The sequence below is a fragment of the Prionailurus bengalensis genome, chromosome F2, assembly GCF_016509475.1.
Source record: "Prionailurus bengalensis isolate Pbe53 chromosome F2, Fcat_Pben_1.1_paternal_pri, whole genome shotgun sequence".
NCBI lineage: Eukaryota > Metazoa > Chordata > Mammalia > Carnivora > Felidae > Prionailurus > Prionailurus bengalensis.
Window position 1 is genome coordinate 74506388 of NC_057353.1, and position 123250 is coordinate 74629637.

Here is a 123250-nt window from a genome sequence, read left to right on the forward strand (position 1 = left end):
TTCTCAATTTGAAGCCTTTGTCCCATAACATTTTCTCAAATCTTTCACTTGGCTTTGAATCTTACCTGTTTGGATTACAAGCCATGTAACCAGGGGCATATCATCTGATTTCTCTGGTCCTCTCTGGGTAGAGTGGGGACATCAGGGTCCCTGCCTCCTAGGGACGCAGTGACACCCTGGGAGTGGGGGTGATTCGCACAGAGTGGCCCTTGGGGTCATGTTCCCTGTGAATGTCGAGTGTTATTACTGTCATTTCTTACCTGTAAGCAAGGCACAGCAGAGTATGACGTGAAAAGCAGCCAACAGAAGCTCAGGGAAACAGTGACAGGTAGCTTGGGGCCGCTGGTTTTCTCCAGCACCCCTGCTTCCTCTTAGGGTTTTCCGTTACAGATGCAGGAGAGGTAACACTTTCTACCACCAAGAGTTCCTAGAAGGAGTGTGTGCAAACATCAATCTAGTCCTGCCTCTTTTTTTGTAGCGGGGAAACTGAGGCCCCACTGGCCTTGCTCTGTGTTCCCCAGGTGGTCCCAGGACAGTCTGGGAGAGACGGGCCTGGCCAGATAAGGTCCGGGTAGCTGTCTTCTACTGACCCCCTCATTGTCTGTTACAGGTGCCAAAGGTCCCCTTCCTTCTAGGGACGCGTGCTGAAAATCATTTCTGGAACTGGGGGGAGTTTGGTTCAGGACAGTGGCTGGGCTTTGGGGCCGGATGGGTTTAGACCCAGCCCAGCCCCACCATTCTCTCCCTATGGGACGTTGCTCTGTCTCCTCCCCTCTCTGAGCCTCAGTTTCCCCCACCCGAAAATGAGAACGCTGTGGGCCTGGCCTCATGGGGTTGTGGTAACTATCAATTAAGGAGCGGATGTAAAGGGTCTGGACCAGGATAGCGTCTTCTCTGCCTCGCCTCTCTCTGTTTGGCGAAACCGTCCCCGGTGGTTTCGGCAAGGGACATTCTGGACATCTGCCCACCGACCTGTGGGCTGCAAAAGCATCTTCCCTGGGGTGAAGACATGAGCTCGGCTTTGTCTCAGACAGGAGAGTTTGCGAGGCTGCAGGAGTCGGAGGCCGGCGCCTGGTGTGTGGACCCAGCCTCAGGAGCGGGCCTGCCTCTGGCCACCAACAGCAGCGCCCCGTGTGAGTAGCTGCCCCTCCCCCTGCCCCAACCCCTCCATGAGCGCTGGCTCCAGCTCCCTGCTCTGCTGCTTCCAGAGCCGTGGGAGCCTCTGGCCTCCCTGGGCCTCAGTTTTCTCATCTGCAAAATAGGGGCAGTCGGCCCTCACCTCCGTGGGTTCTGGAGAAAGACACGTGTGGCAGGGAATGGGCTGTGCTTTGCAACCAAGACATGCAAACCGGCTCTGGTCCCCATTAAAGTGGTGCTGAGGCCACAACCAGCCCCTGCCTCGCCCCTCGCCACCCCCCACCCCGCCTCAGCCCCGCAGCCTGGGTTCCGCACCCAAGTCACCAGGGTGTCCCCCAAGTGCCAATGTGCTCTGCCTCCTCCAGGGTCCTCGGGGCCCAGGCTCCTCCCTGTGGCCCATCGGCCCCTGCGTGTCGGGCTCCTGCTCCTCTCTTTGGTTTTCTTTTCTCGTCATCTCTCGCGCTCAGGACCCAGGTGTTGTAAACTACAGCCAGACTTTTCAAGAAGGGGGACGCTGGCTTCCCTCTGGGCCTTCGCGTGCGTTCTGCTTCAGTCTCCTCCCCACCCCGCTTCCTACACGGATCACGTGTCAGTCCCTCCAGACGCCTTCGCGGCCTCCCTTCCAGAGCTGAGCGCCGTGCCTTTCTGCGGGTTCCCAAACTGCCCTGCGCATGGCCTGTGGTCCCCCCATCACTCTCAGCCACAATCCCTTCCTCCCTCCCTAAATCTCCTTAAAGACATGAAGTTCCTGGAGGGCAGAGAGAGAGAGTGTGTGTGTGTGTGTGTGTGTGTGTGTGTGCGCTTGTAGGGGAGTCTGGATTTGGGCGGGGTGCCGTCTTTGGCCTGTCCTAGTCCAGCACCCCAGACCTTGGAGGGCCCTGCAGGTGGGTGTGACAGGTGGCGGTGGGTGGAGGCACCTCTGTGGGCCACGGGCCCATTTGGCTTGTCTTTGTATCCAGGCCCGAGCCTCTGTGATGTGCTCCCGAGTGGAGTCCTCCCCAGGAGAGCCAGCTCGGGCTCTACCCCAGCCTGCGGGGCAGAGGATGGACGATCTTCCCCCGTGCGCTGTGACCCGGCCCAAGGCAGCTGCTGGTGTGTCCTCGCCACTGGAGAGGAGGTGCCTGGGACCCGCGAGGCCGGGCGCCAGCCAGCCTGCGAAAGTAAGCTGTGACCCCGAGGGGCTCCCCTGGGCTGCTGGGTGGGTGTGCCACTCATCTCTTCCCTTACGCAGGCTGGGGAGGACTCTTGAGGCACCAGGACAGGGCAGGTGAGGGGGGAGACGGGGAAGGGCTGGAGGGATGTGGTTTCAGCTGATTCCCATGACGCCAACACTCGTGTCTACAAGTGGACGGGTGTATCCCCCTCTCTAAACAGCACCAGGCTGGGGCGCCGGGGTGGCTCCGTCGGTCAAGCGTCCGTCTTGGGCTCAGGTCGTGATCTCACGGTCCGTGGGTTCGAGCCCCACGTCAGGCTCTGTGCTGGCAGCTCGGAGCCTGGAGCCTGCTTCAGATTCTGTGTCTCCCTCTCTCTCTGCCCCTCCCCTGCTCACGCTCTGTCTCTCTCTCTCAAAAATAAGTAAACATTACAAAAAAACCCGGGGTGCCTGGGTGGCTCAGTCGGTTAAGCGTCCTCCTTCGACTCAGGTCATGATCTCACAGTCCGTGAGTTCGAGCCCCACTTCAGGCTCTGTGCTGGCAGCTCAGAGCCTGGAGCCTGCTTCAGCTTCTGCGTCTCCCTCTCTCTCTGCCCCTCCCCTGGTCTCATGCTCTGTCTGTCTCTCTCTCTCAAAATAAATAAACATTAAAAAAATATTTGAAAAAATAAACAGCACCAGGCTAAGGGGAAGTGTGGCCCTTGCCTGCTAGGGTAGCGGTTAGTTTCAAAGGACCTGTGCCCAAGTCCTGGCCCTGTGTCTCTAGACTTCCATTTCTTCATCTATAAAAGGAGGATGAAAATGCCACGGCTGCCAACTTCATAGGCTTGTTTTGAGGAAGGTAAATTAAGTGTCAATCATGACAGAGTTTCACAAGCTCTACAAGTCATGGTAGACATCAGACATCACGGGTGTAGGAAGCTTACCCTTGTAATACACCGAGAGCTGTTTCCTTGCTCTGAAAGGGTTAATTCACATCCTGAAGTTCCCAGTGCAGGCGATGATGTGCTCTTGTGGTTAACAATCATCGTCATCATCATCATCAGGACTCACATTAATGACTATTTGTCTGTCATGTGCCAGTAACTCCTCTGAGCTCTTTTTGTCCCTTAACGCATCTTGATTCACGCCATCCTTAGGAGGTAGGCAATATCCTCACCGTTTTATGGGTGCGAAAACGGAGTCACAGAGAAGTTAATTAACTCGCTATAGGGCGCTCAATGATCCCACCGAGTGTGTCTGTTCTTTCGTTTACTCGTTCAGCCACTTATTTAACGTACGTTCCTGGAGCTTCTGTTCTGGGTGAACAAGGAGGGGCGCCCTCTTCCCTCCCTGGCTCTGTGCAGCGGGGAGACCAGCGTGCACATGATTAGTCTTGAGTGACTGACAGCATGGAGGTCCACAGCAGGAGGCCTGAGAGCTCGCTAAGTTCGCCCTGGGGAACCGCAGAAGGTGTAGAAGGCAGGAGATGTTGAGTTGATGATGGAGGCTTGAAAAAAAGGAATATTCTAGGCAGCTGGGCAGGCAGAGGGAAGGGCATGGGACGTTCAGGGAAGGGGAGACCCGCGAAGGTAGAGGGGCAGGAGGAGAAGAGATGAGAGGAGGGGGGGAGGGGAGGAGAGGAGAGGAGAGGGAATGGTGGGTCAGTGGCCCTCAGGGCAGTTGAGAGCCCTGTCCAGCTTCGCTGCAGCTTCTATGCTGACAGTGGGGACTGAATGGGTTGTCTGATCCCAGAGGCGGGGAGCCTGGTGCAGAAGCTTCCATAGGTAGCAGTTTGGGAACCGGTGGCTGACCCTAAAGGAAGGAAGTGCATGGAGACGAAAAGTCGGGACAGGAGATCTGTAGCCCTCGCTGGTCTGTGGCAGAGGGGACAGGACCATCTGAGGTGCTGCCACATGCGTGGCTTGGGACAACTGGGGTTCGTCATGGGTGGAGCTCGGGACACCGAAGCTGGGGGAGACGCGGCCGCAGGCGAGGAGGTCGGGTGTGCTGGCTCTGGGGTGGAGAGGCCCCCTGGCAACTGGATGTCCAGATGGGAAGGACCCAAGCTGGACATAAAGATGTGGGAGAGGAGGGCGGGGAGGGAGGGGGCCCCGGGAGGTCAAGGCTGGGAAAGGGCGAAAGGGGAGACGTCAGGCCCCCCTTGTGCGAGTGGCACCCACAGCGGCCCTCTTTCCTTCTAGGCCCCCAGTGCCCGCTACCGTTCAACCTGTCGGATGTGGCTGGTGGAGCGATCCTGTGCGAGCGAGCCGCGGGCCCCGGGGGATCCGCCATCCAGCGGTGCCAGCTGCGATGCCTCCGGGGCTACTGGAGTGCGTTCCCGCCAGGGCCCCTGCTATGTGGCCTCGAGGAGGGACACTGGGTGTCACAGCCGCCCCAGCCCCACGCCTGCCAGCGTGAGTGTCTGCCCCGCACCCTGCTTTCTCCCTTGGGGCTCAGGGCTGAGCACCTGCATTCTCCCCGCCCGAGGGTAGCATTTCCACGGTGAGCCGGGCGGCATCAGGAACAGGAGAGGGGGGCCCAATAAAGTGTTTTCTTTCTTTCTTCTTTTTTAATTAAAAACCACTCATTTATTTTTGGGAGGACACAAGTGGGAGAGGGGCCGAAACGGGGACAGAGGATCTGCGCTGACAGGCTGACAGCGGAGAGACCGATGCGGGGCTCAAACTCAGAAACTGCGAGATCACGGAAGTCGGACGTTCAACCGACTGAGCCAGTCAGGTGCCCCAGCATTTTGTCTTAGAAGGAGCAGATGTGTTTCACAGACTCCTAGGGTTACGCTTTCTTTTGGGACAATCTGCTCCTTGGGAGAACTGCCATCATTCCAGGCTTTCCTGGGATGCCTTGGATACAGAAGTGTATTTAGGAGGTAGGTGTTCCAATGGCCTTACTGGCTACTATGGTGTTGACAAGCTCAGAGCTGTTTGTCTAGACTCTGACTCACTGGCCTCACTCCCGGGTCCATCTGGGGCTCCACATCTAATGCCTGGCAGATCTGGGGCTGGACCCTCCTCCGGGGGGGCACCAGTTCTGGTCAGTGTGTGCCTGGGCCCTGTTTGAAGATGGGCAGAGCCCCTTTTCCCTGCTCTCCCACGGAACCTGTTCTTACACCCCCACAGCTGTGAGGCAGCATTGAGCTCTGACTGCCTCTGCCTTGGCTAAGGCTGGCCACAGTTACTCACAGCCCGGCAGAGCAGGGGTGGATACCAGGACCGGGCACTGGGTCCGCCCAGGGCAATGGGGTGGTGTCTGAGAGAGAGGGAGACCCAGACCCTGGGACGGTCACAAGGTTCCGGGGGGTTCGCAGAGTGTCAAAAGGCAGTATTTCCGGCAAATTTCTGGGATAGAAAATGGTATCCATAAAAAGGCCAGTATGATTTGGACAAATAAGTGGTCTGTCCCCCTGGCTGTGACAAAGTGGCCTAAGCCGAAATTAAGACCAGGCTTGTCAAGACTGGCTCTAGAGCCAGGCACTTGGGAGAAGAGGGGCACGAGCCTCGAGCTCTTACAGTTAAGTGCAGGGCCACCGTGTACGACTGTGCAGGTTGTGCACTGAGCAACCTTAGAGTGCGTCTCTCATATAGTCTGTGGGGTCTCCTCTTAATTGGCAACATCGTATGCGGTGGCCCTGTTGGAATGCAAGGTAATGTGGCAGACTTCCCAAGAAGAATGTCCAGGTCCCTCCTGCCCCGCCCCAGAATGTCAAGCAGCCTGGTTTAGAGGCCGAGGCCGGACTGAGCTCGCTGGGAGGGTGCGTGCTCAGTAATTTCACAGAGAAACCACCGTGCCGGGAAGGGGGCCGTGTAAGCTGGGAGTGCTTGTGCGTTTCGAGCTAAACGAAGAAGGGCTCCTTTTGCAGAGGCAAAACCAAAGAGGAGAGTCTCACGGGTCTGCTGTCCGCGTCTGCTGACCTCTGGCGCTTGCCTGCAGGGCCCCAGCTGTGGCAGACCGTCCAGACCCGAGCGCGGGTCCTGCTCCAGCTCCCGCCAGGCAAGATGTGCAGCGCCGACTACGCGGGCTTGCTGCCGGCTTTCCGGGTCTTCATATCAGACGAGCTCGTGGCCCGGGGCTTCTGCCAGATCCAGGTGTGCGCCTGGCCTCCCGCGCGGGCGGGGGCTCGGACTGGGCTCGGGGTCACCGTGTCCGGGGGGCCTCGGGGCTCAAGGGAACCTAGGGTCCTGCTCCCACTCATTCTACCGATAGGCAAACCGAGGTTCACCCTGAGAGAGACCTTCGGCCAAGGCTAATTACGTAGCGGCAGGGGTGGAATCCGCACTCCTTACCGGCCCCCCTTTCTGCATAAAGGTGACAAACCAAACGTGTGCCGAGCACTTATCGTGTGGCGAGCCCCGTGCGCTGTTGGCCCGGACTAGCAATGCTCGCGGGGATCCTATTACTGTTCCCGTTTTGTGGATGAGGGGGCTGAAGCCTGGAGGGTTAACGTAATTGTCCAGAGTGACACAGCTGGGGATGGTGGAGCCAGGCAGATGACCTGGGGACAGAGCTGTGAACGCCCGTGCCGTCCTACCAGCACCTGCGGAGGAAGGGTCCGGGTACGGGGTGCAGGAAGACTGAAACGCCAGGATGCGCTCCCTGAACCACTGTGCCGGACGTGTCTTGACCAGACCTGCCGGAAGGCATTATGGATTCCCCCTGGAAGGAAGGTGCTGCCTTCCAGAGTCTTTAAAAGTCACTCAATTAGGGGCGCCTGGGTGGCTGAGTCGGTTGAGCGACCAACTTCGGCTCAGGTCACGATCTCGCGGTCCGGGAGTTCGAGCCCCGCGTCGGGCTCTGTGCTGACCGCTCGGAGCCTGGAGCCTGCTTCCGATTCTGTGTCTCCCTCTCTCTCTGCTCCTCCCCCGTTCATGCTCTGTCTCTCTCTGCCTCAGAAGTAAATAAACGTTAAAAAAATAAATAAAAGTCACTCAATTAAATAAGTGACTCGTTCTGCCCCAAGCTTGTTAACTCAGAGAGCAACGCAGTTTTAACACCGCATGCTAAGAATTTTGGAGAACGTACATTTTCACGAAAACAGATACAGACAGTTGTGATTCTAAAACAAAGAGAAACATACTTTGCCCCCTTTTATTCAAAGAAATGTACTTGGCGACAATGGCAGTGATAGCTATTCATTGTTGAGCCCTGACTGTGTCCCTGGAACCATTCTAGAAATTCTGCATTTCTTGTCTCTAATTATGTCAGCACCCTGCTCAGTGGGCCTTAGTGGCCCTTGATTTCTAAGTGTATTAACTAAAGCCCACTGAGGGTACGTGAGTTGCCCAAGTTGGATAGCTAATCCAGGTGTGTTTAGACTCTTTTGTTGCACCAAGTTCTTTCTTTCCTTCTTTCCTCCTTCTATGTAACAAATGTTTGAGTGCCTATTACAGGCTGGGCATGATTGTAGGCCCTGAGGATTGTCAAAGACGAACAAAGCCAAATGCTAGTTAAAGTGGTCAGGACGGATTTTCATCAGTAATATACTAATGCAACAGGGAAAAAAGAATCCGGCGTGAACCGGGATGAACTTTGACTTGTGCGGAGGTGACTGGACCCTCATGGTTCTCAGAGGGAAAGGGGGTTGATGGTGCCTTTTGCCCCCTCGGGTGGGTTGAAGGGAGGTTGGAAGGAAGTAGCATCCGCCACGTTCTGGCGCCTGGTGTGGGCTCAGCGAAGCTGCCTCCCGACTCCGTGTTCTAGAACTAAAGGTATCTGTCTCCATGCAGGCAAAGACTTTTGGGAGCCCCGTTTCCATTCCCGTCTGCGATGGTTCCACGGTGCAGGTGGAATGTGTCAGTGGCGAGCGTTTAGGAGTGAATGTCACGTGGAAATTACGGCTCCAGGACGTTCCCCCAGCCTCTCTTCCTGATGTGCGTGACATCGGTATGTTTTCCTGTGCTTCTGCCTTGATGGCATGGAGACTCAGTTTCTCCATCTGTCACGTGCCAGTGGAGCCTGTAATGCCTTCTTACTAGGATCTAGTGAGAGAATGATGTACTTGGCCCTTGGAGGCGCCAGTGATTAAAAAGTACATAAGGGCGCCTGGGTGGCTCAGTCGGTGAAGCGTCCGACTTCGGCTCAGGTCATGATCTCACGGCCCGTGACTTCGAGCCCCGCGTCGGGCTCTGTGCTGACGGCTCAGAGCCTGGAGCCTGTTTCAGATTCTGTGTCTCCCTCTTTCTCTGACCCTCCCCTGTTCATGCTCTCTCTCTCTGTCTCAAAAATAAATAAACGTTAAACAAAATTTTTTAAAAAAGTACATAAAAATGAACAATGTTCTGTTAGTGGCTTACTACAGTTAAATAATATCACCTGAGTATACTTATGTGGACACTTTTAAATTCTTCTCTTGATTTTCTGGGCACCGACGGGGAGACAGGGGTGAAGCAGGGAAGAGGAGGAGGGTGACAGTCTGTGTTGGTTTATAATCTACGTTCTGCGCACTTGTAATTCTGAAACATCTCAGACCAGTGACACTATTTAAACCCATTATTATACTGTGTAAAGTGGGGCAGGTGTGTGGATGGATTGAGAGAGCAAGAGGATCCAAGGAATGGACTTTGTGACGGTGCCGGGAGCCAGTGTAGACAGAATCCATATCGCCGACCGGAGAGTGGGGAGCCCCCACCCCTGCTCTCCTACCATCCGGTCCAGTGGCCAAACGCCCAAGGTCAGGACTGGCTGCAGCCTGACCTCTGTGCTACCGGGGGGGGGGGGGGCGGGGGTCCCTTTTCATCTTCTTCTGGAAAGACCCAGGGCGATTCAGGTACGTCTGAAGCTGCCAAGAGAGGAGATGCTTATTCCTGGTGTCCATGCTGATGCCTGTGGTTTCGGGCCCTGGGTGGGCTTGACAGGAGCCTGCCGGAGCATGGATGTTCATGGCACGCAGGGATCCATCCGGCCCAGCTCCGGATGTCGTGCTCATCTGGTTTCTTCCTAGGAAATACTTAGGGGTCAACAGCGGGAGGCCGCTTGGGCGTTTAACTAACCACGGCCTCCTGGAGGCTCCGGCTTCTCTTTGAGTGGCCCCATCATACACATCCTCCCTCGTCATCGCCACCAACTGCAAGAGAAGCATTGCCAGCCCCACTTTGCAGATGGGGAGACCGAGGCTCAGAGATGGTGGCTTGCCACAGGTTAAGACAGCCGTGTATCTACGTGGTGCGTCTGAAATTCGTGACTGAAGACACGATAGCTCGTACCAGTGGGGATCATACTGATGACACAGAAATGGCAGGATCCAGAGACCCGGGTTAAAGTCTCAGTAACGCTTCTGACTGAATTTGGGCCCGGCCGTCCCCTCCTGTGGGCCTCGGTGTCTCCCCCTGTAAAATGAGAAACCCGGCAATGCTTACATCCCCTTTCCCTGTGGACATTCTGGGTGGCTCTGCCCCTTGACCCCCCCCCCCCCCCCCGGGCCTTGCAGAGAACAATGTGACATTCCTGCCTCATCGTGTGTCTTACAGAGGAGGCCTTAGTCGGCAAGGATCTCATCGGACGCTTCGCGGATCTGATCCAAAGTGGAGAGTTCCAGCTTTATCTGGATTCCAAGACGTTCCCAGCAGACCCCTCCATCTACTTCCTCCAGGGAGACAGCTTCGGCACCTCTCCCAGGACATGGTTTGGGTGCCTGGAAGGATTCCACCAAGTCTTGGCCACCGGCAGTGCCCCTCGGGACCCACCGGGGTGTGGTAGGTCCTTGCCCAGCCCTGGGACTGCTGTTTTCGGACACGCGAGGCTATGAAAAGGGCCACCAGGGCACTGGAGGCGGTCCCTCCGCACCTAGAGAGTGGAGAGTCATCCGTTTAGCTGCTCGGCAGGTCTCCCGGTAACCCAGTGTGCGTGGGCGCGGAGTCATTACCGTTAGGTGGTAGCTGAAACCAGAGGCGTGGGTGGCATGGCAGAAGGCACCCCTGATGTTGAGGTGACCCTTCTTCTTCATTCTTGACCCACTTGGACTTTGGGGTGCGGGCCCCACTGTCTTTGTGGAGAAGGTTGATGTCCACCCCGTGCACTCCCCAACATCTCTTAGTCTGGTTATGGCACCGCATCACTCACCACTGGGTCCAAGTGGCCACTGATCAGCCCAGGGCTTTACCACCCAGGGGCGGTGGTTTCTGACAGAGGTTTACTGGGGTTGCCGTCCTGGCCTTTACCCCAAGTAGCTTTGGAAGTGGTTTTTTTCTTGAGAACACGGTTGCACATTCCTTGAACGGGAGCTGCACGGGTTTCCTGTCGCTACCGCGACAAATCGTCGCAAACTCCGTGCCTTGAAACGGCGCACATTTATTACCATACGGTTCCGCAGGTTTGAATTCCTCTTCGGGTGTCCCTGGGCTAAAACCACGAAGTCAGCAAGGCCTGCCTTCCTACCGGAGGGAAGCTGTTACCTTGACTTTTCCAGCTTCTAGACGTGACGTTGCCCACATTTCTTCCTTCATCCCCAAAGCGACAGTACCATAGTAGCTCTCTGGACGCGCTTCAAATCACACCTCCGTGGACTCCCATCTGTCCCTTCTGGGGACCCAGTGGTCACACACAACTGGGCAATCCAGGGCACCCTCCCTATATTAGGGTCAGCCAGTTAGCAACCTTGATTCCATCTGTGGCCTCAGTTTCCCTCTGCCGTGTAGCCTAACGTGTTTGCGGCGCCCACGGATCAGGATGTGGCTGTCTTTTCGGCCTCCTCCTTCCAAGGGCTCGCAACGAGAAGTCTTCCTCCCACGTGGCACGAGACAGAGAGGCATTGTTGCGGAGCTGAAGCAAGGGGAGATGTTTCTCGGTTATTTATTTTTCCGTTATTTATATTGGTTCCAACACAAGAACTACATGACTTTTCCTTTTGTGAAGCCCATGCCAAGCTCTAAAGTCCACGTTGGATTTAGGTTGCAGCTAATTCTTTTTTTTTTTTTTTTAATTTACTTATTTATTTTGAGAGGGGGGCGGGGAAGGAGAGAATGAGTAGGGAAGGGGCAGAGAGAGAGTGTGAGAGAGAGAATCCCAAGCAGTGACAGTGCAGGCTTGATCTCACAAACCGTGAGATCATGATCTGAGCCGAAATCAAGGGTCAGACGCTCAACCGACTGAGCCGCCCAGATGCCCCGAGATGCAGCTAAATCTTAACACAGAAGCCAGAAACGCACCCGGTTCACTCACTGCTGATATTTACAGAGGGTTTTGTAGTTTACAAGGCACTTTCACAGCTATTTACTGCTCACAGTGGCCCCCAGTGACCGGCCATTCTGCCATTTGACAGATGAAGGGGTTGAGGCTCAGATGAAAGGAGATACAGCATCTCTAGGGTCCAGGGCAGGGCCGACTCAAAGGAGGGACTCGGGTTCGTGGAACCAGTTGGCTGTGCCTGAGTAACCCAAGGTCCTCTGGGGCCAGAACCCCCGCTCTTCCTACCTCACAGAGCTGCCCAAACAGAAAGGATGAGAAGTAGGAGCAGGGGTGGAAGGTGCCCCCTGCCAGGGTGGGTGAAGCAGGGTCATAGTGACTGAGGCATTCAGAACACCCACCACTGTGTTCTTGGACTGACCGTGAAGAACCCGGCATCTACTGCCAAGGGCGTGCGTGGGGGGGGGGGGCTGTGTATGGAAGAGCAGGGGCAGGAGTCTGATTTTATGGTCACCCAGGTAGTGCTGGGAAGGGGGTCTGGGAACCCCATCTGGGTGCACATCCTGGAGCGTGGAGCCCAGGGGTGGAGGGACAGGACGTGGGACAGGTGCTGGTCAGGGGCTAGGTCACAGGGCTGTACTGAGTGGCTCTGCCTTTACATTCCCTCCCAGGGCCCATTCCCTGCATGTAATAGAAAGTGCTGGTCCGGAAATAGGATCCTAAGTTTCCTTCTAGGGAACTCTATTGATTATTAGATTATTACTTCCTGCCTGACAGGATGGGTAGCCCAGCTCCACTGGGAGGAAGGAGGGGAAGCTGAGTTCGGAGCTCAACAGTCTTGTCTGAAGGATGTCAACCAGTGGGGGCCACAACTCAGGGTGGCTTCAGAGAGACTGGGAACCACAGGGTGGCCTGGAAATTCGACTGAATGACAGGTTCTTCTGGGCTACATTTGCTGCAAGACAGGAGTTGGCCAGTTTCTTCCATAAAGGGCCGGAATGCAAGTATTTTAGGCTTCGCAGACCCTATGGCTTTTGTCTCGATGACTTAACTCATCCATTGTAGGGAGAAAAGCATGGCTGTATTCCTTTTTTAATTATTTTTTATTAAAATTTTTTTAATGTTTTTATTTATTTTTGAGAGAGAGCAAGACAGAGGGCAAGCAGGGGAGGGACAGAGAGAGGGGGAGACCCAGAATCCAAAGCAGGCTCCAGGCTCTGAGCTGTCAGCACAGAGGCTGATAATGGGGCTAGAACTCACGAGCCACGAGATCATGACCTGAGCCGAAGTTGGACGCTCATCCGACTGAGTCACCCAGGCACCCCGCGTGGCTGTATTCTAATAAAACTTTATTTGCTATGCAGAAAGGTGAGCTGAATTTGGCCCACGGGCTACAGGTTGCCAATCCTAACTTTAGATAAACCTACATTCTGTTTCTCAGCCGCTGTAGCTTTTCGTGACTCAGAAGAATTGTCGATCATGCCATGCAGCCCTACCTCCTTACTCCAAATAGTTAGAAAGGTCTGGAATGGAATTCACGAAAATCCAGCCCTGGGAGCCCTGGATTTTCTCCCGTACTGATGACAATATCTATTTGTTATTGAACTTCTAATACGTGCTGGGGCCTCATTGGGTTTCTCCGGTCTAGAGGGCCAGGTATTATCAATCCCATTGTCTGGATGAGGCAGCCAGCCGCATAGAGTTAGGAGTATTGGGAGACTGCTCTTTGACGTCAGGTGGAGCTGGGTTCGAGTCCTTGCTCCGACACTTTCTCCGCGTAGGTTCTTGAGACATCACTTACCCTCACGAGGCATCCTCTGAAGAAGAGGGATGATAACACCTGTTTCCTGGGGGTTGTGGTTTGCCTGGCATGATGCAGTCAGTGCGCCTCTTCCTACCTGGTGGCCTCTCAACAAATGGCCTTTCTCGTTGACCACACTGGGATCCGAACCCAGCTCTCCTGATTCCCGATTCTTCGTCCCCTGCCTCACACTGCTGTCTTCTCAACAAGGGGGTTCTTTGTGAAATCATGCCCTTGGGTCCTTGCAGCTCCTCTAACTGGCCCTTTCTCCTTCTGAAGCACATCTGGGACACAGCTGTGGGGCTACAAGCAGAGCATTGTCCTGGGGAGACGAAGCAGGGTTTCTGTGTATCGTTTCCGGGGGCGGCTAATCTGCATGATCCCCTCGGAGGGCAGTGACTGGGGGCCGGTGGGGGCTGGGGGTGGGGAGCATCCACCCCCTGTGACTCACGCAGGCCTGGCGGCTCTTACCCCGGGAACAAATCCTGCAGAGGAGGCCCGGGCTCTGTTCGCAGCTTCGACGGGGTCAGTTATGTCCCCCCTCTTGCCTCAAGGCCAACCACGTGGCTTCCCTTCGGAATTACCTGCTGGCAACTTCCATACCCGTTTGGTCCAGTAAGGAGAATGTCAGAGAAATTGTCCGGGTTTTCCGTTCTCCATTCTGGACCACATTAACTTTCGTTCACTACAAGTCCTTCGAACAGAGCTCCTTCTCTGTGGGTGTTTTTTCCCCCCGAAGTAACATGTTACGTCTTGTTTCCTTCCTCTTCCCTTCTTCCCTCTTCCCGCCTTCTTCCCATCTATGGTATCCATCCATCGAAGCTTTCAAAGCATACCTAGGTGTTAAGCCCCAGGTTTCGTAGTCATGGAAGCAAAGGCCAGAACTCCACTCTCAAAGAACTGACAGTCTAGGTGGGGAGAGAGAAATGAAAAGCCAGCTAGGCGTCAGTGAGAAAGGCTTCTCCATCCCTGTCCGGGCGGGTCAGGGAAGGCTCGCTGGGATGCCAGGTGCGTCGGAATCGCTGCTCAGGGAAGAGCAGGCAAGGAGTGGGGTGTGCACGCGTCCGTGTGTGCGTGCGTGTGCGCGTGTGCGTGTGCGTGCCTGTGTGCTGAGGGTGCTACCGTGCGGAAGGGCATTCCGGAAGTGGAGATTAGCGCAAGGAGTCACGAAGCTGTGGCCGAATGATGACAGAGCCGGTGGTCTGTATGGCTGGAGAGTGGGGTGTGTGGGGATATGGCGGCTCTCAGAGAGGTAGGCAGGAGCCAGGGAGGGAGAGGCCTGGGGCTGGCCAGGGGTGGCCTGCTGGGGGTGCCGGGGGAGAATTCCAGGCCGGAGAGTGACAGGGCCATGCGCGGGGTGGAGCGGAGCGGGCTGAGGGCGTGAAGGGCTGTTACACTTCCTCGCTGATACTTTTCGTCAGCAGAGGCATGGCTGTCATGGTTGGGGGCCCATGGGGACAGGGTGATTGGAGGGATGGCCTGACCCGGAAGCTTGGTGAAGCCCTCGAATTCCAATAGGCCAGACTGTCTCCTCTTATGAAGGAGGGCACCGAGACCAAAGGAGTTTCTGACGATTTCGTGGAGGGAGTTAATTGAAAGATGGGTGCCAACTTGTTGCTGTGGGCAGAGGGGTCTCAGAGAGCCCACGCCTGCCGGGGGAGGGGGGAGGCTATCGAGCCTCACTCTGACCTGAGCACGGCGTTCCCGTGGGTGGAAAAGCTTTGACGGCACAGGCAGAGAGAAGCAGGACGCGGGTTCCTCGAGCATCGCCGTGAGGCCTGCAAGTGGCTGAGCTTACAATGAAAGTGAGTCCCCGCTCTCTCCTTCTGCCCCCCACCCACCCCTTGGGTTGGGAGGCCCGGCAGCTGGAACCGGTGGAAGAGGCTTTGTTTTCCCTTAGCGATGAATTCGGAGACCACTTGAAAAAATAGTCCGCGTCCTCGGCTTAAAATACTCGAGATGATCAGGGACCTGACTCATAGGAGTAATGAAACCCCACTGTCTGGGGGAGGGGGTTAATTGCTCAGGGGCAGACCGGAAAACACATCGTTCGGTTTCCAAGATGTGCCCCGAGTTTCTGATTTAGTCAGACGTGCCGGGCGTGTGTGCGTGAGAGAGAGAGAGATGGCGGTTGAGTCAACATTGGCTCCACGTCCCACACGTTCGCGCTCACTTTTTTTGTCGAGGGAAGGTGCTCGAACTGGAGGATGGAGAGAAGGCTTTGGTTTTTAGGGAAGGGGGCTCAAATGCACCTCTTTCACCTTATCGCCCGGCCCACCTTGACCTTGAGCTTCAGTTTTTTCCAGTCTAGAAAGAGGATGGTACCTTTCTTAGAGGATCGTGGCACCATGCTTGGTGTGACCTGTGATTTTACTTCCCCACAGCCCTTTGCATGAAGCATGCCAGGGAGTCATGCATGAATGTCCCAAGGCTTAGCTTCCTCATCTGCGACATGAGGGTAAAACACCGACTCACGGGTGTGCTGTGGTTATGGCCATGAAGCCCACAGCAGAGTGCCGGGCCCAGAGAAGGGGTCCCAAGAGCAGACAGGCTTCCGGCTCTCGCCTTCACTGGGTAACAGCTCGCTTCTTCTGGAAGTCATTTGGCAAACTCCTGGGAACACAGCCCAGAACCAAGAAAGAAAGCAAAAAGAACCTCTTTTCTCCCCACCCCTTCTCTGAGCCATCAGTATCAGTGGGGCCAAACTTATGCATTTTCCTAAGCTAGAGCTCCCGGACCCTAACAACTCTTGGGAAATATGCGTCTCTCTAGTTGGGGTTTCTGGTTCCTCAGCCCGGATCGTAGTAGAGGAACAGATGAGAAAGGACTAGAAATGTGAGAATCAGAGGGGGCAGAAAGCACTGAGAGTCTGCAGATTAACAGGGTAGCACAGGGAGGCGAGGAACGAGGCCAGTGAGGCCTCCAGGGGGCGTGATGTACGGAGGCCTCCCTCTCAGGGTCATACTTGGTATTCCTGAGTAAATCGGAAACCCCACAACCCGACAGCGAGGGCCTCCGTGAATCCTGTGCCCTGGGTGTCTCACCTCACCGTGGTCCCAGATCTGAGCAACGCCATCGATGACCAACCGGCAGGGAGAGGCCGCATGAGTCTAATGAGAGGGTGCTGAATTGTTGAAGTTGCCCTGTTTGGACAGCATGGATATTGAGGCTGGCCGATGTCAAGGAAGGACTCCCTCAAGTATAAAAATAATGATGGGTGGGAGAGTGGGGGAGATTGTTGATGGGGATCAAGGAGTGCACATGCCATGATGAGCCCCAGGTGATGCAGGGATGTGCTGAATCACCAGATCGTACATCTGCAACTAATATAACACTGTAGGTGAACTCACTGGAATTAAAAATGAAAAACAAAATAGCGACCATTTGTTGAGTGTATATGAGTCTGGCATTATGATCATCATTACATTCCAACGGGATCGTATTATTAATACCTTTCACAGAGGAGAAAATGGAGCCTCCGGGAAGTCCATGGTCATTTAGGTGTCGCGGGGAGAGGGACCTGAGCCAATCCTTCTAACCCCCAAGCTTGCACCCCAGGCTGCGCCCCACCATGCCCTCCAGTTAGGGCAGCGTTCCCCTGGCAACTGAGCGATGGACCCTCATCTTTCAAGTTGTTCCCAAACCTCGTCTCGTGCCAGTCTTCCCTTTGTCTGCTAAGCCCTAGCTTAGTAGCTGGCTTTGTCTGGCTGTTTTCGTTCTGTTCCTTGACTAATCCGAACTCACTCCTGCCTCAGGACTTTTGCACTTGCTGTCATCTCTGCTTTGAATACTCTTTGGCTCTTTGCCCAGGGTGCTCCCCATCATTTGGTGTCAAGCATCACCTCTCAGAGGGCCTTCCTCACTGACGTACACTCCTCTTCTGCCTCGCTTTACCCACATTTGAAGTTCTTGTCGGACAGCCTCTTATCCTACTAGCCCGTCAGCTCCTGAAGGGCCGGAGCCTCGTCTACCCTTCCCACAGCTTACCTTCGACTCTGAGAGTCTGACACATTGCAGATTCTCACTGGGCACTTGTTCAGTGAGTGAGCTTTTGTCCTGCTGCTGGGATTTCACATGGCCTGTGTGTTTCGAGGTGACACCTGTAAAGCCAGAATCTCTTCTTTGTTTCTTAAAAAGTTTTTTAACATTTTAATTTTATTTTTGAGAGACAGAGTGTGAGTGGGGGAGGGGCAGAGAGAGAGGGAGACAGAATCTGAAGCAGGATCCAAGCTCTGAGCTGTCGGCACAGAGCCCGACGCGGGGCTGGGACCCACAAACCGTGAGATCATGACCTAAGCTGAGGTCGGACGCTCAACCGACTGAGCCCCCCAGGCTCCCCGCCCCCAGGCGCCCCCAGAATCTTTTCTTTAACATCATTTCTCTGTTTCTCTTTTCCAGTCAAGTGTCCTGAGGGAAGTTATTTTCAGGAGGAGATCTGCATTCCCTGTCCCATCGGATTCTACCAAGAACAGGCAGGGAGCGTGGCCTGTGTCCCATGTCCCAGGGGCAGGACGACCGTTTCTGCTGGAGCTTTCAGCCACACTCACTGTAAGTGTCGCCAGGTCCCCGCTTGAAAGAGAGTCCCTACCATGCAATGGGGACACAGCAGGGTGGTTCAACCTTGGCCCTGTTGAAATCTGGGGACAGAAAATTCATTCTGGGGACCGTGTTCTGTGTGGCAGGATGTTTATTTAGCAGCATCACCGACCCTTACTTGCTAGATGCCAATAACATATCCCCTCCCAGTTACGACAACCAAACATGTCTCCAGATGTTGCCAAGTGTCTCTTGGAGGGGGACACAATTGCTGGCCATGGAGACCCAGTGGGTGCAGAGCATAATGATCAAAGGGGCACCACCTCCGTATGCCTGTACCCTGCCAGGATCTAGGTCAGATGGCTTAAATCCTATCAAATCCCTTCTGTGTAAATATTATTGGCCCAACTTTTACGTATAAGAACGCTAAGGCTCAGAGAAGTAATTTAGCCAGAGTCCCTCCCCTAGTAAGTGGCATAACCGGCCTTTGATGTTGGCATTGTCTGCTTCTGAAACTTCTGATTTTTGTAAGCCAAGCTTATCAGATTGAGAAATGGAAGAAATTTTCCACCCACAGTCATTACCAGTCATTACAACTGTGTGGCTCACATTCCCTTTCTGGCCCTATAAGTTTGTCAGGACCGTCGGTACGTGTGGCCTTCCCATATGTCATGTGATTTCACTCGGCCTACGTGATAGTCACCTAGGTGTTGTTGGGTTTTTCCTGGCAAAAGGGCGCATAGCTCGCCTCGTTGTGCATCTGAAACTGTGTCAACGCAGAGCAAACCATTAATGTTTTAGATCTGAATAGATTTTAGAATTCTAAAGTGATTAATTGAAAGAGACCAAGTCAACTTCCCTGGTAAGGGCAGTTTCTTTTCTTCTTTTTTTAAATTAAAAAAAAAAAAAGTTTATTTTTGAGAGAGGGAGAGGCAGACTGCAAGCAGAGGGAGGGGCAGAGAGAAAGAGACACAGAATCCGAAGCGGGCTCCAGGCTCCGAGCTGTCAGCACAGAGCCCGACGCGGGGCTCGAACCCACGAACCGTGAGATCATGACCTGAGCCGAGGTCGGCCGCTCAACCGACTGAGCCCCCCAGGCGCCCCCAGGGCAGTTTCTTTAGGAGAGAAGTGGTAATAGTGTCATAATTCTAAGACAACCAGAGGGATTTTGTAGACTAGGAGTCTGACATTGCTCCTAGACATTAAACTCTTCACCAGGAAGGCAGAGTGTCCCTGGCGTCTGGGCATCACCCTCAGCTTGGACGCATTGATTCAGCCATGGATTTGAGATGAATTGAAGTGTTATCACAGCGCTGGAGGAAGGCTTTCTTACAAAGGGATCGATGCGATGTGTTGATCCTTGTTTATGGGAGCGGGGGGCACTACAGAAATGACAGGGAGCAGAGGAGAAGCCTGAAGTTTGACACCAGCCAGACCCAGGTTGGTTCCCGCCCCCGCCCCCGCCCCCGCCCTGGATGACCAAGGCCACGCCTCCTTCTTGCTCTGAATGTCAACTTCCTTATTAATTGGATGGGGCCGATGATACCCCACTCATAAGGTGCTTATAAACCATGTCTTCGTTCCAGTTGCTACATACAAATTACCATAGACGGGGTGGTGTCAGCAGCTAACGTTTATTTCTTATGGTTCTGGAGGCAGGAAGTCCAAGATCGAGGTACCAATCAATATGGTCAGGTTCTTGGCGAGGGCCCTCTTCCTGGCTATGTCCTCACGTGGCCTTTCCTTGGTGCATACATACAGAGTGAGGGATCTCCTGTGTCTTCCTCTTTTTATTTATTTATTTTTTTTATTGTTTTTTTTTTTTCAACGTTTATTTATTTTTTTTTTGGGGACAGAGAGAGACAGAGCATGAACGGGGGAGGGGCAGAGAGAGAGGGAGACACAGAGTCGGAAACAGGCTCCAGGCTCTGAGCCATCGGCCCAGAGCCTGACGCGGGGCTCGAACTCACGGACCGCGAGATCGTGACCTGGCTGAAGTCGGACGCTTAGCCGACTGCACCACCCAGGCGCCCCTGTCTTCCTCTTTTTATAAGGACCCTGATCCCATCGCGGGGACCCCACCCTATGACCTCATCTAAACCTAATCACCCAAGGTCCCACCTCCAAATACCACCGCGTTGACAGTTAACGCTTCCACACATGAATCTGGAGGGATACAAACCTTCAGTCCCCAACAAAGTGTAATCCATTAACTTGTTTAAGGTGAACCATAAGCATCACCCTCATCCTGCTTTGGGGATGAGCTTTCACTGCATCTCCATGCAGAAGTGGGGGGCTGTTGCATCATTCCCGCTCTCCCAGAGATCTTCCTTGAGGAACAGAACAGATTTCCGTGGCTGAGGCTCCAGAGTCAGGGGTGGAGTCTATGCCGTTGTGTATGTTTGTATCTAAGAATGCCTCCAGGACTGTCAGCGTCATCGTTCTGCTCGTTGTGTTACCTGGTCTGTGTTCTCAGATGGAATCATGGGAAAGAAGCACGAGGCAGGAGAGTCTGCCAAGCTTTAAGTGATGCCAAGTGATTACAGTATTTCCTCGGTTTCCTTTTGGTGTTAGGATAGCTGTTAGAATCTCAATTCCTCCGGGTGCCTGGGTGGCTCAGTCAGCTAAGCGTCCGACTTCGGCTCAGGTCATGATCTCGTAGTTCACGAGTTCGAGCCCCGCCTCAGGCTCTCTGCTGACAGCTCAGAGCCTGGAGCCTGCTTCAGATTCCGTGTCTCCCTCCCTCTCCGCCCCTCCCCCACTCACGCTCTGTGTCCCTCTGTCTCAAAATAAATAAACATAAAAAAAAGATTTTTAAAGTAGCCTTTGTAATCTCTCTACTAAATGTTGTAATTAATCAATGGTTAGTCCTATAACTAATAGTCTTACTATATAGAAAATTAGATGTTCTCAAGTCTCTGGGCTGCCATGAAAGAACATTTTTGAACCTACTTCCCAGCCCTGGAGAACCATGTCAAGACATTCTCTTTTGGTATCATTCATCAAAAATGTATTAGGCACTCTTTTTTTGTGCCAAGTTTTTCCTGGGCATATAGGAGACAAGTGTTGGTAATTTCCTTGTCCTCAGGGAGTTTAGAGTCTGATAGGAAAAGAACATAACGTTTGATTAATAATATGATGTGTGTAATTAATAATATAATGGACATGTATGTTATATGATCTTGTCGTAGCTAGCACTGCGTCTTGAAGGACAAGTGGGGATTAGCCATGGGGCAGGTGGAGAAGGGGCTTCTGGGCAGAAGAAATAGCTGAAGGTTAGGAATAGAGGTATTCATCCATGGATTCAGCTAGTATTTATTGATCGGGTTGTTTGGGGGAGGTTCTGGTACCCGATTCCAGTGTGTGTGTGTGTGTGTGTTTGTGTGTGTGTGTGTGTGTGTGTGTGTGTGTGTGTGTGTGTAGGGGGTAGTTTCCCCAGACCAGCAACAAGCAATCTGGACATGATCCTCTCAGAGATAGTACCAGATCCCACGGGTTGAGACCCCACTGCCCCCATCCCCAGTCGAAAGCCCAGGTTACTACCTGTGCTTCTGAGGAACAAGTTACACACTGGACGTTCATACAACCCCCTCGGGCACCGGTCCTATGTCTAGATTGTTACCTGTACTTCCGACCAGCTGACTCTAAGTCAGAGGTTCCCATGGCCTCCTCCTTGGGTGTGACTAATTTGCTAGAGCGCCTCCCAGAACTCACCGAAATGACCAGTTTGTTATAACAGGATATAACCGAGGAACAGACAGGTAAGAGATGCACAGGACATGGTCGGGGGTTGGGGGGCGGGGGGGGGGGGAAGGGGCGGAGCTCCCATGCCTCTCCAGGTGCACCGCTCTCCCCCACCTCTCACGTGTTCACCAACCCAGAAGCTCTCAGAGCCCCATCCTTTTGGGCTTTTATGGACGTTCCATTACATAGGCGAGCTTGATTAAATCATTGGCCGTTGGTGATTGGAGGTCAGGGAGAGGGACCGAAAGCTTCAGTGCCGTAATCACATAGTTGCTTCTCCTGGCAATCAGCCTCCATCCTTAAGAGCCATCCCAAAGTGACCTCTATACCGTAACAAAAGACACCTTTATCGCTTTCACCACTTAGGAAATGCCAGGAGATTTAAGGGGCTTTGTGCCGGAAACGAGAGGAAGGCCAAATATATATTTCTTACTACAAATCCCGGTATTACAGTGCGGGAGCTCGTGTCCTGTGTCAGACCCTGAGCAAGGCACTGGGATCCAATAAGGAACAAAACCAGATCAGGTCCCTGCCGGCCTGGAGCTTCTACTGAGGGGGAGGCGGATAGTTCATTCACACAGACAGATGGAAATAATAACCACGGTCCAGCAGCGAGGAGAGGTGTGGGTGGATGGGAGTGTGTAACGGTCGGATGTCGGAAGCCTGGGGCTTCCCTGAGGAAGTGAGGATTGAGGGGAGGGCTGATAGGCAGTGAAGGGGTGTCCCACTGAAGCTGGAGGAGAATGAGCACCAGGAGGTGGAGCCCCGGGAGCAGAGCCTGTGTTTGGGATATGGTGTTCGGTATCCGCAAGAGGGAGTGCCCCGGGCACTGAATGCCGTGTGCCCTGTGGAGACACAGAGCTCGTGGAGTGAGACAGGTGGAGCCAGATCGCAGGGTCTTAGTGGCCCAACAGGGGGCCTGGACAAGATCCTTTGACCAAAGCGTGGGAATCCTGAAGAGTTTGACGCTGGAGGGTGTCTGCATCAGACCCATCACTTGGACATGCGATGTCAACTACAGGCAGTCTGGGGGCCCCGAGGGGAGGGGTCCCAGAAGCACGTCGGTGATGGTACATCTGTCTCTCCGTTCCAGGTGTCACTGACTGTCAGAAGAGTGAGGCGGGCTTGCAGTGCGACCAGGACGGCCAGTACCGAGCCAGCCAGAGGGACAGGGGCAGCGGGAAGGCCTTCTGCGTGGACAGCGAGGGACGGAGGCTGCTGTGGTCGGAAACGGAGGCCCCGCTCTCGGAATCCCAGTGTCTGAGTATGTGCTGGGAGTTATATCAGCCACGTACCTGGGGAGAGGGCATGTGCTCTCAAGGGCTTTCTAGAAAGGGAGAGAAGGAGGAGATGCATTTGTCTCCAACATTTTATTTTGCAAATTTTTAATCTACGTGGGAGTTGAAAGAATAGTAAGATGAATAAATAAATACCTGTCACCTAGATCCAAAAAAAGTTAGCATTTTCCACTTCCTTTTTCTTTCTTTCTCTCCCTCTCTATTTTTGATCCTTGGAAAGCAAATTTCAGACATCATGCAACCTCACCCTTAAATACTTCAGTGTGTGTGAGCCATGAATTTTAAAATAATTCACGAGCTGAGTTTCCTTTTCCTGTGGGTGCTGTGCCTCTGCAAAGCTGGTCAGCTTTTCTCTCTCAGCTGGATGTTGTAGGAAGACCCGAGTGCCGGTCCCGATTCTGTAACTTACCTGCTGGGTGACCCAGAGCAAGTTGCTCAACCTCTCTCTGATCCTCAGTCACCCCAGCAGCCTCCTGCCTGCCTCCTGGGACACTGTCAGGGTCCACAAAACCATCCTAGGAGGACAACCAGCCTCCACTGAGCCCCACCCTGTGCCGGGCACAGCTCTTCAACGAGGTGATGGGTGGGAAAGTCCTGGGTGAACCGATCGATACCTGTCGTAGAGCGCTCGGTGGGATGGGAGTGGGGTCAGGACTAGTTTAATCTCAATGGTGCCCTCCATTAGCTATGTCGTCTGAGCAAGCCACTCACCTTCAAGAGTTTCCTCATCTGCTGAATGGGGCTGTTAATGCCTGCCTTGCAGGGGGGTCGGTGTGTTAGGGGTGACATGACAGGAAGAGGTAATAAATGTTTCAGGACAAGGAGGAGACTCAGGTTAATCAAGGAGCAGGCGGAGACAGCCTGTAAGTGCCTTTAATTCTGACCTAAGTTTTCAGGACCCTGCCCTACCTTTCCGTAGAGTCGCCTTCCTGCCTGGGGTCTGGCTTACCTTTGTAACCTTGACCAGGCGGAGCCGGTGCCGGTGGCCGGGGTCTCTCAGGTTTCCGTGTGAGGAGAGGGCCTGATGTGCACGGACTTACTACGTGCCAGGCCCCCGTGCGGAAATTTTAGACAGGCAGTCATGGGTGAACTTCACAGTGGGTCTAAGGGGTAGATATTATTATCCCCAATTATTTAGCTGAGGAAACAGAGGCGTGAATGTCTAAGCGACTTATTAGTCAGGATATAACATCCCTAGGACGTGAGCCAGCGTGTACCTGACCCCCAAACCCGTTCTTTCCACGACACTGATCTGCTTCTACCTGGATTTAGCTGCTTCCTCATTAAGCACACACCTGCATACATGCACACGCACACTTGTACACGCGCCTCACAGGCGCACACTTGCACACGTAGCCTATCTGCTCTCTAGGGAAGTGGGTGCAGCGAATCACGTACAACACTCGAGAAAATCCAAGAGGGACATTTTCATTTTCTTTTTTAATGTTTATTTTTTGGGAGAGTGAGTGAGAGAGAAAGAGAGGGATGGAGAGAGAATCTCAAGCAGGGTCCGCACTGTCAGTGCAGAGCCGGACGTGGGGCTCGAACTCACGAGCTGTGAGATCAGGACCTGAGCCGCAACCAGGAGTCGGACGCTTAACCGACTGCGCCACCCAGGCGTCCTGAGACATTTTCACTTTCTAACGCTCAGAACAATCTTTTCCTTCTCTGGCAAAGCGCTAAAGATTCTCAAGGACTTGTGTGTGTGTGTGTGTGTGTGTGTGTGTGTGTGTGTGTGTGTCCCTGTGGATAAACTGCAAATCCAAGGAGAGTCTAATTATTTTTTCCAACATTCCTTTTCTTGGGCAAAAACTGCAGTCAGGGGAGTTAAAGCTGGAAGGTGCCTTAGGCCACAAGGCAGGCCGATCTTACCTGCCCATCACAAATGAGGGAGAGGCGGGGGAGAGCCGTTTGCTAGGCCCAGGCGACTCTGGGCCATCTGGGATTAGCACAGGAGTGCTTGCATTTTCACTCCCCTCCTCTTTGCTTCCCTGTCACCGCCTCAGCTGCCAGGATTGTAATCTGCATTTTGCAAAGCCTTAGATGCTTTGTTCAGCCCGGAGTCCCCCCCCCCCCCCCCGCCCCCAGAGCAGAAAGGACAGTGTCATCAGTAGCACCAGAAGCGTTAATGAGTAAGAGCTTAGCCTTGCCAGCTTCCATGATATCTCCCCGAGGCTCTGGCTAAAGAATAGCCTCCAGATTGGACCTTGGAGTCTCGGAGGCTCGGGCTTCTTATGCAAAGCTCGGAGGGAGTTTACTGCTCCCTCTCTGGATTTTCAGAAGGATTTCCATGTTAAGCTGGGTCCCCACTGACATGTCAAAAGCCTCTTCTAGGAATCCAATCGGCTTGCTTTTGAGGGGAGCTTCCTCTTTGAGAGTGGAATTGCAGTCCTAATTTTGAGGCATTTATCTTCCAGAAAAAAAGCAAAGGGTGTAGAGGTCAGCTGTATCCCTGGGGGAGGAGACTGGTGCCCTTTCCACCCGCTTTGTCGGGGCCTGGGTTTCCCCCTACAGGGATTATGCTGTCACCTCCCCTACCTTGTCCTCTTGCCCCAGGGTGCCCTCCCCCCCCCCCCCCCGCAGCCCTTTTTCTGCAATGCTTTGCAATAATTATTCTAAAAGGCAATTCTGTGGGGCACCTGAGTGGCTCAGTCAGCTAAGTGTCCGACTTCGGCTCAGGTCATGATCTCGTGGTTCGTGGGTTTGAGCCCCACCCACATTGGGCTGTCTCCTGTCAACACAGCCCACTTTGGATCTTCTCTCTCCCTCCCTCTCTGCGGCGCTCTGTCTCTCTCTCTCAAGATTAAATAAACATTAAGAAGAATAAAAATAAAAGGCAATTCCGTTTATGCAATGCCCTTCACCACCTTTCAGTGGTTCTGCATTGCTCTCGGAGTAAAATAAAATTGCATTCCTCACTCTCCTCTCCGGATTCTAGCCTCCTTTGGATAGTATAATATCATCGGATATTCAGATAATATCATCCTTTGGGGCCAGAGTGGTACCTTTCTGTTCTATTCCAGAGTGGCTGGTGCTTGTTGACAGAATGAATGAATTGCTGTTATTATCTGGGCCTGTTGGAAATCCCTTCCTAAATGTGATCAGGGAAGGGGACTCTCCTGCCACCGGAAGTCCTGTAGCCAGTTTCACAAGCCCTGGCACTTAGGCAGGTGTCCTTGTCGGGGGGGGGGGGGGGGCGGGCAGGCAAAGGGGCTTGTCACTTACTGAATTGTTATATACCAGGTTTTCCACATTCTTCTATTTAATCCCTACAACCACACAACCGGGCTCTCAGAGATTGAAATGTGCCCCAGGACACAGGGCCGATGAGGGGTGGTGGCGAAAGGACTTGGACGGGGGCTGACTCCAGAGCCAGCACTGCCTGCCTGGTCTCTTCCTGGCAGTCCCCTCCATCTTCTCTATACTGCCTGCGGCAAACCCTTAGTTTACCTACAGAGTTAGTGGTTTACTCGCTGACCTTGGCCCCTGGAAATACTGTAAGCTCCCCTTCCTTTAATTCTAGACCCAGTTTTCTAATACTGCTTTTTGTTGACCCGCACCAAAAATTCCATATCGCACATCAGGTGCCCAGAGGTATCAGCTGCTGTTGGGGTGGTGTCATCTCCATAGGGTTCTCTCCAGGTTTTCAGGAGTTGAGGTGGTCTTGGCAGTCATCTGTTCATCAACGCATCCACCCAATAAACAAGAAACTCATGTTTCTGTCACAGGTTCAGCTAGTAGGTGTTCACGTACTCCCAGAACATTGTCCTTGTCTTGGAAAGAGACAGACGCGTAGCCATGATCACATATAATGGCTCTCGTGTTGACCCTCTATGCTTTCCAAGACATTTGTAAATATCTGCTAAGTCAAAACTTGGCAGGTGGGAAATTGTACCAATAGAATGCCTAAAAATTTGCCAGCTAACTCCGTATTCTATGGAATTATTGGCAACTTCGTGCATGGATTGTTTCTGTTCTGTTTGGCAATGAGCTTCCTCACCGAATGCTCTAGCGTGAAGAGACCTTCATGCCTGAAGGGTCCCTTTTGCGGAAGCCAGCAGATTGTCTAACTGGAGTGCTAAAGTGACTGCGTTTTCAGCCTCTGGGAAGACTTCAGCTGGAAATTGAGAGACCCGCCAAATTTTGTTTAGTCTCCTGCAATGTCGGGAGTATCTGTTCGTGCCAGTTACACCTGAGGGACAAAGGGCTGAATATTGTGTGGTGTTTGCTGGACCGGAGCCTGCAGTCTCTACAAACAAGGTAACCGAGGGGTGTAAACACAGACAAAAGAGAGAAAGAGAAGGGAGCAGAAGAGTTGACTATGGGCCAAGCACATGAACTTGGCAACTTGAGTGATCAACACGGAAGGACTACCTTGTAAAATCAGAATTATTTTCTGCATCAGGATTTGTGAAGGTTTAAAGCATGCTGTGTCTCTTGTATTAGCATCCCCTTCTCCCGACTTTATCCCAAAAGCAATAAACTTTTTTTTTCCTGCATTGATTACGAAAACGGAAAAAAGGTTGCTGGGTGGTCTTGAATTTATTGACGTGATAAAAACCCATGTAGACACAGGTCTGTTTTATAAAGCAACAGATAAGTAGGAGAATGGGTGCTTTTGTACGTTTAGAATTATGTCTGCAAAAAATTAATACTGGTCTACTTTGAGGCTTGGTTTCTGAGAGTTATTTGCAAAACGCTGACACCTCTGGGCATTTTTGGCTTTGGAAATGAGTCTCATTCCCGGAGAGTTATCTGCAGTGCTTTTTTGCTGGGTCAAGAATGAGTTCCGCATCTCATCGCCTTGAGATCTTATATTTATTTCTTCTCCCCTGTTTAGCTCCAGGAGCGTGTGACTGTGTCATTCCTAGTGGAGAATTCAGGGATGTTGATGGTAGCTAGAAAAACAGATGCTAGTATGTTACTTAAACACCTACTATCATGAAAACGCCTGAGCCACGTGTCATGTCTTCAGATTTACATGAACCCACATGTGCCTGTTTTATTTGTCTTTTAAAAGATAACTTACCTCTGGGGCGCCTGGGTGGTTCAGTCGGTTGAGCGTCCGACTTCGGCTCAGGTCATGATCTCACACTTCGTGGGTTCGAGCCCCGTGTCGGGCTCTGTGCTGAAAGCTCGGAGCCTGGAGCCTGCTTTGGATTCTGTGTCTCCCTCTCTTTCTGCCCCTAACCCACTCGCATTCTGTCTCTGTCTCTCTCAAAAATAAACAAACATTAAAAAAAAAAAAAGATAACTTACCTCTTTCCAGAAAGAAGTAAAAATTGTTTTCTGGAAGGAAAACTTTCAACAGCATAATTATAAGAAAATTTGCACTCAAAGATCAAGACAGGAAAATATAAATTTAGGTAGAAAAATCACCATCAGTGAGGAAAAAAAATGAGTTATAAGGACTAGCATAATATTAAAATTTCTCCTTACCTCCTGACAATGAGGTTGCAAAAGGAGACATGAAAATACATAGCTTTCTGCATCAGATATGAGGCAGCATGCTGGAACCATTTTAAAAGGGAATTCCTCTCCTAGGGACATTGGTGTGACCAAGCACTGTGAATGAGACAGACACACGGACGTGATTTCTTGGCCTGGCACTCTTCCTGGCTTCGCTGTAGAGAAGCCTTCTGCCTTTCAGAGTCCAATGTCATCATTCTGCTTTTCTTTCAGTGATGCAGAAATTTGAGAAGGCTCCAGACTCTAAGGTGACCTTCCGTGCGGATGTCACTGTGGCGGGCAGGTCCAGGGTCCCTGGTTCTGGGTCTCCGCTGACACAATGCTTGACAGGTAAGGGGTGCTGGGGAGCCGGGCGTGTGGAAAAATACTCTGTGCTGGCCTGGGAAAGACAAATCAAATAAAACCACTGAAACTGTAATGAGAAAATACACTTTCTCAAAACATTTGGTAAATGGGTCGATTCCCCAAGTGTATATTCAATTCATAGTTTCACGTCAGAGTTTATAATGCATATACTACGTACTGAGAACATTGCTGTGCTAACTGTAAGGGAACAGAAATGACGGACATCGGTTCCTTGTAGAGTTATTTGTCCGGGTCAGGAGAGCTGTCTGTCTGTACCAATGTCATGGCCAGAAAGGGGTGATAACAGCAATGATATTTATCGAGCATGTATGTTTACAAGGATTATCTCATAACCCTACAGTCTCTGAAGGTCATTGAAATCCATGTTACGGATGAGTGTGTGTGTGTGTGTGTGTGTGTGTGTTTGGGTGTGTTGGGGGCCGTGGGGGGGGGGTATGTGTCCACCTGCCCTCAGCATCACCTGAGAGAGACAGGCACACTGACTGTCCCATGGTGCTTGCAGACTGTGCTCTGGATGAAGCCTGCAGCTTCCTTGCACTGTCCACAGCGGGATCAGAAGTCTTGTGTGATTTCTATGCTTGGACAAATAACCACATGGCCTGCACAGCGTCTGCTCAGGTGAGGCATGGCAGCTGTGTGGGGGTTCTGCGTCTCGCCCTTTCTGTGCCAGACATGCTCTGATTGAGTGGACACCAGGCTGGTCAGGTGGTGGAATGAGACTGTCAGCAGCTGACCCCGTGTTGCGTCCATTTCTTCAAAGTGATGAGACTTGGGAAAAATACCCCAGTGGACCAGTGATGGCTCAGGATGAAGCTGTCCCGAGGAGTGTCCGTCTGAGCAGAATCGTTTCCTAACAAATGGGTCAGAGGGATTGTCAATGAGCACTCCCTTCTGTTACCCACTGGCAGCTTGGGCACTGGGTGTGAAGGGACGTTGTCCAGAGCCCTAAGTCCCATCTGTCTCTCTGAGTCCTGGACCCCAGCATTCCTTTCCATTGTAGAAGTAAAATATGATTATAGCTCAAGAAAGAAAAATGTTAAATATTAGTTAGAACCACATGAAATTGCTGTGTCTGTAGGTCAAAGCTGGCAATTTCACCATCACTGTGAATTAGGACCGAAGGGTACGTTAGCTCCTAACCACATGCGAATCTCCATTTTTACTGTCCAGTTTTTCATGGAAACTTCCAGAAAATTTCTATATGTTTATGAGCATCTTGTTGTGTTTGCTTACGTGTTAATATCTTACACTACGTCTTCTTTTCTACCTTGGTTTTCTCACATAATGTTTAACTTTCTCCTTCTTTAAAATGAACCTTGTTCTTTTTAATGGCAGCCTACCAGTCCATTCTGTGGATGCACGTAATTCATTTCACATTTTTAAAGGGCATGTCGATTTGTTAGCAGTTTTGCGACATCACTGACACGGGTGGATTGCCTGCCCTTAGCACATGCACCTGTGCAGGTGTGTGAGTGTGTGTTCATAAGCAACATTGCAGGAAGGGGCTTGGAAGGTGGGCCCCTGAATTTTAGGACTCCAGCCAGGTCTGTATCTGCAGGATCTAGAGAGGAGGCAGGGAGGGGTCTTAGACTGAATCCCAAACCTTGTCCGTTTGGGGCTGTCAGACCACGTGCACGTTCCTCACCTCAGACTCTTCATCTATAACATGGAGGCTTGACCTCGCAGGCTTCTGGTGAGGATTCGAGAAGCTAACACAAAACACACAGCAATGGAGGCAACGTTAAGTCCCTTGAGTTTAAAGGTCAAAGCATGTTGGGGAGGATGGCCGTGCCTTTATTAGTTTTTTCACTACCATGGCCCAGACCTGCCTTCAGATGTATCAGGGGGACATGGGGGCCGGTGGGCGGGGAGGGAGGATAGTCCGGGACACTGGTGATAGTTGGCCAGGACCCGCCGGCATTAACGCTGTGGGACAGTACAGACTGGCTGCATTTAATTGCTGTCTGGGGCTTCCAAGTGCTGTCCCCTCACCTTGGCTGGTCCGAGTCAAAGTGACCCTACTAATGGGACACCTCTGTCCACACCTCCCAGAGACGCTTGGTGGTCGAGGGGCCTGAGGTCACAGTCAGTGACGGTGCTCCCTGGGCTGCTAGCTGCCAGGTCCCTGGGCATCTCTGATCTAAGGAAACTCTACTCCTCTCTCCCTCAGGCATCAGACCCGGCTTGCAGAATTATTAGTGATAGCAGAAGATAGCTGATAGCATCTATTGAGTGCTTACTAAGCACCTCGCATTCCTCTGAGCCAGAGTAGGAGATTATCCGTCGTTGGATCCTCCGATGCCCTGACAAGTATGGATTTTAGTCAATAAGAAATAAAACACTTCCTCATTAAAAAATAAAACTAACAAAGCCAAAAAGGAATGAACTCTCCCCCCAACTCCTTAGCCCACGAGAGACAGCCTCTCGCAGGAAGTGTTATTAGGAGGTGGCCCTGGAGCTTGGCTGCCCGGGTTTGGGTCCCAGCCCCACTGCTGACTTCCTGCCCTTCACCCCTTGGTTCCTCGGAGCCCTCACCTATGATGCAGGGTGGTAATGGCACCCGAGTTATCGCGAGGATTGAGTAAAGTCCTACGTGGAGAAGCTCACACGACAGTTTCTACCGCAGAGTAAGAGCTCAGTGACTGTAATAGCTGTCACCACCGCTGTTAGTATTGTTAACAGGCAGGCAAGAAATGCCATCTCAGCCATTCCAGACTCCCCTGCAGGGCCCCGGGGTTTTCAGTGCTGTCCCGAGACACGGGGTCAGGTGTCGTCATTGATGGGGAGTGACCTGGCCGGTCTACGCTGCCCAGTGTTGCAAACACAGGGCCAGGCTCCTCGGAGCTTTGTGTCTGGGTTAGGTGTGGGGTGTGCAAGGGACCCTTTATCAAGGCAGGAGCCTCTTGTTTGGGTCTAGGCTGCAGGTGGATCATCCAGCTCACACTCGCCCCACCGCCTCCAGGGGCGGGGGGCCCTGCAGTCTGGGACCTGCCACCCACACCCTTCTCAGGAGTGCAGGGCCCTTTCCCTCTCGGGGACCCTTCTCCCCTCCCCAGGCCATCATCCCTCCACCGCACAGCCAGGAAACTCAGGCAACTCTGAGAGGGGGGCAGAACCCTGGGGAAAAAAACCACAAATTGATGAAAACAGATTTATCCTGCCCCCCCCCCCCGATCCTCCCCCCCCAGCCCCAGCAGAAGTTCTGGAAACAGGCAGAAAGAGGGATCCGAGATTAGCAAGAATGGCAAGGTGTTTGGACGTCTGACCTCATTTCCAAGCTTACAAACCTTCCCTTGATCCTCACTGGACATGAGCTGTGCCCATAAGGATGCTTCTGCGTCCGTCCTCTCCTGCCACTCCGCCTCTCGAGACTGACAGTCTCCAAGAACCACAGGCTCTAGTCCTCAAAACACCACAGAATTCGATTCATTTATTTATTTATTTGCTTATTTATTTATTTACTTATTTATTTACTTATTTATAACGTTTATTTATTTTTGAGTAGAGAGGGACAGAGCACAAGTGGGGGAGGGGCAGAGAGAGAAGGAGACACAGAATCGGAAGCAGGCTCCAGGTTCCGAGCTGTGTGCACAGAGCCCCACGCGGGGCTCGAACTCCCAGACCGTGAGATCATGACCTGAGGGGAAGTCGGAGGCTGAACCGACAGAGCCACCAGGAGCCGCAAAACACCACCGAATCCTTTGTCGTCATTTCTGCCTCTTACTTTGCTTGAAACCCCCTTCTTTTATTTCCAACTGATAAACTCTTACTCATACGTCAGTACCCCACCCAGATTCACTTTTGTTCTGGGAAAGTTTTCAAGCTCTCCTTTCTCAGGAGAATCACTCGTTCCCGCTTCTGTAATGACCTCCTCTTGACTTAACATGTGTCTTTGCAGCTAACACTCTGGGCCAGAATTTTCTGCTTCCGCATCGGTGTGCTCCAATAGACGGGGAGAGACTAACGGGCAGGAATCTTCTATTTTTACCTTTGCAGCCCCAGCGCCTAGCCACGGTCAGAGTTTGGTGAATGTTTGTGGAACTGCAGTGACCACCTCTGGATAATAATGCATCCTCTTTCCATCTCCAGCATCAAGACACCCTGGGGAACTCAGAGGCCACCGGCTTCGGGAGTCTTAGGTGCCAGGTGACAGTGAGGAACGGGACTCCGGACTCTCCGGCTGTGTATTTGAAAAAGGGTAGGTTGGCTGAGCTAGATGGTTTGGGGCCTGGGTGGTTTAACTTGACACTCGTGTTTAGAGCTGCTTCCTGGCAGGGCGAGTTCAGGGAGGGGACCGCACTGTCAGGACGGGGAGGCTTCCTCCCTCCGTAGGTGAGGAACTAAGTGACAGAGCAGACACAAGCGGTGTCGATGAGCGATGAGCGGGGAGCATCCCCAGCAGGGGTGTGGACTCCGAGCTCCCTGCAGCTGCCCCTCTCACGTCTTCCCTTCCCGTTGGTCTCCACCCTCCCCAGAAGTTACCAGACCTTCTCACAAGGGTCCAAAACCTCCAAGGACTGTCTCCCTCGCCAACCGGGGCCTCCTACAGCTGCAGCGCGCATGCATATTACCTGGGGGGCTCGTAAAACTGCAGATGCTGAGTCAGTAATTCTGCCTTTCAAATAAGCTCTCGGGGAGGCCTGGTCCCCCGGCCTCAGGTCCAGTAGCAAGGGCATATCCTCTCAGTTTACAGCTCACTTCCCAAGACTTGTTACCTCCACCTTCATAGAAATTCTTCCAATAAAGCGAAACAGGGATCATAGCCCCTGTTTTACAGATGAGGAGACTGAAGCTCAGACAGATTAAAAGAGTTTCACAAGGTCTTACTGTTAATCAGTTGGGGAAGTGGGTGAGAACCCAAGTGTGTCTGAATTCCCCTACGTGGCTTCACAGAGTGGATACAGGGATGCCCGCCCTCTTCTGCCCTGTCCTGCTCGCCTCCGTCAGGGCCAAGAGAGATTGGGAGCCCTGGGCCACAGCTAGGCTCCCCATGAGCTGTGGCACATGGCTGGTCCCTGCTGCCCGGGCCCTCCCTCACTCGGTTAAGGGTGAGGGTGCTGGAGCCCGCCTGCCTGGGCTGACCCCACTCTGCGACCTACTAGCTGTGGCCAAGGTCCTTGACGTTCTGGGCCTCCAGTTCTCCACTGGTAGAGTAGGAGTCACAAGTGAAGCGAGGAGATTGGAAGGTTGGGGTGAGGTGACCTGTGCCGTTAGAGCATGGTCCATAGCAGGTGCAGATTTCTAAGACCGACTTTGTTCTTGCTGACACGTTTCCTGATGACCCGAGGTAAGGACACAAACCAGAAGGCGGCCCAGGGGGCTTGACTGAGGATCTGGGGGGTGGACTGGGGAGTGGCAGGCATGCCATTCTTGCAGATCCGTAGCTCAGGTGGCCTGGCTCCCAGCAGCTTCAGACTTGTGCCACGTGGAGACGATGCCACAGTCCAGACCCAAGGCCTCGGCTGGCCTCGCACGGTCTGCAGCCCATGGCAGAGACAAGTGCGTGTGGCTTTTTGCCTCTGGCCCTTCCTTCGCCTGATGCCTCCATCCTGTCTTAGGGGAGGGCTCCCTGGGAGAGTGGAGTTCAGCAGAGCTGAGATTTCTCTCATCTGTGGCCAGGGGGGACTAGAATTCCTGCCCCAGGGTTTATTCCAGTTATTTTTTTATCCATTACAAAACATAACAGCACATAGAGACTTTATTTTTGTCTAAGAAGGACAACCAAAATAAAACAAGTAACCCCTCCCCAAAATGTTCTTTAAAACCAACCCTTGGAGTTTCATCGCATTTTTTTTTTAATGTGATTGTATTTCTTGCTAAGTGTTTGTTCTTATTTTTTTTCTCCTCATCTCTGATTGCAAGGGAAACGGAGACTCTTTCTTGTTGCCAAACTAAATCAGTGTGTTTCTTGCTTTTTTTTCTTTTGTTTTGTTTTACTTTTTTTATGTTTATTTTTTTTTTTTTTTGAGAAAGAGAGACAGAGCATGAGTGGGGGAGGGGCAGAGAGAGAGGGAGACACAGAATCGGAAACAGGCTCCAGGCCCTGAGCCGTCAGCACAGAGCCCAACGTGGGGCTCGAACTCACAAACCGCGAGATCATGACCTGAGCCGAAGTCGGACATTTAACCGACTGAGCCACCCAGGAGCCCCCTACTTTTTTTTTTTTTTTTGAAGCAGGAAATGCACAGACACAGACGTTCTGCTTCCTAGGAGAGCCAACACAGAAGGGATGTTCAGCAACTTCTTTAGTTTGCGTGCCGTAAAGGGCGTAAGATGTCACAGCTGAGGAGGCATATACGTGGCTTTTGAAAGCCTCCCGTGTCAGTGGTGCCTAGTAGGTAGGCAAGCACATCCATTCACACACCTGACCCTAAGCGACCTGGAAGACGGGACACCTTGGTCCATCTCCCAGTACCATTCTGTCTCTGTGCACCTAAAAGCTGTGGCTGGGAACGTGGAGGAGAAGCCATGTGATCTTTCAGAATCAAAGGAAGACAGTGCTCAGAGGTTCCTTCTAGACGGCCTAGCCCAACCCCCTAGTTTCACAGAAGAGGTCTAGAAAGAGGAAGCACCTTGCCCCTGCATCAGGGTGGAACCTGGGACTTCAGGGCATAACCTCTTCCAGCTCTGAGATTTCCCCCAGACCTGCTCTGTTGTCTAGGACTTGACCTCGTGTGGACCAGCTCAGCACTGGCACTTTTCGTAAATATTTACTGAGGCGGGACATGCACTTTGGCAAGCACTGTGGATGCAGCTGTAAACAAAACAGAATGACTGGTGAAGGAATCGATCCAGCAATAAGATCATTTCCGAGGGTTCTAAGCGCTTTCATGAAAATAAAACAGGGCATTGGGTCAAGACAGACACGGACATGGGCTACTAAGGCGGTCAGGTTCACGGAGACAGGAAGTAGAACAGTGGTTACGAGGGACGGGGGAGGGGATGGACGGACGGTTAGTGTTGGATGGGTGCAGAGTTTCATTTTGGGCTGAGGCAAAATAATAGAGACGGATGGGCGTGATGATCGCACAACAGTGTGAAGGTACTAATGCCATCGAAGTATCCGCTTAAGATGGTTACAATGGTCAATCTTATGTGACATATATTTTATGACAACTTAAAAAGGAAATGAAAGAAAAACGTTAATTGCTAGAGGTTGGCCAGGGAAGGAGCCTCGGAGGAGAGGACGTTGGAACTGAGACCTGAGGCGGAAGAAAGAAGAGGCACTTACACGAAGACCTCAGGGCAGGAGGTCCCTGGTTCCGGGCAATATGGCGGATACCAGGGGGTGGGGCTGAGAGATAGCCCTACAGTCCAGGGCTACGGTCCCATGGAGCTTTCTTCAGTGATGAGCATGTTCTATAAACCCTTGCTGTCCAAAATGGCCACACGTGGCCACCAGCACTTGGAATGTGGCTACTGCAACATGAATTTTGGAGAACTGAAATAGACATTTAAATAGTCACGTATGGCCAGCGACTATAGGGTTGGCCAGCAGGGAATGGCTCTGGGGAGTCTCAAGCTGGTTATGGAAGCAGACACTGTCTCGAGTAGCTTAAATACGGGGTGAAGGATGACGGAGCCTTGAGATCTAGGGAGGGAGAAATGAATTCTAACTGTAAAAACCAGGGAGATGGGGCCTTGAAATGAAGCTGGGTTTTGGTGACAAGGATGGGCTGGGGCTTTTTAGGCTCAGCCAGTGAGAGGGCGGTCAGGCAGAAGAGGCGGAGTGAAGCAATGTGAGGGGGCAGAAGATGTGGCCTTCTGGAGACCTGGAAAATGCTGAGCATCAGCCAAGTGGCAGACCCATTGCTCAACCCGTTTATGTATGGTCTATCTTTTTATCCCCTCAACATCCAGGAGGATGACACGCTGTCATCTCCATTGTACAGAAGGGGAAGCTGAGGCTCTGAGGTGCCACAAGGATTTGCACCCAAATCTGTCTCATTCCAAGGCTTGTGCTCCTGGGTTCCTCACTCTAAGCCTCTCCACTACTTCCGGGGGCCTGAGTCGGTTAGGTCCTGGTGAACGGCAGGGTGGAGGGGAGGTCAGGATGGGGAAGGCCTTCCGTCTGCCACCCACCAGCTGTGTAAACCCAGGCAGGACCGTTCACCCGTTCAGGCTCTCTTGCCTCACATGTGAAAGGGACATAATAACAGGATAGACATTTTGGCCACAGATCTATATATATCCCTCCCTGAAAAATCTCGTCTTTGCACAATGATGCTCTCAAAATAACAGGGCTTATGGGCAAACTAGAGTGAGGGACAGGCAAAACCCAAACCTTGCCATTTTTAACTGAGGACTGACAGAAGCTATCACAATCCTATTTAAAATGCTAGCACAATTTTTAAAAAGACATCGAATCCATCGCAGAGCGACGCCTCAGTAAATGCTAAAAGAGCCACGTAGCTTGATGTGGGAGGGAGGAGGGGAGGGGGGAGTCTGCCGAGTTAGGGAGGGGAAAATTGGAATTGTCGCTTTGGAGGCAGAGACGGTGGCCAGAGGAAGAACGTTGGCCAGTAGGCGCTGTGTACCCTACCGTGTTTCTTGCAGCCGCGCTCCGCTGTGTTTGCGTGTGCTGTGTGCACCTGCCGTTTGACGTGCCGGGAAAACCGTAGATCGACCGATGTGACTCCAGCGTCACAGCTTCTCGCCCGGCCCGAGTTGGAAGCACAGAAGCGCGTGTGGTAGCGGGCAGGGCACGCTGAACCTCACCCGTAGGGCAGTGAAGACGAAGTGAGGTCGCGTAGGCAAATCACGTGTCACGGTGTCTGTGTGCGCAGTTGGAGCTCAATAAATGTTTGCTGGTAATGGTAGAAACAATAATAGGTGTCACTTCTCCACGCATCCCCTCTAGCGCTTCAAAGATGTGAGGGGCGTCTGTCCAGGTCTGCTGGGCGCCCCCTCCTTCACGCATGGGAAATCCAGAAGTTTCGCGGCGCAGAGAGCGTCGCATCTTGGACTCGATGCTGCCCCTGGCCCAACCGGAGGGTCCGTTGTCACGTGACCCGTAAACTGTGGCGGACTCTGAATTGTTTTCAGATCTTTAAAAAAAACTTTTCTCTGCCTTTTCCCCAGGCCAAGAATTCACCACAACGAGCCGGAAGAGCTTCAAGCCAACGGGCTTCCAAAACGCGCTCTCTGGAACGTACGGGGCCGTCGTGTTCTCAGCCTCGGGAGCCGATCTGACCGGGGCTCATCTCTTCTGTCTTCTGGCGTGCGACCGTGATTCGTGCTGTGATGGCTTCATCCTTGCGCAGGTCCAAGGAGGTAACTAATGTGGCAGTGAGGACGGGGGCCCTCCGGTGCCAGGACCCGTGGTCTGACAGGAATAAGCAGGGTCGCGGAAGCCAGGATATACAACGTGGAGACGGCGTGGGGAGTCACAGCACGAGGTGACCGCTTAGCTTAGGCAGACCCGCGGGCTTCAGTAGAGGTGGTTTTGATTCTAAGAAGAATTGTAAGCCTTTGAAAGTATTTTTTTTTAATTAAAAACAATGTTTTTTTGAGAGAGAGTGTGAGTGGGGGAGGGACAGAGAGAGAGAGAGGGAGACACTGAATCCGAAGCAGGCTCCAGGCTCTGAACTGTCAGCACAGAGCCCGACGCGGGGCTCGAACCCATGAGCTGTGAGATCATGACCTGAGTTGAAGTCGGACGCTTCACAAACTGAGCCACCCAGGTGCCCCACTAATGACAGTGTGAAGGAAAGGAATGCCATGATCAGATACGAATTTTGACACTTTGTCTTGAGAAGGTGATAGATGGGGAGTTGGAGTAGATGTGGAGTTCAGTGAGGAGTTACACCCTGCCGTCCAGGTGAGAGGGGGTAGCTTGGGCTGAGGGGACAGCAGTGGAGATGAAGAAAAGGGGACAGATTCAAGGTATCAATAGCAGACAAACCGACAGGACTTTGGACATGAGTATTGAGGACCATTCTTGGCTCTCCAACTTGTTCACCTAGATAGCTTGCTTGTGTAGTGAATGATGGGAGGTGTTGGGTTTGGTAACGGGAGACAGAGATTTGGGAAGGTCATGAACCCATTTACACTGTGCTAAGTTTGAAACGCCTTTAAGACAGTCACAAGGTGGGCCTGAGCTTTTGGGGACGAAGATCCAAAGCTCAGAGGGGAAGTCAGGGCAGGCGATGGAAAGGTGTGCGTTCCCGGTTTCGAGGAGGTATCAGAACCGTGGGTATGGGTGGGATTTCCTTGGAGGTGGGCCCAGGGTGAGAAGATCAAGGGTGATGAGGGCCGACCCCTGGTGAACACCTACATGATGGGGAGAACCTTCGAAGAAGACGGAGAACTAGCGGCCAGGCAGCAGGGAAGAGACCCGGGAGGGTGGTGCCTCACGGAAGCCGTGGTGCAGAGGGGTGACACGTGGAGGAATTTTGTCAACAGACTTGAATGCTGCCCGGGGTTCAAACAGGGTGTTTGCTGAAAACGCTGAGGTTAGCTCCCTGCGGTCTGCGGGGGCCGAATGAGAAAGTGTTGCAGTGGTAGGGCAGGAGCCTGGACTGGACCAAGTTAGATTCTAAAATTCCTTTTAGGCCTGATGCTCTGTGATTATATGACGTGCATTCGTGTTAGTGTTTAGGTAAGCAAAAGTATATGCAGAGAGAGAGAGATTAAACCCACACAGACACGTGTAAGCATGGACATGCGTGTCAGCGTGTGTGTGTGGGAAACACTGCGGTTCAAATCAAGGATGCCTTCTGCCTTCTTTTCCGAGGATACCCACAATTTCCCCAGATGCTCCATTACTCACCAAACCATATGGTTTTGCGAGTTGGAAGGTTCGTTTCGCTTTCCTTAGAATCCTATATGGAAGAATTATTGTGTTCCATGGAACAGTGAGCCCACAAAATCCTTTTTTCCATGACATTTCTGGCTAGCAGCTCGCTTGCTTTTTCCTCCAAGCGTAACCTGTGATCCGTGATTTATGCCCAGCTGACCGACCACCTCACAGCGCCGCGAGTTAAGCTCTCCTCGAGACACACATAAAACATCAAGGCAGATGTTTTCCCCAGTCTTGCCCGACGGGCAGATTTGGAGCTTTAAATTATGAAAGCGCTGGCTGGGTCTGCCGATGGCCGGGAACAGAATCCTGCTACCGCGGTCTGGAAAGTCATTTAACTTTCTGGTGGATTCCCCCCTTCCCCCTGCCTCAGTGGCTTTGTTTCCACCGACTAGTAAGGACAATTCGTGAGGCTTCTGTACCTACGTGTCAGTGGGGGCTTCTTGGAAGCGGGGCTCAGAGGGCCTCGCGCGGCTCATGGTACACGGGCGTGTACCCGAAGCGGGCAGTGTGTGACCAGCAAAAGGGACTTCCAATCTCTAGCTGGCACCCATGTCTCAGACACACGGAGATCTCGTTGACACTTTAGCACTAAAGGACAAAGCTGCGTGGGTTTCGCTTTCCAAGGTCTGGAGCAGAAGGAAAAAATCTCCCCGCCTCTTGTTTAATCCCATGAGTCTGCGTCTTGGCTTGTGAGAGGACGGCCCTAGTGCTCAGACTTCCTCTGGGCCCTCAGCGGGCTCCTCCCGGCCCCCACTGAGGTCCCAGGCCCTCGCTGGCTGCCGGCTGGCTATTCCTCAGTAGCTAGCAAAACCAGTCCCCTTTCCCATGTCTCTGCTTCCTCATCCGTGGAATGAACTGGGCTAACGAGGCGAGGGATTCTAGAATCCATCCGTGCACCAGAATCACCTGCGGTGTTGTTTACAGATGCTAATTCCCAAATGTCACCACCTCCCACCCCTCCAAGACCTACACCCTACCTACCCACCTACAGAGTCAGAAACCCTGTGGTTGGTGCTGAAGAACGAGCATTTTCAGAACTCTCCCTGTGCTGTCGATCGGATCGGTCGAAGCCCCCTGGTTTGAGAGCCACCAGTCAGAGGGCCTCGAAGGTGGTGTTTTACACAGAGGCGCCCTGCTGTTCTTGCCGCTGCTGATTTTTTGGCAACTGCAGGTTAAAAGTGGCCAGTGGGGGTGGGGGGGAGGACAGGACATCAGATTCATAAGGCAGGCGTCTGCGGCATCTACTTTGGGGAAATTTGGTGACAGATGAGTTAGAAACGCTATCTGGCTTTGGGTAGAAATGAGGATAAGGAGGATGGAATGAGTATTTCCTTTTTTTGTTTGTTTCAGGAGAATCTTAACAACTATACTACCTAATGGGATTACTGATCAAAATGATATATAGGGGCACCTGGGTGGCTCCGTTAAGTGTCTCTTGAATTCGGCTCTGGTCATGATCTCCCGGTTCGTGGGACTGAGCCCCACGTCCGGCTCTGCACTGACAGCACAGAGCCTGCTTGGGATTCTCTCTCTGTCTCTCTCTCTCTTTCTCTTTCTCTTTCTCTTTCTCTTTCTCTGCTCCTCCCCTGCTCATGTGCTCACTCTCTCCCTCAAAATAAATAAATAGACATTAAAAAAAATAAAACTTCGGGTATTTATATATTCAAGACAAAATGGTCTGGTGCCTCCCCTAGTTAGAGATATCTCCCTGCACGTCCCGGACACGCGGGCACACAGCCTGTGCTTGAATGCCTCCGCAGACGAGGAGCTCGCTTCCCGATAGGGAAGTTTGTGCTGTTGGTGCAGGGCTCTTGGTTTTTCATAGTTCCTTGGTTTGAATCTGAGTCCCTTCAAGGTTGATGCGTGTGTGTGCGTGTGTGTATGTGAGGGGCTGCTGTTTATTTGCTCCAGGCCTCAAAAAAGCTCTGCGTGCGGTGGGGGTAGAGGAGGAGGACAGAGGATTCTGGCACCGAGACCCCCAGTGGTGTTGAGGTGTCGTCACTGCTGCTGACCCACAAAGAAGGCCTCTGACGCACAAGGAAAGTTCGGCAGTGGCACTGGTGGCTCTTCCTTGGGGAATTTGCCCCAGTGGCAACTGCAGGCCTATCAGGGAAAAGTAACCCAGTTGAAGACCAGGCTCCTGAGTTCCAGGGTCCCTCTGTGCTCCCGAGGAATTGTTACTTGTCCCCATCCTCCAAGCCTCTCGGGGCACAGGCGTGAGTCCCTGGTGGGCGGGGGCCCTTCCTGTCTCTATCACGTCAGCCTCTCTTCCCTCTCGTGACTCTGCAGGCCCCCTCATCTGCGGGTTGCTGAGCTCCCCCGACGTCCTGCTTTGCAACGTCAAAGACTGGAGGGACCCCACGGAAGCCCGGGCTAATGCCACGTGTCCTGGTGTGACATACGACCAGGGGAGCCGCCCGGCGACACTGCGGCTGGGAGGCCAGGAGTTCGAGAGTAAGTCTCCGCCTTCGGCTTATGTTCCTTCAGAAGGAATTTTCCTCAGCAGCAAGGTCCGCCGCTCCTCCCCTGAGAGCTCTCCTTGTACCCTGAGAAATTTCTCCTTCGGAAAAGAAACTGGACCAAAGATGCTGCATAAAACTCGCAGACCCCAGGGTGGCTGGAGGGGGGGGCTGGCTCCGCCGGGAGGCTACTCTGTTGCAGGTGGTCCCGGTACCAGCCACACTGCCCATTCTAATTCCAGGGGTGCAAGAGACTGTGCCCCTCCCCCCCCACACATGGACTCCATTGACAGAAATCACCATCCGGCCCGTGCCTTCCTCTTCTTTCTTTCAGAAGCTCTTCCAACCTTTCCCACAAGCCTAGAAGCCTTAGATCTAGAAGTCGCTCTGAGATCATTTGCCCGCCCCCTCATCTCACAGGGATAGGCATTAGCGAGGCGGCCAGTCACATCTCCTCTCTGCCCGCCCCAGCCCTGCCCTCTCGGCAGGTGTCCCTCAGGGAAGAGTCCTGAGCTGGAGACTGATCACAGCAGCAAGACTCAGTGGGGTCAGGACCGGCGGGCTCAGCATCACCAGAAGCTCCTTAGAAGCACAAGTTCTCAGGTCCCGCCCCGGACCCCCAGGGTGGCCCCAGGAGTCCGTTCTAACCGGCTGTCTAGGATCATGCTATGCCTGCTGAGTTTGAGAAGCGTGAGAAGCACTGACGAGGTGACCTGGGAGCTTCCTTCCGACCCGAACAGTCGGAGTTTATAGTGAGAACAGGGCCCGGGGATCCCTCGCTCCCGGTTCCTCTGTGAGGTTGGTGGCAGCCTGGCTCCCTCTCTGTTTTCCTGCCAGCACGTGGTCCCAGCCCACCCTCTGCGACGGGAGGGGTGAAAGCCACGTGGGTGTCAGCTGGACAGGGTGGGGAAGGGGCTGCGGGGAGGTCAGAGAGCCCTTGGAGATTCCTGTCTCTACAGGACATGGCGGCCACCGTCTCCTGCCTCCAGGGGAGGCCTGCAGGACCTGCTGCTCAGTGGACGGCAGCTCTTGGGGTTCTAATGGCAGATAGCTTGCCAACTCCTCCAGCAGCCCTCCCTGACTACCCTGTAGAGTTTGTTGCTTCCTCTGCCGCAGAGCATGACACACAGTTTACGAATCCCTCTGTCGGGCAGTGCGGGGGGGCCATGCCCTGCAGGTGTGCCTCTGCCTGTCCATGGGTCTCACTTGCCAGCCAGGAGTGTGCCTGTGGTGGTGAATCCCAGCTTGAGACCCCGCGTGTGTGACCTGGGGCCGGTCAGTAAAGGTCTTCAGGCCTGATGGCTTGTCTACAAAATGGGGTGAGGACAGGACCCGTCTCCCCGGGCTGTGGTGATGGCGGAAAGGAAGATATTGGCGGTAATCACAGACGTGTCTCCCATCGTGCGTGCGATGAGCCAGCCCCTGCTCTAAGGCCCCGGCCACTGCTAAGGCACGTACCCCCCACACGGTGCTTGTGGGGAGGCACTGTTACCAAGGCTCCCCGTTTCACAGCTGAAGAAACTGAGGCACACAGAAAGCGAAGTCTTCTTAAGGGCTTCCAAGTAGAAGGGCGGGGACCCGACACAGGGTGATGTGGTTCTAAAGCTGATGGGCTTGCCGACTTCTCTGTAGTGGACGCTGCGGATAATACAGCTATTTGGGAACTTTGTAGGGTGTCTGACACTTAGTATTGATATTAGATACTATTATTATCATTCTTAAATTTTTTTTTTCTCAACGTTTTTATTTATTTTTGGGACAGAGAGAGACAGAGCATGAACGGGGGAGGGGCAGAGAGAGAGGGAGACACAGAATCAGAAACAGGCTCCAGGCTCCGAGCCATCTGCCCAGAGCCCGACGCGGGGCTCGAACTCACGGACTGCGAGATCGTGACCTGGCTGAAGTCGGACGCTTAACCGACTGCGCCACCCAGGCGCCCCAATCATTCTTAAAGTTGTCACTGCGTTTTGCTATTTTAAAGACCTGGACCGTGTCTTACTAATTTCTGGATCCACAGCGTCAAGCATGAAACCTGGCATAGAGAACACACATAATACCTGTGGAGTGACTATTTACCAAAGCCTGAACAAAAAATATTGCCTAATTAGGTGGGATTCCATGAGGCTTAGTTTTTTGGGGGGTAAATAAAATCAAACAACTTATTTATAGGATAGACAGTGAACATATGGTATCCATTATTCTGAGAGGTAGCCCAGGGTGAAAACAAGCATTTGAAGAGAGACGTATGATATGTTTATGGGCAGTAAATCCAGAGTGAATTGCTTACCATGGAGCATGTGCTTGGTGTGTGCCCAAGAAATAAAGAATGTGTCCTTGTCTGGCCTCCCTGAGAAGGAGTGATTACCAAATGACTTTTGAAGTTTCGGGTTCTTTCAGTGCTCTGTGTGTCTGTGTGTATTTTGAGGTGTGGGCAAAGGTTTCTTTTTTGTTTAATATTTTTCATGTTTTTTTTTTTTGAAAGAGAGAGCGCTTGAGTGGGGGCGGGGCAGACAGAGGGAAAGAGAGGATGTGACGTGGGCTCTGAACTAACAGTAATGAGGGGCTCGAACTCACGAGCTGTGAGATCACGACCTGAGCCGAAGTCAGATGCTCAACCGACTGAGCCACCCAGGCGCCCCTGTGATGTAGGCAAAGTTTTTCTTTTTTTGTAAGTTTATTTATTTATTTTGAGAGAGAGAGACAGAGAGAAAGAGAGAACACCAGCAAGGGATGGACAGAGAGAGGGAGAGGAAGAAGGAGAGAGAGAATCCTAACCAGGCTCTGCACAGTCAGTGCGGAGCCGGATGCGGGGCTTGAACCCAGGAACCACAAGATCATGACCTGAGCCAAAGTCGGACGCTTAACCGACTGAGCCACCCAGGCACCCGTGGTGTGGGCTAAGTTTTACGAAGGGTGCACTCGGATGGGGATTTCAGGCACCCTGAGGTATATTCATGATGTTCCAAATTAAGAGTTGCCTTATTACACAGACTGATCAGGAGGCCCTCTCCAACTGGGAACAGCCGGGCACAAATCTTCCTGTCGTGGTAATTGGTCACTCTAAGTACAGTTAATCCCTGGGAAAAGAAATGAGATTTAAGTTCTTACTAAGATGTGAATAGCTGATAGATTCCCTTTTCTAAGAACAGATATTGATAGAGGGAAAAAGGAGTGAGGATTCCATGGATCCAGACGGCAGCAGGGGAGGCCACAGCAAGGATCGAAAGCACATGGGAAGGAGCTGGGGACAATCAAGACGAGCTCTGCCCCTCTCAGCCCCTGCCTTCCCATTTAGCCATTGGTTAGATGGTCTCGGCAATACACACTCTGGAATTAGACCCCGGATTCAAATCCCAGTGTGGCTGCCTGTACTCCTTGTATGGCCTTTCTGGGCCTTGGCTTTCCCAGTTATAAAGTCCAGATAATGATGACTTTGGGAAGGGTTGGAAGGATTAAGGGAGGAGTGTGCGATGAGGCACTGGAGTGATGCTCGCAGCGAGGTGGGCACTCAGCAGATACTAGAGATTATGGAGCAGTGGCCTGCCCTGAAAATACCGGACACGAATTCTGCTTTTCTCCTCCAGCTCCGCGGCCTCGCTCGAATACACATTAACCTCTCCTAGCCTCAGTGTCTCCATCTGTAAAATGGGGGTATGCTTTTTTGTATGTTACGGAGTGAAGTGCTCGTATTCCCTCTAGGCCATAGTTGAAGGCATTGCTTTCTGAACCTCAAGTCCCGGGCCCCCTGACGGCACATCCCGCAGAGGCACCCTGTAGGACTTCTGGTCTGGACGTCCGCTTTCATCCGTCAGCTCGCGGGTCCTTCGAGGGGGCTGGTTCAACAGCTGGCCTGGTTAATGGAGAATCAGCCTTTACGTGTATAAGCGAGTTGATTGCCATTTGTGGGAAATTGTAACCCAGTGGAATACACTGAATCAGACGGGAAGCACATCAGAATCCGTGTTGCGTTTTGCAAAACGCTTTCACACCGAGCTGCTCACTGATGCTTTTGACACTTGGGGGAGGCAGCTGGTCGCATCACAGTTGTACCCACGAGAGTGCAGTCACAGCTGTGATGTGGCGTGCTTAAGGAAACTGTCATTGCTGGCACCTGCACCTTAAACTTGGGAGACCAGAGCTATCAGCGAAAGCTCTCCCCACCGCCCCCTTGGTGCCACTTGCTTGGGTTACTTGAGAGATTCCAGCAAATTAAGGAGTCCAGTGATGAAGAATGTTGGTCCTCGGCCATCTCTCTGGGCTTGTCTCCTCCAGAGATTGGGTCATTAATGTCAGCTCCCTGCATGTTCCACTTTGAGGATTATTTAAAAAAATTAAAAAAAAAATTTTTTTTCCAACGTTTTATCTATTTTTGGGACAGAGAGAGACAGAGCATGAACGGGGGAGGGGCAGAGAGAGAGGGAGACACAGAATCGGAAACAGGCTCCAGGCTCTGAGCCATCAGCCCAGAGCCTCACGCGGGGCTCGAACTCCCGGACCGCGAGATCGTGACCTGGCTGAAGTCGGACGCTTAGCCGACTGCGCCACCCAGGCGCCCCTAAAAAAATTTTTTTAACATTTCTTTATTTTTGAGAGAGAGATAGAGAGAGAGAGAGAGAAGCGAGCATGAGCGGGGGAGGGACAGAGAGAGGGAGACAGACAGACAGAATCTGAAGCAGGCTCCAGGATCTGAGCCTGACACGGGGTTCCAACCCAGGAACCATGAGATCATGACCTGAGCTGGAGTTGGACGGCCAGCCGACTGAGTCCCCTAGGTGCCCCCAGAATGCCTCTTTAGCACGTTTCTCTTCATTTGTTAAGCCAAACAAATATCAGGTTCACATCAAACAAATAACACCACAAAAAAACCCCACGAATTACGGAGAGGCCGTTTTATCCGATATGAAGGCCCAGTACTTTTCCTGGTTGTGAAGTTTCTCTTTCCCATCATCAGATTTCTGTTTAAACATCTCCCTCAAGATCAGAACCCACCCACGGTCGGCATCTCCCGCGTTGCTAGTGGGCATCTCTGGATGTTTCAAGTCCTTGGTGCTGGCTGGGTCCATCTTCCCTTTTCTAAGAGGAAAGTCTTGGAAAGCTCCGGAATGGCTTATGGTTCCTTTCTCACAATGTCTTGAAATGCAAATGAATGAAAACAGGCAGATTTAATGTCCCCTAATGTCCACAGAGACTTGAAATTTGACAGGAAAACACAGGCCTTGGCAGAACACCCCTGGGTTTATCCTGAATCCCAAAGGCTTCATGCTTTGGGCAATGGTGAGGCTCAGGCCGATGGCTGGCGTCCCCTTCGCAGGAGTCTGTTTTGTATCAGCGATTGCTATTGTCTCGGGGTGCCGGGAGCTTGGTGGAAAAACTTAACAGTGCATCTGTGATGCTCTTTGTCACCAAATGCATTTGGAGTTGATGTCTGATGAGCATCTATAAATAGGCTGACCCTCCTAGTTATTTACAGGAGCTGTCCATGTGCTTAGCACTAAGCAGAGCCTGAGACAAGGATTCGAGAGTACAGTTTGTTTAGGAGGCGCAAAGAATATACGGTGGGCTCTGAAACCTGGGCTTTCTGGCTTAGGACGCTGCCCACTCCCAGGCTGTAGATTCAAACTGAGCCCCCACTCCCACCCCAGACACAGCACATGACCTCTGCAGAAGTGTTTTGAAGTATATTAAGACCACACAGCACCCGTCAACCCCCAAGAATCAGGCTCCGTGCCAAACCCCAAAACTTCTAAATGTGTATGCGTTCTTGCTGCCTTGATTACCGAGAGAGAGGCGATGAGTCAGTGTGGAGCCCTGTTTGTGTAACAGGGATGTTCTAACTCAACTATCACGGAAGGAATGGGACAAATGTCTGGACAGTTAAAACTGTTTTTGCTTTAGGGGCGCCTGGTGGCTCCGTCAGTTAAACGTCCGACTCTTGATTTCCACCCTGGTCGTGATCTCACGGTTTGTGGGTTCAGACCCTGCATCGGGCTCCGCACTGACAGTGCAGAGCCTGCTTGTATTCTCTCTCTCTCCCTCTCTCTCTGCCACCCCCCTCCACTCTCTCTCTCTCTTACAATACATAAGTAAACTTAAAGAAACCTGTTTTATGTTAGAATATTGCTTAGCAGAGAAGGGGAGGCATAACGTTTGCTTCCGTTCTGTGTTCCTCCTTGCAATCAACGACAGCTCTGCAGCAGGGATTATGCTCGGTGTGGGTGATACAAAGACGAAGAAGGCCCAGTTCCCAACCTCGGAAAGCTCTAGTACATTCAAGGACAATTACAGTCAAGTGTGAGCTTAAAGACAGAGGTGTTTGTTGAGTGCTGCGGAAATCCAGAGGAGGGGTACATAACCCAGCCAGGGGGGTTGTGGGGGCCTTCTAGAAGGAGGTGATGCAGATCCTGATTCTTAAAGGGTGAATGGAGGTTAACCAGGTGGCAGGGGACAGGAGTTGTAAGCAGAGAGGAGAAGCACACGCAGTGACGCAGGAGCCTGAAAGCACGTGTTAGGCGTAACTGGGAAGACGGGCACCTTGCAGACGCCGGGCGGCTGCTCACACTGTCAAGAACCTGATCGCAGGGAAGGGAATTCTGAAATGTGTAGCAGCTCTTGCAAGACGGGAGGTAGGATTGCCTTTCGGGAAGGATACCCGGGTGCTGTGTGGCTCGGTCGGGGGTGGGGGTGGGAAGGAGTCAAGGGAACCGGTGAAAATCTAATCGTGTCAAAAGATGTGTTAAAACTGTGTGAAAGGGTGGTGGGTCCCTTGGCAGGGGCGGATCTGAGACTAGTTTAGGCAACAGGCTGGTTGGATGTGGAGACTGATGCAGGGGAGGAGGGTGGCTCCTAGAAGGTGAGCAGGAAGGAGGGGGCGCCATCGACCGATCTGGAAAGAGGGAGGAGGTAAGTGTGGATATGGACATGGGGTGGGAGATGGGGCAGACAAGAGAGAGCGCAGAGCCATTCTTTTCGTCCCCGTGTTTCCTGCGCACCCCTGTGGAGACTGGGCAATCGTATCCGTAGTTAAAATGACCAAGGCATCATCACTTTCTCTGTGTGACTTACAGACACCTACGTGCCAATCTTAGATGTTGGTCGGGTGGTTTTCTGGATCGACCAAGGTGCTCAGTGTTCGTGTGCTGAATTTACCTGAATTCCACTGGATTGAGCTGTGTTGAATCCAATAACATATTGAATCCAATAACATAAATGTTATTGACATTTATGTTACCAAAAGCATGTATTTGTATATCTATATTTACATCTTCCTTCCCTCCTTCTTTCTTCTCTCTCCTTCTTTCTTTCTTTCTTTCTTTCTTTCTTTCTTTCTTTCTTTCTTTCTTTCTTTCTTTCTTTCTCTTTCTTTCTCTTTCTTTCTTTCTTTCTTTCTTTCTTTCTTTCTTTCTTTCTTTCTTCTCTCCATCCTTTTGAAGAGTCGGTATGCCAAATATATTTAGTGTAAAAAGACTTAAGACACAAATTCCCTAATTTCTCTTGGGACAAAGTCCCCTCGTCTGACCTTCATCATAAGCAAATGTGATCAGGAAAGATGGCGGAAGCAGAACAGATTGAGCCCCTGCTCGGTGTTGGTGTTGGAGGAGTATACAGTGGCTCCTCTGTACTGTGTAGAGTGAATTTCACATTTTCAGAGATCCAAGTCTCTATCTTCCAGATATCATAGGTTTTAACTTGTCCAAAGTTTTATAAGTGACATCCACCCTCTGAAGAGGGCTTTGAGAGAATCATGAGTAGGTCTTCTAAGGAAACATGAAATCCCAATATTGGGTAGCGTGAGATGTTCTAGAATCATTATTTATTCCCAGTTTAGCAGGAAAACCAAGTGGAAGGGCAGCTCAATATTTTTGATTCACCCCCGTGGCCCAGCATGGGGTGGCCACGCCCCATGGGGGGGGCAAGCATGGTAATTCTTGGTGGGGAAGGGCTCATGACTTTAATAGCTGAATTTCCCAAATAGTTCACTGTTTAATTGAACTTCTTTTTTTTTTAATTTTTTTTTATTTTTAAAAAAAAAATTTTTTTTTTCAACATTTATTTATTTTTGGGACAGAGAGAGACCGAGCATGAACGGGGGAGGGGCAGAGAGAGAGGGAGACACAGAATCGGAAACAGGCTCCAGGCTCTGAGCCATCAGCCCAGAGCCCGACGCGGGGCTCGAACTCACGGGCCGCGAGATCGTGACCTGGCTGAAGTCGGACGCTTAACCGACTGCGCCACCCAGGCGCCCCAAATTGAACTTCTTTAAACCTCCTTAAACACCTCTGTAAACACAAGAACCTTTACAGATGTTTGCCATTTTGGAGGGGCAGAATTCTTAAATATGTTATCCTCTCTTTGGTGAGGTGATTGAAAGCATGGGGTTTGGAGCCTAGAAAGTGGTGTTTGAATTCTGGCATTGACCTCTCTGGATTTTGACCTTCACCCGGAAATTAGGGGCAAAAAATGCCAACCTATGAGGTTTAAATGAAGCAATATCTGGAAAGTGCTCCTCATAGTGTTGGGCAAATGGCAATGATGCTTAATAATTGGCTATAATAATGTGTCGTTCTTAATAATAGTGAACAAGACGTGATCACTTCTTCATGTCTCAGACTGTGAGCCAGGTGTTTCCTGCCATGTGTGGGGTTGTCTGCCTCAGAATCTGTACTTTCTGAGCTCTTTTCTTAGCCTCTCATAACACAGGGGGATTGGCAGGGTCTTAGGGCTGAGCGGAGGCAAGAGAGGCTGCCCTGACCATCAAGGAATGGTGTGGCAAAGCTGGTCTCATCCAGGGGTGATGCCGGAGGAGTGTCGTTTGGCAGAAAAGGACACTGAATAATATTAGTAACGAATTAAATAATGGCAGCTACCAACCATAGGGTGCACATCAAATGTTGAGGATACAGAAGAGACTTCACAGTATTCCCAGCCTCCCGTCATCATCCCCACTTTCTCCCAAGGCCAGAGCCTCAGAGGACTGAAGTGACAGGGACGATGGACGCAGCCCCAGGGTCTCCGCGGGCTTGGTTCTCTTTTGGCTAATCCCCGGTTCCTTCGGTAACATTCTGTCTCATGGTTTCCTGGCCTCTCCCCACGACCGTCTCTTTGATGCCCTGAGCCAGACACCTGGGGTCCGACCAGCTCTGGCTTTGTACCAGAGATCTGGAAGACCGCTCCACGAGGCTCTCTCTTTGAGTGCGCCTCGATGGGAAATAAGAGTTCTCAGGCAAGAGGGGCCCGTGTGGGAGCCGTGGGTCAGCGTGGCCATGGCGGGTCCCCCGTGAGAACAAGCACATCGAAGCTCATGGAAATAAATATCTCCCTTTGCAGTTTCGGCAGCCCTGGAAGGAACTCAGGATGCCGTTACCAGCTTCCAGCAGGTTTATCTCTGGAAAGGTGAGCTGTGGATATGTGTTTGGGGGAGAGGGAGGGGGACCCTGATTACGCGAGGCTGTCTGGCCCCACCTCTCGTTCACAGGGCACTCTGCTCCCCAGAGAGACAACTGTAGAGATTTGCTTTCCAAGCGAGGGCTCTGTGTGGCATAGAAGGGTTCGGCTCTCATCAGATAAGATACCAAACCTTAGAAAGAAAAATGGAAAGTGTGGAAACCCCAGAGGGGATGGGGGAAGCAAGCATGGCTTCCTGTGAGGTCACGTTCGCTGCCCACAAGCTGCCCTTGCTACAGGATGGGAGCTCTGAGGCCCCAGCAGAGTAGGGAGGCATTTCCCCAGGGGCCACGGCCACGCTGAGGTCAGGGTGAGGGGACAGGACACGTGGTGGTGCCTTGACCCCTGCTTACAGGGAGTGTTCTGGTAGTGCCCGTTTGGCATCTCCTGACTGCTTCGTTTGCCTCCTCTGAGTTTACCCAACGTCGACCAAGTGCCTACTCAGAGCCCGGGACATGGGATGGTTCAAGACATCATGGAGGAGAGGAGTCTGAGTGAAGTCGGATGAGAGGGAGAGCTAAGGCACAGCTTTCACTGTGGGGACTCCAGCCTCGGGCAGTGGACCCTCACAAGCCGTGGCCACGGGGCTAGCGGGAGGGTGAGGACAGATCCCGCCCCTACGTCACTTCCCTCCTCTTCCCTTGATCCCTCCTCACCCACGTCAGGTCCCCTTAGAGACAAGACTGTTTCTGTGCCCGCGAGCTGAGATCGTGGGAAAGAACACAGGGCATGGGGTAGAGTCCCCAGGTATGATTTCTGGTTCTGTTACCCACCACCTTGCGACCTGGTGCACATCAGTTGTCCCCCCTCCAAGCCCTGGCTTCTGGTGGGCAACATGGCGGTAAGAGCTCTCGCCTTCCAGGGTCGTGTGAGCACAGCCAAGGTAGTTGCAGGTGAAGTGCGGGGAGCAGTGCCCCGTGCATCCGTGCTGCTAACTCACGCCGGTGGTGGTGAGGACGGAGGTAGGGCAGAAGGAAGAATGAGGAAGAGGAAGGAAAGGAGGGTGTCCACCATAAGCTCGTTTTAAAGTGATTTAATGAGATTATACGCTTCTGTCTCGGTCGTCCCTGTAAGGTGGCTATATAAGGGGGTGACATTTTATCCATTTTGCAGACAAGAAAAACAAAGCGTGGCGAGGGTCAGTGATGTGCCCCCGGGGATTGCTGGGGGTGGGACCCAGACTCTGGCTCCGAATTCAGTGCTTCCTCGTTACCTAAATTTTCTGATAAATAAGCAGCTAGCTGGTGAAGAATGAAGGAATTTCTCCCCCCTAGGACATTTGCAGCGCCGAGCAGAAGCACCCACAGGCTTGTCTAATGCCCTGTTCTCCCCATAGGCTCACTCTGCTTTCCTGGAAGACAAGTTCCCAACTTGAGGGTTTTATTTAATTTTTTCAAATTCGAACGCACCTACTTTCCACCTGCATATTCTGGGATAAGTCCTTTCATCTCTACACAGTTCCATTTTTCGTTTCTAGAGTAAAATGGGAATCTTCCTCCTTGCCTTCATGGGGTGTGTTAAAGACCAATATTTATGAACACATTTCGTTAGCTGTGCAAGTGTTAATCATTTCAAAAGCGAGGACAGTCACGGTTTTGTTATTGAGAGGTTGGCTGTTGTTCCCTAAATGGCCAAAGGGTACAGTCCTCTGCCCCTGGATTTGTCCCAGATCCTGTCTTAGGCACCTGGCTGTGGACCGTGAGGATTTTCCACATTGCCACGTTGTCGATCCCTTTTTCCGCCCCAACATAAGGACAGCAATACTTTCTTTTTACTCCTAGATTCTGACATGGGGTCTCGGTCTGAGTCTATGGGATGCAGAAAAGACATGGAACCAGGGCCAACGTCTCCAACAGAACCAGGTACCGGCCCCGAAACCTTTTATATACTTGGTGTGTGGCTGGAGTCAAGATGGCGAGGCCAAGGGTCTCGTCAGTGGATGGACTTATTAGCGTCGCTCTGTTACGTAGCCATGGACTGCCCTCTTAGCTTTTAACCCCAGTTATTCATTCCACAAATATGGACAGCCATTCAGAGGCGCCATTGGCACAGAAAGCAAAGTGAGATCATGGCCAAGTCAACAGTGCTACTGGAAAACAAAACAACCCTCATCCCAACACCGGCAAAAATCGATTAAAGGGCAAGTTTCATCTGACTGTGGTCAGTGAGTGTGAGCAAAATGTACCTATTCTGGAATTGTGCAGTGAGTGGGATTTCTAGAGAGTCTTTTGAGAAAGGGTCATTTTGTGCAGCGGACGATAGAAATCCATACATCAATAGGGACAGAATGTATGTGCGGTCTCAGACACTATCCCTGGCTGTTGCAATTGTTGTTTCTTAGGTGGGGCTAAAACTCAGGGTGGAAGCCAGAGGAGGAAAGAGGGGAGGGGAAGGAGGAGGAGGAGGAGGAGGAGGAGGAGGAGGAGGAGGAGGAAGAGAAAGGACAGGAAGGGAAGGGAGAGGAGAGGCACGTTAGTCTATCGGCACAGGGGAGGCAGCATGGCCCAATGAAGGGAACACCGCATTGCAAAGCAGATAGATTAGGGCTTGAGCCTTTTTTTTTTTTTTTTTTTTTTTTTTTTTTGGCCACTTACCGCTAACTCCACGGCCATGGGTACTTTGCTCACCTGATAAGAGCCTTGATTCATCATGTGGAGAACGTACCTTGCTTTCCGCTAATCCCATCATAGATGACATGGCAGTTAAAGCCCCTGGCATATCGCCTGGTGCTTAACAGATGCCACCAAATTCATAGCCTCTTCCTCTCTCTACCCAGGGCTTTTGTCCAGATCCAATGAGATAATGTACAGAAACCACCAGCAATAGGGCTCATCCCATAGAAGTTGGGCAATTATGAGTTCATTCCGCATCCCTAAGAGTTGCAGGACCCAAGGGTGGAGCCCTGGTTTAAACTGCAGGTTCTCAGCCCCGGAGAGCAGGGTTTAAACCCCACCTCTGCCTCTATCTGCCTGTGCAACCCTCAGTCACCTTCCCTGAGCCTCGGTTTCCCCTTCAATAAATGAGAGAGGGAGCGGTACCCACAAGGCGGGGCAAGTGTGGGAATGGGAGCAAGTAACACTGAACTTGCAGTGGCACAGAGCAGGTGCTGAAGAATTAGTGGCTGTTGTTAGGTGGTGGCAGTGATATCGGTGATGATGATCCAGCACCAAGCCTGGCTCCTAGCCAGCCTTCCTCAAAGTTCTGTCCTCAGGCCTCTCTGTTCCTGTAACTGCACATCAGACAGCAGATCCCAGTTCAGGATGGAAACTAGGGTCAGAGGACATATTCCTGTCCGATGCTGTTAGCAGTGATGTCTTCTGAACCTTCAGAGGTTTTCCAGTGGAGGCTTTAATTTTGCCAGCAGGGTGGTGGGAGTGGGGGGCGGGGGCGGGCGCCTGTGCAGGAGGCCGTCCCTCCTTTGATCTCATCAAGCTCCCTCTCAAGCATTTGGCCGGCCTCGTGTCTTCTGCACCATGGCCTAGACCTTCACCTTTCTGATCTTTGCCCCAGCGTATTGGCAAACGCGTTCTGCCCTTCAGAGCCTCCCAAACACGAGGCTGGTGTTCAAGTTTATCTGCTGCCGGCCATTGTGTTCTGGCTGAAGCAAGGGTGAGTTCAAAACTCACGAGGGAGGGAGGCAGAAGAGAGCAAACCCCCTTCCTGAGCCTCCTGGTGGCGGGCCCTGCACTTGGTATTTTGTGTGTATCTCTTCTCGCAAAACTTAGGACAATTCTGCCGACCGGTATCCTTGTTCCCGCTTTATCAGAGCGATATGAGACTCCGATGTCTCGGTATCCCCTGTCAAAAGCCAGTCCAGCCCAAAGCAAGCAGCGGTGCCAGGTTTCAGACTGTTGCTCAGCTGCCTCCGAAGCCTGGGTTCTTCTAGATCACCGGCCACTCCTTGGCTCGGACGGTGTCGGCTCTGGGGCTGAGTCCTGGTGGCCCCCCGGCTAACTGAGCAGACAGGGTTTGGTTTGATTTGCAGAGCGAAATTTCTTATTTTCTTATTTTTTTAACTGAGCCAGTAATTTTAAATTGGGAGATTTTATATAAAAATTCAGATTTCAAGCTTCTGGGGAGAAAAACAGAGGAAAAAGCTCTGGCAATACAGGCTTCAAATTTCCGCCTGGCGACCGTCCCCCGAGCGGAGTTGAGCTGCCCCTGCCATCAGGGGCATGGCTCTCCCGTTTGCTGCAGTCCCCGCCCTGCGCTGGGTGCTCGTACTGGCCCCTTCCGGTCCTGGGCCGCTTGTGTTAGCCGATGCCCCCCCAGCCTTAGTGGTGCCGCGGGGATCCTCGGGGCAATGAACAGGTGAATGACTTTGGGGCAATTCTGGACGTTTTGTAAAATCCATCATTATATACTGTGTAAGACCACATCTCTAAAACTATCACATGGCTCCCACAGGAAGGACCCATCCCCCCCGCCATCCCCACCTCCTGCCACCAGAAAGGGAGCTGGGCCCCTGCCCAAGACCTTGGAGGGATCCAGGCTGAATAGACCCAGCTCAGCTCGGTTTTCCCTTTCTGACTGATTACATTCCTGGGCTGAGGAAGATAACACCCCTGCAGGAGGGGCCCCTTTGATCTGCTCCTCTGCAGCCCGGCCAGTGCCATTTCCGTGGCTTGTTTACCTGGCCTGTGTCCCCAAGAATGGCCTCCCCGATTCAAAGCACAGGGAGCACTTGTCCCCTTTCTGCTCCAGTGTTACTTCAGTGAGTCTGAGTGTTTGGGACACACAGGGAAACCAGCAAGAGCAACCTCCTGTCTGGCAAGGCCTGTACCGGCCTCCTTGCCTCCCGGGGGAGTGCGAACAAGAAGGCAACAAGGAATTCTTCCGAATAATGCCACGTAAACCAAGTACAAACTGAGTGGGCTACGTATTCATTCTACCTCCCACCAGACATTTTTTGAGCACAAGTGCCGTGCCCTCGGACATTCGCAGGCTAGCGAGGATTGCCCCCGTGCCAGCCATGGCATGACAGTGTGGCAAAGGCTACAATGGGGACAGGTGTCGAGTGTGGTGGGGATGCGGGGGTAGGAGGATGCTAAGCGGCCTGAAGGGGTCAGAAAGTCTTCTCAGAGGAGCCTGGGAGGATCCCCCAGGCATTTCCAGCCTCTGTGCAAAGGCTCTGAGGGCAAAGTGATTGAAGGGACTTCAACTTTGTCCTCAGACCTCGTGTGTTCTTTTTTTTCTTTCTTCCTCTGCTGTCTTAACAAGTGATATCACGGGGCAGGCATGCAAACTGCCCATTGTACAGTGAGACAGCTTTGTTTTCTAAAAAATGTTTATTCATTTTTGAGAGAGAAACAGAGAGACAGAGTGTGAGCGAGGGAGGGGCAGAGAGAGAGGGAGACACAGGATCCGAAGCAGGCTCCAGGTTCTGAGCTGTCAGCCCAGAGCGCAATGGGAGGCTCGAACCCACAAACCGTGAGATCATGACCTGAGCTGAAGTCGGACGCTTAACTGACGGAGCCACCCAGGCACCCCAATTTTTAAGAGAGCTTTTTTTTTTTTTGCCCATTGTACAATAATATTAAGTTCAAGAACCCAGAAGGCTGGGGAGGCACAGAGAAGGGCGACATTGTCTCTGGGGTCTCTGCCAGGGCTAAACTTCTGGCCTTGGCAGATGTGAGTAAAGATGTCATCTCCGTTAGTGGTTTTTGTTGGTGAGAAAGTTCAGTCTTCATGAGCCTGCTCTATGGAGCATGGAAAGTGGGCCTCTCGAAGGATGCTCAAGTCCAAGGCAAATGGGGGTCCATGTGGATGTGATGCCAGATCCCTGGGCTAAGGGACATTGTAAATGGGCCCCACCTCATCCCCATGAACTGCTTCATGCCCCCAGGTAAGCGCCTATGCAAAGTCAGACCTCTCATGAAGGGAACATCAGGCCCCTCAGCACTGGGGAGCCTCTTTAGAGCACTACAACACATCAGGGCAGGAGGGAACAGCATTGGTCCTTGAAGCACAGGAGGACTAGGTAGGTGAGGAAGAGGGGTGAGCACAGTCAACAGTCCTGGGGCAGCAAGCGATGTGACTGTGCTCCTGGAGCATGAATTGAGGCAACTGCAGATAAAGCTTAAAATGCAAGTAGAGCCTGGACCAAGAAGAAGGCTGCACTTCTGTCCCGTGGGCGGCAGGGCACCCAGAAAGATCCCGAGGCCAGCGATCATGGTGAGGATACGAGGAACGACTAAGGGATAGCAAAGCTGCAGCTTGCGGTGTGGGGCCGGGCAGAGCTGTCTTCACAAATGTAGGCTGCCATCTGGGAGAGAGACAGCACTTCTGCGTGGCTTCAAAAGACAGGAGCATCAGTGGCTCAAAGTGACCAATTGGACTCCACGAGTCCCCAGTGGTGGAGTGGCCTGCTATGGTCAGCACGGACGCGTCACACAGGGCTGCAGGGGCACCGGCCAGAAATACCATGGGGAAAAGTCCTGCCTTGGGTGCAAAGTTGAACCAGATGGCTCCCAAGGTGTCTTCCAAACTAAGATTCTAAGATTTTGCAACTCTATAATTTTAGGACTTTCTGAAAGCTTCCGACCCCTTCCTGCCTGGCTAGACTCCCAGCCCTATTGCCTCCAGACCTGTTCTGGCTTCACACAGACTGAAAAAAAATGTGTGTGTGTGTGTGTGTGTGTGTGTGTGTGAGAGAGAGAGAGAGAGAGAGAGAGAGAGAGAGACAGACAGAGACAGAGACAGAGACACAGAGGGAGAGAGGAAGGGAGAGAGAGAAAGAGAGAGAGAGAGAGACTCACTGTGGAGATAAAGCAAAGGAAGTTGACCCTCTCCTTCTTTTTCAGATTTGACAACAGAACTTTTCTTCCCCGTGGACCTTAACCAGGTGGTTGTCAATGGAAGCCTATCCCTGCCCAACCAGCAGCACTGGCTTTTCAAACACCTGTTTTCCCCTCAGCAGGCAAACCTGTGGTGCCTGTCTCGTAAGTATCCTTAGAACACATCCTTCCTCTTCTGGATCCTCTGGTCAGGCAACACAGCCCTAGTTTAACGACTCTTGAGAAATAGATAGGATGAGACTCAATGGCGTAACTCAGGAATCACTTCAGTGTTAGTACCAGGGGTGATACAAAAGAAAGACAGGACATAACCCATCGATTCAAGAAGCTTATAGTAGAGATAATCTCTACTCTACTCCCAGAACCTATCATCCATCCATCCATCCACCCACCCATCCACCCATCCTTTACCCAATAGGCATGTGCTATGTTTAGCATGTGCTATGTTCTAAGCCTTGCATTTGACCTTGGGGATGAGAAAACAAAAGAAGATGAATAAACTATAATCCATCCTTGTGAAAAAACTGTATGATCTCACATATACCAGTGGGAGAGTCTGACATGGGCGTGGAACAGGGGAGATCATTCACAGAGTTCACAAAAGTTTTATAGTCCCATGGCCTCAGGTCTGAAGATCCCAACTGCCTCTGAGATGGTCCTGGGTAAAGATCCAGTGGAATTTTGCTCTCTCTTCCCCTGTATTTCTGAGTTCACAGCTCACTCTTCACCTTCTTAGATTCTGCTTTCATTCAGAGTCACATGGACTCCCTGTTTGGTGCACAATCCTCTCCCCAGCTAGCAGAACTCTAGTATTTTCTCTTGGGCCTTTCAGAATGGATATTCTCAACGGTCCTGGGCCTCTGTCCTCCAAGGAAGAATCTCTTCCTGGCATTTCTTCCCAGTAGATCCTGTAGAGGTTACTTTCCCTCAGGCCTCCCAAGGACCGAAACCCACTGCTCTCTTGCCTGCAGGCTGTATCCAGGAGCCCTCTTTCTGTCAGCTGGCGGAGATAACAGACAGTACACCCTTGTACTTCACCTGCACCCTCTACCCAGAGGCCCAAGTGTGTGACGATGTCATGGAGCCCAATCCCAAAGGCTGCAGACTATTCCTGCCCCACCAGCCAAAGACCCTGTTCCGGAAGAAAGGTGGGTGCTTCGTGGGATTTGCACAAACGGCATTTCCAGTGGGCTACTGGCTCCTTGGTTTTAGAAATATCCACATACCTGATTCTTCTTTTTGAAATTAAGGTTACTCACGCTCCTTGTAACAATGCGACACCATTTAGAAATGCATCAAGTTGACCATAGAGAATAATCCTGTTCTGCAATCGTACTCCTTAGAGAAAGCCACCATTAATGCACCTATCAGTTCAAATTCCATTCGGCTATCTGTTACGGAAAATCCCAACAGTGGCTTTCACAAGATAGAAGTTGATTTTTCTCTCTGAGGACATTAATGCCACTTTTTTTTTTTTTTTTATGGAGTGTTTTTCCCCTGCACAGTCTCCATTTCTTCTGGGATATTATCATGCTTTGTTTACTGTTCTATCTGTGCTGGAGTTCTTTCTCAGATATCTGGTGACCCTCGGTTTTACATTCAAATGTAAGAGAGGGGCCCAGAAACTGATTGGGAAGCTCAGAGTGTGTGGTGAGAGCTCGCTGCCCATGTCTAAAAACCGTGGCTGAGTTACTGATGCTAAACACAAAATTTAGCCATGCTCGTCCAGGCATCTGACACAATCCTACAGGTTTCCCTGTAGGATAATCTAGTTGGGCCACCCTTTGGGGGGATCCCTCAGGTCTTTATTTATGGGTCCTTCCCATGAAGGGATCTTGTAACACCTGGCCTGAGGCCATGAGCCTGACTGCTGTTGGTTTGGATGCCAAATAAGGTTGGAAGATGATGAGAGTCTCAATCGTCACCATGTAGGTGGATCTGAAAGAATCCCCTAGTTTCAGTGTGGGATTCCCACCACGAACGCCACCTGGTGCATCGAAGAGATCCTCTCTTTTTTGTTCTTTTTGGAGAATAAGCCTTCTATCTTCTGCAGTGGGGAGAAGGCACTTGTCTCCTGTGCAGACGCGGGGAAGCTGTCCGGAGACCTAACTGCTTCTTCTAGAGATTTCCGGACTATCCTGGTGTAGGCCACCTTCATCCCAGTGATGTCAATATTTAAACTTTTGGGGATCCCAGAAGGTGTATAAGGTTTCTTGTTCTTCCCACAGGAATGTTGAGGATTCAGCTTTCTTAGCTCCTCTGTGTGCTCTCTAGCTTCCAGAATTGTTGCTGTATCCCTTCTCTTATTCTTTGCAAGTTTTTTTTTTAATGTTTATTTTTGAGAGAGAAAGAGAGACAGCAACAGAGCACAAGTCGGGGTGGGGGGGGGGCAGAGAGAGAGAGGGAGACACAGAATCCGAAGCAGGCTCCAGGCTCCGAGGCATCAGCACAGAGCCCGACGTGGGGCTCGAACTTACGAACCACGAGATCATGACCTGAGTGGAAGTCAGACGCTCAGCTGACTGAGCCACCCAGGCGCCCCATCCTATTCTCTTTATTCTTGTGTGTGGGAGCCTTTACAAGAGTCCCCTCACTGTCATTTTAGTGAGATTTGTGATAAGAACAGAGAGTAAGCATGTGAGTTTAATATGCCATCTTTAATTGGAAACTCTCGATCTGTTGTATCTACCCTAATCTTCATATTTCATAGATACAACAAATCTCTCTCTAAATAATATATAATTTCTTTCTTCCCCTGTGTAGTTATACTGCGAGATAAAGTGAAGAACTTTTATACTCGCCTGCCGTTCCAAAAACTGACGGGGATTTCCATTAGAAACAAAGTGCCCATGTCTGAAAAATCCATTTCCAATGGGTAAGCTACTTCTGTCCTCTCAAATCTTTATTGTTAAGACTTTTCTGCTTCCATAAGAAGGTGACTTAATATCAACTAAAGGCACATACATAAGAAACTGTAAAACCCAACACAAACAGTGGAAAGGTAATGAGGAGGTGACCATATCTAAAAACCGTGGCTAAGTTACGGATACCAAACACAAAATTTAGCCATGCTCATCCAGGCATCTGACACAAAAGGGAGACACTGACCCGTGTCTTATCAATTAACAGATATTATCAAGTGTTGTAATAAACTTGATCAGCAAAGTCTCACTATGCTGCGTGCAAAATCTGGAGGGAAGGTAGAACTTCTAACAAGCTTATCAGGAATTTTAATTTGTTCGATACATTATTTTTAAAAGTATGTTATTATATATTTAGGTAGTTAGCTGTTACTTAGTTGTTTTACTTGAAGGTGATGTTTCTCTCAGCCTAGTCTTTGATCCCACCCATCAGAATCACCAAGAGGATGTTTTGCAAACTACATTCCTGGGTCCTTTCCTGGACCTACTGAATCAGCATTTCCTGGGATGGGGCTCAAGAATCTGAATTTTAAGTGAAATTCTCCTCCTGGTGATTCTTTTCTACTTTAGAATTCGAGAGTCATTGGCCTATGAACTGTTGGTTTATGAAGTGTTGCTGATTTATGAAACTGTGTCATGTTGCTGGTGGTTGAGATCTGCTTTTGAAGGGGCGCCCGGGGGGCTCAGTCGGTGAAGCGTCCAACTTCAGCTCAGGTTGTGATCTCACGGTGTGTGAGTTCAAGCCCCTCATCGGGCTCTCTGCTATCAGCACAGAGCTCTCTGCTATCACCACAGAGCTCTCTGTCCCTCCCTCCCACACTCTCTCAAAAATAAATGAACACTTAAAAAAAATTTTTTTAATGTTCATTTATTTTTGAGAGAGAGACAGAGCATGAGAGGGGGAGGGGCAGAGAGAGGAAGACACAGAATCCGAAGCGGGCTCTAGGCTCCGAGCTGTCAACACAGAGCCCGATGCGGGGCTCAAAGCCATGAACCTCGAGATCATGACCAAAGTTGGATGCTCAACCAACTGAGCCACCCATGCGCTCCTAAATGGATATTAAAAAAAAAAAAAAAAAAAAGATCTGCTTTTGAAAATGGACTTAAAAGGTTGATATGGGGTAGGCTGTCTTGAGATCTGGCAGGGCACTGCTTGCAATGCTGGGGCAGGGTCAGAGAGAGAGGGTTGGAACCAGAGATAGACGCCATACTGGTGCTGGGGATGGTTTGATGGGACAGCACATCATCCAGGCTGGAGCTCAGCACTGGGCTTCCACGAGAGGAAAACACAGTGGTGGGTGGGCAGGTGGGCAGGACTCTGGGAGAGGGAGCCACGGGGCAGGTGGTCCACAGCCATCAGGGCAGAGTTGCCGTCAGCATTGGAAAAATCGTCCAAGACACGGAGGCTTTGTGCACCACAATGCGAGTTGAGTTCAGGGGCTCCTGAGACAAAGAAGGAAAGTGGCAAGAATGAGGCAGTTTGCCCCCACCGAAAAGGAGCTGAGGGGTTGAGCGAGCTCTCTTGAGTCAAGGATGAGCGATCAGAACTGGGACAGGCAGTCAGGGTGAGGGGAGTTAGAGCTGAGCCTGGGAGCATTGGCTTGGAGCCACTACGTTTCTCCAGGACTGGTCCTAGAAGCTGAGGGAGGGGTCTAGCAGCCACACTGGGTTATCCGGCAAAGTAGGTCCCGAGATGGGGCCTGGATACGCTGACCCAGCAAACCAGAGTGTGATTAGCCAACATTACACGGCACATATGAGGGGAAGCTGGGTCAGGGGAAATGTGCCGGTCTTTGCCGACAGACATCTGGTTGGATCACTCCGACCGCAAGCCCGTGGGGTCTCCCATTTCTGAAGATGCCTTCTCTACCCTGTCTCCCTTTCCCCAGAGCCCAAAGCCAAACTTTCTCACATTCGGGATGCTGGGTGAGCTTGGCTTAGAGACCGGCACATAACAGGCACAGAATAAATGCTTGATGAAAGAGTGAGCCAATGAATGAAAGATGCCAAGACTATGTTCCTGAGAAAAGAGTAGAATTTTGTTTTTATTTAAAAAAATTTTTTTTAATTAAAAAATTAAAATTTTTTTAATTAAAAAATTAAAATTTTTCTTAATTTATTTTTGAGACAGAGGGAGGCAGAACACGAGCAGGGGAGGGGCAGAGAGAGAGAGAGAGGGAGACGCACAATCCGAAGCAGGTTCCAGGATCTGGGCTGTCAGCCCAGAGCCCGACGCGGGGCTTGAACTCACGGACCGCGAGATCGTGACCTGAGCTGAAGTCGGACCCTCAACCGACTGAGCCACCCGGGCGCCCCTAGAATTTTGTTTTTAGAAGGACCCTCAAAGCTAGGAATCCAGTCATGCATACTGGCCACAGCACCCCACTTTACGGAGTCACGAGGAAAGGAACTCCCGGAAGTAAGAATGACTGTAATTCGGTAGGTCCTGGGCCACTCACAAAACCCCTCTTGCCCACTCTTTCTCTCCTCGTGCCAGCTTCTTCGAATGTGAACGGCTGTGCGATGCGGACCCGTGCTGTACTGGCTTTGGCTTTCTAAACGTGTCCCAGCTAAAAGGTACGAGCGAGAGCGACTCCGCCTGCCTGAGCACAGCACTTGGCAGCCTGGAAAACATGCTCCCACATCTGCTCTTTTTGGGGTGGGTGGGGAGGTGCCGTCCTTGTTCACCCATGGGAAGCGGGGGCCTGGGTGGGGGCGGTGGCTAATACATGGAACAGCTGGCCGGACGTGGCTCCTGGCCCACCGCCCGGGCACCTTGACACGGCGCTTTGCCTGGCTCACGTGGCCTCCTTCTAGGCTCCCAGCTCATCTCTCAAGATGCGGCTCAGGCAGCTTGGTGGGATGAACTCTGCATCCATCCGTATGACCTGAATTTAAAACCGGATTCAGTGCCTTGCTAGTGATGTGATCCAGGAAAACCCACTTAATCCCAGAGCGTCTCCGCATCACTCACGTGCAAATGGAAATACAAATCCCCCTCACGGGACTGTGTGAGGATCGAGTGACGGGATGCCAGCAGAGACCAGCCCTGGGCGCGTGGCGGGCGCCCCATCAGGATAAGCTCCCTCCATCCCTGCGCTCTGAGACAAGCTTGTTGCAGTGCCCGGGTTTTCACCGGTGGCTAAGATCGTGCCTGGAGTCCGGTAGAGCACCCCAGGCGCCTGCTGGAGGATGGGTTTGCAGGATTTCCCTCATCTTCCCTCATGATCGTCTTTCTGGTCTTGGTTACTCCTTTGCTCCAGGAGGAGAGGTGGTGTGCTTGACTCTGAACAGCCTGGGACTCCAGACGTGCAGTGAGGAGAATGCAGGAACCTGGCGCATTTTGGACTGTGGCTCCCCTGACACTGAGGTCCGCACCTATCCCTTTGGATGGTACCAGAAACCTGGTGAGTCACCCGCCCCTTCTGGCTGCGTGGCCGTCTTCGGTTGGCTGCCTGCCAACCATGTATTAGGATGATGTCCTTGGGCTGGGAAGTAGACCAGCCGGGATTCGTCGGGTCCAAGTGACAGAAATCGATCCTATAGAACTTCAGCAGGAAGGGAATTTATCTGTTGCTGATAGACTCAAAGCAAAGTTGCCTCACCTGGTCTCAGCAACCGGGATGTATTTAGCAGGAATGAATGGACAGTGTCTCCATCATTAGACTTTGGTTGTTGTAGTCAAGCTTTAGATTCAAGGGAGGGAGTTTGGCCCAGCTTGGGCTCTGTGCCCTCCCGCTGCCAGAGGGAGGGTGGGGCAGCCCGAGTGATGTCCTCTCAAGACGGTATGCACAGTGGGAGAGAGGAGGGTCTTCAAAGTATGGTTAAGGGGCTGTTGCTGGGCAGGGGAAACCAATAGACGTGCACTCTGCCAAGTTCCCTTGTGGTTTTTTTGGAACTTGTCAATTAGGGTAATGGAACACACGGCAGTCTTGGGGAGGGAGAGGGGGACACTGGTGTGTATTTGACGATGCACATGGAGTTAGGATTTCAGGGTCAAGGCAGCGTTGCCCCAACGTGGGCGCTTCATACATATGTGCTGATTGTATCCCAGCCCGTTTGGGGAGCTCAGTTTGAAATCGGCCAATGAACAAATGGATGGTCTGCGTGGGATGATGCCATCTACTCTATGTTTGTCTTTTGGAAAGTCTTCCCTTGCGTCTGTTTCTCTGTTGGTAGAACAGTGATTGAGACTCACTCTGGTCCTGTCAGCTCCTACCTTCCAGGTGTTTCTAGGTGCGGGTACAGTTGGGGAACAGTGGGGAGCTGCCTGGAGACTGGGCACGTTCACCCTGTGTCCCGGAAGCAAATCCAGAAGGATGTGCCGGGTACAAAAAGATTGAAAACCCCCTCTGAGTAGGTGTCCAATGGAGAGGCTGAGATGAGGTTCGTTATCTCCAATCATGGCTTCCTCCCTCGTTTCAGAGGCAATATAGGACTGATGCTGGCCCTGCCAGGGCACTTGTCCTGGAAATGGGACTCATGGAATGTGCAGTTTGGAGGAATCTTAGAGATCTATAACTTGGATCTCTACACCCTTCGCCCAACGCAACGTGTTGCCCCAAAGGAGGAAAGGAGGGGAAAACTGATATTACGTGTCTGCTGCATGCCTGCATGTGCCGGGGCTTCTACGGGGGCATGGAATTTAATACCCATGAACAGGCATTCTCTCCTCCATTTCGAGATGAGGAGAGGGTGGCATAGGAAGTTGGAGCTACTAGACCCCAAACCACACAACTAGAGTCAGGCTGCAAGGCCAGAGCTGGTGACCCTAGATGTCACTCTTCTCCGTTTCCACGTTGCTGGCAGGTCTTTCCCATCCCGTGAGTGATTGGATGTGACAATGTCCAGACCCTTTGACCGGTTTTCCCCTAACTCAATTAACTAATAAGCAATTTATTAACACATTGAAAAAACAATAATAAAACTAACTAATAAGCTAAGAGACCAAACCCGTCAGTGGTGTGGCCTCTTGCTCCAGAGCTGTATCCAACTTGAAGGGGCTGGGATGGGGCTCCGTGATAGAATCTGGCCCCGGCCCTCGTCCCTGAGCCTACTAACCCCCGAGGCATTCCTTGGCTTTAGGGCAGATTTATGTGGAGTTAATGACTAGCAGGCTGAATGGAATCTTCCCCGCTGATGTCTACCTTGAGCATCTTGTGACTGATCCTTGATCTGAATTCACTGGGGGTCAGGGTCATGCTTTTAATTTTATTTTAACATCCCGATTTATTTTAGGAAAAACATCAGGGTTGTATGATGACATAGCCTCGCTGGGTTTCTATTTAGAGAAGAATGTTCCATATAGGCTTTAACTCACAGGGACAAGGGAGAAGTGAATGCTTGCTTAGCACTACGGCCCCCCGGGAGACCCCAGGGCCAGCCCTGTGTATTTCGGGGGCTTCAAAATGGAACCCTTCGTCTTCAGAGCTTCCCCGCCCGTCTCTCCTCCCATCCCCCCTCCCATCTCCTCACCCCGCAGAAGACTGAAAAATGTCTTTCTCGAGAATCTTCATCTGGCTCAGGGAAGACTTGGGTAAAAAGAAGCTTAAGATATAAGTCATTTGTTCAGAAATATCATGGGAGTCGGACCAGGGCATTACAACATCATGGCAGGAGGTGGCAGAGAGAAGAACCCAAGGTGCTCATTGTCCCAGTTCATTCCATCTGTTCTGTTTCTTTTCATCGGATGGCACAGACCCCTAGCTTTTTCCAATATATATTTTGTGGGGTCAGGCTGGGGACTCAGAGTTCTGTCCAGAAACTGCGGGCCGGGGAATTAAAAATACACAGCGGTGCTCTCTTTCAAGGGACACTGACTGAGCATTGGCCATGCCCAGGGCCTCTGGTGTTCCTAATCAGCCCGTATTCATCGGACTCTTTCCGTGTGCCTGGCTGGATAAAGCATTTATAAGCCTTATCTCATCTAATCTTCACAAATGCTGTTAGATAAGGAAAGGGAGGTTCAGAGAGGTTAAGTCACTTGCCCAAGGCCACACAGGAATCACATCTTATTCAGACCCAACCACATAACATAATGATTCAGTCAGTCAGAAAGACCTAGGTCTGAACTCTGACTCTGTCATATGCCCACCTGAACCATGAAGGGTGGAAAGGACCCTAATCTCCTCTCCATCAGTTTTGGCACACGCAGCGTAAGTTTTTATGGAGGAATTCTTGGAAAGAATTTCCATAGTAGGCTTTGGCCCTTGCTTCAGATCCACGGCTTGGCCTTTTAGTCTGTTGACATCTATATTGAGTGTTGACCACAGGCCCCAGATTAGACTCCAGGCTGAGAGCCAGAGACGAGAGGCATAACCCAGGACCCGTTTCTGAAGAACCGCCCCTGAGGCAGGGGAGGGGAAGTGATACTCACCGAACTCCTGATACACGTTAAACACCGAGGGAACATGGGAGGTAGAAGGTCCTGCCTGCAGAGGGTTTAGCTGGGCTGAGGGGCCGGATACAAGAGAATAGGAACATTTCTTAAGTGCTTACTATATGTCAGAAACCACCTAAGAGTGCTTTTTTCCCCCTGTATTAATTTGCTAACCCCTGTGAAATGGGCTGTGTTCCTATCCTCCTGCGAGGAGATAATTATTCTCTCTGCAAGCAGAGATGTAGCTGAGGTTCCTGTGGGGGCTGCACGACGGTGGGGTCAGGGGGCTTCTGGAGCACAAAAGGGGAAGAGAATTCTGTTCTACAAGGGATTATGCAAAAGTGTCTCCAGGGGTAAAGGAGAGTGGGCTGATGGGAGCAGTGACCACTGTGTGGGGACAGGCAGCAGGCTACGGAGGTGGGGTGGGCCGGGGTCCTGCCCTCACAGCCCTCAGAGTTTCAGAGACCCACACACACAGGCAATGGGGCAGTCACAGCATAACGATGGTGCCAGGCCATTCACAGAACAAAGGCCAGGAGAGAGGCACAAACCTGTCTGGGAGCACCAACAGGGGGTCCCAGAGAGCCCACGGCAATGCACTATGGGACTCTGCAGTCCACAGTGAGCAGAAAGTTCCATGTGTCGGTGCAGAACAGAGGCTCAGGCTGAGAGAGTGTGAATGCAGAAGAGGCTGTTCACGGGCCTGCCCCAGCAGGAGGGCCCAGGGAGCACGCCCGCTTCGCATCCCGGGTGGGAGTGGCCAGTGCTGCTCTGTGGTCGAGCAGTGCCCCAGAGCCCCGGCTTTTCTGGAAAGGGCGGGCCCCCGGGGCCCTCGTACCTTCCCTTTGCTCTTTAAAGAGAACGAAGGCTGCCCGTTCTCTCCGCAGCTGTGCATGGCTGGCAAGCGGGGCAGGGTCTCTGGTTTCTTGATAAAGTCAAATGTGGCTTCTAAAAAAAACAGTCCAAGCCACACAGTTCCTGCTAAGCAAATGCACTTGGACCTTACAGCAATTCTAGATAAGGGAACATAACCTGGGTAGGAAATGAAAAGCCCATGCAATTAGGCCTGTCTGCAATCCACGTCGAAACTACCACATGGAGGTAGGGTTACTGAATGGCCCACTCTCTGTCCTCATTTGCGTCCTGCCCACAGCTCCTGCCAAGCGCTCAGAGCCAGGTTGGCTCCAGGCACCAGGCTGGCATTTCACAACAGCATCTTCTTTAGTCCCCAAGCACCCCTGACGAGATAGGGCCTATTGTGAACCCCATTCTGTGCTGTGCTGGCCAAAATTTCACAGCTGGCGAGGGTGAGTGGAAGCCCTGATTTGTGGCGATTGCCACTTGCCGTGGTGGAAATGTCCCCACCATGGCCACCAACTTGCTCTCTGTCTGTCTTACCCCAAAAGCAAAACCCTATTAAGAAATACTGCTGAGGGGGTGAGAAAGGGTAAGTAATGCAACAGCAGTAGAGCCACGTGATCTGTTGTCTGCTGAGATGAGCTGCTGGGTGATGCTCCCTGGTGGTGCTCGCTGAGATGAGCCGCTGGGTGGTGCTCCCTGGTGGTGCTCGCTGAGATGAGCCGCTGGGTGGTGCTCCCTGGTGGTGCTCACTGAGATGAGTTGCTGGGTGGTGCTCCCTGGTGGTGCTTGCTGAGATGAGCTTCATGGTGATGTTCCCTGGTGGTGCTCCCTGGTAGTGCTCGCTGAGATGAGCCGCTGGGTGATGCTCCCTGGTGGTGCTCGCTGAGATGAGCCACTGGTTGGTGCTCCCTGGTGGTGCTCACTGAAATGAGCCTCATGGTGGTGCTCCCTTGTGGTGCTCTCTGAGATGAGCTGCTGGGTGGTGCTCCCTGGTGGTGCTCTCTGAGACGAGCTACTTGGTGGTGCTCCCTGGTGGTGCTCGCTGAGATGAGCTTCATGGTGATGCTCCCTGGTGGTGCTCGCTGAGATGAGCTGCTGGGTAATGCTCCCTGGTGGTGCTTGCTGAGATGAGCCGCTGGGTGGTGCTCCCTGGGAATGTGCTGCGGCTTGCCTACTGGTTCTCATGGTGTCAGAAATTTCTATAGTTCCTGGTGATTAGTTAGTACCATGAAATAAACGTCTACTATATGTATACCATATGCATTCTTTACAACACAACATGATACAATACAGTACAATTCAATACAATGTTATAGCATAAATGTTTCCTTTGCAAACTGAGCTCACTTTGCATTTCAAGATACATTTCCGGAAGCAGAATCACTGGGTTCAAGCGTGAGAACAATTGAATGCCCTTGATATAGATGGTCTAGTTGTTCTCCAAAGTCTGCGTCAACTCTCAGGATCTTTGCTCTGAGAACCGCTCTCTTCCAGGAAAGACAGATATTTAAACAGGCCAGCCACACTGGCCCACTGGGTGCAGCAGAGCATGGCCGTGGTTAGTAATTCTGAGCATTGCTTGAGGAGCTCCCAGAATGTTAGATGACCGACAACACCGTAGCTCAGTGGTCCTTAAAGTGTGTCCTCGGACCAGCAGCTTCGGTGTCACCTGGGAATTTGTTAGAGAGGCCAGATTTCAGGGAGTCCCCCAGACCTGCCGAATCAGACACTATGGGGGTGGGGCTGGCTCGGGGTTGTTACCAAGCCTGGCAACCAGGGCCTTAGAATGACTCGGGGGGAACAGGTGTTTCCAGGCAGGTGGAACCATACCAAAACACAAAACAAAACAAAACAAAAAACAATACAACTGGAGGTTCTAGAACCAAGAGAGGCTGGGTTATGGCTCACCTGACCAAAGTGAAGAAGGCAGGGGAAGGGCAACACCTTAGGGACCAGACTAGATTGTGACTCTAATGCATGCTTTTTATGGAGGGAGAATAGGACAGCAGTGTGTCACCGTAGAAGGGCAACGTTAAGAGCGGATAATGGCCAGCATTTATTGAGTGCCTGCCTACTGTATACCCAAAGCTTTACGCGTACCAACTCATCTAAAGCTCACGAGCCCGAGAGAGGTATTGTTGTAAGCCCTTTTTACAGACAAGGACGTTGAGGACAGGGAGGCGAGATAACTTCTGGAGGGCACAGAGAGGGAAGAGGCCAAGCCAGTCTTGCCCTGGGCAGTTGACCCCTGAGCCCTGCCCTTGACTGCTGACCATGCCCCCCGCAGCTGAGCATGCATGGAGATCCTGGTTTGGGCCTCTGGGAGAGCATAATGATGAAACTTTCGATCTGTTCAGTAAGGGGAGGGGAAGAAGATAATTAGCACTTATGGACCATCTGCCGGGTGTGCGGGTTTCTCTGTAATTTTTACAACATCCTCATTTTGTCAATGCCGAAATTGGGTCTAGAAAAAGTCAGATGACTGGTCCTTCCACGCTGCTTCTAAGTGGCACATGGAGACTCGGGCCCAGGTCTGTCTGCATAAAGTCTGTGCTCTGCACACCCCCCCCCCCGCCCCCCGCCAACCTGCCTGCCAGGAGCACCTGTCATTTACTGGGCTCTTACCCTGTGCCTGGCACTACGGGATCTCCTGTCATCCTCACGCGATTCCCATGGTGGGTCGTATTGTCCCATCGCGCACGTGTGGAAACATGGGGTTAAGTGCCTCGCCCAAGTGAACGGAGTCGGAAAGTGACGGCTGTAAGCACATGTACCGTCCTCTGCCTGTCCCCAGAACATGGCCGGACTCTACCTGCTCAGCCCCCGGCCTCATTGCTGGCTTTGGTCAGCGACCCGTGTGCAGATGAGGGATGTGTCCCTTGTAGGCAGAAGCCACAGAGAAGAGCGAGGTTTTCTGCATTCGCTTTCCCTGCCTCAGTGTTGTTGAAGCGGGGGGGGGGGGGGGGGGGGGGCGTGGGGGAGCCTTCCTCCCCCCGGGCCCTGGGGGGATGACACAGAGCCAAGCCCCATCCCGCCTACGGAAGACGCATGGTACGAGACAGAGGCCACCCTGGGTGGCGGTGGCTTTAAGCCGCTGAGATGTGACTGTCACCTCGGCCCAACCTAGCCCATCCTGACCAGTTCAGGGTGTCTCGGGGGCTGAACGCAGCCCGTCTGCCTTCCAGGTCTGATTTTGCCATTACTGCCGTGAGCCCCTGTTGACACCTTTGAGGGTGGAGGGGACCTAACCGGCTGCCTCTCTTCTTCTTTTCAGTTGCTCAGAACGATGCTCCCAGTTTTTGCCCCTTGGCGGTTCTGCCTTTCCTCCCCGAGAAAGGTAAGTTGTCTTTTCAGCTTCTGTCAGGAGAGATCACCTTGCTTTTCCTTCTTTTCCTCTCTCTTAGTTTCGCCCCGTGGTTGAGAGCTCGCCTGGGCCTCTCACGCTCATTGATTTGAGCTCCTGGCAACTGCACACACGCATAGATGGGGCCCTGCTGGCCCCACGCCCATTTCACAGATGAGGAAACCGACTCCCAGTGAATAAACGCCTTGGCCAATAGTGCAATCAGTTGGAGGCAGAGGAGGGCTGGGTCCCGTGCCTGCAAGTTTCATCCCAAGGGTTGTTCTCACCCTGTCCAGGAGTGGCGAGACCTGCACGGTCCCAGGCCAATGTCAGGTACTGTGGCCCCGTGGCCAAACAGGGAAAGAACCAGCTAGTGCTGGGAAGTAGAGGCTCACAGCCCTCAGTGCTACTGGGTGGCACGGTGACATCTGAGGCGGGGCCCTGAGCCCGGGAGCATGGCCCAGACTGAGGCTGCCACCCCCCCCCGCCCCCCGCCCCCGCCATGCCCCGTCTGGTCACGAGGCAGCAGGAAGTGCAGGCAGGTGGGCGCAGTGGTTTCTGGAGGCGGGTGAGCTGGGAGTGGTGCCGGAGGGCGAGGGCCTGGATGCAAGGCCCTGTTCTGCCTTCTCTGAGTCAGGAAATGACTCGAAGGGCCCAAGCGACGTTAATTCCTGCCCTGTGACATGATGTCTGAGGAGCTCCAGACATCTGTCATTACAGTGCTGGCTGAAGAGACAGAATATAGAGCGTGCGTAGGAAGGAATCATTTAGCCAAGGCCGCGGCTAAAAGTATACATGTCCTCAGCCCATGTTGTTTCTTCCACCTGGTTCAAAGAGCTAACTTCAGAGATCACACACACACACACACACACACACACACACATTTTCTGCACAGTCTATACAGAATTCTGTGTCTAAACCCTTGGAGACTTTATGTCTAGGACTTTGACATAGGACTACAAAGTGTCAGCTTTCTAAAGTGCTGTGACATAGGAGTTGCCATTGTCATGTCATGAATGGCGGAGGGGGTGCTTCGACCAAGCAGGGGACACGTATCCCAACCAGACTTTGGTCAGAGTTGATCTTGAGGTTTATCAAGATAACGTAAAGACAACTGAAATGATCACATCGTCTCCAGAGATTCAGGGTTTAGAAAAACCCGACCGGTTCCTTGTCCCAAGTCTACCGCCTGCCATTTCTGCTTCCAGAGGCTATTGTGGTTAACTCTTGCAGCTGCGTTTTTCTCGCCCTGGCCTCTCCCCTTCCACCTTACACACGAGTCCTGCTACTCCTCGATTTGTCAATCTTGGAAGTGACCGTGGGGTTCCTTCCTGTCTTGATAGGTGAGGAGTCAAGGTTCTCTTGTAGCACCCTTTTTCTTTTTAAAAAAAATTTTTTTTTCCAACGTTTATTTATTTTGGGGACAGAGAGAGACAGAGCATGAACGGGGGAGGGGCAGAGAGAGAGGGAGACACAGAATCGGAAACAGGCTCCAGGCTCTGAGCCATCAGCCCAGAGCCTGACGCGGGGCTCGAACTCACGGACCGCGAGATCGTGACCTGGCTGAAGTCGGACGCTTAACCGACTGTGCCACCCAGGCGCCCCGTAGCACCCTTTTTCAATTTTCCTTCTTTGTCTCCAATATCTAGTCGTGTCAAGACTTGGGGTCGAAACAAGAGTATTTTTGTTCCGTCCATGGGCATGGGGCTCACTGGGGAGCCCAGGGAGCAAGAGGGATCTCCCGTTGCCGTCACCAATCACTGGGTGTGGGCAGCAGACCCTCCTGTCTTTGTCCCGTGTTCCACCCCTGCCTTCCATGGTACCCCCCCCGCCTTCTTGGGCTTCTTGGGGTGCCCGTGAAACACACAGGTCGGGTCCGTACCTGCTCTGCAGGGACCTGGAGTGTTAGCTCCTCTGTGCTGACGTGTCCATCAACACACCTCCCTCTTCTTTGCCCCACTGAAAAATTTGTCGAAGTGTCTTAGCTGCTGTTTGCCCGTTCTTGTTTTCTCTTGTCATCTTTGTGGGTCTAGACTTTTTTAATTCCTTGTCTTCATTTTGGTGGGAGGGAGAGAAGAGACGTGAACCGCACTGAATTAAATGCGATCGTATAATCTTTTCCGAAACGTTTCAACGTGTTTTGTCCGTTTTGTCCTCCGTCCTGCACCAAGCATTTGATCTTCGCACAGACCTCAAGAGACAGGCCCTCTTTTACTCTCAGTTAGTTGTGGAATGTTCGAACCATGCGGAAAGAGAGGAGAAAAAAAAAAATCACAAGAGTTACTTTGAAGTCATGTGGGTTCAAACATTGATTTAGTTGCTTCTAATCTCCTTAGCCTTTCCTGTGGTCTGAAGTACTTGTAATCTCTCTACAATGTTACTCTTTCATTGTTACCTAACAGAGCATCAGGTATGTATTTCCAAATTGTTACTTATCTCTCTGAATAATGCATTCACCATGCATCTATTCATCCATTCATTCATTCATTCATTCATTCCTCTGTCCACATTCCTACTTTCGTGATGCTCCCCATCTGGTGAGGAAGACGCAGGCGAAAACGGGCCAAGTGTTGTCCGCTTCCGCATTTCACACTGCACTTCACTAACTTGCACTATTTTTGGGCATTTGATTGTTTATGACTCCTCGTCGTTATGAAAATACCATAATGAGCACCTGGGTCCATAAAGCTCTTCCGAATGTCCAGGTTACTTCCCGGGGGACACATTCTCCAAAGCAGAATTACTGGGTTCGACCACTTTATATTTTAAGACTCTAGCTTTGTGTTGCCACATTAGTCTCCAGCGTCGTTTCTGGTGATATCCTCACTAGCAGTGAGTTCGTTTTTCCATCTTGGAAATCTTGAATCCAAGATTGGAATCTTTCTCATTACAAAAGTGTTACTTATTCAGCGCGTAGATAAAGAATGCTCCAGGATCTGCATGTCAAATGCATACTCTTAGATACGAACAAATCAAAGTGTGAACACCCTCAGGGGCTTTTCTGCTCTGGTTTTTTTTTTTTTTTTTCCCCTGATAATTTGTATTCCTGGGACTCGAATTACCAACACAAGGGAGCAAAGGATCTAGAGTTTCGCCTCCCCCTTCACACATGCAGTCTGTGGATCTGAGTTGCAGTTTCCAAGGCGGAGTGACATGTCACAGGCTTCTGAAACAAGTGTGATTTTGACAAGTGCGATTTGAAAGCAGGAGGGACGTCGGAGCGTGCGTTCCATCTGGGCTCAGAGTTCCCAAATTGGCGTGGAGAGTCTGGCGTGGAGAGTTCCTCTGACGGCAGTCAAGCGAGGGCACAATGCCGCCTCCGGGGTATTGATATGTGAGCGTGAATCTGACACGGATTGTGCGTGCGTGAGTGCGTGTGCGTGCGCACACTTGCGTGTGTACCCCACGTGTATGCAAAATGTTCATCTTTACGCACTTCCTATCCGGAGAGGAAAGGAAATATTTATTAGACACCAAACATTTTACAAATCCTTTGGTGCTCATCAGAAAGTTAGATGGTGGCGAGGCGTGTTTCTCAAATAAGGGAGCTGAGGATCCGAGAGGTTAAATGAACCCCTGGGATTTGAGGCCCCGTGCCTCTGGCCCCCCCTCCAAGTTAGACAAGAACATCTGGTTTGAGTTTCTGGAAAGGGTGGCAGAGGTAGACTTCCAGCCCTAGACTTGTCCGGACATCTACCGCTTGGCCTTGTGTCTTGTGATGAGTTGGTGCGCATTAAGCCACTCATTCAAAGCCTCTTTGAGGAAGGATTCTGACACGCTGATGGGTCAGTGGGGGTGAGGGGAAGGGGAAGGTGACTTCCGAGCTCTCACAAGTCGGGGAGGCTTCTAACACGCTAGGTGGTTTGAAGGTGGCAGGAGTTTGTCCAATGGCCACGTTTCAGTACGCCTTTCCCTCAGAGAGAGTGGTTTGTGTGTGCAAAGGCCCAGGGGCATGAAACAGCCTGGGGCGTTCAGACGTTGGAGACATTTCCATATGGTGGGCCTAGGCTCATCAGTGAGATGAGGCAGAAGGGCCGTAGGGAAAGGCTTTCGCTCGAGCACAGGGCTGGCAGGAGACTCTGTACTGGGTTTGGCACTAGACCTTGGTACGATGACCTGGGGTGGGGGCGGGTGAACGTGGCAGGGAGCTCTAGGGCGGACGAGTTGGAGAAACGTGTTAGGGCCAAACAGCTCGTCCTTCCCTTCAATTTAGTTCCCCTCCGTGCATATGTCTCTGCCAGCCACTTTTCGGGTCATGGATTCTGAATTGTCACGTACATTCCAGAAAAGGCGCTGTGCTGGGGGCCAGAGGTCTTGACTGCAGGGACAAGGGCCGGCCTTCTAGTTGGGAGGAAGGCACAGGAAGTCAGAATTGAAGGAGCCGAGCCACTTACCACAGTGGGGGCCTCGGGAAGCCTCCCCCAGATTCCCCGCAGACAGACAGGGAAAGTACCAGAGTGCATCACGGCCCCACGTTGCGACACAGAGAAGGAGCATACGTGCGTCAGACGTCAAGGGGGGGGACAGGAAGCATCTGGGTAGAGGGAGGTGTGCAAAGAGAAGCCCAAAGGTGGGCATCAGTGTGGCACATGATGAAATAGAAAGAGAAGTCGTTTAGGACTGCAAGGCCAGCGAGGGGCAGGGAGAGGCCGGATGGGGGACGGGGGCCAGAAGCTAGGTGCCTTGGCTGCCACGCTTCCCTGAAGGCCTTTACACAGTTGCACACTGAGCTTTCAGACTGTTCAAAAGCCCTCCTTTGGGGCTGTAAGGGGAATGCGTCGGTGGACAGACAAGCTCGATTTTGAGAAAACGTGCACAGGCGTGTTATCTGTATATAGAATACCATTTTACTCGCTGGGGGAAATTTTGTACATTTTTAAAAACCAGTGAAACAGGAAAGCTGTCATTTCTTTATACAAGAAGATGTCCGTTGCTTCTTAAAAGACCAAGCAATCCAGAGAGGACGTTCAGGGTCAGCAGGAATCACCTTCTCAGAGGCAGGAGCCCACTGTAGGTGCCTCAGTCTCCCCCTCTCCCGCCTGCCCAAACACCGGATCTTCCGCGGGCTTATTCCCACGACAACGGATATGTCGCTTTTCATCTACCATTTCAGAAGCACTTGCTCAGAGGTGCCGCTGAAGCAAATTGAGTATTTGGATTGCCCACCAGGGGAAAACACGGATTATGAATCTTTGAAAATCTGTATCTGTCTTCTCAGTTCATTTTACCCCGAGACACTCCAAAATGCCCCTTAGAAAATGCTCCCGGCTCTCGAGCGGGAGCCCCCCTTGGAGCGGCAGGTATGACACAGTTTGCTCCCTGCGGGGAGAAAGGTGCCTCCTTGCTGTTGGCCCCAGCCCAGCCCTCCAGCTCCTCTCCTCACCGCCTCCCTCCCCGAGCTCGGGGACAGCTACAAGCCTGAATTCCAGGTGATGGAAGTGTCTGCACGGACAGCCTTTCAGGCCACACAACTACCGTCCATCAACTTGGCCTCGCTGTGCCAGTGGGGTGCTGGAATTCGGTTGATCTTTTCTGCGAGTGTTTTCTATTAAGCTGGAGAGTGGTGTGATCCTAAAAAATGTGAGTGCTGGCAGGGAGCCTGCACATCTTCTAAGTGAGGGAAGCATCGGGACATGGCCCGGCCACGGGCTTTGAAGTCGGTCCATGCAGCTCCCAGTCCTCTTCTAGGTCTTTCTCAGCCTGGCGATGCCTCCGTTTGCTTTTCTGAAAGGGGGGATGATGGTAGAAAACAAGAGAGATGAATCTAGTGGGCTTGTGCTGAAGAAAAAGTACAAGGCTCCGCACGAAACCTGATAAAGGGTGAGTGTTTAAGAAATGTCGGCGATAATTCACAAGTCCAAACCCATCTTTCTGTGGAAGGGGAAATGGGCAGAGAGAGAAGATGGCTCTAGTAAGTCACAGCCAGTTAAGGGCAGAGGTACAGAACTATATACTTTAAAAACTCCTACTCGTTGGCTGTCGCATCAATCACTGTGCTAAATGCTTTCTGTATTTTAACCCTCGCGACTGCCCTGTGAGCATGACTACGTGCATCCTACAGACCTGGAAGCTAAGGCTCAGAGAGGTCCAAGTTCAAACAGCTAGCAAATAGGAGAGATTCAGACCCAGTCCGAATTCGAACCCAGTCTCCCCGCTCTGCTGAGTGTGGCTGGCTGGGTTCCCCAGGAGCCAGACACTGAGGTGCAAAGGCACCCACGGGGGGGAAAGGGGGGAAAAGGGAAGGTGCAGGGCTGGCCAGAGGAGATGGTGAGCTGCAGAGTGGTCTCAGTGGCACAGAGGCCTCCGCTGCCCTTTCAGGGATGCTGGGATGACCTTCACATGTTCTCCGCCTTTATTTCGGCGACATGGGGATGTGGGCGTGACCTTCTGGAGGGCCGCTGTCCCTGCGGAGGCCAGCAGCAGGGCCAGCCTGCCGGGAGTATGTGCTGCAGCCGGGCAGACCTGCTCGTTCCCAACGTCACAGCGTGCTCCGCAGGGCTGGAGGGCTTTAACGGACTCCGCAGGGGCTCCTGCAGACCGTGCAGGTGCACTGTCACTAGACTGGTGACACGGCAACCCACACCAGGGCTAATTCTTAATTCTTCGGGTCCTCGGGCTGGAAGTCCCCAGGGAGCAGGCACCAACTCCAAGAGCCCGTGGAAAACGTGCATCTCCATCCCAAAGCCGCACAGGGTTTCCGTGCGTGTGCACCCGCCGCGGGGGCTCCCAGTGCAGAGTCTGCAGCCACCCCCTGAGAACTGCTGTCCGGGGATGGGTCTCGTGCCCCAGGGACAAGCTCCCTCCCCAAGCGGGACATGCAGCCTTGGAGGCTCCTCTCCCACAGGGCCACGCTGGCTGGGCAGCTGCAGTTAGCAGGGCCGAGCGGGCTTGGGGCACAGCTTTCTACTAGCAGCAGCCCTCCACCCCGCCCCCCCCCCACCTCAGCCCCGATCTCCCTTCCGAGACCCCCGGGGGCTGAGGGGCAGAAGGACACAGCTGGCGAACCGGAGCCACAGCAGCGGCGGGTGGAAGGAAACGGGAGATGTGAGGAAAGCGGCCCCCAGGTGGTCAGTTTCACGTCTCCCCGCGGATGCGGGCGGGAGCATCGCGCCAGCTTCTGGGGTTCAGGATCGGGGCCACGGTTATGGTTTCTCGTGCCTTGGCCGCCACTCCCCCATCTATCTGCTCATTCATTCTGCAAGTGGGCATTTCCCCTGGGCCAGGCGCTAGGTGCAGGGGCTACGGCAGTGAGCAGAGCCCACAGACAGCCCTGCACCACGGGACTTCCTCCTAACACGTTTCCGTGGGGCCCCTTCTCTGAGTTGACATCACCCCTAACTCCGCATCAAGCAGCCCCCTTGGGCACTCTCCACTCCCTCAGCCTGCTCTCTTGTCTGCTGTGAAATTTTCTCACCTGCTTACGTCTTGAATGTTCGTCTGCCCTTCCCCCAGAAGGGAGACTGCACGCGACAGGGGCTGGGTGTCTCATTCACTGCTGTAGCCTCAGCCCCTAGAAGGTTCCCTGGTACCTAGTGAGTGCTCGCAAGGTATTTACTGAATGAATGAGGGCACTGCCGTTTGCTTGCCAGATTTCGTGCTCCCAGAAGCTGAGTTCACAACTTGTGGCTTGATCCTTCATACTTAGCACGGTGCCTGGTATATAATAGACACTGACTGTTATTTTCTTTATCATTTGTTAGGTTTAAAATTCTTTTTAATGTTTATTTATTTTTGAGAGAGACAGAGGGCGAGCAGGGGAGGGTTGGAGAGAGGGGGAGACACAGAATCTGAGGCAGGCTCCAGGCTCCGAGCTGTCAGCACAGAGCCTGACACGGGACTCGAACCCACAAACCGTGAGCTCATGACCCGAGCCGAAGTCAGACGCTTAACCGACTGAGCCACCCAGGCGCCCCTAGAATTTGTTAGGTTTAATACGTATATATTCAGTTTGCTCTAGGCTAGTATTTAAAGCTAACAGAGGTTCAGTGTTTGTTGGAAAGGTGTATCAATGAACGATCTTGACCAATTTAAAGAAACTTTCTGAGTCTCAGGTGCCTCACCTTCAAAATGGAGATGATGATGCCTAATTCAATGAGGTTGTTATTAAGCTTGAAAGAGATGTGCCGTGTAAAATTGCCTCGGCCGGTGCCTGGTGAAGGTGGCAGTGTTGGAACAGCTAAATTAGGTCAAGTGCTGCCCGTTCTAAAGGATCTCTTTCATAGGTAATATTTATAAAAGCTGCCCCTGCGATATAGTACAGTGTACAACCTGTGCAGCTGTACATGGCGAGCCCAGGAGGCACTGGATTAATGTTTGCTGATTGATTGTGTCCTGAACCCTTGTTAGACCTTAGGGGCTAGAGAAGACTTAGGATTTTCGTCAGAAACTTCCTCCCCAGATGGTTAGTACCAGTTGTGTACCTGGTCCGTCAGGGAATTGTTCAATCAAATTTAAGGGAGACAGAACCAAGAAGAAAATATGCCAGCTTAAGACCTACCTTTTGGTTTCGGTTGTTTTGGCTTTAGCTTTAAAGATTTCTTTCAAGTGTCTTGCTTAGCTATAGAAGGTATATTTTCAGCCTGGAATCAATCAGATACTACCCAATAAAAAGTGAGCACAGTCAAAACTGTGAGATGGAGGGAGCTTTTGGTTCCTCCCGATTTTTTCCCCCCTTCCTATTCCTGGCCTCCAGCCCACTCTGGGAAACTCATGACTATCTGCTTCTCAGCACCCCACCTCCCCGCTGCAACTCCCATCCCAAGGCGGGCCTCTCTGACGACAGAAGTGGTTCCTCTTTCCTCTTTCCCTCCCACTCTCAAACCAGCCCTGACCAGCTAGCTGTCACGGAGGAGATACACCTTGCTTATTTATTGTTTTATTTCCTAGTGCTCTGCTAGAGAACTCTCGTCAGACCCAGTGGAGTTGGGGTGCCCGGGGGGCGGGGGCTCAGTCGGTTAAGCGACCGACGCTTGATTTCGGCTCAGGTCATGATCTCGCAGTCCGTGGGATCGAGCCCCGCGTCAGGCTCGGCGCTGGCAGTGTGGAGCCTGCGTGGGGTTCTCTCTGTGCCCCTTCCTCGCTCAAAATAAATGAATAAAACATTTAAATGGAGTTGAGGAGTCGACAAAATAATTCACGCTGCAAATGCTTGATATTACTTTAATATGATATTTTCTACAGGAGTTTTCACATTTCAACAAGCGGATAAACCAGAAAATGGTTGTTTCTCAGACGATTTGACCAGTATGTAGGAGAAGTGTTTTAGACAGTTTGCCTTTCCTAGAGCCCCTCAAGTCACTCTGCATAGTGGTCTGTGAACCCAACCGTCCCTGAATTGCAGTCCATCTACAGGGGTAGATTTCCTTTAGTTTCTTGGACTATAATAATATTAACCATCGGTTCAGGATAGTAATGCCATGTTCTAAGCGGCTAGTGCTATATTAAGTTGTGTTTTGTTTTAACGATTCTGTGGTCATTCCTCATTTTCTTCATCCCTACTGCTGAGTCTCCGCGGAATTCTGACCTCTGACCCCCTTGCAGGAGTGGGATTTGATTTATGAAGGAGGCAGTCACGTTCCCTCCTACATGGGCAAAGTCCAGGAGACGAGAGGGCCCAGCTCAGAAGGGATTGAGGGAAGCCTTCAGTATGGATCGGGGCGTCTGGCATCCTGAGGGGACCAGTGAGGGACGGGGCGAGAAGGAGATGGGGTCAGATGATGAAAGGGGAAGGCACTGGTGATGTCGCTCTGATGGAGATTGAGGTGATGAGCTCCCCATCACTGGAGAAGTCGAGCCTGTTGGAGATGCCCTTGCAGTATGAGGAGGTGGCTTAAATGGCCTCTAAACTTCCCTCTGAGTTTTCTGTTTTTGTTAATTCTGACGATTGGCTCCGTTGTGCTTTAAGGCGTGGCCTTTGTTTTTCTGTTTTTGTGATAACTTACGCACAGGCAAGCAGTTTTGGGCAGATGTTTGTAGAGGTAGGAGCGGTGAAGCAGAGAGACCGTGGCACGGATGGGGCGAATCTGGGTTTCAATTCTAGTTCTGTTCTGACTCTGTGTGACCCAGGGCACGTCACGTCACTGCTCTGAGCCTCAGCGTCCTTAAGGCAGACTTCCTGATAGCCCTGCCTCCACAAGTGGCCGTGAGATTTGGATGCAGCATGGAGGGCCGTGCTTAGTACAGTGCCTGTCACACGCAGCCCCTAACAGACAGTGGTGACAGCCGTAGCTGCCCTTACTGCCACCGTGCCCCGAAAGGCAGAGTAGAGCCTCAGGAGTCTGCCCGCCTGGGTCCGGACCAGCTGCGTGACCTTGGGCGAGTTACCCACAGTCCACTGAGAGGTCAGGCCAGCCTCTGCCTGATGCTCTTTGTCCAAAAAAACCTCTGATGATCTCACGTTGGTGCTCCATATGCATGTATGCCTCTGAATTTCGGCAGTTTTATCCAGCACCCAGGATCACATGCAGTGACCCCAAGAAAGAGTTCACATGCTCCCAGAAAACCCTGTTATCGTACCAGCTCCCCAGTCGCCTTTGTATGTGGGGGGGGAGTTTGGAGGGGTCCATTTGATAGGAGTCAACCTTCCCAGAGAGAAATCAGGTTTATCCCGAGCCTTTGAATTTCCAGTAGGAATTTGGCTTGTGATGAACTTAGTAGTTTGTCAGGAGGACACGGAGGGAGGATTGTCCCAAGTCTGGTCCCACGTGCCTGTCTTTTTCTTAGTTAGGAATTTTCTCCAGCAGTGTCTTTGAAGTTGGTGTAAAAGATGATCACTCACCCATCCACAGCTCATAACCTCGGCAGAGGCTGGCGCATTTCAGATGTCTGTGGAAACCTTTGCCTGCAAAACACAGGCAGGGAACACAGCAAGGGAACCACTTTGTCTCTGAAATGGAGTCCCGGGGAGAGAGGGGTAGCTGTGGCGAAGTGGGTACTGGGAGGGGGAAGTCTTTGTTAAGCCTTTGGTTTGCTAACCACGAGCCGTGACTGTGGCCACGTCCTACACCAGCTCGGAGCCTCAGTTCAGTCCCTTGAAAAAGAGTGACAGTAATACCGTTGATGCATAGGCTGATGTAGTGATTACGTCTTGTAGTGTCAATGAAATGTTTCATCAACTGGAATGAGCCACAGAAGAGTGAGATCTTATTAGATTGGTGGACCATGATTTGTTTCCTAGGTGATCAGTTCTGCCACTGATCCACTCGAGGTCTTGTGGTAGGCGAATAATCATAGTATTAATCTTTATAGAGATAAAAAAAAATACTTGGCATCCCATTCGTTCTTTACCAGTTAAGGAACTTCATCAATTCATTCATGAAGTACACATTTGGGACACAAAATACACGCAAAATATTGATATTATCGTTCCTGTCAGCACACGGAACGTTAGCAAGTGCCACCTACAGCTATGTTACTATTTCTATTGTTGAGATTTAAAAATTTTTTTTTAACGTTTATTTATTTTTGAGACAGAGAGAGACAGAGCGTGAACAGGGGAGGGGCAGAGAGAGAGGGAGACACAGAATCCAAAACAGGCTCCAGGCTCTGAGCTGTCAGCACAGAGCCCGACGTGGGGCTCGAACTCACGAACCGCGAGATCATGACCTGAGCCGAAGTCAGACGCCCAACCGACCGAGCCACCCAGGCGCCCCGAGATTTTTATAGACTATTATGATAGGGCTCAGACAAGCAATGAAAACGGAGGCGGAGTCTTTGGTCTCCAGGAGCTCATAATTTAACAGAGATAGAAACCATAAGAATGAAGAGAGATGTGACTGAGGAGGTAGGTAAGGGAGGCAGCAGACAGATCCCGAGAAACGTTGGAGGCCATGTTTTGGCTGGATGTGTTTTCCGGGGAGAGCGTCCACTTATGATGGTAGAACCTGAGATTTAGACTTGAAAGAGTATTTGTTTTAATTTTCCTTCTATCAGGTCCTTTCTAGGTGGACATTCAGTCTACCTGAACACCAGTCGGGGACAACATTTAACACTTCAGGTTGGGCAGTCCCATGGGTAGCGGGGCCAGTTCCCGAGACGGAGAGCGTAAGAAGGGAACCAGGTGAAGACCGTGGCTAAGGATGGAAGTAAGAGTAAGCCCTCAGCTTTCAACAGGCTGAGTTTGGGATACGTTGTGGCCACCTGCTGGGAGGGGTCCGCTAAGCACGGACTGTCTCGGCATGGCGCTTGGGTGAAGCTTCCGGCCTGGAGATGTGCTGATGGTGATCAGTGTGTCAGTACTTTAAGTCATGGGGACAGTGAGATTGCCCGTGGAGAGTGTGTCGGATATCAACAGTGAAGGTCAAGGACAGACCCCTGAAGAACAACAGCATGGAAGGGAAGAGAAGGAGAGAAGCCAGGGGAAGCAGGAGGAAGATGGGAGGCATGCTGGTGGCGTGGGCTGTCACGGAAACCGGGGAAGGGAGATGTGACCAACAATTTCAAGGACGATGGGGACTACAGACATTCACCGGGCTAGGCAAGCACCTTATGAATGTAGTGGGATGATGAGGGAAAAAGCGAAATAGTAGTGATTTGAGAAAGTAGAAGCTACAAGCTTTTCCCAAGAATGTTGGCTCTGAATAAAAAGAGAGAGCAAGATTGACAGCTAAAGGAGAAGGTGGCCCATTCGTTGGTAACTATCTGTCTTGGGTCGTGAACCCCGCCCCCCCCCCCCCCGATAATGTATTGAAACAGTATGCCCCTCCATACATACCAGATTTTGCCTCTATTTCAGAAAATCAGCCCTGGAAATCTAACCCCCAAGGTAAGAAACTGTGGGGTGGAATAACGTCTTGTTTTCAAGGGGGGCATTTGAGTGTGTTTTTATGCTAAGAGTCAAGTGTCAGTGTCCAGGGATGGACCAAAGACAGAGGAGGGGTGGGAGCAGGACTGGCCTGGGGGTGTAATTGGTTGCGGATGCCCCTGGGGGGCGGTGAGAAAGAACGAGCTCTAGAACACGGATGGGGGAACCGTCCCAACAGCCATCCTTCCTCCGTCTAGGAGAAAGAAAGAAAGAAGACGGGATGGTTCATAGAGAGTGGAGAGGGGGACACAGAGTTGAGGACAATGCTGAGGACCGTCCCTCTTTTCTCTGGGAGGCGAGAGGTCGGGCACCTGCTGAAGGTGCAGGGGCTGTGACGGCGCTGGGCCTGGACGGAGCAACAGGCACCAGAGGTGGTAGATAGAGAGAACAGAAGGAGGTGAGGACGAGGGTGCCAAGGGGTTGACGGTTCAGGTGAGGCTGGGGATCCAGAAGTTGTGAAGGTGCCGATCTGTCCGGGGAAGTGGCTTGAGTTGTGCTCAGCTGACCAAGACAAGCTGCAGACAAAGCAGTCCCTTGGGTTAATCCAACCAGGAAGACGGGGTTGAGGGCCCTGGCAAAGGGAAGTTGAAACAGCGGACCAGTGGGTGGCCCTGGCTTCGGACAGACCTGTGAAGATGGGTGCCCCAGAGGGAGGGAGGAGAGTGGCATCGCAGCGGAAGTCGGGAGCTGGTTTAGGGTGTGGATGTGGCCGTGGGCGTTCTGGGCTGGAACAAGTGGACATGAATGTCTCTGGGACTAAAGGGGTCAGGAAACAGACCAGAGTGGTGAGTGGACCATCGACAGTCCCCGTAGATGGTAAATTCACCCAAGACTTCAGCAGGGTCTGGGTGGAAATGAAAATTGTGAGCTGAAAATTGGGGCAAAGAATTTGAAGAATGTGGTCGAATGGCCAGGCATGCCCTATTGAGGGTAATTAATTAATGAGAAAGACTAGACGTTTCCATAGTCAGGAGGTTGTGACCCAAAGCAGGGGAAAGGGGACATTAGGACCATGGTAAGGGCCCTGGTTTCCAGGACACAATACTGGGGAGGGGAGAGCTAGGGTCAGGGGTCAGCTGTGACAGCAGTGACATGATTTCAGCAGGAGGCTGGATCCGGAGGGAGATGGGGCCACGTGGGTGTGGAGAAGACAGGCGGGCTTACATTCTCCTCTTGGATTAGCGGCTTACCTTGTATTCTCGGACAGGTCACGGTTGCCAGTTTTTCATTCTACCAAATAAGAACAATTTTGAAAAGGGGCACCTGGGTGGCGCAGTCGGTTAAGCGTCCGACTTCAGCCAGGTCACGATCTCGCGGTCCGGGAGTTCGAGCCCCGCGTCGGGCTCTGGGCTGATGGCTCAGAGCCTGGAGCCTGTTTCCGATTCTGTGTCTCCCTCTCTCTCTGCCCCTCCCCCGTTCATGCTCTGTCTCTCTCTGTCGCAAAAATGAATAAACGTTGAAAAAAAAAATTAAAAAAAAAAGAACAATTTTGAAAAAACAAAGCAAAAGAATCATCATCTTTTTGTAAAAGAGTTAGGAAGCACAACCATCGACACAGCAAAAAAGCAATTTTACCTCCCAGATGACGTCTCCCAGACCAGCCCTCATTTCTGGAGAAAGCACAAAACTCCTTGTCAAGTTGCCTGTTGCAGTTCTGGGTCCCAGAACGTAGACCCCCCCCCGCCCCCGCCCCCCGCCCCCACCCCTCGTGCCACGTGCATCTGAAGCCCACGGCCCTGACAGCCCAGGGTTGGCGACCCATAGCCTACGGCCTGTCGCTGTGCAACCCGTGAGCTAAGAAGGGCCTCGGACAGTTGTAAAGGGTTGTATAAAAGGATAGAGAAGAGAATGTGCAAGAGAGAACAAACGTGGCCAGCGAAGCTTGAAATGTTGACTGGCCTCTAACCGAGAAATCTTGCCGGCCCCTGGCCTGGCCTGAAGAATGGTTGTCTTCTCTTTATCCCAAGTCCCTGAACTGTTTCACTGGGTCTTTCCTGGTCCTCCTGGGCCACAAGGCTGGAGCTCTGCCCCATTGTGTGATAGTCCTGACCGGGGAGGTGAGGGAGTGTCAACAGTCATATCAGTGCTATTGATGTTTGTGGTTTGGTTGAAGATGCCTTTATCTTATTTTTATTTTATTTTATTTTATTTTATTTTATTTTATTTTATTGCATTGCATTGCATTCCATTGCATTTTTAATTATTTTAATTATTATTTTAATTATTATTAATTATTATTATTTCAATAATTCAATTATTTATTTACAATTAAGTATTATTTTATTGTTATTAATTATTATTTTATTAATTATTATTTAATTATTAATCATTACTTTAATTAATTTTAATTATATTTATTATTTAATAATTTTAATTATTATTATTTCTAATTGTTATTTTATTATATTATTATTTGTGTGAGAGAGGGGAAGAGGGGCAGAGGGAGAGAGAGAGAGGGAATCTTAAGCAAGCTCCATGGTAAGCATGGAACCTGACATGGGGCTCCATCCCATGACCCTGGGATCATGACCTGAGCTGAAATCTAGAGGCAGACACTCAACCGACTGAGCCACCCAGGCACCCCTACAACGCCCTATTTCACAAGCATATATGCCCTTGTGCATTGAGCAACACGGCCTAGAAGGAGGAGTTCTGGCTTTGGAGGCTGAGACAAAGGGCGTCAAGTCTTTAATAAATGTTGTTGAGCACTTATTATGCACCAAGCCTTTTGCAGGGATTAATCCATTCAGCCCTCACCCTGTGTCCAGAGGGTGACTGGACACTGACGTTTTCATGCCATGACCCACATTGGGGATGATGACGTCTGCATTCAGACAGCCAGGTGAGAGGACCTGCCCTTGCTGCCTCCACCCCTGCCCCCCAGGGAGGCTAGAAGGATCAGTAGCAGACTGTGGCCCTTAACATATGGGAAGCTCTGCCCTAGGACACAGGTGACATGACTATTCCAGTTCATAGATTAAAACAAGCTAACGTTTGAAACTTAGAGTGTAATGTATGCAAAGTCAGAGCTGGCGGTAGGCAGAGCCAAGATTCAGCCAGCCAGAATGCTTCCGGAATGATCCCTCTTTAAAGCATGCAATGCCAGGGGCACTTGGGTGGCTCAGTCGGTTAAGCATCTAACTCTTGGTTTCAGCTCAGGTCACGATCTCACGGTTTGTGGGATTGAGCCCCTCATTGGGCTCTGTGCTGACAGTGGGGAGCCTGCTTGGGATTCTCTCTCTCCCTCTCTCCCTGCCCCTCCCCTGCTCGCATGCTCTCTCTCTCAAAATAAATAAATAAACTTAAAAGAGCATGCAATGCCGCCTCTCTGAGCAGAGGTGACCGCAAAGCCATGTTCACAGTCGTGTGTGTATTAAACAAAACATCGCATACAGCACATTGCAGTGTGTCTAGTAAATAGGAAATTCTTAATATTAAAATTGGCCACTGTAACTGTATTACTTTACATGGTAAGTTTTATCATCGGGACTGGCTTTTCCATGTCCGGGCACAACAGTGAGGCACAGGAGACTGTCTGTGAATCAAGGAAAGGATGTTTCTACTGAGTATTCACCCGCCGGATTAATCCGTTAGGGTTGCCACAGCAAAATGCTGCAGACTGGGTCTGAAACAAGGGGAATTTGATCTCTCACAGCTCTGGAGGCTGGAGTCCAAGATCAAGGTGTGGGCAGGGCTGGTTCCTTCAGAGAGCCACGAGCGTTGGCTCTGTTCCAGAACCATCTCCTAGGCTTGCAGACAGCCGTCTTCTCCCTGTGTCTTCACATCGCCTTCCCCGAATGTGCCACGCTGTGTCCGAATGTCCCCTTTCTATGAGGACACCAGTCATTCTGGATTAGGGGCCATTCTCATGGTCTCATTTTAACTCGATTACCTCGGCAAAGACCCTATCTCCAAATAGGGTCATGTTACAAATGACTGGGGGTTAGGATTTCAAAGTATGACTCTTGAGGGAACACATTCCAACCCACAGGACTCACTGTCATCCCTCGGCTAAGCTCTGGAGATGCAAAGGGAAAGACAAAGCTGTGGCTGCCTGGAGAGCTCATAAATGGCGATTTGGAGGCTGAACAGAAGTAAACATGTCTCTAGGTATTTTTCTGGCGTTGTACGTTGCAAAAGAGGCCTGGCGGGGTCTGCTGTTTCTCCCCGAAGAAATGCCAGACCCACAGGCACCTCAGGTCCTATTTGTATCTTTCAAGCCATCACACGATAACACGGATCTCTCTTTCTCTTTCTATCTCCCTCACTGTCTCTCTGTAATCAAAAGAACATCTGGTTTTTTTCTGAGGGCTAGCAAGGGCAAAAACAGCCCAGTATGATGTGGTTCTCATTTGAAAGACAGCGTCTGGTGAGAAATCAGGATGTCTGACTGTTAGTCCTGTCCCATGATGACTGCGCGTAGGGGGATCGTCTCAGCAGACAGCGCCTGTGGCTGTGTGGCTGTGCAAGCCGGATCAGACGGTCGGTTACGGCCTGCTCCCGTTCAAGGTCGTGGTGGCTTCCTGGTGCCTGAAATACTCTTCCTGCTCAAAAGGCTTCCAACTTAGATGTTTTACCCCAGCCAGCCGGCCTGGGCATAGAAACCGCCTCCAGCCTTCCTCAGGCTTTCTCTGTATTCAGCTCCCATCACTTTGATAAGTGCCGAGGGGCTGATGGGAATTCTTTTTGGTTCTGAGTGCGAGAGAAATAGAGCGAATCCTGTGTGTTTTCAGATGCTATAGAGCTTGCACTCAACATTTTTTTTTTTTAGATCTTTTCATTGACAAAATGGGTCTGTGATTATTTGAATGTTGGGAGAGGTGAGTATTTGCTACTGGTCTGCTATGTCTGCACTTTGATGTGCTTTGCAAACGCTGGCGAGCACGCCCGCAGTTTTCAAATGAGAGAGAAAGGAGGGCCAGAGCAGGAACTGACACCCGGTTACCCGGCCAGCCAACAACTGACCCGTACCTTCTATAGTAGCATAGGTTTGCAGGCGTGTGTGTGTGTGTGCGTGTGTGTGCGTGTGTGTGTGTGGCTAGGGTAAAGCTATTTTTAATGGTTGAAAAAACCCTCTAAGCCTTGAAATCAAAATCAAGCATTTCCTCCTTTAACTGGTATCGGGAAAGAAAGGTAGGAAGGAATACAGGAAGGAAGGAAGGGAAGAGAGGGAAGAAAAACAGAACAGGATTAACCATGATTTTCCATATATTTGAACATTTCAAATATACTGGAGTCTCGTGATTTTTTTTTTTTTTTTTTTTTTTTACTTAGTCTACATTTGAAGGGAATACAGTGTTTTCCAGAAGGGAGCAGAAGTAGCTGGATATTCCTGGAGGCCGACCTATGTCGAGGTTGCAGCCCATGCTGCCCCAGAGTCACGGAGGGGTCCGCCCTGCCACCTGCTGCTTTCTGCCCTCCGCCCTCCCTCCGCTCTGCCCCCACCCACGTCAACAACTCCGAGGCGAGCGGTAGAATGCCAGGCCACAGAGCTGACCAAGGCTCAAATGCTGACTCGGCACCTCTTAGCTGTGGGGCCTGGAGCACATCATCGGCCCTCTCTGGGACTCACTTTTCTCTTCTGTAAAATGGAGATAGAATGCACGTGCTGCTGGCGAGGAGGGCTGATCTGTGGGTCACTACCCCACTGAGGAGGTCCCAGGCTATCGTGAGGCAGAGGCGACACCGCACAGCTCCTGAACATTCCCCTGTGACCTCGGAGAGTCCCCTGTGACCTTTCCTCCCTGTGGCTCTGTGTCCCTATCTGACGCGTTTGGTGTGTGGGCGAGAGTGGGGAGCACCCAGGCGCCCCCTGCGAAGGTGGGGGGTGTCATGCAGCTGGACTCCGCAGTGAGCGTGCCCTGCCGACCACGGCTTTGCCTGTTTCCCCGAGGACGGTGGGCAGTGAGTGCTGTCAGATGGGGTGGGGGGGGTGCCCTGGCTGCAGCGCGACGGTGGCTCGAGAGGGGCAAGAGTGGCCAGAGGGAGGTGTCAGTAGGCGGAGTGAAACTGAGGAGGCTGGAATCTGGGTGGGAAAGAAGGAATTCTTCCCAGAGGGGCCGAGCAGGCAGAAGGGACAGGGCAAGGTGAGGCCATAGGACGGTAGGATGTCGGTGGGGGGGGGGGGGTGCATGGTGGCGGGGATTTCCCGAGGAACAAGAACACCACGTGGGGGTAAACACCAGCATGGAGGGCTGAGTGAGGGTTTCGTTTTGGGTTGTGCTGAGCTCATTAAACCTTGCTGCTGTATTCAGCAGCGGATCTGCTGTGGAAACTGAGGCCCAGTGAGTAGTCAGGCAGGCACGCTGACTGGTTCTACTGTGCCTATGACCAGTCGGAGGAGTCACCCGGCCAGAGGGCAGAGAATGAGGGATGGATGGGCAGGAAGCCAGGTGCCCAAGGACCAGGCTGGGGTGGGGCAAGAGGGAGCAGGGATTGGAAAGAGGCCAGGATGTCACTGGCAGTGCTTTGGGCTCCTATACGCCTTAAGGAACTTCCCCCTCACCCCCCATACTTGGGTGTGGCTCAGCCCTTCATAGTTTTTGAGAAAACAGACCGAAATGCCTCAGAGGTGATGTGATTGGCTGCGTTCACTAAGCTCCGCCCCCTGCACCTGCGTGGTGGGGGGCAGGGGGCCACCTACCCCCCCTGGCTCATTTCTGACTACCGCTCTAGGAGGAGGTTTTCAGGGTGTCCCCGGTTTGCCGAGGAGGAAACAGAGGCCCAGAGGAAGGAGTGGGCTGCCCAAATTCACGGAGCTGTTGGATGGGGATCTGGGATAAACTCAGGGAACCCGGAAGCTTCACCACGTAGGTCTCATTCATGACCTGCGCTCAGAGCCCACCGTTCCTTACAGCTGCTTGACGTGTTCACTCATTGCCTGGCTTCGGGCAGTTTCAGGGGCAGGCTCATCACCCCCCTGTACTCTCCCCTTCCCGGTAGTGGCTCCTGGGGAGTTTCCCTGGGGGCAGTGGAATCTAGCACAGCTAGAGCGCACGCCCATGGGGCTGTGGGGCAGCTAAGCCCTGGGTACCCCAGAAGGCATCCGTTCTTACCAGGCGGGGCGGTCATTCTAGGGGAGCCAACCTCCGTCTTTTCCCCTGCCCACTTCCCTTCCTCTGCTCTGGGGGAAGGGACTAGTATCTTGAGGCCGACTCAGAAGGGCTCCAAGCAAAGAGGCTGATGAGCACACTTACAGCAGGATGTTAGTGGTCACATGCCATTCACTTGAAGGCCTTGTGTTTATTAGAGATTCAGAGAAAGGGCAATGTTTAAGACAAAGACATGAGGTTTTTTAAAGAATGGAGTTTCTCAGAGTGGTTAAGGAACTTGCCCAGGGACACACAGAATCAGGGTGAGTGAGATTGGATCCCAGAACTGTCTCTTTTCACCAGCCTAAGCAGTTTCACCATCAGTTATGGCCAAATCAAAAAAAAAAAGGAATATTTCAGAAACTGAGGATGGCAATTTTCACAACTTGGTGGTGTGTCAGAGTCACCTGGAAAACTAGTAAGGAGCACAGAGGCGAAGGCTCGTTGACGTGGGGACAGCACCTGGGCTGTGGAATTTGTACCAAGTTCTTTATATTCACCAAAGTTTGAGAATTACTGATGGAAAGTAGAAAGGATCCTAAACTTTTTAGCTAATTAGCCCGTTTTTTCCGGGCTCTACCTTTTGGCTATCAGGTCTAGTACCTGGAATGTAGGAGGAGGCCGCTGAGTGGTTGCTGAATAAATGGACAAATCTAGAACTCAACTGGTTACCGCAGAGGACTGCTCAACCAGAGACCCCCGGAGGCAGGTCACTGCTACGTCTGCAATCCAGTTTGGGCCCCATTTCCAAAGTAGCCACATGGACGAGAGCCTGCCTTTCAACCATGTCTTCGAGTTACATTGAGGGAGTTCAGGATCCTGTCAGAAAATAAACACACACAAATAAAGGGCTTTCCTTTACGCCAACAGTAACTGTTTTAAAAATATAATGGGGCAAAAGTTCCCTTCCATTCTTAATGAAATCAAACCCTAAACATAATACAGTCTAAAATCTTGCCAAGTTCGTTTTTAATTTGAAGGACATTCCAATTAATATCCCCAAAGAGCTTTCTTGAAACTTAATATAATGGCTTTGAATTTCATCTGGTAGAATGAGTAGCCAAAAATAGCCAAGAAATATATTTTTAAAATTTTTTTCTTCTTCTTAGTTTTAATGTTTATTTAAAAAAAAATTTTTTTTTAACGTTTTTATTTATTTTTGGGACAGAGAGAGACAGAACATGAAAGGGGTAGGGGCACAGAGAGAGGGAGACACAGAATCGGAAACAGGCTCCAGGCTCCGAGCCGTCAGCCCAGAGCCTGACGCGGGGCTCGAACTCACAGACCGCGAGATCGTGACCTGGCTGAAGTCGGACGCTCAACCGACTGCGCCACCCAGGCGCCCCTTTAATGTTTATTTTTGAGAGAGAGAGAGACAGAGTGTGAGCAGGGGAGAAGCAGAGAGAGAGGGAGACACAGAATCCAAAACAGGCTCCAGGCTCTGAGCTGTCAGGACAGAGCCCAACACGGGCTTGAACCCACAAACTGCGAGATCACGACCTGAGCTGAAGTCGGATGCCCAACAGAGCCACCCCAAGAAATATGTTTTAAAGAGAAAGTAATCAGGGAAGGCTTTGGTGATAAAATGCTTAAAGCAGCATGAGGGCGGGGCTAGAATTTACAAACAGATGAATAAAAGAAGAGGTTACCCAGCAGACAAAATTCATTTATATGTAAGTACTTAATATATGATACACATGGCATTTCACTTTCAAGGGGAGATTTTTTTTTTAAAGGTGATGCTGGCATTGCAGTGTATAAAATATATTTGAAACAGAAGTGGGGGGGAGGGAAACTCATCAATATGCCACAGATAACATCCTTTGGGTGGGTCTGATGGTAAGCTCCCCCCCCAAATGCTTCCAAGATCCCCCCAGCCTCCAGGCTTTATTGTCAGTTTACACGCACAAAGAACTTGTTCTCGGAATTTGCATGAGCTGCATGAGCCCCAGATGCTGGGTTCTGCACAACAGCAGCCGCCCGTCCTAGGGTCCCCGCCAGCTGGGGGGAAGGGGACAGGACGAGGGTGTGGCAGGGACTTGGCTCCAGGCCCTGGGGTGGCGACGGATGAGCGGACTCTCACTTTAGAGATGAAATTTACCCTTCAATTCTAAGCGCTTTCCCCCAGACATCAAGCTAAACACGGAGTGCGGCCAAGGCTTCCATTTTAAGCCCGTAATTGGCAGGATGGTCCTGCAACCCCATCATAAGTCTTCTGTGAAATTGCAGTGTCCTCACCGCCTAAAAATATGCAGCTCAGTTTGGTCATGTTGCAAAAACGCCGCTTGTAGTGACCATGAAAATAGTAACGCGTGGAGGACGTTTACGAAAATGAGAGCCCGGGGTCTGCGGCAGAGAAGCTGGGTCCCAAGGTCAGGAAGACGTGGCTCTGGATCCTGAGGACGGCCCCACGGCTCCAGGACGGGGTTCGCCTTCTCTGGCTGAGTCCGTCGGAAGTCTCCCATCATTATTTGATGACTTCTCTGGATAAACCCTTTTACTCTCTTTTTTCTTTTCTTTTTTTTTCTTTTTATTAAGAAGAAACAGGTGTGGTCTAGGTTGCTTCACCATTCTAATTTTAGCGCTCTGGGCGTCAAAGGCAGATTCGAGATAAAAATGACAGGCTTCCTTATACAGCTAAGAGGGTGGTACTGTCCGAGAGAAAGACCTTTTCATACCTGGGGACAATTTCCCGGGAAAGGTGCTCAGCTATTTAGGAAGCTTGGAGGGGGTGGAAAGAGTGTTGGCCGAGAGCCAAGAGGGCTGGTTCTGTGTCTGGCTTGGTCAAGTTCAACTTGGAAAGTCACGTAGCCTTTCTGTTTCTGACTCCTCGTTTGTGAAGGAGGCCTTGGAGTCCCTACCCCACCACTCAGGCGGAGCTCCGTGGGAATCGGACGCAATGACATCTTGCAGATGGGAAAACTGAGACACTGGGTTCACACCCTTAAAGCACTTAGCTGATAAGTGACAGCACTTTGCAAACTGTAAATTGCTACACCTAAGGTGGCCATGCTCTTCTTCGAGCACAAGTGAGATCAATGGTCACAAGTAGTTACTATAGGGATAGAACCACTGTGGTCTTCTGACAACGAAACCAGAGACAGAAAGGAAAAGTAAATGAACACATAGATTTTTCTCCATTAACGATCAGTGATGCACCCCCCAAACAGATCTGGAGAATGCTAGAGTTAGCGCTCCCAGCGATCACGGAGGGCTGGGTTGGGAGGCAGTGTTTTGCCCATTTTAGTGCTCTTCGTGGACAGAAAAATGCATTCATCCACCTTGACCCCCAGTCCTCCTTCATAGTGAAAGCTTCGGGTCCCCGTTCAGGGTCACCTCTGTCCTCACAGGGACACTGGTTGCTCTGGCAGGTCTCTTCGCCCGTGCCAAGCCATATGTCTGACAGCTGCACCTGAGTCCCTCCCTGCTGGTGTGACAGATGCACAGATGGCGGGAGGCAGCGCCCTGGAGCCGCGGAGGGCATGGGCTGTGTGCATGCAAAGCCCGGGTTTCGCTCTCGCCCCACCCCTGAAGAATGGAACTCTCTGGGGCGAGCCCAGTTAACGTCTCTGCATCTCATTTCCTTCATCTTTAAAGAGGATGTTTTAGCTGCTGATTTCCAGGAAACAAACTCAGTGATGGAGATTTGCATGCAGGATGTTTTGTGCGCGGGGCTCGTGGCCCCTGTAAGGAAGCGAGGGGGCAGCGGGAGACGTAGGGCTTCTGTGCCGACCAAACCCCAGCCCCGCGGATCCCTTGGTGAGCTCTGAAGCTGGGCTGGCCCTGCAGAGTCATCCCATCTTGGGGCAGGGGGTTTGGCCTGTGCACACCCACACGGACTAGTTTGGGGACACAGGCTGACCCTGAGAGGGGCGGCGGCTCACCTAGATCACAGGCAGTTCCTGGAGGGGACGCGGCTAAGAGCCCCCAGACACCAGCTTCCCAGCGCTGGGGAGATGAGAGGCTGGGTCCTGAAAGGTGGCCCGGGCTGCACGCCACAGCGTCCGTTATGAAGGCAGTGGTCTTGGCTCCATTCGAGGGCTTGGGGAGGATTAAGTGACACCGTCTCTGGGAAGCCCTACATCCGCTATTGTCATTGTTACCTAGCTTCGTTCTGATTGTTGAGTCGTGACACCTGCGTTACGATGCTGGCCTTCTCTGTTTTACTTCTCCCACGCTCTACTGGGAGCTTCTTAATAGAAACAGCCATGGTTTGTTGTCATTGTTTTATCTTCATATCCATAGACTTGGGCATAGAACTTGGCTCCTAAAAACTTGTACTAAATCACTGTAGATGGAAACATGGATCCAGGGACGGGGTCACAGGACAATGGAGGCCGCAGGGAAGATGCCCTGGGGCTGCTTCTTCGGGGTGCCAAGTGGCACCCCGTTGTCTTTCTCATCACAACATGGAAAGCTGCGTGTGACTAACGTCCCCTGCTCTCCCTCCTAGTCGCTCTGGGATCCTGGCAGTCCCTGGCCCTCTCCTCAGCAGTTGTCGACCCGTCCATCAGGAACTTTGATGTTGCCCACGTTAGCACTGCCGCCACCAGGGACTTCTCTGATGCCAGAGACTTCTGTCTGTTGGGTAAGGGGAGTTTCCCACCCCTCCTTCCCTCCAAGGTAGGGTGGTTGATTGGGACGGGGCCTCACACAGCGCTGCCAACGTCTTGACCTCGGAAGAACGTGGGAGACCCCAAGATGGCCTGGCATGCTGGGCAGGAAGGGATGAACCTGGGGACAGACTCTGGGTGCGCCCTCTTCTACAGTACCCCCATCCTCCTGCAGGGCAGACCATAGTCAAGGTCTCCAAGGGAGTAAGCTGGCCAGAAAGAGAACAACGTTGAGCCAGGTCAGAAGATGATGAGAGGAAGGATCTAGGAGGCTAGCCGGAGACAAAGGAGATGAGCAGAAGCCGGGATAGCTGTCCTCAGATTATAGATGGGCCATCATGGCAAGGAAGAAATGTACTTGTCCTGGCCAGGCTCACAGAGCGAAGCTAAGACCTATGGGGAAAACTCAAATTTCAAGAGATATTTTTCAATACAAAATAAAGAAGCTTCTAATAGGCAAAGCTGTCCACAGACACATACTTCTTTTAGAGGGTTTCTGGTCACTGGTATTTAAACAAAAGCTAGATAACCATGTGATAAAAATGTTCTACAAAGACTCTTCTGCAAGAGTCTGAGGTTGAATAACATTCATACTCCTCTAATTCTTTGATTCCATGAATCCCCTCACCGACAGGGTTGGATAGAAATACGCACGTCTTACAGAAAGGGCCGTGTAAAGATGTACAGGTTGTGCGCTGCACAATTCTGTGTGCTGCCATAGCACAGACTGGGCTGTGAATGAAGCCCTTAGACAGTTCACAGCTTGCCCAAGTAAATGAGTCAACACCATTTTCACAGCTGTTCTTAGGACTTAAAATCTTTAATGCCATAAATAATTTAAATTATCTAGTTCAGGACCTGGTACATATGGAAAATGACATAATCCCTGGTGGAAAATTGTGGGTATGATGGAGGAGCTGGACAGGGAGATAAGGCTGAAGAGGAAGACAAGGGCTAGAGCATGGAGAGCTTTGTCTGGTATGACTTAATCCCAAAGCCAGTGGGGAGCCAGGGAGTTGCTTCAAACAAGGGAATGACAGGAGCACATTTGTGAATTAAATAAACAACCCCAAACCTGATTTTTGTGTGGAAGATAGATCTATAGAAGAGTTGGGTTCTACCCCCCACCCCCACCACAATTCTATTTCCAGCCCCTGGCACAGTATCAGGGATGTATAGTAGATGTTCAAATGAATAAGTAAGTGATTATATGTATATATGGATGAATGGATGGAGGCATAGACAGATGGTTGCAGGGATGCATGGATGCATGGGTGGATGGATGGATGCATGGATGGATGCCTGGATGGATGCATGGACAGATGGTTGCACAGATGCATGGATGCATGGGTGGATGGATGGATGGATGGATGGATGGATGGATGGATGGATGCATGCATGCATAATTGGATGGATGGATGGATGGATGGATGGATGGATGGATGGATGGAAGCATACATGATTAGATGGATAGACTGACAGGTGCACGGATTCACAGATACACGACTGGATGAATGAATGGGTGGACTGATGGATGAATAGATGATGTATGGGTTCCCGGATGCCCGATTGGATGCCTGATCAAACAGAAAAATGGCTGAGGTGCTATCTCTGAGGCCCAAGCCTCACTCTTCTCTTATTCCGTAGAATGTTCCCGTCACCAGGCCTGCCTCGTCACCACTCTGCAGACCCGACCTGGTGCTGTGAGGTGTGTATTCTATGCTGATACTCAGATCTGCACACATAGCCTGCAGGCCCAGAACTGCCGGCTTCTGCTCCGTGAAGAGGCCACCCACATTTACCGGAAGCTGAGTAAGTCCCAGCCTGTGTCTTTGTGGCTATTTCTGAGGGCCTGGATATAGCTGGAAGGGATCGTCTAAGCATGTGGTGACTTGTGGGCAGTGGCTTTTGAGGTTCTTAAGGAAAAATTGGCCAAAGTTATCCTGGGAAAGATGGCATTCATTTGGGATGGACTGAAGGAAGATGAAAACCCTGTATGTATATATACATACATACGTACATACATACACACACACATATACAATTATGGTTATTTTATTTTATTATATTATATTTTATTTTATTCTATTGTAGTTAGTTAACATACAGTGCAACATTGGTTTCAGAAGTAGAATTCAGTGATTCAGCACTTACATATAACACTCAGAGCTCATCATAACAAGTGCCCTCCCAGTATCCATTACCCATCTGGCCCACCCCCACCCACCTCCCTCTATCTACCCTGAATCTGTTCTCTATTGTTAAGAGTCTGTTGTGGTTTGTTTCTGTCTCTTCTCTTCCTTCCCCCTTCCCATATGTTCATCTGTTTTGTTTATTAAATTCCACATATGAATGAGTTTATATGACATTTGTCTTTCTCTGATTTACTTACTTTGCTCAGCATAATACATTCTAGCTCCATCCACATCATTGCAAATGGCAAGATTTCATTTTTTTGATGGCTGTGTAATATTCCATTGCATATATATGCCACATCTTTTTTACCCATTCATCAGTCGATGGACATTTGGGCTTTCTCCACAGTCTGGCGATGGCCGATAATGCTGCTATAAACACTGGGGTGCATGTGCCCTTTCGAATCAACATTTTTGTATCCTTTGGATAAATACATAGCGATGCAGTTGCTGGGTCATAGGGTAATTCTATTTATAATTTTTTGAGGAACCCCCATACTGTTCTCCAGAGTGGCTGCACCAGTTTGCATTCCCACCACCAGTGCAAGAGGGGTCCCCTTTCTCCTCGTCCTCATCAACAACACCCGTTGTTTCTTGCATTGTTAATTTAGCCATTCTGACAGGTGTGAGGTGGGATCTCCTCGTGCTTTTGACTTGTATTTCCCTGATGAGGAGCGACGTTGAGCATCTGTTCATGTGTCTGTTGGCCATCCGGATGTCTTCTTTGGAAAAGTGCCTATTCATGTCTTCTGCCCATTTCGTCACTGGGTTGTTTGTTTTTTGGAAACCCTGTTTCTAAGCTAGAACTTCTCTGTGCCATCTTTATTCATTTATCCGAGGTATGGAAGCCACTGGCCTTTGAGTTTCGTAGCAAAGTAATCAAATGGGCTACTATTTATGATCATTTTATAGTTCAGACACTTCTGTCCCGTGCCTTATCTCAGCTGGTCCTCACACCAATCCTGAGATAGCAAGATAAAGCTTTCATCCCATCTTAGTGATCAAGAGACTCTGGCCCAGCGAATCCACTTCTCTGATTTCACACAGCTAGCTGTGACAGAATGGGAACTTGGAACCAGGTTTCCTATCTCTAGATACAATCTGCTCGCCCTAAACCACCTCGCCTCACTACCGAATCATAGTCACCATGGAGAGGGCAGCTTTTCGTGGCTCAGTTTCATTTAAAAGCATCCAGTGAGGTGCTGTTACGTATCCGACGTCGTGCTGGTGCTGGGGATACAGGGATGAAGCCAGCAAGGGGAGAGCAACCTAGAATCCATCACTAACTGAAACATCTAAGAACCCTTTAACAGGGTTTGTGGGAGCTGGGGATCTGGGGGAAGCACCTCCCCCATTAGACCTGCTTATGGGATGGAATTAATAACTTTTGTTTTTTAATGTTGCCTTTTTCTGCCATCTTATCTTCTAGAGCAGAGACGGGCAAACTTTCTCTGTAAAGGGCCAGATAAATATTTTAGGCTCTACGCGTCTATTCCAACTACTCAACTCTGCCACTTTCGCGGAAGAGCAGCCACAGAAAATACGTAAATCAATGGGTGTGGTTGTGTGCCAATAAAACTTTATTTACAAAACCAGGCACCAGCTGCATTTGGCGCCACCCTGCCCTAGAGCACTGGTGGTTCCCAGACCTGTCTTGATCCAGTGATATCCTCTCCCTCTGTCCCCTCCCCTCCCTCAGCCTTTAGACCTTGGGGGTGCTTTCCAGGCCTGGGAGGGCTTTGATTGCCATATGCTGTGGTCTTGGGCCTCTAGTCTCAAGTCTCCTCACCTGCATAGACATTTATACTATTTAGTCAGGTTAGATTGCAGTAGTCTATCTCACCCATAGTGTCGCTAATCTGCACGGTAATCCTGCTGAGGAGAGATGCCTAGCTTTGAGGTTTAGCTTCTGGAAAACAAATTAAACTGTTTCCCTGTTAATTCTGTGCAATGCAAATTCAGTGTGCAGAGCTCACCTCCAGCTGAAGACGCCTGCCCGTGTGTTTCGGCACAGGCATCGCTCGCACCTCATGCACACATACGGCTACTGATCGTTTTCTTAAGCTAAGTAGTCATGTGGCCTAAATATGTGACTCTTCTAGAAAGAGTCCATCATTTTCTGCAAACCATTTCAAAAGAGAGAACTGCACATCTAACATTTTCCCCAGGTTGGGGCTCATTCTGTCTGGGATTCGTTGGGCAGCGTCTGGAGGGAGGGTTGAATACCAGTGTCCGTGAGAAAGCAGGCTTGCGTGCCCTCAACAGTCTTTAGCTTTTATATTTTCTGTCTTTGCTCCTCCTTCAGAGATGCCACGTTCATGAAATGTGGCTATTTTCCTGCAAAGGAAAGGGATGGAGTCTGAAGGTTCAGGTGCTTTACCACCCTCAGTCCTGAGTGCTTGCCCGAGATCCTGCGATTTACAGCTGAAGCAGGTCTTGCGGGAAGGAGCTGTGGGCTGAGAACCAGGTTAAAACGTGTGACCATTTGCTTCCATCCTGAGTTTCCATTGAGTTCTTACTAGGACCGCAGTGTTTTTAAACAAACTTTCACTCATGGTTTCCTCCCTCCCTCCCGTCCTTCCTTCCTTCCTCCCTCCTTCCATTCCTTCCTTCCTTCCTTCCTTCCTTCCTTCCTTCCTTCCTTCCTTCCTCCCTCCTTCCATTCCTTCCTTCCTTCCTTCCTTCCTCCTTCCATTCCTTCCATTCCTCCCTCCCACCCTCCCTTCTTCCTTCCTTCCTTCCTTCCTCCCTCCCTCCCTCCCTCCCTCCCTCCTTCCCTCCCTCTCTCCCTCCCTCCCTTCCTCTCTCTCTTTTCCTTTTTCTCTCTCCCACTCCCTCCCACCCTTCATTCCTCCCTCTCTTCCTCCAATTCATTCATTCACACACCTGTGGAGCCCCTGCCACTTGCAGGCACTGGGCTTGGAGCACCACAGACATCATGTTATTTATTCCCAACATCTATGTATTGTAGGGACTGCTACTATTCCTCTTGTGCAGGGGGGAGATTGAGGGCCAGAAGAATTAGGAAGTTTTCCCCAAGTAGCTGGTGCATCACATCAAGCCCAAGTCTGCCTGCCTCCTCGGACCATCCACTGGTTCCTCCTCACGATGTTCCTCGGTGGCCTGAAAGTCCTGAACACACGCCATCCCAGGGCTTCTCAACCCTCGCACCATGGACTTCCGGGGCCAGACCGTTCTTTGCCCTGGGGGCGGTCCTACAAATTGCAGTATGTTTAGCAGCGTCCTTAACCTCTACTCACTAGATGTCAGCAGCTGGCATCTCTCACAGACCCTTAGGACAACCAAAAATGTCTCCGGATATTGTCAAATGCCCCCTGGGGACAAAGTCACCTCCAGTTGAACCTCTGCATTACGCCCCACCCGTGAGGAAGGGGTAACATCTGTCCTGTCTGTCTGCTTCCTCTCCTGTCCTCATGGGAACAGTATGTGGAGATTGGTCCACAGAGCAAGCAGCAAAACTTTTCTCAATCAGCCAACAGTGGAGCTGAGCAAAGCAAACACACCTGCTGGAAATAATAAGAAATTTCTCTCTCCCCGCCCCGCACATGCGAGCACGCACACACGCACACACACACACGCACGCAGTGACAGAAATGGAAGATCTCTTCACCAGCATTTAGCGTTTCCTTTGTGCAAGGCCCTAAGCCCTGTGGGGAATCAGACACAGGCCTGTTCCAAGTCCCAGATGATGGTATTTGGCCCTGAGCCAGGGTCCCAACAAAAGTTGACTGACTCCATCAATGGATACCAGAAGATGTGGTGGAGGGGATAAGCGAGGACTGCAGAGAGGGGGGTGAGCATTACAAGGAGGGGGTGGAAGGTGCTGGAGGTGGGGCAGGCTGGCAGGTGGCGCTAACTTTGACCTGATGGGCCAGATGGACCTGGGGAACGCAGGAAGGGAGAGAGGGTGTTGCAGGCCAGGGCAGTGGCCTGGAGAGGGGCCCCTGAGCTGGCCCTGGACCCACGTGAACCGGCAGTGGCCACAGTCGGGGGCCAGAAACGCTTTGAATCCCACACCTTGATGTCCTGGCAGCTACCCACCCTTGGCCCCTAAATCTGTTTTCTTAGGAGTGAAATGCAAATAAGGAACCACGGTGCCTCGGCGTCATTTCTGCAATCCCGAAGTTCTAAAACTTAGAAAACAATTTTTCTGTGGCTGTGTGAATTTGTAGCAAACTTCTCTGGTGACCATATCTGCCCGAGAGTAACTGAAGAAATCAGATGCTCTGTTCATCCCTGTTCGTATGAGTAAGCCACACATTTCGCCCCAGAAATAATTGATGTGTTCGATGGTGGGGCCTGACTCCAGACCTTGCACGTTCTGTATCCCTCTGTTCTTTTTAAAAATCCAAGTAATCCTGAACGATAGCTCACGTCTGGCCCCCGCGAGCCGAGGAAGGGCTCGAATCCGGGGTTAAGCTCTGCGTGGCCTCTGGTGGGGAGAATCAGCGAGGCAGCGCACGTGGAGGGGGGATTGGTGCTGTGAGCTGCAGACATTCAGTGTCTCGTGAACATCAGCTGTACTTGCTATTAATTTTTTTTTTTCACATTGGAAAGTGACCTGGCTGGACTCAGGCTGTTGGGGTCTGAGCGAACTACCCACATTTTTACAGTGCGAAAGCAGTGTTTTGTCTGAATGCAGCACCCACTGTCGTCTCCTTCCCTCCCCGCCCCCCCCCCCAATCTGTCCTCCTGACAGGCAACCCTCTGCTCAGCTCTGGGACACCTGTACCTTCTGTGACCATCACCCCCCACGGCCAGCTGCTGGGCAGGTCCCGGGCCGTCCAGGTGGGCACGTCATGGAAGCAGGTGGATCAGTTCCTGGGAGTTCCATATGCCTCCCCGCCCCTGGCCGAGAGCCGCTTCCGGGCACCGGAGCCCTTGAACTGGACTGGGTCCTGGGATGCCACCCAGCCACGGTGAGAATCTGGTGGAATACATTTTGGTGAATGCGCAGAGAACTCCTCTCCCGTCCGGGTCCTCCAGAGCGAGACTCGGTAACAGAGCCGTGCGTTCGGGTTTGAGTAGTGAATGGGGGCGGGGAAGTGTGTTAAGGCAGCCTTAGGTGCGCTAACAGATAAACCCTCCGGATAGCATTATCTTGCTCCCGTAAAGTGAATTTGGTGATGGAGCAGCCGTTGTGTTCTGCCCCATGCGGTGATTCAGGGACCCAGGCAACGGGCCCTTCTTCAGCACGCACATTCCTGGACTTTGCCTCCAGGAAAGAGAGGCTTCGGAAGGGTCCTCACGGACGATTCCTATGGGCCGTGCCTGCGGGTGTGTGTGATACGCACATCGCTGGCCCTAGTCTGCAAATAGTTGGAACTCAGCCCCCTGGCCATAGCTGACTCGCTGGGGCTGAGAAATACAGCAGAGAGGGGAAAAAAAAAGCACGTGAGCTAATGAAAAACATTTAAAAAGGGCTCTCCCTCCCAATAGGAACAGCCTTCAAAGGAGTTTTTAGAAAAAGGAAAAAAAAAAAAAGGTCAAATCCTAACTTCCTGCCTCATCCACCGCGTCGCTTTCCCTTACCGCCTCCCACGCACACACCGCTTTAAACAGTTGCCACACTGGAGATTTTGGCATTTTCCAAACCAGCGTGTGTTCACCTGGGAAAGAACACGATTCTCCGCTCTCCCTTCCTGCAGCTCTGCCCTGAGGCAGCTGGCCCAGCCCTGTCACTTGTCTCCCATGGCTGGCTGGCGGGCCGGTCCACAGCCCACGGCGGCGGGGGGGGGGGGGGGGGGGGGGGGGGGGGGGGGGGGGGGGGGGGGGGTCCCGCTGTTCCTCTCACGTGCTGCCACTCCCTTTGCCCGTCACCCGAAGCCCGAAGCCGCCCAAGTGCTGCAGAGCCGGTGGCCCAGCGGGCGTTTGGCCGGAGCAGTGGGTTCTGGCCGACAGTGGGCAAGAAGGGAAGATGAGGCCTGTGCCCTCGGCCGTTTACCTGGAAGTCACAGAGTCTGTATCCCCAGGGCCAGCTGCTGGCAGCCAGGCACCAGGACACCCACGTCTCCCGGAGTCAGCGAGGATTGCTTGTATCTTAACGTGTTTGTCCCTCAAAATGCGGTGAGTTCTGACGCCCTTGACTGCCTGCCCTGAAAACTGCCCCGTTAGAAACCCCCTGTCCCCGGAGTTGCCAGGCCCTTTACTCCTCTCCTCCGTGGCGGGCTCAGGTCTGCCCCCCCAGGGCTGTCCTGTCTGGTTCTTGGCTCTGTGAATAAGCAGGGGTCCCCCTGGTTCCTACCTGGCCTCACCGTATCCTCCCCACATCCCCAGGTCACCCGCCCCCCCCCCCCCCCCGCCACGGGAGATGAGGCACAGTTGTCCTGCTTTGGTTCTCCGAGAAATACTCACAAAGGGCTTGTGTTGGGGTGCACTGCTCTGGGTGGGACGGAGCGGTGCATAAAACAGAGGGAGTTGCATCTTAGTGGGAAGGGCGGAAACAGAGAAGCAAGTATCGATCGACTACGGTGTTGAGAGGACACAGTGACAGGAGGTGTGTTGGGCGGTGTTCAGCAGGTGCCGCTTGAACAGGGGTGGGTGGGGAGGCGTGAGGCAGGCGGTGGGTGAGGGTCAGTGATGCGGGGTCTCTGAGAGTGGGAGAGAGCCCGAGCAGGGGCGGGGGGGAAGGGGGGAGAAGGGCGGAGCCTGACTCCCATTCACCCACGCATGAGGAAATGAACAGCACTGTCCTTGGAAGACCCTAGAAGGGACCCCTAGGGACATCCCCCCCGCCCCCGGAGTGTCATTCGGGGCAGTCCTGGAGGGTGAGGCTTGGAGCTGTGACCCTGACTCTGGTTCTGTCCCGATTTGAAGCCTGAATCTGCCTGAGAAGCAGCCATGACCCTGGTGTTGAATGTTTGAGTTTCCTGTTTTGGGGGGAAGGGTCAGAGTGCACGAGAGAAAAAGGAACTGATAAGGTTTAGGAAACATGAGTTTCTGGTGACGCCAGCCCAGTGTCGATAGACGCCATGGTGCCGGTGACCACGCTACAGCGTCCTGGTCCCCTAGCCCGCTAGCAGTGAGATTCCACTGCCCTTTGGACGTTTGACGTCAGCAAGATGGTCTGAGTAAGCTTGGTCACGAGGCCTCTCAGACGTCAGAGCTCCCGTGGGCTGCACCACTAAGAACACAGAGCCTAGGATAAGGGAGACAGCAGGTCCCCTCTGCCTGGTGCTGGTCACCCCATACCTGGGATGCCGGAGTAAGGTCCGGCGCCCAGCTGGACTTCCACTGACCCCCCTGTACCACTGGCCTAGAGAAGGCAATCACGTTCTGTGTGCTCCAGTTACCGGTTCTGAAAGTGGGAGAGAAACAACATCTGGTTCATAACGTTCTTGCAAGAATTAAATAAAACATTGCATGGAGTCTCATGAGTCAGGAGATGGCTGATGGGGGAACATGAGATGACCATGAGTGGGACAATGTCACAGGGGAGTGTGCTGGGAGGGGGCTGAGGCTGCTATTCTGGGTCAGCCGCCTCCTCCCCGTACGTGTTTTAAACAGTGACTTCGCCACTCTGAGCCTCAGCGTTCGCACCCATAGAGTCGAGGTGCTTAGGGTCATTAGAGCATCAGCCTTGTGGGGCGGAAGCTGTGAGGGGGCACCCGAGGTGACCACGCTTAGCGTGCCATCTATCGGGGCGGGTCCTCAACCAGTGTTCGCTGTTGGTGGGGAACGCATGCGTGTCGGAGCCCGTGGCACGTGGCTGGAGCCGTCACAGCACAGGGAGGACTGAGTGAGCAAGATGCACCTGGGGTCCTGCACGCACCGCGGCCCGGAGTCAAGTTCGGGTCCCCCAGAGGGAGCATTATATTCTAACAGAAGGGTCAGCTTGGGGTTAAGTCCTGCCTTGCCACTCCCTCCCTCGCTGTGTGATCTCAGACGAGCTATGTAAGATCGCCAGGCCTCTGCCTTCTCATCTGCAAAGTGGGCACGGTAACGATCCGCATGCTCCTGGAGCTTGAGGACTGAATAAGGAACACGCGTAGGTGCTGAGCCCAGTGCCTTGCTCTCGGCGCATGCTAGAAGGTGGCTGTGTACCCCCAGGGTGGGATTCAGGGACACGCTGGCCAAACTAAAGAGGCTCACCGGGGAGGACCCAGAGGGCCTTCCGGAATAAACTAGGGGCGAGAACCGAGGGGCTGGAGGACTGCATAGCTCCAGCCGATGGGCTCCCGGTCTGCCGTGGGCTGCCATTTCCGCCACCTGCTCACGTTTCAAAACAGCTTATCGGGTGACATCAGGCCAATTAGTGCACTGGTGATGCTGTAAGACAGCACTGGCCGGGAGGCGTAAACAGAGATCTATTTTCTCACGATTCTGAAGGCCGGGGATCCAAGACCAAGGGGCCGGCAGGGTTGCTGGCTTCTGAGGCTGCTCTCCTCGGCCAGTGGATGGTCATCTCCTCCCTGTGTCTCCACATGGCATCTCTTCTGTGTGTCTCCATCCAAATGTCCCCTCTTTTTTTTTTAACATTTATTTTTGAGAGACAGAGAGAGACAGAGCATGAGGAGGGGAGGACGACACACACACACACACACACACACACACACACACACATACATGCACAGAATCTGAAGCAGCCTCCAGGCTCTGAGCTGTTTGTCAGCACAGAGCCCGGCGCGGGGCTCGAACTCACAAACCGCGAGACCATGACCCGAGCCGAAGTCGGACGCTCAACTGACTGAGCCACCCAGGCGCCCCTAAACGTCCCCTTCTTGTGAGGCTACCAGTCATATTGGCTTAGGGCCCACTAGCTTAATCGCTGCCTTATAGGACCCTCCCCAAATATAGTCACATTCTGAGGTCATGGGGGTCAGGGATTCAAGCTGTGAGTTTTGGGGGGACACAGCTCAGCCCGTAACGTGGGACTCAGTGTGCTTACGAGGCAGAGTTGCCAGGAAGAGTCAGGCACGTGTAGGCTCAGAATCTGGCACTTTCTTCGGAAAGGTGCCCTCAGCAAGCTCTGCCCGCTGAGAAGGGGCCAACGTGTCGCCTTACGTTTGTCCGCTCCCCGCAGGCCCCCAACGCGTCCGTGCTGGTGCTTTTCCACAACACCGTGGAGGGCAGGGGGAGTGAAGGGCAGCTGGCCATCGACGGCTCCTTCCTGGCCGCCATTGGCAACCTCGTCGTCGTCACCGCCGGCTCCCGAGTGGGCGTCTTCGGCTTCCTGAGTTCTGGTGAGTCGCTGGTGTGGCTGCTGACCCCTGAGCCGAGGCCAACTCTATGTGTGCGTCCAACCCCTTCTTCTCAGAGCCCCATCTGTCCCTTCCTGGTCCCCGGCCCTCCTCCAGCCCGGTGAGCTCTCAGTGGAACGTCCAGCATGCCACGAGACCCCTCCAGTGATGCTGACGCCCCGTTGCCACCGACTGAACTTACTTTGTGCCGAAGCTGTTCCAAGTCCATTACGTGCTTTATCTTCTGGTGTGTGTGTGTGTGGGTGGGTGGGTGTGTGTTGAGGTCCCAGAAGGTCAAACCCTTGTTTAATATCGATAGTTAAGAAACAACAGAGCCAGGATTCACCACCGAGGTTGCCTTGGCTCTAGAAAAGGATACAAATGGATTATAGGTCCTGGGCCCACAGGGAAGCCATTTGACTCCGCGTGAGGGCGGGTGTCAGTAATGCTTCCTGTTTCCTCTTGAATGCCAGCCTCACTTGGGAATGTCATCCTGTCCCCTGTCCAGTCACACAACCGTTTGTCACCCTGGTTACACCCTCCACTTCCCCCACCAGCACCCAGGGCAGAGGTGAGGCCCGGACACTTTCATCGTCTGCCTCTTCCTCCGCATCCAGCCCCCACCAGTGGTGGGTATTTGTCAAACAGCCATGGCCAGCGGTGGACACGCTGGCCTGGGAATCTGAAGAGCTGAGGGCCAGCTCTGCCATTCATTGTCTGAGTCTCATTCATAAAACCCTTCGCTTCTGAGTCTCAGCTTTCTCCTCTATAAAATGGGAACGATTTTACCCAACTTCCAAAGTTACGTAAGGCTCCAGGGAGGTCGTACGTGTGAAAGGGCTTCAGATACGGTAGTGGGTCCTCCAGGTAGGCACTGAACTTCATCTCTGTTCTCCAAGGACCTCACTTAAGACCCGAATGCCTGACCTGCTAAGTAAGGACGGGAAGGTAGAAGGTAGCATGGCTAGATTGATGGACCCACCTGGGATGTGGTGAGTGGGTAGGTATCCAGCACGGGCAGGAACTCAGCAGTGCTGGGGAACGAGGGCTGTGTAGACCACATGGCGTGAAGCCTCAAGCACCGTGAGAAGATTCTAGACCTGCACGGCAAACCCAAAATGGGCGCCAAGTCAAGGCGAAATACCACCAGATGCCAACGAGGGAAACACGGATGACAAACAGATTTCAGATTTTCCTTCGGAGGGAACGGGGTCGGCTGCTAGAGCGCTGAAAACTTTGCCTGGATTTTCTTTCCTCTTGTCAAACGCGAGACTGACGATGATTTGCGAAGTCAGTAGCTCCCGGCTCTGAGGAGGCGGGTGAAATTCAGAACTCATCCTGTTGAACGTGGTCGGGTGGAGCTTTCCACAGACAGGGCCGGCTCCTTGGCACAGGGCCTTACCAGACAGGGAAGAGTAAATTTCCATACGTCCCCTGTGCCCGAGGGGTGGGGGCGTGACGGTTTTGTGGAGTGTAATCTTACTGAGGATTTGTGTGCTTCTGGGAAGGCAGACTCATTTCTGCTGCCGGTGGAGACAGTGTCGGGGGAGGCAAAGGAAGTTTCCAGAACGCCCAACCCTTCTCCTTCCTGATCTGGAATGCTGCCTGTTCATTGTGCTTAAAGCAAAACTGCGAGGGAGAAGGAAAGTTACAGTTGAGAGTGCCGGTCTCCACCAGACATTTCTCCTGGATTGCCTCATTTCATTCTTAAGGCAGCTCTGTGAGGCCAGTACCAAAGGGCCGTTGCACAGATGAACCATGAGGCTCAGAGAGGTCGAGGAACGCCATGCCCCACAGTTAGGAGTGCGTTCCGGGCTCTGCATCCTGTTGCTCAAACAGCAAGGAGAAATCTATTGTGGCTTGCTCCCACGGATGTTTACAAGTGCCCTTTGGGTTCCCTGTTCTTCCGTGTACAGAGTAAGATTGGTCTTTTACATCCTTTTAGCCACAGATGGTTCTTCTTTGCTTTATTGACCAGACTCCCCAGCTCCCCCCACATTCCCAGGCTTTTGCCTCTCTTCCATTGAGCCGCCCTGCAGTTCCGCCAGGAGAGGGAAGCGATGCATCCGGAGAGACACTGAGACACAGAGGCGCTAGGATGCAAACAACAGCCTCTCTGACCACAGTCAGCCCGCCCGCCCGCCCGCCGCAGCGTGTCCCCTGACAAAGCTCTGCAGAGGACGCAGGTGCCCGCAGCCCCAGGGGATGCTCAGGAAGGGGGAGGGACTGGTGTGCGATTCCACGAACCCCCCAGTGAGTTTGTGACACCAACACATCATCCCCTTTACCATTTACATTGAATAAATATATAATAGACAGGCGCCTGGGTGGCTCAGTCAGTTAAGCATCCGACGTCGGCTCAGGTTGTGATCTCACTGTTCGTGAGTTCGAGCCCCGCATTCGTCTTGCGACTGTCAGTGCGGAGCCCGCTTCGGATCCTCTGTCCCCCTCTCTCTGTGCACCTCCCCTACTTGTGCTCTCTCTCTCTCCCTCTCTCTCTCTCTCTCTCTCTCTTGCTCGTTCAAAAATCAATAAACATTTAAAAAAATAAAAGAGGTATAATAGATTTTACCATTAAGAGTGGTTTTAAGTTTACAGAATAATTGAGCAGAAAGTGTAGACAGTTCCCATATACTCCTTCTCCCCCTGCCTCAGTTTCCCCTATTGTTAACCTTGCGCGTGGGTGTGGCACGCTTGTTACCACTGATGAGGAGACACCGATAGTTTATGATTGACTAAAGCCCACAGTGTACAGGAGGGGTCGCTCTTTGTATTGTACATTCTACGGTTTTGATAAACGTATAATGACATGTGTCCACCATCGTGTGTCTTACAGAATAGTTTCACTGCCCCTAAGGCCTCCCTGTGCTTCACCCGTTCGTCTTTCCTCTTTTCCATGTTATTTTTTTTAACTTAAAAAAAATCTTAATGTTTATTTATTTTTGAAAAAGAGACAGAGAGCGAGCAGGGGAGGGGCAGAGAGAGGGAGACGCAGACTCTGAAGCAGGCTCCAGGCTCTGAGCCGTCAGCACAGAGCCCGACGCGGGGCTCGAGCTCACAAACTGTGAGACTGTGACCTGAGCTGAGGGCAGATGCTTACCCGACTGAGCCACCCAGCCGCCCCTCTCGTTTTCCATTTTATTTTTTTTAACATTTTTTTTTCAACGTTTATTTATTTTTGGGACAGAGAGAGACAGAGCATGAACGGGGGAGGGGCAGAGAGAGAGGGAGACACAGAATCGGAAGCAGGCTCCAGGCTCTGAGCCATCAGCCCAGAGCCCGACGCGGGGCTCGAACTCACGGACCATGAGATCGTGACCTGGCTGAAGTCGGACGCTTAACCGACTGCGCCACCCAGGCGCCCCTCCCGTTTTCCATTTTAAATAGTTGGAAACTGCAGTTCAGCACGCAAGTCTGGAAAGAGACAGGCTAGTTTGAGTCGAGCCTGAGCCCAGTGTCCTGCACAGCTCGGACTTTGTGTCTGAGCAGAACGGGGGCTGAGAGCAGCTCTGTGGGACCCAGGGGCTCTGGGCAGTTCCCTCCCTCTGCCTCCACTCACAGGCTGCCCATCTCTCAAACAACACTGAGACATATGGGCAGATGATAGGGTACAGTGGGTGGAGGGCAGACGCCTGGCACCCAGCAGGGGCTCGCAAGGGTTAATGCCCCGTTTCTTTCCCTGGATGGAGCTTCTTCAAGGCAGGGCTGTGTTATGGTCATGACTGGCTCTGCATCTGGCCAGCAGCTGGCACAGAGCTGCCCCTGGACCATAGCAGTTGCAATGGCCCCTGGCACTTACTGAGTCTGTGCACATTATCTCCTGTGATCAACATACACAGCATCTTCTGTGGTAGCCCAGAGTGAAAACGGTCTTCCGAGAGCCCTCGACGCCAGAGGCACTTTTCATATTTTATTTTATTTTTAAGTTTATTTCTATTTATTTTGAGAGACAGGGGGGTGGGGCAGAGGGAGAGGGAGAATCCTAAGCAGGCTCTGAGCTGTCAGCACAGAGCCCGACACGGGGCTCGAACTCACGAACCGCGAGATCGTGACCCGAGCCGGAAGTCAAGAGTCAGACGCTTGACCAACTGAGCCCCCAGGTGCCCCAGAGGCACTTTTGAAAGGGGACGGAGGAAGAATGGAAACAGAAGCTCACGCCCCGCCCTGCGGCTGACTAGACAAACTCACGTTCGCAGCAAGAAAAGGAAAAAAAAAACCCATCAGCACTTCAAGGGGGCCCTGGTTCCTGGTGAGCTGAGCAGTCGGAAGGGAATTGAGGTGGTTGGTGCCGGGCCGGGGGCGGGGTGTTTCCCCAGCCTGGATCTTGCGGGTGGGGACCGACCCTCGGGGGCACAGGCCACAGCGATTGTCCTCTCTCTGGCAAAGCAGGGCGGCGAGGGCAATGGGGCAGGTGGTGTGCAGGCTCAGAGGAGGAGTGGGCAGGGCGGCCCGCGGGCCCTCTGCAGGGTGTGGGTACAGAGGAGGTGTGCTTTGGCCAGGGGGTCAGACAGAAGGCCACGCCCAGGACCATTACCGTCACCTCGTCATCCCTGGGGCACACGGATGCCTCCCGAGAGGCACTGGCACCCTCCAACCAAAAGAACGAGCACAGAGTCCTGTCTCGGCGGCTGCCCCTCCACAAGGGCCATTTCTGCTGCAAAAGCCAAGCCAAGGCCAAGGTCTGCAAAGACCTGAGACAATGCTGGCGCCTGAATCTGGTTTATTCAAGCAAAGCCAAACAAATTCTACAGTGCTTTCTGCCAGGCGCTGTTCCGTTGCCTTTCCAGTCCTGAACTAATTCAAGCATCCTAACAACCTAAAGACATGAGTATGGTTATCATTTCCACCTCACAGACAGGGAAGATCAAGTCACATTCAGGAGCTTGTCCAGGGCCCTCTGCCCACAGCTGGGCTGGCTCTATCACCTGAGCGCTTGGCCCCCTCACCTGCCGCCTCTTACCGACGGCCATCAACAAGACCTGGTGAGGGCCCGCTGTGAGCCCCGAGAGCTTCGGCGGGGGAGGAATGGAAGAAATCCAACAAGCAAGTGAGAACCAGTTAGGGATCGAGGGAACAGTTAGATGCTTGCTGGGCTGGTTCTGTGGTTCACGGGGGCAGGACACTGGAGATGGAAAAACAGGTCAGGGCAGCGGGGGCAGGTGCGCAGGCGTGGACATCTGCCCACCTCTGTCTCCCTACTGGACTCTATGTGTGGCCAGGGGGGAGCCCCTCTCCAGTGTCATGGGGGCACCGCACAGCTCATGTGTGGGCAGGATGAAACCAGGAGGACCCCCGGTCGGCCACAGGCAGCCAGACTGCAGGGGGATGAACTTGGCCTTGATGGCTGGGCAAGGGTTAGTGTAGGAGAGTGAAGGGAGCCCAGACGGCCTGGACGGGCCAAGGCCATTCTTAGAGGATCTCAAAAGCCAGGAAGATGTTTAGACTTGACGCAGTAGGAGCGAGGGAGTCAGGAGGGCTTTCGAGCACAGAAAGTTCCTTAAAGAGAGCACTTCAATTTTTTTTTTTTTAATGAAAATAACACAGTGCCTCGCACATCATTCCAACAAGTGTTTGTTGAGTTGGATTGAGCATTAGGACAGAGAGTTCTGAGTATGCATCGGGATCTAAGTCCCGACTTTATCTTACGTTTGCTTCTTGCACCAAAGCAAACATTCCCCTGGAGTTTCAGGTTCCTCCTCAGGGAAGGAAGGGGTTGGTGCAGCCTGCCAGAGACCAGCCGGCTCACTGCCCCTGCGTGCGCTGCTGACCCTGTGTGACCTGAGGGCCAGGAACATGCCTGTCTTGCCCCCCCCCCCCCCCCGAACCAGGCACAGCGCCTTGCACCAGGCAAAGCCCAATTCAGACTGTCTGAAGAGCAGCCCTTGAAGGCCCCCTCCCCCTCTGACTTCCTGGGGGTTTCTAGACCCCACAATGTCAGCACTGTCCTTGGGAAGCTGATCTGTGGGAAGGGAGAGTCAGGGACAGCGGCCCCCAGCCTTCCTACATTGTCACTGGAAACGCAGGCTGCAGGCATCACTTCCCAGATGTCCGGGACTGGGTCTTCCTCCATTGGCACCTGCTCTCCTGCCCTGCCCAAGGCCTCAGAAACAAACGCATTTGTCCTAACAAGCGGAACGGAAGCGTAATCCAGAAAAGTCATGGTGAGGACTGTGCTAATGTCTTCACCAAACCCAGAACACAAAATGCATTTGAAGAAATGCTGAGACTATTCCCAGCTGGAAGAGTAATCTGAGCTATTATGTCCCCAGAGCAGGCGTTCTCAGCAGCTTTGTGAGCGCCAGGTTGGCAAATCGGGGTGCGTGATTCTTCTGGTTTTCTGTTTGGGACTATGGAGTCTCGCTGGTAGTTTCTTGCTGGATACTGGACCCTGTTGATCATAGCTCTGGTCATTCATTCGCCTGACGTTTACTGAGGACCTGCTGTGTGCCCCTGATTTCAGTGGGGTACACGGTCTAGCAAGGGAGGCAGTACCCAGGGTGACAAGTATCCAGGTTAGGGAGCCCTGCTTCACTGGAGGGCTGCCTCTGAATTCACGGCATTGCTAACACTTGAAGGATAGCTGGGCTGGAGGAGGAAGATGAGGAAGGCCGGGCGGGGGAAGGCAAGGGCTCTGGGCAGAGGAAACCCCATGTGCCAGGCACCGGCCTGGAAGAGGGTGACCCCATGTTTGAGCAATTGATAAGAAGCCAGGCCCGGGGAGGAGATGAAGGGGGATGGGGCCCAGGGGACAGACACCCTAGTCCCATGTGTGTTGAATGCACTGGGAGAACTGAGATCATGTCCTAATGGGATGAGATGGGAAATTTTAGGTAGGATGGGGAAGTGTGTGTGTGTGTGTGTGTGTGTGTGTGTCTGTCTGTGTGTGTGTATGAAAAATTATGCATTTGAAAGATCACCCAGGGGGTGCCTGGGTGGCTCAGTTGGTCAAGTGGCTGACTCAGGTTTCGGCTCAGGTCGTGATCTCGCAGTTCGTGGGTTCTCCAGCCTGCATCGGGCTCTGCGCTGACAGCGTGCGGCTTGCTGGGAATTCTCTCTTCCCCCCGCCCCCTGCCTCTCTCTGTTCCTCCCCTCTCAAGTGTGCTCTGTCTCTCAAAATAAGTAAATGAAAATTTATTTATTTATTTTTTAATTTTTTTTAATGTTTATTTTTCAGACAGAGAGAGACACAGCATGAATGGGGGAGGGGCAGAGAGAGAGGGAAACACAGAATCGGAAACAGGCTCCAGGCACTGAGCCATCAGCCCAGAGCCCGACGTGGGGCTCGAACTCGCGGACCGCGAGATCGTGACCTGAGCTGAAGTCGGACGCTTAACCGACTGAGCCACCCAGGCGCCCCAGTAAATGAAAATTTAAAAAAAATTAGAAGACCACTCGGGATGTGGCACGGAGAATCAGAGGGAGAGACGCACGGATACCTGAGGCCACTGAGAAGCGCCGAGGAGATCGGTGGGGAGAGAGCCTAGAGCATCTGGGGAACAGAAGGGGTCAGGGTGGAGTACAGCAGGTGTCAGGGAAGACTCCAAGGCCGTGCAGGAGCCACATTAGAAGGAGGACGTGAGAAATTCCACAAAGGCTACTGGCCGCATTCTCAGGGCACTTGGAATCGATTCCCTTTGGGACTCAGTGCACTTGAAGTGCCTTCAGCAAGGTAGCCTCCTGGAGACTTGAGGAGCCGGAACTGGCAGGGCACTCTGTGCCCCTGATGCTCCCGAGTCATCAGCAGGTGGGTGGTGATCGGGGGCATGGGACTCTGCTGGCGTCTCCCCGAACAAAGTGGGTGACTCTCAGCTCGAGCTAGAAGACGCCGGGTATTTCAGAGGGGTCAGCTGTGTAGACTGACAAGGAGGATCCACTGGGTTCAGAGGATGGCCAGAGGGCATGGGCATGTGATGTGCCAAATGCTGAGGAGAAGAATGTGTTTTTGCTATACTATACGTGTGTGTGTGCGTGTGTGTGTGTGTGTGTTTGAATCATGTCATTAGAAAAATAGTGCTGAGCTCTTCAGTAAATAAATACTTACTAAATTCTGTGAAAAGAGAATAGAGAGGTCAACTCTGCTGAATGATACTGAAGGGCATGGGAGAAGAGGCAGTAGGAAGGAACTGGATGGAGAGCCTCAGCCAGGCCTGGTCCTTGTCAGGGAGGAGGAGGTGTGGAGAGCCACCACAGCGGGCCGAGACGTAGGGCATCCCCTCTGATGTGCCAAGCCAGGTGGTACTCTGAAAGTGCCCTGACTCTAATGTAAACGGCTGCCCTAGCAAGTGCCCTCGCCTACGGTGGGAACGCTGTGGGCCAGAGAAACAGAAGGACAACGTCAGGGTCTCCTACCCAGCAAAGGCTGGATGCTCCCGGTTCTGGAGCCCGTGCTGCTCCCACCATCCTGATCTGTGCGGACAGGAGGCCAGGTCCCCCAGAGGTGCCGTGTGCCTGGCTCAGACACCACCGGGGGTGACTAAAATCCGGATTGTAAAATCGCAAAGGGTAAAAGGCTTTCCTCTTTCTGCAGGTTCTGGAGAGGTGAGTGGCAACTGGGGGCTGCTGGACCAGCTGGCGGCTCTGACCTGGGTGCAGACCCACATCGCAGTGTTTGGTGGGGACCCTCGACGCGTGACCCTGGCGGCAGACCGTGGTGGAGCCGATGTGGCCGGCATCCACCTTCTAACCACCAGGGCCTCAGACTCCAGACTCTTCCGGAGGGCTGTGCTGATGGTGAGTCCCTTCTTCTGCCTTCAGACTTGTTTTAGACACGGGTGAGGCGAGGGGTCCTCACTTGCCTTTTAAGACCAGTCGACTTCAATTGCTTGGTTTCCTTTATCCATGCTTGCTCTTGGCCATCTTTCCATGTACATGTGATTCCAGGATGCCGAGGAACTCCCCTGACTGCTGTCCATCATTCTAAGCTGAGGAAAATTCTAGATGGGAAAGTGTTTCTATTTTGGGAGATTGCCTCAGTAGGGTTTAATGATCTGAACTCTTGAAGACCTCTTTTGCCAATCGACAAACACAACGGGGTAGACTGTAGGATGAGAACTTCCTGGTGGAAGGAAAGCTAACGATGAGGGCACAGTTTAGCCAGTATGATGCTCACGATGCCCAACAGTATTGCTCACGACAGGAGAGAAGTGGAACAAGAGAATTCTCATCTGCTCCCCAGTGTTGCTTCCCTGACCGTCTCGGGTTTGAACTTAAAATCTTCCCTTATGCCGTCTGGTTTCTTCAACCGCCCATGCTCCAAATCTCCTGCTGAGATTCCGTTCTGGTGGCATTTCTTTGTGGAGCACTATTGGGTGATCCATTCCCTGTATCTAATCCCTTCTACCTCATTGTTTCCTTTGCCTGAGGGGTGAGGGGAGGTGGAGACCCCAGAGCTTGCCCCCATGGTGGATCAAGGAGTGGCGGGCAGCTGGGTCAGCAGCCACAGGGTGAGGCATAGAGCTCCCAAGGTTTGGCCAACTGGGTCACTGACTGTTGAATGAAGGCAAAGAATAGAACTCAGTACTCATAGGTCTGCTGGGTGGTCTCATGAAGTTCCTGGTAGATGGTGATGATGGTGATGATGGTGGTGATGATGATGGTGATGATGATGATGGTCATAGTGATGGTGATGATGGTGATGATGATGATGGTGGTGATGGTGATGATGATGATGGTGATATAATCATACCGATGATAGTGATATAATGATATCGATCATAACAGTAACTATTATGGAAGGAATAACCTGGTTGATCACAGCATAAGCCCTGATGGTTATTCTATCATTGATGAGCTTCTAATTTTATGAAGCATCCAATCTGTGCCAGGTGCCATGCTAGGTGCTGGGAATGCCGTGCCAAATAATTCATGTCCTAGTTCTTAGAAGCTTGTAGTTTACTGGGGGGTGGGGGACAGACACTTAAAAAGCGGATATTTAAAAGAGGGTCTTAGGGCAGCTCAGAGAGAAGCCCCCATCCAAGCACAAGGGAGGGGGGGAATGTCCACGGACACTTCCCGGGAGAAGGAATGTCTGAGCAAAATGTGAACACTGTGTAGGCATTGAACCACAGGCAGAGTCCCGACACTAAGGGGCAGCTGGGCTCCTCACGGAGGTCTGCCAGCCCTGGGCTGCAGTGGGGGACAGGGCAGTAATGGAGACTGGGAGGCAGAGAGCAGCTGGACTGCAGTGAGCATCTTGGGTGCGAAGGGAGCCATGGAAGGGATATGTTTGTTTGCTTATTTGGTTTGGTTTCATTTGGCTTAGTTTCCTATTTTAACCATTTTTAACTGTACAATTCAGTGCCATCAAGTACAATCAATTGCAATGTCGTACAGTCATCATATTAATCATTTCCAGAACTTTCCATCATCTCAAACAGAAACTCTGTGTATGTTAAACAATAACCTCCATCCCCCCTGCTCCCCAACCCCTGATAACATCTATTTTGCCTTCTGTCTGTACGAATTTGCCTGTTCTAGGTACCTAACATTAGTGGAATTGTACAAAATTTGGTGTGTGGGGGGGGGGGGCTTATTTCACTTAGCATAATGCCTCCATAAAGGTTCATCTGTGTTGTAGTTTATATCAGAATTTCCTTCCTTTCTAGGTTGAATAATATCCCATTGTTTGCATATACCACATTTTGTTCCCGTATTCATCTGTTGGTAGACACGGGGGCTATTTCTGCCTTACTGTGAATAGTGTGGCGATGAACATTGGTGTGCTATCAAAGGGTTTTTCGGCGAGGGGGAAACTCGCTTCCCTTTAGGAAGACTTGTCTTAGAGCTGAGTGGAGGATGCATTTAAGAGGGACAGTCCTGAAAGCAGAGAAAGCAATGCTGAGATCATGAAGTAGCCAAATTAAGGCATCAAGACCAATGCCATGGACCTGCTAGCAAATCTAAGGCCATATGACCACACTGCAGCATTGCCCAGCCCTGCTGGGATCCAAACCCTTGATAGGAAGGAGGACAAGAGTGACATCGTTTGGGCCTCAGTGCTGCTGGGTCAACATCATCACCGTCCCCAAGGGGAAGCGGTACCACCTGCTACTTGGTCTCTCTCCTTCAGCCACTGGAGCCTTCCAACATTCCTTGAGGGGCCCATGCTCTGTTTTGCTTCCTAAGGACGTTTCCTCTGCGTGCCACACTTTTCTCCCATCTTCCTCTTTGCCCGCTCTGTTTGTCCTTCAGGGAATCCTTTCAGACTTTTCAGCCCAGAACCAGACCCCCTTTGTATGATCTCTGCTGCCTGTACTTCTCTGCACATCATGTGTCACGATATCCCACCAGGAGATAATTATTCCCACTGCCAAATCCGTCCCTCTCGTAAGACGGGAAACTCTGGGAGGGCAGAGGACAGCTGTGCCGTGCTCTTACAGGGCCCCAAGCACCCAACACAGCTGTCTTACAATAGATGCTCCAGAGTTAATATCCGGGAAGCGAAAGAGCAGAGGAATGGGCACGTGTGTCCAGGGTCTTACAGGCCAGGCCTCCTCCCTCCCCGCCACCACTTTCTCGTGCCCCTTTGTTTCCGATTTTCCTCGGTCTCTCCCTCCATCTTCGCGGCAGGAGGTCTGAGCCCAAACATCTCTCAATTCCTGGTATTGGAAACAGAACTTCCTGACTTTGAGTTGCTCCTGAAGGGATTTCCTCCGAGCCTTCTCAGCAACCAGACACCCGGTGGGACCTGGAAGACGCCAGAAATACCTTCCAGGAGGCCCAGGAGGCCGAGTTTTCTTTTTGAAAAGTCTGGAGAGTTTAGGTGTTTGGGGGATTTCAAAGACTAATCTGTTTTAGCAAATGGCAGTGTATTTAAAAATAAACTCCATCTGTTTCAGTCATTTAGGAGCAGCTTTTACAACCGCTCCCAGCAGTCTTTGAGATGCATGTGAAATTATTTGGAATCGAGAGAACGAAAATACTTCAATATATTAGCGGCTCTTAGACTTGTTCTTTACCAGCAGATGTTTGGGGGAATGGATGTGAGTTGGTGATATATTCTTGGACAGAATCGTAAGTATTTCTGCAAAGCTTGAGGCCAGAGCTGTTAAAATGGAGAGACAGGCTCCTGTGATAATTAATAACTTTATTGAGCATATTTGGGGCCACAGAGCACCTCCCATGTATTATTTCATAGATTGTTCACATTGCGTGGCACAGGGTCTTTGTATTATTTGCAATCTAGAGGTAAGAAGTCTGAGGCTTAGAGAGGTTTAGTGACTGGCTGAAGAACGCACAGCCAAGAAGGAGCTGCATTAGAGGCTGGCATCTAAAATCTCGTCCTGTGTTTCCCCCAGCTATGCAGCGGCTTCTCTAGAAACTTGCGACTCTTTCAGGGTCTTAAGGTGGAAGAGAAAAGAGCCCAGGCCTAGCATCAGAATTGCTTCACTCTTGCATTCTTTATGGATAAAATCCGTATGATTAATTCTGTCTCCCGAAGGCTTGGACGGTTGGCATCACAGTAGGTGTGCAGAATGTTCTGGAGTTCCCGAACTCCAGAAATCCAGGTTCCGCCTCGCCTTGCTAAGCTAGGGCAGTGCCAAGAAAAAGCACGTCTGGGGATGCTTCACCTGCCCAGGGCGCCAGGTTGAAGAAGAGAGACGGGTGACGTGTTGCAAACATGAGCTGTGTGGCTCTGATGCCCCGGGCAGTTTTAAGAGAAGACAGAGGAGGTCATGTCCTATGTGGTATGATTCATAGAGTCCAGGAGAGATTTCCACTGCCCTCCTACAACACTGCCCCAATTCTGCATTCCTCAGTGCGAGTGCCAGGCCCCAGGGATTGGCCCCAAGCTATGTTTTCCTGTCTCCTTTTCTGCTGCGTTCCTGCCTGAGCCCTGCACTCCAGGCTCACCGGTAATCAACATTCCTAGAAAATGCCGTGCCTTCTTCCACGTCTTTCCATCGCTGTTCGTGGCCAGCTCTTCGCGGCCAGTATGTCTGCTTCTCCACCTAACGAGTCACTTCCTTCTTCGAGGCTTGGCTGAAACGGGGCCGCGAAGCCTGTTCTCCATCTCTTAAAACAGAATGACTCTCGCTTTGGTGAAGAGACTTCTATTTGGCAATTTTTAGGAACACCGCCTTGTCTTACCTGCTGGTTAGTCTTCTAACGTATCTATTCCCATGCTGCTGTGACTGAGTGCTTAACTGGGAGCGTGAAATTTTCCTCTTAGAACTTCCTTAACACTTAGCACAGCCCTGGGCAGAAGAGGGTCCCGAAGCGCAGGCCGAGTTCTGTTAAGCTGGTGGAGGGGCCCAACCACTGCTTTCTCCTGTTTTCACACAAACCTCCTCATTCAAGCTCGTTCTCCTCCGTTTCTTTTAGTCAAAATGGACTGAGGGGCGCCTGGGTGGCTCAGTTGGGTAAGCATCCGACTTTGGCTCAGGTTATGATCTCACAGTCTGTGGGTTCGAGCCCCACATCGGGCTCTGTGCTGACAGCTCGGAGCCTGGAGCCTGCTTTAGATTCTGTGTCTCCCTCTCTCTCTGCCCTTCCCCCACTCATGCTCTGTCTCTCTCTCTCTCTCAAAAATAAATAAACATTGGGGCGCCTGGGTGGCGCAGTCGGTTAAGCGTCCGACTTCAGCCAGGTCACGATCTCGCGGTCTGTGAGTTCGAGCCCCGCGTCAGGCTCTGGGCTGACGGCTCAGAGCCTGGAGCCTGTTTCCGATTCTGTGTCTCCCTCTCTCTCTGCCCCTCCCCCGTTCATGCTCTGTCTCTCTCTGTCCCAAAAATAAATAAACGTTGGAAAAAAAAATTAAAAAAAAAATAAATAAACATTAAAAAAAATTGACTGAGCTATTCATGGGCTCCAGTGCTCTCATCTATGTTTTGGAATAAGTTTATTGATTGTCTTTCAATAGTCTTGATGGGAATTTGAATGTATTTTCATGGAATTTTTCAGTTAATTCAAAAAATGTCTATGGTTTTATAATGTTAAATCTTGCATCCATGAATCAGGTTGCCACCATTACCACAACAGGATTTTTGTCTCCTTACGTCTTTTCACAGTTTTGAACTTCTGTCCACAGAAGCGTTGTGAAGTCGTGGTGGGCAAGTCCCTACCTGTATTCTCATTGGGTTGGTGTTGTGAACGGTGTCGTATTTTTTATTGTACTTCCCAGTGGTCAATCCTGGCATCGGGGAGTAGAGTTGGCCCTGAATTTGCTGAGCCTTCTTACCACTTCCATTGCTTGATCTGTTGGCTCCACTGGATTTTCTATGACATTATTTCATCATCTGTAAATGTAGGCAGGTCAACTTTGAACAAAAATGCTCAGCTGCTCTAGCGAAGAGACTCAACACTTAAGGACCTTAAATAACAAATATGTTTTGTTTTGTTTTGTTTTGTTTACTTTATCGTAGTATTTACCAAGGTGTCTCACGATCTCTCGGGACATGTGTTCCTTCTAGGTGTTTCTCTGCCATCTGGGGGCCTTGTTCCCATTGGCAGGGCCATGTCTGGGCAGCTCAGACATCCAGGCAGGGGCAGAGGGGTGGGGGCCGCCGTGGCTGACTGTGGGAGGGGCGGGACCCCCCTCCCTTCCCCCACAGAGACCCCCTACATGCAGCCCTGCGGCTGACTGGCTTTTCTTCTTCTTTGACATGATCTTTCTTGCTCCTGTTCATCTTTGACACATTCATCTGACCATTTAAACAAGGTTTTGCTCTGGATCTTGTTGACGACTGTATCACTAGAACTTTCGTTTCACCCATGTTTACCTTTGTCATCTTTTAGTTGCTCCTTGTTTCCACGACAACCAGTTGTTGTTTTAGCTTCTCGGGTGGAAATCCAACCTCATTACTGTTCATTCTTCGTTTTCTGATCAGTGGATTTCAAGCCATAAATGTACCTCCTACTATTGTATCGCTTAAGCCCTGGGGAGTTTGAGAAGTAGGAACATGCCCTGTATTTCTCAGTCTTTTATTATTTCTTGTATTGTGTTCTTCTTAACCCAAGGGGATATCTCCTCTTTTTTCCCCCCTGTAAACGCTTGTTTAGATTTGTAAGATTTTTACCCATCCCTTTGCAAATCGATTTTTAATGTTGTTTCATTATTATCATGGAGCATGAGTCAGTGAAAACCGACTCTGAAATTTATTAGGACTTCCTCTGTGACCTAATGTGCTCCTCATTTGTTGATAGGAAAGTTGTATAGTGTTATCGAAACCTGCTATTTACCTATCTACTTATCTTTGCTTGATTGCTCAGTTTCTGAGAGTTGTGTGTTTAAACCTCCACATAAAATGATTCCTTTATCTATGTGTCCCTACAATAGTTGCCTAATATATTTGGAAACCGTATCGTTAGATTAACACAGGTTCAGTCACGATATCTTCTTAATGTATCATTCCTTTTGTAACGTCTCTCTTTTGCCCTTAGACAATTTATTTTCGCCTTAAATTCCGTTTTGCCTCAAAATTCAACACTTGCCCTTTGTTCATTTCCGTGCGAAAAATTTTCCATCCCTTTATTTCAAGTTCTGCATTCTTTTGTTTTCACTATGTGTCAAGTAGGTAATACAACCCCCAAATTTTAAGTACATATGAATTTATTTATTTTAAGTTTATTTATTTATGTTGAGAGGGAGCGAGCAGGGGAGGGGCAGAGAGGGAGAAAGAGAATCCCGAGCAGGCTCCGCACCACCAGCACAGAGCTTGACACGGGGCTCAAACCCACGAACCGTGAGATCATGACCTGAGCTGAAATCAAGAGTTGGACACT

At 51.7% G+C, this 123250-nt stretch overlaps 1 protein-coding gene and 1 long non-coding RNA gene across 2 annotated transcripts in view; both read left to right on the top strand.

Annotated features, from left to right (window-relative positions):
* Nucleotides 1-2292, top strand: part of LOC122495832 — a 5150-nt gene extending 2858 nt beyond the window's left edge. The window contains exons 3-4 of the long non-coding RNA XR_006300617.1: nt 1031-1133; nt 2097-2292. This is a non-coding gene — a long non-coding RNA (uncharacterized LOC122495832). The remainder of the gene's footprint in view (nt 1-1030; nt 1134-2096) is intronic.
* Nucleotides 2293-28474: 26182 nt separating this feature from the next.
* On the top strand, nt 28475-104447 carry LOC122496004 (thyroglobulin-like). Its single transcript, XM_043602190.1, has 17 exons — nt 28475-28585; nt 29124-29239; nt 32711-32819; nt 37703-37894; nt 41715-41879; nt 51209-51274; nt 53107-53187; nt 58129-58266; nt 59094-59270; nt 60886-60997; nt 63541-63620; nt 64307-64450; nt 71558-71620; nt 95973-96107; nt 97780-97944; nt 103048-103267; nt 104321-104447. The coding sequence occupies exons 2-17, from the start codon at nt 29216-29218 to the stop codon at nt 104445-104447; spliced, it is 1998 nt and encodes a 665-aa protein (XP_043458125.1). The 5' UTR covers nt 28475-28585; nt 29124-29215.
* Nucleotides 104448-123250: the final 18803 nt, after the last annotated feature.

What these genes read in the sequence shown, in the direction of transcription:
- LOC122496004 (XM_043602190.1), top strand. Translation starts at nt 29,216, where the DNA reads ATGGCCTGCACAGCGTCTGCTCAG. An exon ending in CCTTGCGCAGGTCCAAGGAG is followed by an intron (nt 37,895 to 41,714) that starts GTAACTAATGTG and finishes GTGACTCTGCAG; the next exon opens with GCCCCCTCATCTGCGGGTTG. An exon ending in GCCTTTCCTCCCCGAGAAAG is followed by an intron (nt 71,621 to 95,972) that starts GTAAGTTGTCTT and finishes TCTCCCTCCTAG; the next exon opens with TCGCTCTGGGATCCTGGCAG.